This window comes from Mesoplodon densirostris, chromosome 9 (assembly GCF_025265405.1).
Source record: "Mesoplodon densirostris isolate mMesDen1 chromosome 9, mMesDen1 primary haplotype, whole genome shotgun sequence".
Classification (NCBI taxonomy): Eukaryota; Metazoa; Chordata; class Mammalia; order Artiodactyla; family Ziphiidae; genus Mesoplodon; species Mesoplodon densirostris.
Window position 1 is genome coordinate 97784846 of NC_082669.1, and position 144179 is coordinate 97929024.

General features: G+C 39.3%; 1 protein-coding gene across 1 annotated transcript; it reads right to left on the minus strand.

Annotated features, from left to right (window-relative positions):
- Positions 1–22148: 22148 nt before the first annotated feature.
- PTN (pleiotrophin) lies at positions 22149–108377 on the minus strand. The gene is made up of 6 exons (XM_060107742.1): positions 108174–108377; positions 34568–34683; positions 33480–33653; positions 31150–31311; positions 24278–24501; positions 22149–22316 (listed from the first exon to the last, which is right to left on the minus strand). Exons 2-6 carry the CDS (start codon positions 34680–34682, stop codon positions 22149–22151), a joined length of 843 nt encoding a protein of 280 aa, XP_059963725.1. The 5' UTR covers position 34683; positions 108174–108377.
- Between the last annotated feature and the right edge of the window lie 35802 nt (positions 108378–144179).

Here is a 144179-nt window from a genome sequence, read left to right on the forward strand (position 1 = left end):
CTGAGTTTAAGGCTCATGTTAGAAAAAACATCTTTATGACTCTTGGAAATAATGTGACTTCCTTTTAAGAACTACACATTTATTACCATCACTAAACAAAAGAGTATAAAAAGTGAGAGACCTGTATAATAAACAATTTTCCCATCCTAGTATTAATTTATAATGAGAAAAATAATGGCATCTCAGGCTGGAATAATCACTTTGACATGGAATTAACTTAATGCCTATTTTTTCAGCCTAAACTAACCTTATCACATAGAAATCTAATCTGGACAGAGATGTAACATTCCTTTTTGGTCGCACTTAAAAACTGTTGGTCGAATTAAAGAATAAATCAATGAGTTCAAGAATAATGAGTAAACAGGAAGCTAGGTAAGAATTGGGGGAGGAGACGGTGGTGACGCTGTGCAAGGAGAGCTAGCATTGCAAACGGGGGAAATAACGAGAACAAAAAGGAAAGAAGAGGTGTGTTTGGGGCTTGACCGGAAGGGCAGCCTAGTGTTTAGGAGGATGGGCAGTTCCCAGTCGGATAAAATAGTGAATGGGGCCACTAAGGATCACAATACAACACTCTTTTCTTGCCTGTGACCATGATTTCCATTGGAATAATGTTCTGTTTTTTTTCCCTTAATTTATTTATTTTTTGGTTGTGTTGGGTCTTCGTTGCTGCGCGCGGGCTTTCTCTAGTTGCGGCGAGTGGGGGCTACTCTTCGTTGCGATGCGTGGACTTCTCATTGTGGTGGCTTCTCTTGTTGTGGAGCACGGGCTCTAGGTGCTCGGGCTTCAGTAGTTGTGGCACACGGGCTCACCAGTGCATGAAGTAAATGTGGGGGTTCAGGACTTAAATAAGAAAACAAATCATGTTTATTTTCACTCGTCTCTAACCAAACTAAAATTTAACATTTTCTTCCATTGCAAATATGGGCAACAAACCACAAGAGTATAAGCAGGATTTCTGACTTTGTCATGAATAGGAATCACAGTCTCATATAACAGTTGTCACAGATAGCTACAAATATCATGTATATTACCACTGTCTTCAGTAGTTATTAGACTAAACTCTAGATCTTCTTATTTAATGGCTAGTGAAACACAAATATTTCTGCATCAAAAATTTTTGTCAGTATAGTGACAACTGCATTTCAATATAATTGGAATGGTTTATAATCCAATATAATTTATATTATGCATTTAAAAACACTATTTTGTGAAGGGATCCATAGGCTTCTCCAGACTGCCAAAGGAGCTCATGGAACAAAAAACATTAAAAACCCCTACATTAAAATTAGTATTTTGGTTTTAGCATTCCTCACCCCTTTCTCTATCAAATTAGTTCTCCAGCAGTCTCCAGGTAAACAATTCCATCTATTAGCTCTCTCTAGAATTCTTATGTAATTGATATCTTGGACAGTCCCTATTAGTGTAAGTGTGGGTAAGATAAAGAATTTTTACGTCACCCTTTCATATTGTTTTCTTTACTCTCTCTTTTGTCCATTTCTCTTCCATTTAAATGAATTCCCTATTTCAGCATATACCTGGAGATGAAGGGGATAACTCCAAGCAGGTAGGGAGATTCAGAAGGGCTTAAATATAAAAGCAGAGCTCCCCACACATGAATGGGAGCTGCTGAAAGGAAGGAAAGGAAAAGAAGGTGATGGGGCAGGAGACAGAGTTGCAGCTGGTAGGAAGAAAGTCCAACCCAGCAGACAGAATCCAGCACTCAGCATCCAGAAGACAGAGAGGTAGGCCACAGTTTGGCCAGAGGCTAGCATCAGAGAAGTACAGAAAAAAGTGAAATGTTTGCTGAAATGTAGCCCGGGGAACATGACAACAAGTACTCTAAGATCAATCAAAATATGAATATATACCCTGGCCTGGAAATTTGATTTGCATCAGATGAGTCTCTCAGGACGTGGAAGAGGTTCAGAAAAGGACTATACCTGGGACAGTAGTGGTGTGGTTAGGGCAGGGGATTGAGAGAGGAAAACAGAGCCTGGTCTTATAAGGGTAAGAATACTGGGTTGACTACAAGGAATTTAATTAAGGACATGGTAGAAAAGGGTAATAAAGTGGAAGTTTCTTACACCTGGACACAAGTTGAGCACAAGAAAACAAGATTGGCTTGACGACGGATTTCTTATTATTGAATCAGATCAACTTAAATAACTAAGGAGAGGAGGGTTCACAAAGCCCATATTGGGACTAAGTCTGCGGGTCAAGGTGACCTGATTTATGCTAATAGAAATGGAGGGCTTTGAAGGCAGAGAACCAGGAAGTTTATGACAACTGGTCAGCTCTCTAAATTGGCTTTACTTTCTGAGATATCTACTCTGTGTGGCATTAGGCTCCCAAAGCATGAAGCAGAATATGTCATTAAGTCAGATCTCCTTGGATCACAAAGAAAATACTAAGGCAACAGTGATAGAAGAGAAAAAGAAACAATCCAGAGAAAAAAATGACTGGGTCGCCAGAGGCAAAATGTATGACAGATCCAAATGGCATTCATTATTTCTCAGTTGGAAAATTCCAACAACTTCCTAAATTGTCTCCCCATCTTAAGTGCTTCACTACTCAAATTTATCTTATAAACCACTTCCAGGCGACACACTAAAATTCTTCAAGTGTAGACACCGTTTCTCACTTCAGTCTTCTACTAAAAAGTACCAACAACACTTTGTCACCTAACAAGACCCTTTTCTTTGCATTCAAATTTCCGTGCAATATGGTTCCAACCCATGTCAATGCTTATTTCCTAGTATTTTTTATTTTTAATATTAAACATCATTAAAATAAATGATTGAAATATTTATTATTTGAATGCTTCATTTTTAATATCTCCTTTTTATTTCTGACAAGTATGCCCTTCTTTGAAGACTTTCTCTACTTCATTTCCATGTGATTCTGGTAGACTACCAATCAGAAGACAGTGGACTTCTGACAAGAGGAGTACCACATGGCCCAAGTTAGGCCACCCAGAGTTTCCTTCCCCGGAGGTGTGTCCCAAGAATGCAAGGACAGAGAGGGACCAAAAATGATTGGAACTGAGGCCTAAGAGGAATTGTTGGGTATTTGTGTCTTTATCTTAATGTTCCTCTGATCCTCTCTCCTTCCCTAAATTCTTTCACTCAATTCTTTGAGCTACTCAATATCCTTTCAGGAAATTCCCTTGCACACATACATGCACAGACGCTTCAGTTTAAGAATAGTAGTTTCTATTGCTTGTAACCAAAGACCACTAAACGATGCAGAAATGAGCAGAAAAGCATAGGGGAGATTGTTAGGTGTGGAATAGGGCACAGCTCCCCCCACCCCTGCCCAGAGATGACTGGTGTATGTGGAATTAATTATCAAGCTAAAATGTCATAAAAAGCAATGGGGCTGACATTAAAATTCTAAGATGAGAAATTAAAAGTTCATGACATATAGTGGAGAGCTAGGAAATAAGGTCATTCACTGGGCTGCCTGGAACACTGTGGGTGAAACTTCTAGGAACTGTTGGCGTTTGCAATAGACCTGGATAAATGAAACTGAGGGAATTGTGAGCTCAAATGTTAAAATTTTCACTTTGAGGCATGGACTAAAATCCAGAGTCTTCTTGTCACCATGCCCCAAGCATCTCTTTTTACTAGTTGTCATGAGACTGAGATTGAAGAAAACCAAACTCAGAGATGGGTCATCCAGCTTGTTATGTTAGATCAGGACAATTCAGAACGTTACCACGTATCTTGCATAAATCTTGAGGGAGAAAATGGCATATGAGCTGTTCACCAGTTATATTAGTAAACCTTTGATCCTGAAGAAACCTGAGCCACCAAAGGGCTTGCCAACATTCCCGGTCTGCCCAACCCCCGCCCCGCCCCACCTAGTGATTGAGGAAGCGGTGTCTCCCGCCAGAGAAATAAAATGATTCCTCTGGCGCCAAAGCTCCTCGGTGCTGACCTCGTCTCCCCTTACCCTCCTGATCTCTTACTCCTTTATCCTTTGCTTACTTCATTCACTGCCTCCCTGCTCTGCCTCGGATGTGCAGGGAGCTCCCGTCTCAGGGCTTTGCACTCACTGCCCTTACTGCTATCTCTGCCTGTAGCTCCCTCCCTCCCGATGACAGTAGCCGCCTGACTTGCTCCCTCACCTCCTTCAAACTGTCACTGGCTTGAATGTTACCTTCTCCTGGAGGCTTCCTCTGACCACTGTATTCGAAATTGCAGCACTTGCCCAATATTCTGTTGCCCTTTGGTATTTTATTTTTCTCTCTTGCACTTACCCCACATCTACTATATATTTTACTTTTTGTGTGCTTTGTCCCCAGACACGGCCCCCAGTGAACCCTGCCTCTTGGGATTCACTCCCTCGAGTAGTCCCCCTCCGCTAGAATCTGGGGCGGCTCTGTGACTCATCTGACACAAGAGAATGTGGCAGAAACGGTGCTAAGCCAGTTCCAGGCTTAAGCCTTAACAGGGAGTGGCAGCTTCCAACTTTGTGCTTTGGAGAGCTCTGTGCTGCCCTGTGAAAAGGCTGGTTATTCTGCTGGGCAGACTCTGTAGAAAGAGACAATGCTGTGTGGAAAGAGTGAGTCCTTGGACTACACGGAGAAACTGAGAGGCTCAGCTAGGAGAATGGAATCCCACTTTGGATATGGTCAAATTTCTTGATAAGGATGCATTCACTAGAAAGTCTGAATTCAATTTTCCAGCACTGGTTAAGTTGCCTAACTTAATTAATACAAATCTAAACCAGACGCTGCCAATAGAAAACTACATTAGATGGCCAAATATTGTTTAGCTTAACACAGAGGGAGGGAATTCAGAGATTCCAGAAATTCTTGATCAAAGCAGTTATACACAACTTGCCCACTTTCCTCCTGACCACATCCCAGAATAGATCACTAATAACTCTCCCTTCCTCCTTGCCAAGAGATAGCAGGTTGGCATATCTCTAAATAAATTGGTAAAAAGTTTAATTATTAGCTATGACTACCTTAAAAGCATACAAGTATGGACTTAGGAGTCTAAAACTTATATAATTTATTGCAAACATCTCAATCTGTTGGTCATTTATAATAACTGAGGTATTCATGTAATTCTCCAAGAATCTCAGAAACTGAGATACTTGATGATTTCTTTCTCCTATATTTGATGGATTTGACAATCAAAAGACAGAGGGAAAAATGATTCTCTGTGATTAGTGCATTTTATGTAACATTTGTATCTCCACTAAGAGCAAGTTTAGTATATGGACTCAGTCACTATATCTGTATACACTGTAAGGCATCCCTCCATTCCCAGGAGTTTAGGGATATGATGTCAGGATTTTCCATGTTGTCATTCTCTAATGTAAATTGTATGGCTTCCATTCACATTTCCAAAGAACAAAAGAAAATATGTGGCAATAACCTAGATATATAAACTCCTTAGCCAACCCCATGAATAACTTAATATAGTAGTTGTAATGGATATATACATAAATATATCAAAAAATGTTCTGCTGGTTAAGGTTTTGTCCTTTAAAAAATTACATTACAGAAATTAGACATTGAAAGCTAATTGTTCTTTATTTCTCTTTTTACATTCAAAAAAGAAACACATGTCAGTTTGCATTCCTTTGTGTTGAAATATTCTTGAATTACATGATTTTACTTGTGACCCAAACAGGACTGAACATTTACTTTACTTTTGGTGCCTTATTTGGAAAATTGAAAGATTGGGAAGATGAGAAACAGTGTGGGAGGGAGTAGATTTCTAAGATCATGGTATGTTTTTCTCTGATTAAAATGTTCCATATCTTTTATTTCTAGGGGAATTAGAGTCCACATAAGTTTGAGGTAGGTATTACTTGTTGAATGCTCAAAATAACATTATGCACCTTACCCCTTGTGTAAATATATTCCAAGACTCTATATCTTCTTTGAAAAGTAATTTGAAAATGCATCTATTTGACAAACCTGGAGCAGTTACTGTCTGCTGCTTAAATTTCCAGTTACAAGGGAAAAAGTGTCCTCTGGCAGCCCAGATTGAATAGGGGAATACAGGAGAAAAACATGGTAAGATAGGGAAAAACATGGAGAGAATCTTTGTAACTCAGAAATAAACTTGTAGACAGTGAAGAGTCTGTTTTACTCCAAAGGAGAATCTAAAATTTGAATTTACATGAGAGGGATTGGGACATTATTCTCTGAGCTCTCACTTTCTGATTGATTCCACTTTTAAAAGCTTAAGGGTTTCAACTAATTAAATTAAAAGCAAGCCAGAAAAAAAAAAGAGAGAGAGAGAGATTGAATGCTTTGATATTCCATATCCAAGGATGCTGATCTGCCTTATTATTTTTGGGAGAAGATTAATGGGAAGAAAGCCCTTTGCTTCACTCCATTAGAAAATCCCATGACTAAAGGTTGATAAAATTTGAATTTTTATGTTTGGAAACTATTTTAAAATAATTCAATTTGTGAAAGACAGTATTTTATATTGCCTCATCCAGTGAATCCTAAGGCATATTTACCTTTGTTTTTCATTTAAAGAAGTTGTGAAACAACTTAAGACTTTCAGAAATATGGAACTAAGTATTACATATTATGGAAGGAAGTATGTATCTCTTATTCCTAAAGAAATATCTGTTTTCTCAGTGGGGAAAGGACTGTAACTTTTCTTTCCTCAAATAAGGCTTCTTATGGTCAAGGACCCACAAATGAAATTATTTAGTTTTTTTTTTTTTTTATACTCACACAGTTTAGTAGAATTTGATAACTATTCAGAGCATTCGTTAAATTCTATTTGGAGTTCTGGTCCTACAAAGTTAACAAGACGTTATGATGTCACTCTAGGAATATTGTGTGATAGGATTCATACAATCAGGATAAATCAGATAGTCTACCTGAGTCCAGGTGTGGAGGCTGCAGTCACTGAATTGAATAAGGACATGTCTGGTAACTGAAGGATTGTTCTTGATGATTGGAAGGAAACCTTGTCTTCAGTCTAAGGTTGTTTAAGGAAACACAGCTGATTTGTTTCCATTTCCTTTTCCTTCCTCCAGGCTTAAAGAACACTAGGGTAAATAAGTTCCTAAAACTCAGATCGACTGGGCAGAGAGAGTTGGTGGAGCACTCTGTGAAATACTGAAGATGATCTTTTTTTTCCTATTTGTGAGAGTCAGTGATTTTTGGAGTCTATCCTTTGTATTTATGTTTTCAAGACTTCAGTGAGATTTAGCAAGATGTTTAAAGCTGGGGCTGGGGTAGAATAATTCTTGAGAATTTAAGTTTAATTTCATACCCTATACAGTGGAGATTAGCATTCCAAGCCTTGCTTTCACAGAGAATCAGGGAGTTATTATGTGATATATTAGGGATCATCCTCCACACAGCAGAGAACCCCTGGCTTCCTGCCATGTCCTGAAAAAAGGGGGAATGCCACGGTTATTTACAGGACCATTTTTTCCTTTGGGAGGTTTTGTTCTAGTTCACCTTAGCTCATTACTGATTCATGGGCTGCTATTTTGGCTGAATGATGATGGAGGAGCAATATTAGGTGAGAGGCTAACCAAATATGCTGTAGGCTTTTCCACCATCCCTATCCTTATAGGGTCTTTGCTGTCAAAAAAATCCCAGTCAAGATAATGCCTTCCTTTCATCTCCTCCATCCATCCCCATGAATACTTTTCTCCTATTAAGGTTCACTTGTAAAAGAACTGCATTCACTATTAATGTGTCTGCATTTGCACTTTACAAGGTACTCTGCTTTTATTAAGCACCAGTCTATGAACTGTTTCATGTATGTGCCCAGAAGCCCATCCCTTTTTCTGCTCCCCACTGGCAGTTGGCTTTGACTTAGTGGGGAGATATGGACCCTTCCAACATGCCTAGCTCAAGTGGAGTCTTCGACCAGATGGCAAAAATACTACAGCTTTGAAGACACTTTGGCTGCATCATTAGACCAGTTTGTAATTATTTTATGGTTAGCCCAAGGTATTGAAACCACCATTTCTGAAAGTGGACTTAGAGTTATCTTGGCAGATAAGTGTTTGTTTATTGAGTCTTATTGCTTTAAAATTAGAGGCGACTTTTTCAAGAGAAATACTTCGAGGCTAATCCCAGCTGACTTCTGAGAGGTTATTCCTCTGAATAATAGAAACATAGACTTATAATATTTACTTAAAAACTGTGTTCAGGGCTCAGCAGATAAGGGAGTTAGTTGTACAGACAGTCTGTGGCACTTATATAGTAGATAATAGAGTAAGAATTATTGGCTTATAGAAACCAAGTACAGGCTATCATTTTGCCTGGTGTTACTGATTTGGACTATGCAAGCCCAAACTTATTCAATAGAAGAAGAGTGTTTTTCTGTTCTTCCAAACACTACACTACTTTGGAACTTTTGTTTCATTCAGTAGCACCAGTCCAACCTACTATATACTGATAGAAAGTTAGAATATATATATAGTTATAGAGCTACATCTACAGCTACATCTATATAAAATTTGTGCCCAAGAGTGATTTAATTAGCTTGTATGATCAATTCTCACTGCTAACAGGTCAGATGGGTGAGTGTAGCTGACAAAGGGAGAAGGGTTACAATATCAAATTATTGCACACAAAAGCATCTTTTTTTCAGCATCACCTTGATTTATTTTCCTAGTCTTTTTTTTTCCTCAGGTGGAAAAATAACTTCATCAAGAAAACAAATATTTCTGCCAAAGCAAAATAATTTCATGTTTTAATGCTTTTCTTTTTAAACAAGTCAACATTGAACTAGGACATGCTCTGACCCCACTCCCCTCATTTTGCTGACTAAAATTTATTTTAAATCCATTGGCAGAAAAAAAGATATTTTCCTCAAATAGGATGATCATATTTTATTGCTGCTTTGTTTAGTAGACATTTTTCTCAATTGGGAAAAAAAAGTCTAGGTGAAAAATTACCTAACAAGAGAAGTAGTTTACATGGTCATAACATTTAAATTGCTGCCAACAGAAAAAAAATGTAAAAAAAGATTTTAAATGTAAAATATCACATAACTTCAAAAAACTTACCTCAGTTTTCTATCACTTATCATGTACTATAAGTCAACTTTCTAAATAGGATTATAGTCCTTTATTATAAGCCCCTAGTTGTACTATGGTATACATTTAAAAGAATGCTACTACAAAATTTTTCTTTTCTTTTTTTTTCTGCCTATTGTGTACTTAAGCTATAGATAATTTTTGAATAAAAAGCCTACGGTAGATATAAATGCAATAGTTAACTGATCCTGTTTGCTGATGTCCTTTTCGTGGTCCACGGAAGGTGGCGTCTTTTAGTCCAGCATCTTCTCCTGTTTCTTGCCTTCCTTTTTCTTCTTCTTAGATTCTGCTGTGATTAAAAATAAAAGAAAGAGAAGAAGAAGCATTGCATTAGTAAACTATGAGGGAGGGAGCCACTTGTCTTATAAATGGCCAGGAATGAAATGATTAGATACATAGAAAAAGTACATGTGTGTGAGGGGGGGTCTGCTTTTGTGCTTTTGCTGGGAGAATGCCTATGAGAATAGGCAGGAGTAATACAACTTACCTTCCTGTGTGAACGCATATAAATGCCTGTTATCTTACTGGTTGCCCCCATTTGATAAACAACATACTGTCTGGGGTTCCTACTTAGAAAATACAAACACAGCCAGCATCTCTGAGAGAATAAGCCAGGTCACTGCTCAATGGAGAGCTACAAATGCTTTCTTAGCCCTTCATTTCCCACATTCCCTTTCCATGGAGAGTTGATAAGCATTCTTTACTGACAAACATTTTCAAAGTGCTTCCACTCCTGATTTGCCCTCTGTTTATACATTTAGCCAGCTATTCATATACGAAGGACCACCTTTGAACCTACCAGACGTGGAGCTTTGACTCTACAGAGACTCCTAGCCTTGGATGAAGCAAGTGGAATGTACCAACCTGGGCTAAACCAGGTGAGTAAAACTATGAGGATTTAAATCAAAAGACTTTATCCTTTTCCATTCAATCATCTGCCATCTCCCTTTTCCTAAGCATAGGAGAATGCAGTAGAGAATAGGACATGTCAGCTTTGGCTCCAAAGATAAGAATGGTCAGCATCACCAGGCTAGTGAGTAAAAGGGTATTGCTAAATGTTGCTAAAATACTTCCCCCATTTGGTCCACAATAGTGGCAGAAATGTATGGATTTGGGGCTGGAGCCAGACTGCTGGAGTTTAAATTCTGGCTCCATCACTAGTTACTATAAGACTGAGAAAGTTAATTTGTGTATCTGTGTCTCAGATTCCTCACTTGTGAACGGGCATATGAATAGTACCACTTCGTAGGGTTCATATCCAAATTCAATGAGTTGTATAAAATCCACTGAGGGCTTCCCTGGTGGCGCAGTGGTTGAGAGTCCGCCTGCCGATGCAGGGGACACAGGTTCGTGCCCCAGTCCGGGAAGATCCCACATGCTGTGGAGCGGCTGGGCCCGTGAGCCATGGCCGCTGAGCCTGCGTGTCCGGAGCCTGTGCTCCGCAACGGGAGAGGCCACAACAGTGAGAGGCCCGCGTAACGCAAATAAATAAATAAATAAATAAAACTATTAAAAAAAAAAAAAAATCCACTGAGAACAGAGCATGGCACAATGACATGTGCCAATAAAAGTAAGCAGTCATCATTAGTGTGATAATAGACTAAGAACAAGAGGTAATTTCTCTGTAAGATTAACACTCTTTGTCATCACCAAGACATGTGCACTGAGCAGGTTATTGAATGTGCTAAGCAACAGAGGAATATCAGGACACAAACAATGGCCAGTAGGGATTAGGGCTTTGTTCATCAGATCATAGGACATGTGTCCAAGAGGGTCAAAAGGCTTATGATGAGAGGGGACATGACACCAACCACAAATGGTGTACAAAACCCAGCTTATACTTAAATAGAGCTTGAGCTTTTTGCATTCTTACCAGCTCTTCAGATAAGTTCCAAAGTCCATTATATATTAGATGAAGTAGTATTTCTGTACAAAGTAATTGTCCTAAACTTCCTTTACTCAAGCTTCAAGGGTGCAACATACACAATTAGGTCAGGAGTTGCTAAAATTTTGCTAAATTGCTGCTCACAAGCATTCATTTTGTTCATGTGTATCCTCAAATTTTCCCCTCTCCATACGGAAGTAAGAATTTTTTATTCTTTCTATTTTTACTTGTCATTATAAAAGTCTCCCTTTTTTTAACCTATTAAAGGTGAGATGACCAGAACTTCCAAGTTTAAAGATACCTCTAAGCTCAAAGGAGGTTTTCTGTTCAATTTCTGGACAAATAATGTCTGAACATTTAATAATTCCCACTCTTTGGTTGACATTTGAAGTAACAGCTGTGTATTAAAATGGTATCCTCAGGGAATAATCTAAGATGACAACTGAAATATAACTTTGATTTCCCTTGTCTGATTTCCTCCAGATCCCTTACTGGGGAAGCCTTAGTAATTTATAATCCTCTAGCTCTCCAGTAGAGTGGATGTTTGGGGCAATAATTTGCATATTTTGGCTAGCATGTCCCTATTTCATATGTAAGTAAATGGATCCCATACCAATCAGGTGTTTGTAAAATTTTATTTCATAACACTTAAAGTTATTCTGAATATTGAACACTATTTGATCTGACTAATGTAGGTTGTTCATTTCAGGGAACACTTTGGGAATGGGAATCTCTCCTCAGTTCTCCTTGGTAAAGGCAAGAGCACATCCTCTCTCTGTTACCTGAGCCTGACATTTATTTTATATTCATCAATTAACAACTGGCTAAATACCAAGAAATCAACCAATTGCCATGTAATCTGCATAATATCAATCAATTTATTTTTTTGATGCAACTGACAAGTCATCATGGCATTCCTTTGACACTACACACCCTAAGTCCACTCTGGGTTCAATATAAATAGGAAAATGAGGAGCCTCAGTAAAAGGTAGTGGGAAGAAGGAAGAGTTTGTATTTGCATAAGGTCAATTTGATTTCTCACATTGTGACTTGTACGTACATTTTACTGACAAACAAAATGAACTTTGTCACTACTTGTCTCTGTGGTCTCAAAAACTTGCGAACATCCTCTCAAGCTTTATCCTGTCTACATGAGGGTTTTTAAATAGTATCATGGAATCTATGATCAAGAAAGAACTTAATCCAACTCCCCTGTGTAACTGGTGCAGAAAGAGAAGCCAAAAGAGTGTCAGTGATTCCTCAAGGTCTACAATGATCCAGCAGTAGAATCAGATGAGGTGCCGTTCCCTAACTCTTGGACCTCTTTGCACAGCACAGCACCACATCCATTAATCATCACACCTGTAGTAAATGCCCATTGGTCTTATTTTGTGCTTATATGTTGCCCATTGTTCAGATCACCTCCCTTTACTTGAATCTCTACACTTAACGCTTATTTCAGTTCCCCCAAGCACATCATTCCTTTTTCTCTCTCAGTCTTTGGCCTTCAGACCCACTCTTTATTCCATCAACTCCACACTTCCATGACCACCTCCATCTTGTTAATGCCTCCCATCCTTCAGGAACCACTTTTGACACCACTTCTAGTTTGTTAAGCTCTTGATCTGAGTTAGAAGCCTATTATCTTTATTTCCCCAGCAGAGCACTTATCTCTAGTACTGTAGTTGTCACCAAAGTATAAGCTGTGAGAGGGCAGAATCTCTACTACTGTTAACCCCGTAGCCCACAGCATGGTACCTAGTGCATTATAGCTGACTAGTAAATCTTCAGTGAACTAAATAAGTCTGCAGCACGGCAAGAACACATGCCTCATTGGCTTACCATTTTCCTTATGTACTCATTTTCCTTATGGAGGTTCCCTGAATTTTCCTTGGTTGTTTCCACCTCAGTCTTTACATATTATGTTCTTTTTACCTGAGTGTTTTTATTCCTACTATCCTAGCTTTGCTTGGCCAACATCAACTCATCCTTAAGACCTTCAGTTTCACTTCTTCAAGGATGCCCTTCCCAAACTCCCAAGCTAAGCATATTTCACCCATGGTTAGACACTTCCATTGTGCCTCTCACTGCTAGTAATATTGTATTGAATTATTTAACATGCATTTTCCCTTCCTACGAGGGTAGAGACTATGTTTGCCTTTTGCATCTGTGTCTTCAGTGCCTGGTACATGATAAGCCTGGTACATGAAATGCAAAAAAATATTTGTTGCATGCAGAGTGAAGAAATAAACACTTGAAGGGGAAGTAAAAAGAGTCAACTCATTAGTACATAGAAAAGTAGTATTTCTCGAGGAAAGTAAAAAAGTATAAATTCAATCAGAATCTTGTAATATTTCAGTGAAATATTTAAAGTTCTTTAAATATTCTTTGAAGAATTTTTTACAAAGAATCATTTACAAACATATATACATGAAATTTATCCAAGCTTCTCAACATTTTTCTTGTCTTCAAAGTCCTGAATTAACTCTGTGGGTAAAAGTAGTGTACGATTTTAGTAGTCTTTCAAGGTTATGGTGAAAGAAACCTTTCCTCTAAGCATGAGGGTCACGAATTGGCCTAGAGCAGGGGTCTAACTGGGTAAAACAAAGTGCTTTGTAATAAAGTCATACAGTGGCTACTCTCAAAGGTTTTAAGAGCCCATGTGATCATTGTCCTGACTTGAAAGAGTAGGGCACCTTAATTCACACTGAAAAGAGCCAAGTCCAGGGAAAGCAGTACACACTCACCATACCTCAAATAACACCCCAGGCTACTGTCACTCTTCCCCACCTGGACTGAAGTTGTGAAGCAGAAACGGGTGCAAACAGGAAATGAGCCATTGTCAAAACGTGAGAGCGAAGGGCTTGTTCTGTTCCCTTGAATGATCACTCCCGAGATATTGCTGCACCGGAAACTCACAGTGGTGCCCTTGGTGTGCTTTAACTTCCTGGGTTTCCAAACTTACATCCTTTCTTTGGCCAGTTTTTGAGTTGATGGAGGAAAGTGCTTATCTCTCTCTCATGGTATATATGTAAAACTTTGTATTATTTGAATAGAAGCAGGATTTTTTGTTTGAGATATATTTGAAAGTGTTCAGAAAGCACTAAGACTTTCCTAAAAAGGAACACTCTAAACAATTCGGGATCTTCATATTGCTGTGAATGACAGCACCTGGAGTGCCATCTTTGCCATATTCTATGTAGAAAACTCAAAATCTAGCCAGGAAAATTCTTTCAATGCATAGCAACTACTGATCGTAAAGAATAGAGGCAGTGAGAAGAATAAGAATAATATGAGCTATGCTAGAATAAATTCTGAGCTCATATATATACTTTAAAATCTGAATAGAAAACAAAATCTTGATGGACTCTGAAGAAATAAGTGGCACAGCGGCCATGTGTTTAGTCAGGCAATGAGGCTACAAATTCTGTTAGGAACGTCCTGAGAACCAAGTCTTCACCGAGAGGATTGGTTCAGACTGATGTCTTCCATTTACCAGCTCTGTGATCTTGGGCAAATCAATCGTTCTGCATCTGCTTCTGTAAACTGAGGATAATAAAACCTAGTATATCCTCCTCATAGGGCCATCGTGAATATCATATGAGATGATGACCTCTAAGATCCCATTTTACTACTACTAAACAAAAAAATTCATATAACAAATATTTACTCTATATCGACTACCTATCTGGTGCTGTTCTAGATGCTGGGATATAATAGCAAACAAGACAAAATTCTGCTCTCACAGAGCTTACATTACAAGTACTGTTCTCAAGGTTGCTTTATGTGAGGGTCTTTCAAAATTGTAAAGTACTCTGAAAGTGTATATTTATATTAAAGATCACGGCACCTATTTTTATGGCTTCACTCCGTATTTCTCTTGGTACACCACAGATGCATGTGATGTAAGAGAATTAATTAGTAGGGAGAAAAAGTATGTCTATAGTAGATTTGGCCTGAGGGGGGAGAGAGTTCCTCTTCTCTGAGTTATTTCATTCTTCTTAAAAAATATTAGTTAGCTTTTCAGTTTTAAAAGTAATACCAGGGCTTCCCTGGTGGCGCAGTGGTTGAGAGTCTGCCTGCCGATGCAGGGGACACGGGTTCGTGCCCCGGTCCGGGAAGATCCCACATGCCGCGGAGCGGCTGGGCCCGTGAGCCATGGCCGCTGAGCCTGTGCGTCCGGAGCCTGTGCTCCGCAACGGGAGGAGCCACAACAGTGAGAGGCCCGTGTACCGCAAAAAAAAAAAAAAAAAAAAAAAAAAAAGTAATACCAGCTTATATAGAAAATAAAGAAATATATGGTAAAGAAATTACCCATGGTTTCACAATATAAAGATAACACTTTTAGCAACAGGTTCTATTTATGTTTCCTTTCTATAAATATATGTAATATATACATTAAACTAGGAACGTATTGACAGTTGATAAAGTATATTATACTAAAAGTTCTATTGTATTCGTTTTCATGCCACTGCATATATTCTGAAACATGACCAAGTAGTATTCCTTTATGACATGCCCACCCTTATTTTTTGTAACCTTTCTTCTTTTGCTGCTCAGTTGGCGTGTTCCCACTTTCTGTTATTATGAATAATGGTGCAATGTGTGTTTTTACAGACAAATCATTGTATGTTAAAATTCTGCCTTAGTATAAATTATTAGAAGAGGATCTACTTGATCAAAGGACAGAGTGTTTTTAAAGCTCTAGGTATATACTGGCATAGTTCTTTCTTGAAAGGAAGTACCAATTTAAATTTTTATCAGCAACCTATATGAGTCTATCACAGCAAACTCGTTCTCAAAAGGCAAATAATCAAACAGGATGCATCATCTCTTTTCCATCTATTCACAGGCCCTTTTAGAAATGGGATTGCCATGTGGATGGTACAAGTAAACACCCACTTCCGTATCCAATATTAGGGAAATATGGAAGAAATAAGGTTGTGAGTGAGCATTGAAAGACATCAGTTTAAAGATTTTTTGAACACCTTGAGAGGAAATGTTATTCTATGAAGCAGAAGAGTTGAAAATTCTGGGATAAGCTAATCTCATTTTCTGAGCAAAATGTCTTGGTTTGATTTCTCTCTTTCACATGATGTATGGGGTAGATGGAAAACATAAAAAGAAAATTAAGAGATGACAAGATTTGAGAGGCGCTTGAATTTTAACTGAGTCAACCTCTCTTTGCCACTGATTCAAATAAAATGGCTTTGGGTCATTAAATTGATGGGAGGAACTATTGATTAGACTAGGAAGAAGAGATTTGTACCTTCTAAGAGTTAGAATTCCTATATGAGGAAGCTATGAACACTCAGAAATGGACACTGGAGATTCAGAGGTCAAGATTACCAGCAGACAGGGACAGCGGGAGGCGTGCCATAGAAAGCCCTAAAGCTAACCTGTGGAGACTCATTCAATAAATCATGAAAACTGAGTGAAGGAAAGGGATCAGATTACTGACAAACAGTAACATCGCAATGTAAGTAAGTCCAAAATCTGGATACCACCAACACCCTTTTAATGCTTCATGAACCTATTTAAAGGAACTCACCTGTATTTAAGAATTAGCTGCCTAGTCACCTGGAAATATCTAATTCCTTGCACCATGCCAGCTGTGTCTCAGAACTGATAACAAGGCTTGCTGAATTGTAAATGTACAGCTCAGTGATCCACCAGGGATCCAGGTACTAGTTGGCTTGGCTTCCCGGCATGGCACCATTCATTAAACTTCCCAATATTAAGTGGCACAATACAGGAAGAAATTTCTATATATTTAAAAATCAAAAGTATAATCTGTTAGATTTTTGTTCTTAAGATATTATTCACAGATATGGTTTGGTCCAACATCTGTGTAATGATTTGTTGTTTCCTCTTCGATTTCTTATTTTGTAATGTCACTCGCTTCATTTCCTCTTTTAGGGACTCAGTGCATTTACTTCTAGGATTATGTATGGAATACATACCTACCTCTATACATACATATCCACCTGCATACGGCTGCTACTCAGTGCTGCCCATGTGCTGACAGCTGTTCCTTCCCTCACTGTCCACCTTCCTTTTTGCTCATCAATTCTATTTCATAACAATACCTACAACTTCCTCCCAATTATCTGCCCTTCTACACATGTTTGCTTTCTGACATCAAGTAGATGTGCATAAAAGATAGTATACATCTGTGTCTAGACACAAACAAAATATGTCTGGACCCTCTGAGGAACCTCTGTTCTGCCCCCATTTACTTTGAGAGGTGACTCGGCACTTAACTGCACAGCCTCCAAATAGCAAGTTCAGCCATCAGAGCAGTGGTGAGTAATGTGGACCTAACAGAAGATTTAGTGGAGGTGAGGAAATTATTTCATCAGCCACCCAAAGCAAGCTTAGTAAAAGTCCCTAAGCATGTCAGTTATTTTCCAAAGCAACTCCCACTGGGTCAGTAGATGAAGCCCTTCTCCCTTCACCCAGAGACTCCTCTTTTCAGCCTCTTTTCCCGCTTGTCTCTCCGTTTCCTTTTCTTTGAAGGAAAATGTTGAGATAACTATTGGCTTCTCCAACCCATCTAGAAAGGAATCCTCTCTAGGATGCGCTTCCTTTATACAGTAGACATGAGTGTGATGCGGTCACTCCTACGTGCATGTGTGTACCAGGTAGAGAGTCACCAAGTCAAACCCCTCTTTTTAGCTCAGCACATTCACATTGTCCTTATGTATCAGCTACACCTATTCATGTGTTTGAAAATGTAAAAACAACTGAAAATTTTTGTGGATTTTTCCTCTGAATTCACAAGAGAGAAGATCAGTGAAGAAAGGAATCAGAGTTGTTTCATCTGTACATCCTTTAATCCAGGGCTTTCTCACTTGTAGATAGTTACAGAAGGAAAACAAAAAGCTCTGTGCATGTGTGTGTGTGTGTGTGCGCGAATGCCTGTGTGTGTGTGTTTTTGTCTTTTTCAGCTTTGGCCAAAAAAAAGGTTTTTAAGTGTTAAATAACATTGAAGAGAGGCAAATATAGCTAAAGCAAGTGAAACTCTTCAAAGAATGTGTGATTTTACATAGGTAGCTTTGAGAATGTAGGTTATGATTATGCCCGTATATTTGTGGGTACAATAGCATGCAAATCTGATACCTGTGTTAGAGACTCGGGGTATGTATGTGTTTGGTTTGGCAGTCACTATATGCTGTCATGCTTGGTGATACTGCTGGCCCTAACTCCGGCCCACGCCTCCCAGCTACTTTGCAGAACTCTAGAAGCTAGAATAGAGTGATATAATTAAATCCACGTGTCTCTCTCTCTCCCTCTCTCTCTCTCTCTCCTTCTCTCTCTCTCTCTCTCTCTCTCTCTCCCTCTCTCTCTCTCTCTCCCCCCCCACCCCACACACACAGCCTTACAAGGGGGAATGAACGTGTAGGTTTCTTCTGTTCAGCAAAGCATCTGCCCCTTCTTCAGTCCTAGGCCACTCTCAACACCTTATACTTCTTGACAGTGACTTCCCCACACACAGATTAACTGCCTTCTTCTACATCAAAAGCAGAAAAGAAGAACGCTTATTTCTAATATGATATTTAAATATTTAAAAGCTTGTTTCTGCAATAATGAAGGCATAGGTAGAAAATTTACCTTATTATAAAAATATTAAAATTTATATTGTAGCCCAAGTCAGAAATGAAATGTATCATTATAAACAATAAGTAATTCCCACTTAGCACATCATTATTTTTCTATTACCATATCTGATGTTTAATATTATAGGACTGGTGTTACTGTAAACTCAAATTATGATTTATGAAAAAGGGGAAAAGCTTGAACTCTAGAATATTTAAAAGCTCAGTAAGTACAGCTCAATAAATCATTTTTTATTCACTCTCAAATGAAATTTTTTTGGTGTATATATATATATATGTATATATAAAAATCAGTTGTTTTATATGTAATATATATATATTATATATATATAAATTATATATATATTATATATATATAAATTATATATATATAATATATATATATAATATATATATGAATCAGTCGTTGTGGGCTGAATTATGTCCCCCTCAGAAATTCATGTTAAATTCCTAACCCCGATACCTCAGAGTGTGAACATATTTGAGACAGGGTCTTTACAGAGGTAATTCAGTTAAAATGAGGTCATTGGAGTGGGCCCTAATCCGATATGACTGGGGCCCTTATAAGAAGAGGAAATTTGGACACAGATATGCACAGAGGGAAAACGATATGAAGGCACAGGGAGAGGACAGCCATCTATGAGCCAAGAAAAGAGGCCTGGAATAGACCCTTCCCTCATGGCATTCAGATGGAATCAACCCTCCTGAAACCTTGATCTCAGACTTCTAGCCCCCAGAATTGTGAAAAAATTAATTTCTGTTGTTCATGGTATTTTGTTACAGCAGTGCTACCAAGCTAATACAGCAGTGAACTAGACTTCACACTAGTTTTCATTTTTGTATATCCTTCAGATCACCCTCATTAGTTGTAGAGATGCAAAATATACGTGTTTATTCTTATGTTTTAAAAAAATCTGTTCCCCACATTTTAAATAACATCATTTGAATATATGACTTTGGTACTGCATACTCTAGGACTTTATGGTCATTAATGGTTTCACAGTGCTCTCTGCATTAATCCACTTACTTGTCTCCACCCTTGTCCTCCAGATTTCCAGCAGGTGAGCTACATTTCCCCATTACTTGATTCCTTCCACCCCCATCCACCCAACGCCCTGTCTACAGCAGCAGCAAAAGTTAGATCTGAGGAGATTCCTGTCGACTTCTCCACATTTTTTTAGACAGCAGCCTTCACAGCAGCTTAATTTATTACTCTTGTGCATCTGGGCGAAGACCTGAAAATAAAGTTGTCCTTTTTTCTGTAGAATGAGAATAATTCCTGGAATTATCTTTGCCTTGCGAAAGCGAGTGCTGTGAATGTGTGAACCTGCGGCAAGGAGCTCTGGGCCTTGCCCCCTGTGTGACCCAGAAGGAGGACACCAGAAAAATGTTTACCTGCTTCTTGCTCTTTGGATTTCTGATGAGCTCTCTATAAATACTGTTCTTTCCTCCTGAAAAAGTCTTTTTTTCTCTTCCCTGTCTGTGCGCTGAGCAACAGCCAGCCCGCTTTGATTTCCCTGTAGGCTCCTGAAGGCTTTGCATCAGGGCCGAGCTGGCTGGAGTCACGGAGAGTGTGCAAAGTATCTCTGCTAGCAGCACTTGTTACCAGGACACCGGTGCCTTGGATCCTGGGGAAGCACCAACATCTCTACGAATCTCACAGTGGAGAGAAGGTAGCCCTGAATCCAGCCCTGGGTTGAGCCTTGGAGGCCACTGAGTGTAACAGGGTGTATTGCACTGCTGTGTCTTACTCTGGAGGAACTCAACCCCTTTAGAGGACCCCAGCTTGAGAACTGCAGCACTAAAAGTTATCATTTGCTCCCATCCAATTATTACACAAAGACAAGCTTGAGTCAAAAATTATCTGACATGACTCAATCGTAAATGACCCCAAACATGCTTATACCAATGTTTTAGAATTATCGTTAAAACAGAAACCAAAACTATTCATTTATTTTACAATACCCAAAGAGATCCCATAGGAAGCGCTCAGTTTAGGAAGAACTGGTGTAATAGAAAAGAACTCTGGACACAGTCCTGACTTCAAGTTCAAGCCTGACCCCTCACTGGCTAGTGACCTTGTGCAAGTTGCAACCTTAGTGTCCTCCTTTGTAGAATGCGAACCAAACTCCTTGGGGCTTTGGTGGGGACCAAGTGAGACAATGCATGCTAAGGGCTTAGTATAGTGCCTGTCATGTTGTAAAGACTCAATAAATAGCAACTGCTTTTGTGATGCTCAAGAAATGCTGATGATAATAGCTAAAACCTAAAACACAAAGCAAAAGTTAGAAAGGAGAAATGCAGAAGCTTCAGGGGGAAATAAAAAGAAGGTCTCTCAACCCAGTATCTAATTAGTGCAAACATTGTTCTATTATGCAGCCTTCCTTGATACTAATTATTATATAGCTGTTTTGTGTGTGCACAGCTAATGAGCCTCTGAGCACGGAATTTACCAAGGGAGATGGAAGAAGACACACAGCATGAAGTAAACTCTACAAATATTTATAGTTCCTAGTCCTCACATCTGTCCCAGCATAGAAACAAAAATTCTTCAATAAGGATGGGAGTAAAACACCCAGGTGACTCTTCTTCCAGGTGAGTGTCTTGTGCTTTAACTGTGATTTCTGTATACATTTTTTGGCAGCCAGTGAATGAATGATGTGCTCTAGTGAGCCAGACCAGGACAGTTTAGTTGGATACATCATTCATTCATTAAGTCGGTACTATATGTTGAGCTCCTCTCAGGGACTAGGGACATGAGATGTAGTAACTTGCAAAGGGGAATGGGCTGTGGCTCCTGACCTCAAGAGGTTCAGGGTGGGGCAAGGCAGACGTGCACTCATGGCAGAGACAGGGATGAATGTCTTACCAGAGGAGCCAGCCCTCGGAGAAAAGGCAGCAACTCAAGGCTCGGGAAGGGAAGTCTGGCAAGTTCTCATATTGATCTCTTTTCTAATCCTTGAACAAAACAAGCTCTTTTTGGCCTCAGGACTTTGAACTTCCCCTTGTTTCATTTAGAACATTAGTATGGCTAGCTGCTCTATGTCTTCAAGTCCAAGTTCAAAAGTTGCCTCTCAAAAGAGCTTTCCCCAGTTACTCTATCTAACTTAGCCCACTTCCTTTTGGTCACTCTGACACTTGGCTCTTTAGATTTTAAGACCACTTACTCTAATATGTAGTTCTAATTTTAATTACTAGTTATTTATTTTGGTCACTATTATCTACCCACCACCACCACTAGAACATAGCAGTAAGAGGGAAGGAAACTTGTTTAATATCAGCAGCACCTAACATACAACCTTTACCACTGTAGGCTCTTAATAGATTTTATAAATAAATGAATAAATTGGAAACAATGCCCAAGGACAGCATGCTGCTCTCTTTCATAGCCTTTGTACTCTGAGCGGTACATTGGGATTTATCCTCCTGTTTTTCCTATTGCACTATAGGTCCATATAGGTCATTGATTTGTCCCTGGTGCTAACTCTAGCCTATAGAACCCACTCCATAAATACTTGCTCAATGAATGAGCTGGGTTTTACAGAATGAAATGTATGAAGTATAGAAGAAGGAGAACAAGTTCCAGGTTTCTACAATCATAGGTGCAGAGAAATGGACATATAAGAGTTCATGGCCCATTCGGCCATCTCTGGGAGTTTGATGTGGCTGAGGCAGAGTATACGGGCAATGCCAGGAACAAGGATCCGGCAAGAGCCAAACTGGATGATCACGTCCTGCTCACGAGCCAGGATCTGATTCTGTTGCTGGTGGAAGTGATGATAAAAGAGGGATTTTAGGAAGAATAAGTGGGTCTGAAATTCATTACCTTTCTTTCTTTTTTTTTTTTTTTGCGGTACGCGGGCCTCTCACTGTTGTGGTCTCTCCCGCTGCAGAGCACAGGCTCCAGATGCGCAGGCTCAGCGGCCATGGCTCACGGGCCCAGCCGCTCCGCGGCATGTGGGATCCTCCCAGACCGGGGCACGAACCCGTGTCCCCTGCATCGGCAGGCGGACTCTCAACCACTGCGCCACCAGTGAAGCCCCATTACCTTTCTTAGATAAGAAACTGAGATGCCCATGTTGAATAGATACAGGGGTAGGAGCTGTACATAATGCAGGAGATCTAGATTCAGGCTGCCTTGTATTTAAGTCCTGGCTCCTCTGCCTATTAGCTGTATCACCTTACACTAGGCGTCTCACTTCTCTAAGCCATAGTTTCCTTATACATAAAATTGGGGATGATCATAGTAACTATTTCACAGAGTTTTTGTGAATATTCAATGACACAATGTATGAGCAATGTACCCAGCTATAATCAAAACCTACTAGGCTCTCATGAAATATTAACTATAATTACTATCGTTGTAATCACCATAATTCTTTTGCCTGAAAAGGTGCTGAGGGAAACGCCCACCTCAGGAAATCCATTTGGAAGGAAGGAAACAGTCTGAAAAACACTGCACATTTATCAGGTATTTTTACATAAATTACTTCATCTTTACAATAGTGCTATGAGATATTCATTGAAGACTTTAGTTTACAGAAGACAAAACAGATATTCTAATAAGAAAGTTGCAGAATTAGATTTTCTCACTTCAAGAACAGTATCATGGATGGGAAATAAAATAGACATTCAAAGATTTCCACAAGCAGAATAAAAAAGAAATGAAAACCTTAAGGCCAAACTGAATAAGAGTGTTTCCCTCTGATCAAAAAGAACAAAATCCCCATAAGATGCCCCAGGCTGCCTCTTTCTGGTCAAATGCAAGGGCAGCAGCCATCAACCCCATCAGGGGTCTTAGAGGGGAGGGAGCCCATTCCAGGCTGGCCTACAGTGGGATTCTGTGCATTCACCTCTCTCAACACAGTTAAAAGTCTCTCAGCCTAGCAAAGCTCATCCACAGAGGGCTGCATGCTCATTCCCAAGGGATGTCAGAGCCCAGAAAATAGAAAGAAATGTTGGGGAGCATCTTTTATCTTTAAAAGAACTAACAAAAGAATCTACTTAGCGGGAGAGAATCGAGAATGCTGGTAATATCACTTTACTGACCCCCTTTCCCATTTAATGATCAGTTGCTAAACGCTGTGTCCTGCACACAGCTGAATCTCACACTTAAATGGTTGCTGTCCTTTTGATTTTTAAAGATGAATTGCCAAACCTGAGAGGGCTAGGAAATCATCCAAAAAGAGAGAGCAGCGACATGGCAAAACTTTTAGAAATAGCTGGGAAGAACTAAAAGGAATTAGGGTTATCGATAGCAGGGAAGTTTAACAAGGGCTTGGTACGAGCAGAGCATGAATTGGTGGACAGGACAGCAAGAGGGATTAACACTGTTGCCTGGACCACCTGTGACACAGACATCCATCCATGTGCTTCTCCCTCTGCCTACCCCAGAAACCATTTGTGAATAACCTTCTGTCAGGCAAACTTGGAAGCAGATATATGCCAAGCTGGCCTGTCAGTATCAAAAGGAGTTTCACAATACTTCACAATATTTATGTATCTTGTTTATAAAGCAACTAATAATTTCCAGGTCAATGATAACTCAAGATTCTAGAACGATCCAAGATGATCATTAGGCTATATCATTTATGGCACCTAAGAAAATCTCAGTTCATCTAGGTGCCTTCCACACAAGCCCCCACCTTGGCCTCATCTTTGACTCTGCATTCTGGTGATAGCTACCAGCAGCCCGCTCCCCTGGGCTGTACCTGCTCCCACAGACAGCACTGCCTGGAGGACCACAGCTTCCCCACAGAAGGGCCCTTCCTGAGTCCCATTCAGCTCGGCCGTCTTCTAATTCTACAGTGAGTCCATCCTCCAAGGGGACCACTGAGAAACACTTGTGGCTTGGAGAACAGTTATTTGCACCGCCCCCCCCCGAAGGGTTCTCTGCTCTGATCTTTGATATAGCGCGGTCAGCCCAGGCTGGCCACAGCTCAATTATTCCTGTGCATTATTTTCAAACTGAAAAGGCTGAAATGACTCAACAAAGAATGACTGGTGGTTCCAATAAGGAAAGACCTAACTCTCTCTACAGTTGGGTACTCAACTGGCCCAATATGATTACTCCGGGCAGCTTTCTCTCCAAGGAATGTCATCAGTGCCTCTTCTAGCCCGACAGGAGAGAGGGGTAGGTCTGATGATATACTCCAACACATACTCCCTGAAGGATCACTCACTAAAGAGCAATTCAAATCCCTTTCGGCTTCTCTTCTCATATTTACAGGCAGAGTTTGGAAAGTTATAGACATTTCCCAGACCCTCTTACAACATAATTTTATATGTGACCTACTTTCTACCATGCAGGCACTCTTAAATGAGTCTTAGAGGGAGAAGTGAACAAGTAGAAAATAAGGCCAAATTTGGGGATATTGGACATTTTGGCAAGAAAGGAGGTGGACGTGTCTGGTTTTAGGGGTACAGGGAAGGTGAAGTTTCCAGTGTCCAATTCTTAGTATTATATGTGCTGAGCAGTGGGTAATTTCAGCAAGAGGGTCTCTGCTATATCAGTCACGTATGGTGTGATTAGACATTTCTCTTGAATCTCTTGCCTTCTCTGCAATATTGTTGGATCCAAGTCAAATCCTCTGGCCCTTGTAGAGATTCTGTGAGCTATATAATACTCTCCAATCAACCCCTTTCTGCTTCACTAGCTAGAATAGATGTTGCTGCGGCTAAAAACTCTGACAGATACGGGATTTTCTTAATGAAAAATTTTAATTAATACTCTCAATCTCTTTTCCTAAGAAATTAAAATCTCAAGTGCCCACACAATTGCTCACCAATTTCTCCCTGCCAGATTCTGGCAGCAATTAAGCAAATTCCAGTTATAACCTTTCAGTCAATCATTGACCTTCCCCAGAGCAATCTGTCCCCATCCCCAGGAAAGCTACATTCCAATTTTGCATCTTTCAATTCTTATGCCTACATTAGAATATCAATAGTCTCCCTTCTTCTGTATACATAATATAGAAGTGAACGACTAAAACCTCTCTTCAGAATAAGTGGGATTCCAACACAAGAGAACCTTTAGATAAGGATTTCCAACCTGATATCTGGTATTACTGAAAGTGTGGACCAAGGCTAGAGAATAGAGTTTGTACAATATTGACACAGCCATAGGAAGGACCACTTCTTTACCTTCAAAAGCTAATGCTGTTAGAATGGAGTGTAATGAAGTTTAAGGCAATTTTTAACCAAAGCAAGTGGGATATTTAGTAATTTAGTAATTTCCCAAAGTTTAGATGGCAATTCTAGATATTAAGTGCCTCCTCTCCCCAAGCACGTCTTTTTTTTTTCCAGTACTTTATTTTATTTTATTTTAATTGGAGTATAATTGTTTTACAATGTTGTGTTAGTTTCTGCTGTACAATGAAATGAATCAGCTATATGTATACATATCTCCCCTCCCTCTTGGACCTCCCTCCCATTCCCCACCCCCGACCATCCCATCCATATAGGTCATCACAGAGCACCGAGCTGAGCTCCCTGTGCTATACTGCAGGTTCCCACTAGCTATCTATTTTACACATGGTAGTGTATTTATGTCAAAACTAATCTCCCAATCCATCCCACCCTCCCCCTCTCCCCCTGTGTCCATGCGTCTGTTCTCTCCTCTCCCCAAGCAAGTCTTTTAATCTTTTAGCCTTGTTAATAATCAAGTCACAACCATCATCCCACAAGGGGTATGTTTTCCTATCTCTCCTCAATTTCATGGTGGGTTGTCACAGCCTTACCAACATCTTTATGTTCCATTCTAAAATTTAAAGAGCATATTTTTCACACTGAAAATCATGCAGTTTGCGTATTGATCCACTACCATTTCCCAAAACAGTAACCAAGGCCAGTAACCAAGCAAAAGAGTTTTATAAAACAAACAAACAAAAAAAACAGACAAAAAAATCCCAGAACTGATGATGTGTTTCATGAGAAGGATAATGATGTGTGGGGAAAAAAAGGTACATTCTAGCTATAAGTTCAGTGACTGGGTTTAAAAAGGCAGAATAATGATGTCAAAAGAGAACAGGGGGGCCTCCCTGGTGGCGCAGTGGTTAAGAGTCCGCCTGCCGATGCAGGGGATACGGGTTCGTGCCCCGGTCTGGGAGGATCCCATATGCCGCGGAGCGGCTGGGCCCGTGAGCCATGGCCGCTGGGCCTGCGCATCCGGAGCCTGTGCTCCGCAACGGGAGAGGCCACAACAGTGAGAGGCCCGCATACCGCAAAAAGAAAAAAAAAAAAAAAAAAAAAAAAAAGAGAACAAAGCCTGGAGCTGATTCTGCTTCTCAACAATAGGGGGACTTGGATGAATCACTGATTTTTTTTGTCCTCATTTGTTACATGAGGGTCCCATCAATCACAGGCAAGGTCCCCAGAAGCTCTACCATGTAATGAGTCTAGGAATTGAGATTTATCTAATACTACCAGAGTTTCATGGGTTTGTAAAACCTAGTGGCAGCACGGTGCAATTGAGAAGGCAGTGGGTCTTCTGAGTCAGTCTGACTTTGAGTTTGAATCCTCGTTTCAACACTTACAAGCTGTGAAACCTCGGGCAAGTTGCTTAACCTCTCTGAGCCTGTGTTTTCTTATATATAGAGTAGGATAAATAAAATGCAGTACATAGTGTTGCTTTGAAGCTTCAATTAAGCTTCAAGTTAAATTAAATGATGAGGTAAAAAGGAACAAAATTGGGTCATTTGTAGAGACGTGGATGGACCTCGAGACTGGCCTTCAGAGTGAAGTAAGTCAGAAAGAGAAAAACAAATATCGTATATTAACGCATATATGTGGAATCTAGAAAAATGGTACAGATGAACTGGTCTGCAAGGAAGAAATAGAGACAGAAGTAAAGAACAAACGTATGGACACAAAGGGGGGAAGGGAGGTGGGATGAATTGGGAGATTGGGATTGACATATATGCACTAAGATGTATAAAATAGATACCTAATGAGAACCCGCTGCATAGCACAGACAACTCCACTTCGCTGTACAGTAGAAACTAACACATCATTGTAAAACAACTATATCCTAATAAAAAAATAATAAAATAAAATAAATTAAATGATGAGGAGTGCCTATGACAGTGCCCGAGTCAAAATTAGTGGGTCCCCTACCTCCCTCTGTCTTTTTCATGTCCTGAGCTAAAATAGGAGACAGCATTGATGACTTATTCTTTCCTGAATAAAGGAAGAAACTAAGTTATTATTGTATAACTTTGAGAAAAATTTGCTTAAATGACTTCTTTACTACAGCTTCCACCAGTCTTTGGTGGATCTAGTGTACAAAACCTTTTTCTCCTCTTTTAGCATTTATTTATTTTACAAATATTTATTCAGCACTTAACTACGTGCTGCTCCATGTTCTAAGCAAAAGGGATACAGTGGAGAACAAAATAGACCAGGTCCCCATCCTCCTGAAACTTATGTTCTGGGAGATGTCTTCTTTCATAACAGTTTTAGAAATAATGTTCTAGAAATTGTCTTCTTCCATTTGGTCATCATCCCACACATCAATATTGGGCTTTACAAACCTCACCTTCTCCTATTTCAAAGGAAAATAAACTCATGGAGCTTACCTTATACTCATATGAGATTAAGTGAGAAATCCACAGGGTATAAAAGAGAACATGAATTTAGAGTCAACCAAATGTGGACTCTGTCATTTATTAGAGATGTGACCCTGGGCAAATATTGAATAAATTAACCAGGGTTCTTCAGTTTCCTTCATACCACTATTTACCTGCAAGGATATATGGAATTTTTATGAGATAATATATGTTAAACACTTAAAGCAAGGCGTGAGATTAGAAACAGAACAATACTAATCATAATAGAGATTCCATCTTATTACTTATTTTTCCATTGATCAGAAATAAAGGAGCTATCTTAAGTGCAGAAGTTCACACAGGGAAAGCTGTAATACCCATTCATGATTATTTGAGAAAAATGGTATAAATATATGTGAAACCCACACATGCCACTTGTTACATTTTACTTAAACCAGGAAACATATGTCATGAAAAGTGTGAGTGAATCCCATTAAGAAAATCTTCTATCTGACATGTCTCCCTAGCTCAACTCGTAGGATAAGATGATTCTTTGTGCAGAGTTCCTGGTGCCAAAACAGGATTCATAGAACCCTCCGTTGTTGAGAGGGAAAAGATTACTTTTAACAAAGGTATGTTAGGCACAAAAAGAAGATTACATTTTAATGACCTACGAAATGCATAACCGGTAATGTTGTGAAATACAGACCTCAGGGTAATTCCATTTTCAATTAATTATCTACCTTAATTTTTGACATAAAAAATTACAGACTGTCTACACACTTGAAATATTTTTACCACTATTTTTCAAGTCTGAATCAGACTTTTAACCTTCATTACATATCACTAAATGGGAAATGTAAAAAGGTGAACTATTCACCAGTCCAATTAAAAAGGAGCCTCACTTAACGTATTTATCAAATATCCTGAGGAGTCTTTTTTAATCACGTTCCCATTTTGTCTGATATATTCCAAACTTTTCAACATTCTCCATATTCACCCAGCCCCACCATCATCCACCACCTACTTAATCACGATCCCATTTTTTTCCTCCCCATCCATTAAGCTGCAGTTTCGCTCACCACAGGAGAGAACAAGGATGGCATGTGTGCTTCTGTGTGTGTGTGTGTGTGTGTGTGTGTGTGTGTGCCTATGAATTTCACACTAGAGCAGTAAGTCTCAATTTTAGTTGATACTGAAATCTCCTAAACAACATTTTAATTTTCAAAACGACTGATTCTGACTTAGTTGGTCTGGGTTATACTTGGGTACTGGGACTTTTATAAGTTCCCATAGAAAATTGTGTGTGCAGCCCAGGTTGAGAACCACTGGACTGGAATATAGAGATGTCTTCAATCCCTTTTCTTTTCCCACTCTATATTTATGCTGAAGATTTTGGTTCTCTGACTAGGTTAAAAATCAATTACTTTGAAAACTGTATCTGTTAGTTCTTCCAGTTTGGGGACTATCTCACTGAATAGATGAGGCCACCGATTTCCATTAGATCTGGGTAGTTGTCTCCAGGTGAGTGACATTTGTACAGTTGGCACACGAACTCAGTGCACTGACCCTAGCCCCACGTCATGCCTTCCAAATATGCACTACAACCAGCAGAGGCTTCCATGCTCTGGAAAGAGCAGCCTGAATCCTAGACATTCACCTGCAGGTCTACCCTGCTTCTAACCATCCTGAAGTTGGAGGTAACCATTTCTATGGACCACCTCATCAGAGGCTAAAAGAGTGAGGCCTGTGAAAGGGGTCCTTCCTGACCATCAGCGGCAAGTCAGCCAATCCTTCCCAGTTTCTGGGGATATTCTTGTATTCATTTATTATGGATTTCATGTTAATTTTTCTGAGTTTCTCCTTATAATTAATCTAGCCAGTATGAACTTTCAGGTCCATTTTAGAATCAAAAATGAGCAAAGGCCAAGGAGATATTTTAATGCAGAGTTCACTGAGGCCCACTGTATTCATTTGCTAGGGCTGCCATACACTGAACCAAAGAGTACATGGCTTAAATAATAGAAATTGATTTTCTCACAGTTCTGGAGGCTAGAAGTCCAAAATCGAGATGTCAGCAGGGCTGATTTCTTCTGAGGCCTTGCTCACTGGCTTGTAGGTGGCTGTCTTCTCCCTGTGTTTTCACATGGTCTTCCTTGTATGTCTGCCTGTGTCCTAATCTCCTCTTATATGCCAGTCATATTGGAATAGGCCCACCCATATATGACTTCATTTAACTCTAACCTCCTCTTCAAAGGCTCTGTCTCCACATACAGTCATATTCTGAGGTGCTGTGGGTTAGGACTTCAACATTTGAATTTTGGGGGAAATAACTCAGCCCATACAACAATGAAATAAAAGAGTTTAACACCTCTTTGTCTTCCCTCCACTGGGATTCTATTTGTATGAAACCATGGCCGTGATATTTGGTTTGGTTTACTTTCTCCAGCATGAGAACAGAGTCTGACTTTCTGGGAATGGATAGAAAGATAGTTCTACGTAATTCTGAAATTCCATGATAAATGTAATTGGTAAGCTAATCTAACTAAACAAATATAAAGGCTCTAAAAAAAATAATAGAAGTACAGAACCTGTCAAGTTATGTGGTAAAAAAGGAAAAATATAAAATAATTTAACTGATTTCATGAAAACTATATATGTTGATAATCTAGGAGAGACTTGATTTTTAATTTTCAGCCTCTTGATCTTTCTAAGTTTGTCCATACTTGTCAGGATGTAGTCCTGATTTAGGGCTTGAAATATATAGTCACCATGCAGCTGTCTTAATTGGCCTGTTTTGCTAAGTTGTTTATTTGTGCGAGGAGACTGTTCCTATCCCCCCATCTGTGCAGAGGACTTCAATTTGAATTCATCAATTGCCTGCTGAAAAGTACTTGTATGATGCTCAATATATGAGCTTTTTTCAATCCCTTTCTAAAGGTAATTCACCCAAGTTTTCCTTCTGGAAAATTTGAGTGTGCACATCTGAAGATCCTGCCTGAGTCCGTCAATCCACTCAGATTAAAATTATGGTTCAAAGGCAGGAACCTACCTTGAGGTTTGGTCTTAGTCAGTTTGCCACAGGGCTTGGAGATGGTGACTGTCTTCTGACAGTCAGCGTTGTGGAGGGCTCGCTTCAGGCTTCCAGTTCTGGTCTTCAAGGCAGTATTCAGGTCACATTCTCCCCAGGCCTGGAACTGGTATTTGCACTCCGCTAGAGGCAGGGTAGGACCAAACAGAAATCTGTGAGTTCCTCTTGGAGTGCCATGAAAATAGACACTTCTGTTAACTTTTTGTAGTGAGGTAATTGTAGGTTCACATGCAAGAAATAATACAGAGAGATCCCATATACCCTGCACCCAGTTTCCCTCAGTGGTGATATCCTGCATAGCTATAGTCCAATAGCACCACCAGGAAATTGATGTGGACACAGTCCATAGACGTTATTTAGGTTTCCCCAGTTTCACCTGCACTCATTTGTGTATATGTACGTGTGCACATTTAATCCTCTGTGACTTTATCACATATGTAGGTAAGAGTGAGTACCCCCACCATTAGTATTCAAACAACTTCTAACACAAGGGTCCCTCGGGTTATCCTTTTACAGTCAGAACTTAGCTTCCTTCTTCCTTTCCTACCTCCTTAACCCTTGGCAATTACTAACCTGTTCTCCACCTCTGTAATTGTGTCATTTTACGAATGTTATATAAATGGAATCATACAGTATGTAATCTTTTGAGGCTGGCTTGTTTTGCTCAGTAAAATTTCCTGAAGGTCCATCCAAGTTGTATTAATCAATAGTCTGTTCCATTCATTGTTGAGGAATCCTCCATGGTATGGATATACCCCAGTTTGTTTAACCATTCACCAGTTGAAAGATATCTGGGTCATTCCCAACTTTTGGTAACCGCTAAAGCTGCTATATACATTCATGTATAGGTTTTTATAAGAACATAAATTTCCATTTCTCTAGGATAAATGCCTAAGAGTGAAACCACTGCATTGTATAGTAAACACAAGTTCAGTTTTGTGAAAAACTGCCATACTTTTTTCCAGTGTGGCTCTACTATTCTGTCTTCCCATCACCAATGTATGAGTGATCTAGTTTCTCTGCAACCTCGCTAGCAATTGATGTTATTTCTAATTTTAGCCATTCTGATAGGTGTGTAGTATATAGTGATGTCTCTTGGTTTTCATTTTTATTTTCCTAATGGAGAAAAGACGTTGAACATCTTTTCAGGTGTTTATTTGCCACCTATATATCCTCTTCAGTAAAATGTTTGTTTATGTCTTTTGCCCACTTTCTAATTGGATTTTTAGTTTTGAGAGCTCTTTATATATTCTAGGTATAAGACCTTTAAGACACACTTTTTAGGGCATTTTGCATGTAGTTCTTTAGGGTACCCATATACAATTTAAGATCAAATGTATCTGAATTTCACCATGCCTTTATAGAATTAACCTCCATTCATAAAAAGTTATAACCCCAAAGGTTATAGAGAATGAAAAAGATATAGTGCGTATATTCATTATCCTTCTCCATTGAGCAATAGGCCAAAGCACATTTCTGTAAACCAGTGAGAGTATTTGGGGCATTGTGTCCCACTATGGCTGAGAAAGACAAAGAATCTAGAATGTGAAAAAACAGGCAATTTGGGTGTTCAGTGGTGGCTTTAAAGTTGGAAGTGTGAAAGATTCCTTCTCAAATAAGGAGATGAGGTCAGCATGAAACTGGTAATAGTCAGTGAGAGAAAATCTGTGAAAAGTGGCTCATAGCAGCCCTGCTGGATCTGATAAGTAAATCTATGAAACAGTGTGGAGAGTGGGGAGGGAACAAAAGAGAGAGAGGGACTGGAAGTAACAGAAAGAGATCTGGAGGAGGAGGAGAATAAGTAAGAAAAGAGGAAGGGAAGATCAAAGGAATCTAGAAATAGAAGAAGGAAAGAGAGCACTGCTAGGAGAGCTCAAGGGTATATTTTCTGTCCATTTTGGTAAGATAGTGGCCTCAGTCAGGGACTATGCTGACACGCCCACCGAAAGGAAACATGCAGCAGTATCTGGAGATATTTTCAGTTGGTGCAGTTGGTGAGGTGGGGAGTGCCACAAGAAACTAGTGGGCAGAAGCCAGAGATGCAGTTATTATCCTACAATGCACAGGACAGCCCTCCCTCCAGGACAAAAAACTGTCTGGCCCCAAATTCTGGTAGAACTGAAAATGAGGGACCTGGGGTTAGGCAAGATGCTTGGTTATTTTTCATCTGATAAAATAAACTTGTTAAAATAATAAATAGAGTCAACCTCAAAAAGATGCTTGATGGGAGAATGACAGAATTATCTCAAGGTGGAAAATTAAATCAATAGGACAGAAGGGGTGGGATTTACCTCCAAATTGCTTTTTCCAGTTGCAGGGGATCTTACATCTCTGGGTCTTCATGGTTTGTTTACACTCAGCTCCGGTCCGGGTGCCCTCCCGGGTGCCCAGCCCACAGTCCCCACTGGTGGGCACACACACACTCCACTGCCATTCTCCACAGTCGGACTTCTTCACTTTCTTTTCTGAAAGGGAGGAAGGAAAAACAATCAACTTCCAGAAAACTCTTTAACTGCTAAATATAACCAAGTTAATTCCTGAGCTCCATAATTGCATGGTTGTGCTTTTAACCTCTATCTTCAGTGTCCAGTAAAGAGTAGGGACTCAATAGGTATTAGCTGAATGGTTGAATCAACCAATGACCAAGAGAATGGAGAAAGAAACCAAAGGAGCTAGAACTAATATTCATTTAGCTCTTACTATGTGCCAGGGACTGTGCTAAGTGATTTACTGACATCTCCTTTTAGAAGCAAACATTTCTGAAAAAGAGAAGATGATCAAAGTCAGTTAAACCTAAAAAATGAGAAAATATTCTTTGAGAAGTAACAGCTGTCAGATTAGCCATTTCAATGCATGCCAATGTTCCTTTCTCTGTCTTATAGATGGAATAGCATAAATTAAATGTGGTGGACCACAGATGTAATAGACTCTCAGCTCCACAGCCTCCTTATGACATTGGGAGTGACACAGAAAAGGTGCTTTATCCTCTCTATGCTTCAGTTTCCTCCTTTGTAAATATGAGATAAAACAAAACTTGCTCGCAGGACTCTTTTTGAGGAAGAGTGTCAACATAAGTAAAACACTTGATTGCTGGTCAGTTTCTGTATGTTGTAGCTGTTAATATGATTATTATTATTTCAGTCAGTAGTTAATGATCACCACCTATACTTCAGGACTTAGAGTGGGGGGTGGAATCAGAGGGGATCACTTAGGCTCCTCTAAATACTTGGAAGGAAGGAAGGTGGGAAGAAAGGAAGAAAGAAAAGGAGGGAGGGAGGGAGGGAAGGAGGGAGGGAAGGAGAAAAGACAAAAATCAGGTAGTTGGATTAGATGGACGTTAATCAATGAAGAGTTTGGTGTTCATAACTGTCTTGCTTACCTGGTTTCTCTTTCTTTCCTGCTTCAGCAGTATCCACAGCTGCTAAAATGAAAATAAATGCCAGGAAGGCAGCTGCAAATTTTCGACGCTGCTGCAGGTACTGTTGAGTCTGCATTCTAGGAGTAAACAGAGAAACAGAAGAAGGTGGTGTCAACCTAAGTAACTATAGTCATCCTTATAACTCCTGACAATTCCCCAAAACAGCCATGGTGTTGTAGCCCATGTGGATAATCTGAATGGACACAACGAATGGATTACCTGTGCAAGTATATGTTTGCTGTTATCGTCAGATGCATCAGTAATGACCAACATCTCAGATTTTTTTTTTACCGTTTCCATCATCATGATTATCTTATCATCATAATTCTATTATTCATTGGTCCACTGAAGAGTAAAGCCCAAAACAGAAGAAGAGCTAGCACACCTTCGATCTATAGCAAAAACACTTCTAAACTCACATGTGCTGAAAATCCACTAAATTCTAGGATGGAATGAAGAGTTTACACTTACTCATAATTTGAAATTCTCCACATTTGATATGAATAAAATCCCAGGATAACATTATGAAGAATCCCTTAGAACTTAAAGTCATTTGCGACAGCCTAGTGTCAGTATGACTGCCTTGCTAAGCAAATTTGGGAAGTCTCAGTTCAAGCCCCAGGACAGCCCACTTCTTGAAGCTACACCAAGTCATTGGCTGCAGCAAATCACCTGGCAGTCATTTATCTCTATCTGGTATGTTCATGGTGTTTTATACTTCATATAAAAATGACAATAATAACATATGGTCATTAACTCTGAGAATTTTTCTTCCAGAAGTATAGATTGTTTAGATAATTTTACATTCTCATGAGTGTAAACAATAAAATGTCACACATATAAGGGATTGAGATCACTCTATTCTGCAATTTGCTTTTCCTCATTCAAACACATCTACGAAATGATGTCCTTGTCCGTGAATTTCTCCCCTTTCTGTGACATTGGAAATGCTATCCCTTATTAGTGTTTTTTAAATTCATGACTCTAGATTCCATTGTATGGATGAAGCATATTCCATCTATCAGTTAAAGTTAGTATTTTGGTCATTTGGTCCTTTCAATGAATCTTACATCCTAAATAGCTACTCAGCATCTCCATTACTTTCTAAAATCTAAAATTAGGTGTTTTGTTCTTCCTCTTAATGCTAAATTTTTATAACTATACTTCACTGATGGTCAGACAGAAGAGTTCCTACTGTTGCTGAGACTTTTCCTATGACTCTCATTGGACATGAACTATATGAGAAGCCAGTCTGGATGTACTGGTTGGCAAGTCTTCTCAGAGTGCATCTACACTACTATACATATGTCACTTAGCCATGTGTCATTTACAATTATTAGGTGTAATGTGAACCAAGGTGAAGGTCTTCTGTTGTTCTCTCCAAAGGCTGTCCAAGAACATACTCTCAGGGACAAACCACTTTGGAGGCGGAAACTTTTCATTTGAACTTTCTTAAAGGGTAAGTTAACTTTTAAATTCAGAACTTTAAAATTTTAACGTATTTCTTTCCAAGTTGGAATACACCTTTATGTTTCACAATTACCTTTGAATACCTGAAATATTTAGATTGTGAATTAGATGAGAAATCAGAAATTTCCATCATGAAAGCACAGCTCTTGAGAGAACTTTCTGATCAAGCAATGGAGAGATGCTTGCACAGCCTTGTAAAGAAATGTCACTGAGGAAACATGGCCACTTGGCAGAAACAGAAAGAACTCTTCCATAAATAACACACACACAGAGTTATTAATAGAAAGGTGCTATTGCTGGCTATTTTAACCTCAGCATTTCTAGTTTGACATTGCTAAGTTCTTACTTTTATAATTATTTTCAAAAAGCTTTCTCTCAATCAAGTTAAATTCACTTAATTTCAAGAAAAAAAAAATCCCACATGGGCCAGAATTTCCTGACCAAAAATTTCTTGTGAGTCATAGAATGGTCTATTAAACAAGTGATCTTAACCCTGGTGGGAGCAGAGAGGAAGGAAGGAGAGAGGAATTGGGGTGAGGGTTGAAGAGTTGGTAGAACGGAAGTGCACTCTAGTCTGTTATTTCTCCTATTGATTCAGAAAAATTCGGAATCTTAATTAGTGGGCAAACGGTTAACTTCAGCTGTTAGATGTTCTAAAGAAAAATGCATGCAATTCCATGTGCACAGGGAAAATATGTAAAGTATGTGATCAGCAATAGGTGTGAGTTGGAGAATCTTCTCAACCTCTTTTCCCTTCCCTCCTGTTTTGCCTACCATTCTGCTTAAGCCTCTATTTTGATAGCTTAAGATTTTGCGGGGTAGAGCAAATGAAAAAAATGGTTATTTAAAAGAAGAGAGTAAGGGAGTTTAGAAAAGAGATGACTCAAATTATCCAAAAGCCCAAGTAGTATGCTGGTGCCTTGGTACCGTGGTAAAAACTTGGGTAATTAAACATGTGTAGATAACAGTTTCCCTTGCTTGTGGTATTTGCATAGTTGATTGTTTATTTGTCCTTAGCATCAAACAAAGGCAAAAGCATCTGTATATTGTTTAACCCTGCCTGCTATCCAACAGATGATAGATGAGCATGGAGGCAAGAACATTGACCTTAAGGAAGTGGTCAGGATCATGACTTACTTTTCACACAGAGGGAAATAAAACAGTGGCAGAATAAGCCTTGCTAAGTCAGCTCAGTTCTTTTGAATAATTTACTTATTTTCACCCCCTCCTACTGCCATCTTGTGTTGTACTTGCTCTGACAGATTTAATTTCATAGGGTTTAACGGTTAAGTTGAAGACTACCCTAGATGTCTGTTGTCTGGAAATTATTGTTAAGTTATCTCAATCACTAATAAGTATGAAGTTCAAAGTTTCCCCTGAGTTGGTTTCAGAAACCAACTCAGGGGAAAAGTGTTAATTTATTAAATCCTGGTCACTTCTATAGAGAAATCTCTGATGAAAAGGAAAAGAGAGGTTTACTTTCCTTTAGCATTTTAATAGGATCTAGAATAGGATAGGATCTAGAATTTTTTAAGATGATTAACATCTCGTGTAAACATAAAACAAGAATGCTGGAATCTGTCTCTTAGTGATCTGTTTGGAATGACTAATATAGGATTTGAAGGCAGAAGCTTTGGCTTAAACTTCAGCTCCACCATATAATTTTTGGAATGTGCTTGGCAAATCACAACCATCTGAATCGCTGTTTTGACATCTACAAAGTGGTTTTGATTATAACAACAACTTGAGAGGTTTATTGTGAAAATGCAAGATGTAGACACAGAGCTAACCCAGAATATCAAGAAATATATTATTAGTTGTTGAATAAAGTTAATTCACCCCTACACTCGTATTACTTACTAAAAGGAAGTACTTCTTTTTATTAAGACATAACAAGCATGACACTTTAAGCCATCTAATATCTAAAATCAAAAGATAAAAATTTTAAAAAACAAAAAAAAGAGACAGATATTATTTAATGCCAACTAAAGATTTGTTCAGCTTTCTAAGGATACAAATTTGTTCAGCCTTTTGACTTCTTAAAAAGTTAAAATAAACTCAAGGACCTTCATCCCCAGTATTTCTTTGGAGTTTGCTGAAGTAAAGAGACTCCATGTTGAGAATTAGGGAAACTGTTGATGTAATTTAACATGTATGAAATGAAAAAAAATCTAACTTTGCAACTGCATGTTATGCCTCTTGTGTGGTGAAACTATTCTACTGCCCTCTTTATTTCAAGTACCTAGGATAGGGCCCCAGCACTTAGTTGCCACTCAGTAAAATTTTTGCCAGCAAAAATTACCACCAAAACATGGTATCAAAGAGAGGAATTAATATTCATGCTAAAATGATGTCTCAGCCCTTTGTCTATACCATGGGATGTAAACTTCACTGAAGAAATTGGGCTGGAAACAAACAGAATCTAAAGCAGTTTCATACATACAGGAATAATCAGTGAATGATTTGCAATGCTTCTGCATCATATATTACACATCATCAGACTTTTCTAGATATTTTGTGATCTACCTGCCTAAATCTCTGTGAAAAAGTAATTTTTTTCCTTTTTATAGGTCACTTTTCTTTATTTTCACCAACTCTTCTTCAAGTCGTAATCCTCATATTGATTTATTTTCAAATGGTTTGGTCATTGCCTTAGATTCCTAAAGTCTCATATAAATAGCCATTATGTTTACAATGGAATCTTTTGCTATATCAGACCTTCACTTGGACCTTGTTAAGCTTATTTAAACACTAAGCCTTGAAAAGAATGTGTCCCAAGCACGTGTGTGCATGATGACCTCAGGTACACTCTACTCACACCCCAGAAATGAGTTCAACAGTGTTCCATCTTTGATTTTAACTAAGTTTGATTTTAACTAAGTGCATTATCAATTAGATGGATAAAGAAGGAATTAGCTTAATTTTGTATGACTCAATAAAAACAGGCAACTTTAAGGCTGAAATATTTTCATGGCATGGTGGCACCTGCTAGAAAAATGTGATATTTTAAGACATCTTCTTTAGACATCTATTCACCGATTTTTAGAGCACCTACTAAGGGCCAGGTGTATGCTGGGCATGGGAACATGATAAAAGAATATGATTCAGCCCTCCCCCTAAAAGAGTTCTGTCTAACTGGGAGAAAAGGGAGAGGAATGATTCACTATGGTAAATATCATGAAAAGTTTATACACATAGTGCTAGCTCAGTACATAGGCTCAAGTGATAATTTTGCTTAGCAAGATTGAGTGAGGTGGAGGGCTGGGTATATTTTATCTTTTTTTTTTTAAATAGTTGAAGTCTTCTAAATAAGGAAAAGAGGGAAGGAAGAGAAATTCAGGCAGAAAGGACCAAATAAGTGAATATGTGGAGATGATGTTTATAATACATTCAGTGACAGAATGTGATTAGAATAGAGTGTACAGTAGCAAGTAACAGTGGGTGGACCTCAAAAGGAGAAAGATAAAATGAGTTAATCCTGGGAGCTGTGAGGGAGGAAGGTAGAGTTATTAACTGGTCTGGAGAAGTGAAGCAACAGAAGGTCAGGGAGGGAGGAAAAGGCTGCATGTTGTATAAATGTGACTAAAACCCTAAATCACCACCAAAGGGGCAGCCACCATACTCAACAGTTCATCCAGATATCTTTAATATAGTACATTTTTAACCCTTTTGGCTTTGTTTTTATTTTTGTTTATCAGTTTTGTGGCTGTTCTATGTACTTTGATTCATTTTGGGGTGTTTATTACCAAAGTACTATAATTGGAGTCAAGAATGAGCTCCAAGACTCAAAAACTTCATACTCAAAAAAAAAAGTTCATACACACATTTAAAAATCCCTTCTGATTTTCATTAGAAAAATAAAGTTGGGCTAAAGCAGTGATTTTTAGAGCACCGGTGTTTCCAGGAAGAGGTCAAAGGCTGCTGCCAGGCGTTAAAGGATCCTGAAAATGTGTGTTGAAAGCCACCCTTCTGTGCCCATAGCTCCCACCCTTATCTCAGCTTCAGCTGGAGCAGCTCCTCTTTAACTACTTTCCTTAGTGGCTTCCTTGTAAGTTTTCATTTGTCAAGAAAGAAAAATGTATTTAAAAGTCACTGGTCTGGCCAATATCAAGATCTACCCAGTAGGGGGTATGATGGTACAAAACAGTATTTTTTCAAAAGGTAGAAATGGAAAAATGTCTCAAGTAGCTGATGTAAATATGAAATATATTTGAGTATGCAAAATGCCTTGCTTGTGGTAGCAAAAATAGGAATTTTACAAGTGTGTATTTTAACTACTCCATACCTTACAGTAAAGTTGGATATGATTATATCCTCTTATCAAAGATCAAACACACAGTATAACAAGTATGATTACAAATATGAGGAAAATATGTCAGAAAATCATAAGGCATTAAAAACAAAATTTTTAAATCTGTGGGAAGAGGACCTTTGGAGTCAGCCAGATTTCTTCCATATAAGCTTCGTCACTTATTATATCTATGATGTGGACAAAGCAGTCACTCCCTTTTACTCTCAGTATCCTCCTGTAAGAAAATTTAGAGTTTTATCGTGCAGCCTCGTTGTTTGTTTAAAGATCACAATGAGAGGAGACCTTCAAGATGGCGGAAGAGTAAGAGGCGGAGATCACCTTCCTCCCCACAAATACATCAGAAATACATCTACATGTGGAACAGCTCCTACAGAACACCTACTGAACGCTGGCAGAAGACCTCAGACCTCCCAAAAGGCAAGAAATTCCCCACGTACCTGGGTTGGGCAAAAGAAAAAACAGAGACAAAAGACTAGGGACGGGACCTGCACCTCTAGGAGGGAACGTGAAGGAGGAAAAGCTTCCACACACTAGGAAGCCCCTTCACTGGCAGAGACGGGTCGGGGGAAAGCTTCGGTGCCATGGAGAGGAGCGCGTTAACAGGGGTGCGGAGGGCAAAGCAGACAGATTTCCGCACAGAGGATCCGTGCCGACCGGCACTCACCCGCCCGAGAGGCTTGTCTGCTCACCCGCCGGGGCGGGCGGGGCTGGGAGCCGAGGCTCGGGCTTCGGTCGGAGCGCAGGGAGAGGACTGGGGCTGGCGGCTTGAACACAGCCTGAAGGGGTTAGTGCACCACGGCTAGCCGGGAGGGAGTCCGGGAAAAAGTCTGGAGCTGCCGAAGAGGCAAGAGACTTTTTCTTCCCTCTTTGTTTCCTGGTGCGGGAGGAGAAGGGATTCAGAGCGCCGCTTAAAGGAGCTCCAGAGACGGGCGTGGGCCGCGGCTAAAAGCGCGGACCCCAGAGACGGGCATGAGACGCTAAGGCCCCTGCTGCCGCCACCAAGAAGCCTCTGTGCGAGCACAGGTCACTGTCCACACCTCCCCTCCCAGGAGCCTGTGCAGCCCGCCACTGCCAGGGTCCCGTGATCCAGGGACAACTTCCCCGGGAGAACACACGGTGCGCCTCAGGCTGGTGCAACATCACGCTGGCCTCTGCCGCCGCAGGCTCGCCCCGCACTCCATACCCCTCCCTCCCACCGGCCTGAGCGAGCCAGAGTCCCCGAAGCAGCTGCTCCTTTAACCCTGTACTGTCTGAGCGGGAACAGACGCCCTCCGGCGACCTACACGCAGAGGCGGGGCCAAATCCAAAGCTGAACCCCGGGAGCTGTGCGAACAAAGAAGAGAAAGGGAAATCTCTCCCAGCAGCCTCAGAAGCAGCGGATTAAATCTCCACAATCAACTTGATGTACCCTGCATCTGTGGAATGCCTGAATAAACAACGAATCATCCCAAATTGAGGAGGTGGACTTTGGGAGCAACGATATATATATTTTTTTCCTTTTTCTCTTTTTGTGAGTGTGTATGTGAATGCTTCTGAGTGTGATTTTGTCTGTATAGCTTTGCTTTTACCATTTGGCCTAGGGTTCTTTCTGTCCCCCCCCCCTTTTTTTTTTTTTAGTATAGTTTTTAGCACTTGTTATCATTGGTGGATTTACTTTTTGATTTGCTTACTCTCTTCTTTCTTTCTTTTTTCTTTATTACTTTTTAATTTATTTTTAGTAATTTTTATTTTAATAACTTTATTTTACTTATTTTATTTTTTTCTTTCTTTTTTTCTCCCTTTTACTCTGAACTGTGTGTCTGACAGGGTCTTGGTGCTCCGGCTGGGTGTCAGGCCTGTGCCTCTGAGGTGGGAGAGGTGAGTTCAGCATATTGGTCCACCAGAGACCTCCCACCTCCACATAATATCAAACGGCAAAAACTCTTCCATAGATCTCCATCTCAGTGCTAAGACCCAGCTCCACTCAACGACCAGCAAGCTCCAGTGCTGGACACCCCATGCCAAACAACTAGCAAGACAGGAACACAACCCCACCCATTAGCAGAGAGGCTGCCTAAAATCATACTAAGTTCACAGACACCCCAAAACACACAACCGAACACGGTCCTGCCCACCAGAAAGACAAGATCCAACCTCATCCACCAGAACAAAGGCACTACTCCCCTCCACCAGGAAGCCTACACAACCCACTGAACCAACCTTAGATGCTGAGGGCAGACACCAAAAATAAATGGGAACTACGAACGTGCACACTGCAAAAAAGAGACCCCAAACACAGTAAGTTAAGCAAAATGAGAAGACAGAGAAATACACAGCAGATGAAGGAACAAGGTAAAAACCCACCAGAACAAACAAATGAAGAGGAAATAGGCAGTCTACCTGAAAAAGAATTCAGAGTAATGATAGTAAAGATGATCCAAAATGTTGGAAATAGAATGGAGGAAATACAAGAAATGTTTAACAAGGACCTAGAAGAACTAAACAGCAAACAAACTGATGAACAACACAATAAATGAAATTAAAAATTCTCTAGAAAGAATCAATAGCAGAATAACTGAGGCAGAAGAACAGCTAACTGACCTGGAAGATAAAATAGTGGAAATAACTACTGCAGAACAGAATAAAGAAAAAAGTATGAAAAGGATTGAAGACAGTCTCAGAGACCTCTGGAACAACATTAAAGGCACCAACATTCGAATTATAGGGATCCCAGAAGAAGAAGAGAAAAAAAAAAAGGGACTGAGAAAATAGTTGAAGAGATTATAGTTGAAAACTTCCCTAATATGGGAAAGGAAATAGTGAATCAAGTCCAGGAAGCACAAAGAGTCCCATACAGGATAAATCCAAGGAGAAACATGCCAAGACACATATTAATCAAATGATCAAAAAATAAATACAAAGAAAAAATATTAAAAGCAGCAAGGGAAAAACAACCAATAATATACAAGGGAATACCCATAAGGTTAACAGCTGATCTTTCAGCAGAAACTCTGCAAGCCAGAAGGGAGTGGCAGGACATATTTAAAGTGATGAAAGGGAAAAACCTACAACCAAGATTACTTTACCCAGCAAGGATCTCATTCAGATTCCAAAGAAGAATTAAAACCTTTACTCAAACCAGCTTTACAACAAATACTAAAAGAACTTCTCTGGCAGGAAACACAAGAGAAGGAAAAGACCTACAATAACAAACCCAAACAAATATGAAAATGGTAATATGAACATACATATCTATAATTACCTTAAGTGTAAATGGATTAAATGCTCCAACCAAAAGACATAGACTGGCTGAATGGATACAAAAATGATACTCATATATATGCTGTCTACAAGAGACCCACTTCAGACCTAGGGACACATACAGACTGAAAGTGAGTGGATGGAAAAAGATATTCCATGCAAATGGAATTCAAAAGAAAGCTGAAGTAATTCTCATATCAGACAAAATAGACTTTAAAATAAAGACTATTGTAAGAGACAAAGAAGGACACTATGTACTAATCAAGGGATTGATCCAAGAAGAAGATAGAACAATTGTAAATATTTATGCACCCGATATAGGAGCACATCAATACATAAGGCAAATGCTAACAGCCATAAAAGGGGAAATCGACAGTAACACAATCATAGTAGGGGACTTTAACACCCCATTTTCACCAAAGGACAGATCATCCAAAATGAACATAAATAAGGAAACACAAGATTTCAATGATACATTAAGCAAGATGGACTTAATTGATATTTATAGGGCATTCCATCCAAAAACAACAGAATACACTTTCTTCTCAAGTGCTCATGGAACATTCTCCAGGATAGTTCATATCTTGGGTCACAAACCAAGCCTTGGTAAATATAAGAAAATTGAAATGGTATCAAGTATCATTTACGACGCCAACGCTATGAGACTAGATATCAATTACAGGAAAAAATCTGTAAAAAACACAAACACATGGAGGCTAAACAATACACTACTTAATAACCAAGAGGTCACTGCAGATATCAAAGAGGAAATAAAAAAATACCTAGAAACAAATGACAAGGAAAACACGACGACCCAAAACCTATGGGATGCATCAAAGCAGTTCTAAGAGGGAAGTTTTTAGCAATACAATCCTACCTCAAGAAACAAGAAACATCTCAAATAAACAACCTAACCTTACACCTAAAGCAATTACAGAAGGAAGGACAAAAAGACCCCAAAGTTAGCAGAAGGAAAGAAATCATAAAGATCAGATCAGAATTAATTAGAAAAAAGTGAAGAAAACAATGGCAAAGATCAATAAAACTAAAAGCTGGTTCTTTGAGAATACAAACAAAATTGACAAACCATTAGCTAGATTCATCAAGAAAAAAAGGGAGAAGACTCAAATCAATAGAATTAGAAATGAAAAAGGAGAAGTAACAATTGACATTGCAGAAATACAAAGGATCATGAGAGATTACTACAAGCAACTATATGCCACTAAAATGGACAACCTGGAAAAACTGGACAAATTCTTAGAAAAGCAAAGCTTCCAAGACTAAACCAGGAAGAAATAGAAAATATAAACAGACCAACCACAAGCATTGAAATTGAAACTGTGATTAAAAATCTTCCAACAAACAAAAGCCCAGGGCCAGATGGATTCACAGGTGAATTCTATCAAACATTTAGAGAAGAGAAAACACCCATCCTTCTCAAACTCTTCCAAAATATAGCAGAGGGAGGAACACTCCGAAACTCATTCTACGAAGCCACCATCACCCTGATACCAAAACCAGACAAAGATGTTACAAAAAATGAAAACTACAGGCCAATATCACTGATGAACACAGATGCAAAAATCCTTAACAAAATACTAGCAAACAGAATCCAGCAGCACATTAAAAGGATCATACACCGTGATCAAGTGGGGTTTATCCCAGGAATGCAAGGATTCTACAATATATGCAAATCAATCAATGTGATACACCATATCAACAAATTGAAGAATCAAAACCATATGATCATCTCAATAGATGCAGAGAAAGCTTTTGACAAAATTCAACACCCATTTATGATAAAAACCCTCCAGAAAGTAGGCATAGAGGGAACTTACCTCAACATAATAAAGGCTATATATGACAAACCCACAGCCAACATTGTTCTCAATGTTGAAAAACTGAAACCATTTTTACTAACATCAGGAACAAGACAAGCTTGCACACTCCCACCACTATTATTCAACATAGTTTTGGAAGTTTTAGCCACAGCAATCAGAGAAGAAAAGGAAATAAAATGAATCCAAATCAGAAAAGAAGAAGTAACACTGTTACTGTTTGCAGATGCCATGATGCTATACGTAGAGAATCCTAAAGATGCTACCAGAAAACTACTGGAGCTAATTAATGAATTTTGTAAAGTAGCAGGATACAAAATTAATGCACAGAAATCTCTTGCATTCCTACACACTAATGATGAAAAATCTGAAAGAGAAATTAAGGAAACACTCCCATTTACCATTGCAACAAAAAGAATAAAATACCTACAAATAAACCTACCTAAGGAGACTAAAGAACTGTATGCAGAAAACTATGACACTGATGAAAGAAATTAAAGATGACACAAACAGATGGAGAGATATACCATGTTCTTGGATTGGAAGAATCAACATTGTGAAAATGACAATACTACCCAAAGCAATCTACAGCTTCAATGCAATCCCTATCAAACTACCAATGGCATTTTTCACAGAACTAGAACAAAAAATTTCACAATTTGTATGGAAACACAAAAGACCCCAAATAGCCAAAGCAATCTTTAGAAAGAAAAATGGAGCTGGAGGAATCAGACTCCCTGACTTCATAGTATACTACAAAGCTACAGTAATCAAGACAGTATGGTACTGGCACAAAAACAGAAATATAGATCAATGGAACAGGATAGAAAGCCCACAGATAAACCCACGCACATATGGTCACCTTATTTTTGATAAAGGCAAGAATTTTATTGTTTTAAGGATTTTTTACATAAAGTGGTGTAATGTTCATTTTGAATAGGAAGTTATATGTCAAAGATACATATGTCAATTCCTAGAGCAACCATTAAAAGAAATAGTTCAGAGTTACAACTTAAAAGAGTAGGGCTTCCCTGGTGGCACAGTGGTTGAGAGTCTGCCTGCCGATGCAGGGGACTCGGGTTCGTGCCCCGGTCCGGGAGGATCCCACGTGCCGCGGAGCGGCTGGGCCCGTGAGCCATGGCTGCTGAGCCTGCGCTCCGCAGTGGGAGAGGCCACAACAGTGAGAGGCCCACGTACAGCAAAATAAATAAATAAAGGTTTAAAAAAAAAAAAGAGTAGAAAAATTAAAATAGGAAACTTAAAATAAGGTTTGATTAACCTAAAATCATCAGAAAAGGAGGGACAAAGGAACAAGGAACAAATGGGATAAAAAGAGATAGCAAGAAAGTATGTGTAAACCTACACATATGAATGATTGCACTAAATACAAATAGATGAAATGTATTAATCAAAAAACACAGATTGTCAAACTAAAGAAACAAGAAATACTGAACTGCATGCTATCTACAAAAGACACACTTTAAATATATATATATGTATATATATATATATATATGTATATGTATATATATATATATATATATATATACATATATATATACATATATATATATTTAAGTTAAAAGTTAAAGGATGGGAAAAGTTATTCCACAAAACCAGTCATCATAAAAAAGCTAGTGTGTCTATAGTAGTAATAGTCAATGTAGACTTCAAGTCAGGAAGAATTAACAGAGACATTTCATAATTAGGAAAAGTATCTATTAATCTAGAAGGCATAATACCAAATGGATTTATATATAATAAAATTTCAAAAGACATGAATTACTCACTGACAGAACTGAAAAAAGAAACAGAATAATCCAGAATCATAATCTAAGGTTTTAACCACTCTAATTGGTATAAGTGAAAAAAATTCAGTATGAATGAACTTGACTTGATACCAAACCCTAACAAGGACATTTCAAGAAACTATAGACCAACACTCCTCATGAACATAAACATAAAAATCTTTAAAAAATATTAGTAAATCAAATCCAGTAAATGTTAAAAAAAGCTAATAAGTCATAACTGTGATGATGTTTATTCCAGGATGCAAGGCTGTTTTAACAGCTGAATGCCAATGTATTTCATTGCATTAGCAGAATTACCAGAATAATGGAGAAAAATCATGGGATTATTTCAACAGATGCCATAAAAAACCTGAATCAAATCCAACACTATTTCATGATAAAATAATGATGCACTAAAATTAGAAAATTGCTGTAATAGTTTTGTTCTTCTTCTTCTTCTTTTTAATGGGCATAAAAAAGTTACCTAAGTATGTTCAGAGTCTTTAAGGAAAGCTTCCAGAGGAGACTAATTTTGAGTTTAATCTCAAATAACAGATTAGTTTAGAGAAAGAAGAACATGCAGGCAAAGGCCTGCAGGTTTGAGTAACTGTGATATATTCCAGGAATCAATGATTAGTTAAAAATTGCTCAAGCATCAGTGAGAAAAGTTGAGAAATAGAAAAGAAACTAAGAGATGGAAGAGACTAATCTTGATGTTTCTTGCTTGTCATATATAAGGCTCACGTGAGAAATGCAATTATGTTTTACTTTAGGAAATACGGAGCTATGAAGAATTTTGAGAGAAGGAGGACCAAGACCAGCTGTGAATATGAGAGAGCACTCAGCAATCGGTAAGCAGAGTGAATGGAGGATGTGAGCCTAGACTCAGGGAGGCTTAGACAAGGGCAGTTGACATAATCCAGGTGAGACACTGAGAAAAGGGATAGAGAGAAGACCAAAAAAGGTATTTAAGGGATAAAATTTATTGGACTCATCACATTAATTGAATGTACTGTGGAAGGAGAATCTAAGACATCTCCCAGATTCTAATCTTCAATCCGGAGGTAGGTGCCAACATAAACAATATGGTTTTAAACAGATTCATAAGTAATACACACTCAGATCTGTCCTAAGGACAGTATTCTCAGCAACCGACATATATTAAATCTCAGAATTTGTATAATAGATATTTATATATAATATAGTTAATATAATATCTATTAATATATTAATTCTCAGACATCTGATTATTTAGGTTCTTTCACTAGCCTGACTTTTCAGATCAGTAAAAAAAAAAAAAGCTTAAAGATGTTAAATGACTAAGGTTAAGTAAGGAAGGGTAGCAAAGATCTGTTTGGACACACTGAGTTTGAGGTACCAATAGGATATCTGAATTGAAAGAGATAGTAGTTATCGATCTAAGAGACCACAGAGTAAGAAGACACAGAGTAAGAACTGAAGACGTACACAAGACGTGAGAATTCTAATTCTTACATAAGTGAATCGGGGGTAGCAACAGAGCAGTAAGAGGCAAGCAAAGGAAGTTGAATCATGGAAACCAAGCAAACAGGAAGTTTTGAGAAGTAAGAAATGATGAACAGGGTCAAATTCTAGAGATAGGTGCCTATGGGAACTAGCAACAAGGAATCACTGGTAACATTGAGGTATATTTTAGCAAAATTATGAAGTTAAATAAAAGCACATAGCTGCTTCTGAAACAATCATTAAGTTAACATTAGTTTAGAGACTGTTTCTTGGCCAGTGGGTATCTATGTGACTCGGCCGAGTTATTATGTTAGAAGAGCCTAATAAATATTCAATGTGACATAATGAAAGGCCCTGAGAACTGCCGCAGTGTAATGGAAAAGACTCTTTCCAAGAGTCAAGGGACCAAGGGTCTGCTCAGGGAACTGCTATGACTCAAAAGGACGGCAAAGACAATGACTTGTGTCAGAAATAGAATCCCATGGGACTCTTTCAGGTAATTTGGATTAAAGAAAGGAATCTTTTACTCATAAAAGAATAAGAGAAATAAGACACCATCTCACTGCTCTTGGTTGCGAGTCAAAGTGTGCTAGGCACTGGATACTTTGTGTTTTTATAAAGCTCTAAGCTGCTCTTCTGAACCCCTTGCTCCACAAAGCACTCCTCTAAGGACAGCAGCATCAGCATCACCTGGGAGCTTGTTAGAAATGCAGACTGTCAAGTCCCACCCCAGACCTTCTGAACTAGAATACTCATTCTAACAAGGTCAAGATCCCCAGGTGATATTGAAAATTTGAAAACACTTCTTCTAAACCATAATTTCTTTAGGAATAAAAAACTTAAATATTTGATTACTATTTGATTACTTATTTAATTTATTTATGGTCCAATTTCTTCCAATAATTTTAAGGTACCTTTTAAAATATATACATTCTAGGGCCTCCCTGGTGGCGCAGTGGTTGAGAGTCCGCCTGCCGATGCAGGGGATACGGGTTCGTGCCCCGATCTGGGAGGATCCCATATGCCGCGGAGCGGCTGGGCCTGTGAGCCATGGCCGCTGGGCCTGCGCATCCGGAGCCTGTGCTCCGCAACGGGAGAGGCCACAACAGTGAGAGGCCCGCATACCGCAAAAAGAAAAAAATAATAATAATAAAAAAAATAAAAAATAAATAAAATATATACATTCTAGAAAGATGAAATAATAAAAGTAAAGAAAAAGGCAAAGGGAAAATAAGAGTAGGGAAAGATAATAGCCATCATGGATTAAAGGCTTTGCTCTGTGCTAAAAGCTTCCTCTTTTATCCTCTCAACAACATTAGAAAAGAGTCAATATTATTTCAGTTTTACAGGTGAGTAAAACATAAGTTAAAGAATCTAGGTAACTTGCCCAAGATCACAAAGTGTTAGAAGCAGAGTTTGTAAGTCAACTATATTTCAATTAAAAAAAATAGAATTTGAACCTAGACTAGTTAAAACCAAATTAGGTCTGTGCTCTTAATCACAAAGTTGAATAGAGAGGTTAAAATACAAAATGCCCATGATGTACTCTTTTATACTTACTAATAATTTACCAACATTTGGTTCTATACTTTCTAGAAGCTGATGTGGAGAGAGAATACAAGAACCACATCCGTATTTAATTCTCTGCCCATCACAATGCTATTTGTGCAGTAGAGGAGAGAGCTATCACTACTTTTTTGAGGAGCTATACATCCTTGTAAAAATGTGAATTATGTAAAATCTCTAGATTACATTTTCCACTTTGCAGGAATTCTTGAATATACTTAGTGACAGTCTAAAAATGAATGACTTGAGGGCAAGTCATTCATTGACATTGAGGGCAAGACAAAGAGATCAAAATGGTTCCTTCATGCCAAATAAAATTTCTAAAAGCAAAATTACAAATAATTTTACCCCCCAAAATATATGCATATGGAAATAGATAGATGTAGATGTAGATACATAACTCCTGCAAAGATATTAGAAATCCTTGTCCTTAGTATAGGTACCAAAGTGGATGGAGCTGCCTGACTTCAGAGCTCCTAGTTTTCTCCTCTGTCTGTAGTTTAGGGCCTATGCTAGGTTAGGATGGAACAGGAAAGATGAAAGAGCCTGAAGGTTATCCTCTCTACACACCCACCACGAACCCATGAGTGATTTAAAATCCCTTCCTACACAGTTCCCACACTGCTAGGAAGTGTCCAGATGGGTACTAAGACACCTGAAGGTAAAGATGTGATGTATGTTTTCTTGGTTTAGCTTGCAAAGTCTGGGTTATTAATGCCTGGTTCCATACTAGGAACAAAGCACTAGAATAATGAAACAATTGCCCAGGAAGCCATTTGGATTGAAGTTAGCCTCTCCTTCAAGAACGGAAGAGCTGAAACTTGCCAGCTTTGATTTGCACGCCTTTCAGCTACTATTTCCAGCCAATTCAGTTCATACAGCTCCAGCTTTCATTTAGAGCTGAGCTCATTGACTAAAAAAATAAAGAAGAATGGAAAAAAAAAAACAAGAAAAGAAATCAAGGAAAGGCTTAATTGATTATGCAGAGTGTTGCTTTGGGAAAGAGGAAAATCTTGTTAGAAGCCTAGCAAACTCACTTCATTAGGGACCTAGTGACATCTTCCAAAACCAGAACATTACATCAGGTTAGTTTAAAACATCAAGTGACATTGTAGTTTGGTAGAGATACCTCACCCCCATTCATTCTTTGCATTCTTCATCATATTTTATCAACGGTGAAAAGTCTGCTACTAAAAAACATGCTGAAAGAGATGTAACACTGGAAACTAGAAACATTAAAATCAGGCGTTGTGATTCTGCTCACTCGCCTTGTCCTCTAAAAGCCCACTTTCTGTTTCTGCTTACATGGTTATTTTCACCTCGTTTCCACATCCTCTTCTCTCATACACAGAGTTCCTTCCACTCATTCTTCTTTCATCTAATGATTCACTGAATGCACTGTTGGTAAAGGAATGTGGACATGAGTATCACATCTCATGATGGTTCGTGAGAATCAATTGCTTCTTGTTCCTTCAGAGATCCTGTGAAGTCCTTCTGCATTGTTTCCATGTCAAAAAAGGAGGTTGTTGATTTTTTTTTCCTTTTTTTGGAAGCATCAAATGTCCCACTTACTGAACTCCATCCTTTCTAGAAATAATTAGCCTGAGGGCTAAAACTACCATTGAAATTTATAAAAGAGTGACAAAGAAATCAAAATGGTTCCTTCATGCCAAATAAAACTTATTTAGTTGTGTGAGAAGGTGGCTAATAATAGTGATCTTAGGGCCATAGAGTATCTGGGTTTCAGGAAATTTTGACACATTCTGAAAACATATCTCTTGAGTAAGACAGCGAAGTTCCAGTCAGGCAATAACTCTGTGAGGTGGGTACACTGTGATATAACTACCCATTCCACCAGAGAGTGCTTATATTGAAAGGGAAAAAAATCTAAAATCAGTAATTTAATCTTCCATCTCAAAAATCTAGGAAAAAATTCAAATCCAAATTAAATACAGGTAGGGACTTCCCTGGTGGCACAGTGGGTAAGAATCCACCTGCCAATGCAGGGGACATGGGTTTGATCCCTGGTCCAGGATGATCCCACATGCCGCAGAGCAACTAGGCCCGTGCATGGCACTGCTGAGCCTGTGCTCTAGAGCCCGCAAGCCACAACTACTGAAGCCTGCGTGCCACAACTGTTGAAGACCAAGCACACCTAGAGCCCACGCTCCGCAACAAGAGAAGCCACCGCAGTGAGAAGCCCATGCACCGCAATGAAGAGTAGGTACCACTCGCCGCAACTAGAGAAAGCCCACGCGCAGCAACGAAGACCCAATGCAGCCAAAAATAAATAAATAAATAAATAAATTTATAAATTAAATACAGGTAAGAAATAATCAGGATCAGAATAGAAACTGACAAATAGAAAAGAGAAAAATAATAGAGGAAGTCAACGAGATGTCCACAAGAAATTCACAGAAGTTTCTCTCTTTAACTCTGTTCTGTAAAAATCTGTGCAAATACTTGGAATGAAAACATGAACAGGATTGCAGTTAATGTGCAGGCCACTTGAAACTGGGGGAACTATCAAATTATACTGATGGTAAATTCAAGATTAATTCTATTCTTTTTTTTTTTTTTTTCTTTTTGCGGTATGTGGGCCTCTCACTGCTGTGGCCTCTCCCGCTGCGGAGCACAGGCTCCGGATGCGCAGGCCCAGCGGCCATGGCTCACGGGCCCAGCCGCTCCGCGGCATATGGGATCCTCCCAGACCGGGGCACGAACCCGTATCCCCTGCATCGGCAGGCGGACTCTCAACCACTTGCGCCACCAGGGAGGCCCTAATTCTATTCTTAATGGACTACAATGTTGACTTGAAATAAATGAATTAAAAATTAATAATGATAACTGGAAAGTCCTGCATTTGAATGTATTTAAATCAATAACTTAAGCAAACAGCAATAACTTGCTTCACAGTGCTTCACAGGATACAGTGAAGTGTTTATTGGACCACAAGCTTAATATATACAAATGGTAAATATGGGTGGAAAAATGAAGCTAATGAGCAATCAGTACATTCTATTTTTAAGAAGCTCAAACAGAAAATTCTTCTTTATATGAGCTGAAATCTCTCCACCATAAATTTCATTTAATTTTTCTCAGAGGTAAATGAGGTGAATTCCTGGCAACTCTTACATAGACAATAGGATACAAAATTAACTCTGATTATAATATGTCTAACATGACGATGACATCAGGGAACAACACTCATAGGTTAGAGATTATTACCTTGCAGCTGCAAATTTTAACTAGATTTAAAGTAGTTGCTAACCTAGATCATATTATTTCTTTTAAACCATAAAATAGTATCTTGTTCTACTAGCAAATAAATCCAGAAATTTTATATATCTATAAAACTGTGTTCTATACATCTTTCAATCTCCATACTTAGTAACTACCTAGGTACTCAGCAAATATTTACTGAATGAATAAATGAATAATGTTTAAAAGACTGACCAGCCCAACCCAATGAAACAGCATCACATGGTTGATGCCCTTAGGATACTGATCATTATCTTTTGAATTTCATATATAATTCTACAGGTTTGGCTATTTCGTTTTCAGGTCCGTAGTAAATTAGAAGGAAGAAAATAAATGCTATCACCAAGTACATCAGTATCCGCATAAAGATAAAAGAAAATATGGGAAAATTATTTTTAAAAACTCATATGCACATATGAGTCATTTAGGATAGAGTCAAATAGCCCCCAACAACTCAATTTTCCCTGATTGGAGCACCCAGATGTCACAGTATTGATACCTGCAAGACAGCTAATATCATCAATGTACACCGATGTTTCTTATATGTGATCAGCAACATAGAAAAGTATGCACAGTAGCTTTACAAGGCTACATCTGCAAAGCTAATGAGCTGAAAGAATTAGTACATAAAGGCATAAACTCTCAGCTCTCTAAAAAACACTCTAAACTCCACTATTCATAGTTAGTTGCTTCCTATGGGAGGCTGACAGCCTCAGTCTCATCACAGTTTTAGAAAACCCCCATAGCAACTTAAGTTTCTAGCTTCCAGCGATTCTTATTTTCACCTCAATTATCATAACACATCAGAGCTGTAGAATGAGGACATTAACTCCAATTTATGGACATGTAAACCAAATGAACACAAAAGAAAGTGAATCAGGAGAAACTGAGACCAGTCTACTCTTTAAAGGTAAAGATGTTGTTTTCCACTCAATCATTCACTTAGACTGAATAACTTGATGGTGTGAATGTGTACAACACACCAGGCACCAGGTCAAGTGATGCAAATGTAGAGGTAAGGCAACTCTCTTCAGAAAACAGACACATAAACAAATTTGGAGGAGTATTTTCAGAATGAGTTAAAAATTGAAAGGTCTGATATGTTTAAAATACTATATATATATGGTATTAAATTTTTTCCTTTAAAGTGCTTTTCATTTTTAATCACTAATTAGACTAAATAACTACTAACTACTTTTCAACCCCAAAATGGTGTGATTCTATCTTGTTCAATTCTGCAAAACCACTGTGGGATAAACAATGGCAGGCACTGTTAATCTGCAGTTAATAGACTATGAGATTGAAGATTTAATAGATTGCATAACTTACCTCAAACCACACAGCTAGTTAGTAGTGAAGCCAGATAAGAAGTTAACTTGATTTGAATCCTAATTAATTATTCAATATACTATATAATATGTCTCTTCCATGTTTTATGACAGGAAATCATCAGCTATCCCATCTCATAGCTTGAAATCTCATTCTAGTCATATGTTTACAAAGGAGCATACTGAATAAACAAGACTTGTTCCCCATATGGTATAATAGCTGCTGTTCTGCTAGTAAAGTCTTTCTCTCTCCTCTCTTGACATTCCACAGTCACAATTTGTGAATGAATTCACTGTTAATCTCTACTTGCAGTGCTTCTTTTAAATAAATGCTGTTTCCAGAGGACTTATAAAAAGGAATTTATGAATTACCAAATGTACAGCTTGTCAGCTATTTTTGGGTCGACATGGAGTTTCTTTCTGTTTAGGGTGTGATCTAAGTACAAACAAAATGTACCTTTTTTCAGAGAATTTTAGAAAGAGGAGTGACCTTAAATTGATCTTTCAGCTCCTAATCCATCAACTAGAATTTATGTAGTGTTGTTATGTACAAGACTCTGTGGACATAAATAAATAAGTAAGTAAGTAAGTAACATGTGACCCTTATCCATAAAGAAAGTAAACTAAAATCTGAAGGTTTTCATGAAAATGTAAACATAGCTCCTTTGCTCAATATGACAAAGTGTCCCACGGAATTAAAAGCCTTATGCTGTATATGCTTCTCAAAATGCTTACAATGTGGTCCATTCTGAAGCCAGGGAGACCTATTTACTAGATGATTTCTTTTCTTTAATACATTTTTCCAAATTATAAAAGGTGCATATGATAATTATTATCACCTGTGGACTCTCCCCACAGAAGACCAAACAGAAAAATCTATTAACTAAGCAAAGCTAATTTTAAACCTACTACAGTAAGGAAGATATAACCTTGACCACATCTCACTGTCTCAGAAGGAGTGGATTCGGGAGGATATTTATAGATTTGGGGGATCTGGTCTCAAGTAGTTGAAGTCGAATCTTTGAAGGCAATGGATTGACTAGGACTGAATAAAGTTCATAAGGTAAAGGTTTAGTGAAGCAAAGGTCATAAAGTGAATCTTGATAAGTGAACTGTTGTTTAATATGCAAACTCTTTAACCAGGTAAGAAATCTATTGCTGGGGCTTCCCTGGTGGCGCAGTGGTTGAGAGTCCGCCTGCAGATGCAGGGGACATGTGTTCACGCCCCGGTCCGGGAGGATCCCGTGTGCCGTGGAGTGGCTGGGCCCGTGAGCCATGGCCGCTGAGCCTGCGCGTCCGGAGCCTGTGCTCCGCAGCGGGAGAGGCCACAGCAGTGAGAGGACCGCGTACCGCAAAAAAAAAAAAAAAAAAAAAAAAAAGAAAGAAAAAAATAAATCTATTGCTCTAATGGGAGAAAAATTTGCCCAGAAAAGTAAACTATGTATTTGGATATACTGGCTTTCAGGAATTTTATGAAGCATCAAAGTTATGACTTGGTTTTATAGCCCTATCTTCCTGGTGAAATATTTCCCAGAAATACGGGAGTTAATCAGAAGCTCTGCCTGGCTTCGTTCTCAGTGTTGCTCCTCACTTCCCAGTTCACTTATATGTGAAGTATGATTTGTGATTATTTTTTATACTTCAGAGGTTATTTGACCACATTCTAGGGGCCTCCAATGAAAATCAGTATATTTAATTTGGTGTGGTGACCTAAAAATCAGGAATAAATATTTGCAGAGATGGAAAGAAACATTTATTTGAGGAAAACAAAATTTTCATTTGCAATTTGGAAAATTTAGATGTATCATCTCTCAAAAAAGCTAAAAATGCATATAAATTTATTTATTTTATTTATTTATTTTTGGCTGCATTTGGGTCTTCATTGCTGCACGTGGGCTCTCTCTAGTTTCAGCGAGCGGGGGCTACTCTTCATTGCGGTGCGCGGGCTTCTCATTGCGGTGGCTTCTCTTGTTGCAGAGCCCGGGCTCTAGGCGCACGGGCTTCAGTAGTGGTGGCACACGGACTCAGTAGTTGTGGCTCGCAGGCTCTAGAGCGCAGGTTCAGTAGTTGTGGCGCACGGGCTCAGTTGCTCTGCGGCACGTGGGATCTTCCCAGACCAGGGCTTGAACCTGTGTCCCCTGTGTTGGCAGGCGGATTCTTAACCACTGTGCCACCAAGGAAGCCCCAAAATGCATACAATGTATTCATTAATACTGATATTATTACAGGATATCATTTTCAGTAACAGCACAAAAACAGCAGAATCAGCCCTTCTGCTGGTGGATTTAATTTAAAAGAAAAGAAAATAATATAAATCTGCACTTTCTTTTGCTTTCCTCCCCACTGAAACAAGATGAGATGACTATTTATTTTGCACTTAAATGCAGGTGCTATACTAAAGCTTTGTATACACATATTCTTACTTAATAGTCACAATGATCTTGCAAAACAGGTAGTATCATCACCATTTTACAGGTAGAAAAAACAGAATCAAAGAGGTTAAGCATCTTGCCCAATTCATATAGGTCTTGGTAGAGAAACATGAACTTTGTATATCAGATTTCTAGGCCTGTTCTCGTAGGACTGGTAAGAGTAGGTTAACATGACTGTCATTGTGAAATTAGAACCTCAGTAATGAAATGGGATCTCCTAGCTTTCTATCAATAGAACTCAGATCTACTAATGACTTCCACACTGGAGGGTCTGTTTTTACAGAAAGAACAGTCCTCTGAATCATTGGAAAAGAAGAACCTCGGCTTTCGGGGGTATGGCAAGCAGAATTCTAAGATGTCCCCAAGATTCCCGGGCCCTGCTGTAACATACCTTCTCCTAATTACTCAAGCAAACACTAAGTGTTGCTGTAAAGGGATTTCACATATGCAGTTAGATCCCAAATCAATGACCTCAACATAGGGAGATTATCTGAGTGGGCCTGACCTAATCACCTGAGGACACTAAATTAGGATCATGCAGTCAGAGACAGGGGACATGCGAGGGGGATTTGGCACAAGGAACATTCTCCTGCTGGCTTTGAGATGGACAGGTCACCTGGCAAGGAGAGTGGATGGCATCTAGGAAGCCAGTGGCCTCCAGCTGAGAGCCAGCAAGGAAACAGGACCTTCAGTCCTACAACTACAAGGAACTGAAAATGACTAATAACCTGATTGAGCATGGAAGCAAATTCTTCCTCAAATCCTCCAGAAAGAAACACAGCCCAGCCAACCCTTGATTTCAGTCTCAAGACCCTGAGCAGAGAACCCAACCACCATGCCCAAACTTCTAACCTACAGAACTGTGAGCCAGTAAATAGGTGTTGTTTTAAGTTTACAGTACTTTGTTACATGGCAACAGAAAACAAAAACAAGGGGCTAAACACTTTCATAAAACAAGTGCTAACCTTTGATTAGGACTTCAATGGATACTTCAGTTGGCTTGAAAATGAGCTTATCTATTAATAGTCTAATCAATTTTCTACAAACTCATAAGTAAATTGCAGGACCTTCAAATTCCTCTGGTCCTCTAATCATGTGGACTTATAAATAATAATAATAATAGTAATAACAAGTAAATACTGCTTTAGGGTTCAATGTACTTCCACATTCATTATATCATTTGAGCCTAACCCAGTGGAGTATACAAATGGTAATTATTAGTATCCTTTCTTACAGTACAAGAACTGAATATGTAGAAAAGTTAAGTTACCAACTGAAGGTTAATCACAAAAATTTGGGGGTGCAAAGGGGTGGCCAAAAGGTGACAAAGTCTTCTGATTTCGCTCAAAACAACTTTTTTTCTCTGGGCTGACTTAAAATATTTTGGCAAAACAACAGAGTTATGTCCCCCTCTCCAACTCTCTTCCTATTTCAAGAAATAAAAGAATAATAATTTTATATTTGAAATAATTGCTTTGCTTCCCACATCAGATTTTCCTATTCTTCACACAATGTGAGCCTTTAAAACATTTATTTTTATGTTTTTAAAAACACTTTAAAAACATGCAAACTGATTTTGTAAAAACTTGAACTAAGCTGCAAAATACCATGCATGATAACGGAAAATTGTCAATACTCAATATGGATTCACTAACTACATCTATAAAATGGAATTCTATGTAGCCATTCAAATGTGATCTATCGCTATGCACATGAAAAGTTGTAATATATATTTATTTACCTTAGAAGTGGCTGATTCCATTTATACAATCCCATTTAATAAAAAAAATATATACATATACACACACACATATAATATACCAAATTTTTCACTGAGGTCTTGTGGTATGTAAGACATTTTAACTTGCTTTTAATGCTTTCTAAATTTTCTGCAGTCCTTATAAATACTGTATATTATAGTGTATTTTTGCCATCCAAAAAATACACTAAAGTCATTTTCATTTTACAAAATAATTTGATCCACACTCTCAGCCTAGTCATATCAAAGCAACGTAGTTACTATTAAATATCCAGAGTCTATATGAAGGTTGAGAATTAAATATGGAGCGAGGCTCTCATCTTTAAGAGCTTACGCCTCGTTCCCATTAGTGTAGCTGGGCACGCACCTCTACTTCACAGGCTCAGCATCTATAGCTTCATGACCAATGCCTACAAATCCCTGACTGTTCCTGACCACCAGTTTGGGCTTAAGTCACAAGTGCCAATTAACGCTTCCAATAGCATCCTAAACCTGGCCAGGTACTCTGAGCAAACAAACAGGCCTTGACTCTTCTTCAAGGCTCCAACTAAAGTAAGTTGAAGGGAATTTGCTTCCTTCACTTTCTCTTTCATGGGCTGTGAAAATGTCAGACTCTTTAAATGGAGCTTCCAATCAGAGTTGCTGAAACCTATAAATTTCCAGACAAAGGCAGTGGATAAAAATGACTGTGAGTTCTTTTGACAAACTTGAAAAGTAGGTGTAACTTGGCCAGGGTTTCAACCGCCCACTCTTATTGGGATTACATCCTTTGCCTTCCTCCTCTAGAGACCTAATGTCATTCACTCCCTGTGTCCCTTTGTGTCTAAGGAATAAAACTAGGATTCTAATAAAGCATGAGGACCCTTGGATCTTTGGCTGGCTCTGAACCAAAGAAAAGGCACATGAATTTTGTAGTTTTCCACTGCCACCACTGGAAAATATTCCATGTAGGGTCAAGTGGGTAACTTTTGGCAGGGTCATCTTCAAAAAGCGAAAAATAAATAACCAAAACGTGGAATAAAACAATATTTTGACAATTAAAAAGAAAAAAACTGAATCCTTAGTCCTAACACCCTAGCAAAATTGTTTTAATTTTTAATTACCTTTAATACTTTCCTCACCTTCATATTTATTTTTACATAGTCACTTATGATACTCACAATTTTGGTTGTTATTCTCAAAATTTAACAAGTCATAGGCTTTTTTTAAATAGTTCTTTGTTATGTCTTAACTTCTATTTTTAATGGCTGCATAATTCCTACCAAGTAGATGTGCCACAGTTTGTTTTTTCTCTTTTTGCCAATTCCCAAAAATGAAGATTCATACCTAAATGTTAGGCAAAAATATGCAAGTAGCAAAGCCCCATCCTGCAGCCCACTTGCCTCAGACTAGCTCTTCCACATGTCATCCTCTGGGGAACTTTCCTTTTCTGGAGCTATTCCTGGTTCTATAAACGGGTTAACGTAAACTGGGTCTCGTGAGGAGCTCAACAACAGAGTTTGTTTAGGCCGTTTTTGCTTCACACCCAAGTCAAAAGATAAGAGAGAAAAAGAAGAATCCATAAATAGATGGCGAGGAACCAGCTCCTACTTTCTGACTCATGGGACTAGAAATAAGTAATTGAAACTGGTTTGTGCTGATATGGGACAGGCATTTTTTCATCTCCCAAGCAGTATAACTACTTACTGGGGAAAAAGCAAAATGCCAGCAGACCTAAATACCTTTACAAGCCATGCTTCATACAATTGATAAAGTTTATGGGCCAGCATACTAGAAATGCTAGTAATTAAGGGTGGAATTAGTTGTGTGGGGTGCTGAGGGAAGATAGAAATACGTTATCTTGGGAAGTGGAGCTTTGCATGATTCTACAATGCACAGCACCATGAAGGCGGCAACTGACGTCCTGACCTTACTTTTTCTACTGAATGATTTATTATAGAAATAGAGATCATGTTAAGAAAGGGAAAACAGTGAATCTTAAATGTTATTTTTATTAGATGCGATAACAGTATTGTGGCTATAATTTTTAAAGAGCTTTAATCTTGGCATTTCAGATGAAATAATAAAATGTCTAGGATGTGCTTTAAAATACTTAAGGAAAAGAGAAGTTTTGGCATACCACCCAAGGAAAAAGAGTTCACAGAGCATTGCAAGTATATCTCAATTCTGTTCTTATGTATGTACTCAGTTTTGTCGCTTTTTGTTTCCTTTTATTTTATTTCCTAGAAAGAAATAATACTCATATTTAGTCCAGTTTTGGGTATGTAAAGTCTTCCACATTTTAGGATTTATCTGCAAACTGATTTTTTTTTTTTTTTTGTCGTTGTTGTTGTTACTTTTTTATAGCTTAGCCAAAGGGAGTTCTTCCTTCCAGCCGTAGTTTGAGTGCTGACTATGGCCGCTTAAGTCTTAAAGTGGGCTGCTGATGGCCAATAAGGTGTCCTGGTACAAAATTTAACAATGCTTCTCTCCCTGCAGCTGAACGCAAGCCCCCAGCAGGGCACAATTGGTGTGCATTTTACTACTCACTCTCCCCCTGGGACGGGCACCCCTGTGCAGGGCACAATTTTGCATTATGTTGAATTACGTGCAACAGTCTTGGTCCTGAACATTTATGTTCTTTTTGTAAAAAATTTTAATCTCTGACTTCTTTGCTTGACAGTCAAGTATCTAGTCAGAAGCCAAATGAGGATCACTTGCTCCCCACCAGGACATCTCTTGCACCACCAAGAGAGTTTGGCCGGTTGGTAAGTTTCTCTGCCATCTGCCCCAGTCTCCAGAAAACAGGCCAAGCTGCAGTTACTGAAAAGCCCATTTTCTATTGTGTCGTTAATTTCTCCTTGGTGTTTCTAGTTATGTGTCCTTGTGGTATTTGTACACCTTGGGGAGGGTGAGGAGGCAAATAAAAATGTATCCCATTTCCATTCGCCAAACTGCTTGGATTGCTCATGAAGGTAATAGTAATTGTTTTGGTCAAGTAGGGGTAGGATTAGATGTGAATGTCATATATCTTGGCTATTGTTTCCTCTATTATAAGGCAATTCATAATTCTAAATTGGAACTCATGCTTCCAGAGAGTTTGGCAAACAAAAAACAGAAATAAATTAACTTTCTGTAGGTCATACATCTGGTGATTGATGTTGGTGACTGAGTCAGTGGTATATCCCAGCAATCTATACCTATCCTGTCTGATACAATAGCCACTAGCCATGCACGGCTACTGAGCACACAAAATGTGAATGGTCTGAATTGAGATGTGCAATAAATGTATAATATACATCAGACTTTGAAGACTTAGTATGAACAAAATGGAATGTAAAAATATCTCAAATATAGTTTTCTCATTCATTCTATCAGTAATTCATTTATTCAAGAGTTGGGCAAGTGGACTAGTCATTAAAAATAGAGCAATGAATAAGACAAGCTCAGTCCTGGCCCTCATGGAGCTTAAAGTCTAGTAGATGTTATTTAAAACTGTCTTCCTTTATTGGTTGGCCTTTTGCATGAATACTCTGACTGTACTTCTGATATTCTCAAAACAGACATGACTGTAGTGCTGCTGCAATGTCAAGGACAGGGATATGTGCTAAGGGAACATCTCAACTGCCAACTGGCAAAGGTGCCATTTCTCAATGCTCTAGAGCCTCACTGTTCAATAAAATAGCCACTCATCCCAGATGAATGTTTGAAATGTGACTAGTCTGAATTACAATGGGCTGCTAAGTGTAAAATACACACTGAATTTCAAAAACAGTATGAAAAAATGAATAAAAACTATCTCATTCATATTTTATATTGAGTATATGGTAAAATGGTAATATTTTGTATATAGGTTTAATAAAATGTATTATTAAAATTAATTTCACCTTTTTCTCTTAACTTTTTAATGTGGTTACAAGAAAAATTAAGATTACATATTGGCTCTCATATTATTTGTATTGGCCAGCACTTCTCTGTACTGCTGTTTTCCATTCCACCAGTGCAAATATCCACACCAGATGCCCTGCAGAAACCTGTGGAACAGATGATGGAGGAACTTGAACCAAACTAGGGCACTAATAAGCTGCCTCAGCTTCTTTCTCTTTTCTTTTCTGTTTGAGGATAACTTGTACCTTGAGTGATTAGTGGACACAATTCAAATGTCTAAGCAGCGTGATGCAATGGAAGGGCAGTAGCTGTTAATCAGAAAACCTTATTTCTGCTGGTCTCAGAGTTCTTATTCACTTAATGAAAAATCAAGAGTAAATCATGAGATGTTGCAGAATCTCCATCTCTTTAGGTATAAACTTAAAAATAATCTGTTCTCAACAAATACTTAGAAAAGCACAACCTTCCAAGACTGAACCAGGAAGAAATAGAAAATATAAACAGACCAGTCACAAGCACTGAAATTGAGACTGTGATTAAAAATCTTTCAACAAACAAAAGCCCAGGACCTTCACAGGCGAATTCTATCAAACATTTAGAGAAGAGCTAACACCTATCCTTCTCAAACTCTTCCAAAATACAGCAGAGGGAGGAACATTCCCAAACTCATTCTACGAGGCCACAATCACCCTGATACCAAAACCAGACAAAGATGTCACAAAGAAGAAAACTACAGGCCAGTATCACTGATGAACATAGATACAAAAATCCTCAACAAAATACTAGCAAACAGAATCCAACAGCACATTAAAAGGATCATACACCATGATCAAGTGGGGTTTATTCCAGGAATGCAAGGATTCTTCAATATAGGCAAATCAATCAATATGATACACCATATTAACAAATTGAAGGATCAAAACCATATGATCATCTCAATAGATGCAGAAAAAGCTTTTGACAAAATTCAACACCCATTTATGATAAAAACCCTCCAGAAAGTAGGCATAGAGGGAACTTACCTCAGCATAATAAAGGCCATATATGACAAACCCACAGCCAACATCGTTCTCAATGATGAAAAGCTGAAACCATTTCCTTTAAGATCAGGAACAAGACAAGATTGCCCACTCTCCCCACTATTACTCAATATAGTTTTGCAAGTTTTAGCCACAGCAATCAGAGAAGAAAAAGAAATAAAAGGAAGCCAAATGGGAAAAGAAGAAGTAAAGCTGTCACTGTTTGCAGATGACATGATACTATACATAGAGAATCCTAAAGATGCTACCAGAAAACTACTAGGGCTAATCAATGAATTTGGTAAAGTAGCAAGATACAAAAGTAATGCACAGAAATCTCTTGCATTCCTATACACTAATGATGAAAAATCTGAAAGAGAAATTAAGGAAACACTCCCATTTACCATTGCAACAAAATATCTAGGAATAAACCTACCTAAGAAGACTAAAGACCTGTATGCAGAGAACTATAAGACACTGATGAAAGAAATTAAAGATGATACAAACAGATGGAGAGATATACCATGTTCTTGGATTGGAAGAATCAACATTGTGAAAATGACTATACTACCCAAAGCAATCTACAGATTCAGTGCAATCCCTATCAAACTATCAATGGCATTTTTCACAGAACGAGAGCAAAAAATTTCACAATTTGTATGGAAACAAAAAAGATCCTGAATAGCCAAAGCAATCTTGAGGAAGAAAAACGGAGCTGGAGGAATCAGGCTTCCAGACTTCAGACTATACTACAAAGTTACAGTAATCAAAACAGTATGGTACAGGCACAAAAACAGAAAGATAGATCAATAGAACAGGATAGAAAGCTCAGCGATAAACCCACACACATATGGTCACCTTATTTTGATAAAGGAGGCAAGAGTATACAATGGAGAAAGGACAGCCTCTTCAATAAGTGGTGCTGAGAAAACTGTACAGCTACATGTAAAAGAATGAAATTAGAACACTCCCTAACACCATAAACAAAAATAAACTCAAAATGGATTAATGACCTAAATGTAAGGTCAAACACTATCAAACTCTTAGAGGAAAACATAGGCAGAACCCTCTATGACATAAATCACAGCAAGATCCTTTTTGACCCACCTCCTAGAGAAATGGAAATAAAAACAAAATTAAACAAATGGGCCCTAATGAAACTTGAAAGCTTTTGCACAGCAAAGGAAACCAGAAACAAGATGAAAAGACAACTCTCGGAATGGGAGAAAATATTTGCAAATGAGCAACTGACAAAGGATTAATCTCCAAAATTTACAAGCAGCTCATGCAGCTCAATATCAAAGAAACAAACACCCCAATCCAAAAATGGACAGAAGACCTAAATAGACATTTCTCCAAGGAAGATATACAGATTGCCAACAAACACATGAAAGGATTCTCAACATCACTAATCATTAGAGAAATGCAAATCAAAATACAATGAGGTATCACCTCACACGGGTCAGAATGGCCATCATCAAAAAAATCTATAAACAATAAATGCTGAAGAGGGTGTAGAGAAAAGGGAACCCTTTTGCACTGTTGGTGGGAATGTAAATTGATACAGCCACTATGGAGGATAGTACGGGAGTTCCTTAAAAAACTAAAAATAGAACTACCATAGGACCCAGCAATCCCACTACTGGGCATATACCCTGAGAAAACCATAATTCAAAAAGAGTCATGTACCACAATGTTCATTGTAGCTCTATTTACAATAGCCAGGACCTGGAAGCAACCTAAGTGTCCATCAACAGATGAATGGATAAAGAAGATGTGGCACATATATACAATGGAATATTACTCAGCCATAAAAAGAAACATTATTTGTAGTGTTATTTGTAGTGAGGTGGATGGACCTAGAGTCTGTCATACAGAGTGAAGTAAGTCAGAAAGAGAAAAAGAAATTCTGTATGCTAACACATATATATGGAATCTAAAAATAATAATAATAATGGTTATGAAGAACGTAGGGGCAGGACAGGATAAAGACGCAGATGTAGAGAATGGACTTGAGGACATGGGGAGGGGGAAGGGTAAACTGGGATGAAGTGAGAGAGTGGCATGGATATATATACACTACCAAACGTAAAATAGATAGCTAGTGGGAAACAGCCACATCGCACAGGGAGATCAGCTTGGTGCTTTGTGACCACCTAGAGCAGTGGGATAGGGAGGGTGGGAGGGAGATGTAGGAGGGAGGAGATACGGGGATATATGTATATGTATAGCTGATACACTTTGTTATAAAACAGAAACTGACACACCACTATAAAGCAATTATACTCCAATAAAGATGTTAAAAAAAATCTGTTTTCTCTAGTTCAGATAGAATTGTACTAAGTGAGATAAATATATGCATACAAAGCCACCTGATAAACTGTAAGCCATTTTGTCATTATCATCATTTATAATAATGATCATAATAAAATTCTTCCATAAGCAATCAAGAAAACTTTTGAGATGTAGAAGATTAAAATACCCTAATTCTGGGGAAATTCCAAAAGCAGCAAAAATTCAAATAGAAATATTAAAACACAAATGTTTAAATAGTAAAATTGGCAAAGGAAGATGTGAGTTACAGGAGTAGGGACTCCTAGTGGAGGCACGTATTATAGAAGGGTAGGGGCAATTTGGTTTTGGAGCTCACATCTAAATGAATTGCCTGATGCCAAGAGATCACTTTGATATTACTTGTTTTTCCAATGAACATTGTCTTATACATGCTACTGATTCAAAACAGCAACAGCAAACTCACCCTATGTATATTGTAGCCAATCATTTGAGTATTTCTGCAGTAGCAAAAGGTGGGTGGTAGGTTTCTGATTTCACGCTGCTGAAGATTGTTGAAACAGAGGGCACTTTGTACAACTTCTGGCTTAGCAACACCAGGCACCACACCACTTAGCCCATAATTGCACACCAGTGAGACACAGAGACACGATTATTTTTCTAGGTATGTGAGCTGGTCCCAACATTCCTGGTCTCCATCAGACCCTGAAAATCAAGGCAGATCCGATGGCCTCAGAAGTCCTAGTTTGGTTGTGCTTGCTATAGTCTGGGAAGCTTGTCACAGTGTGGATATGGAGCTCTTTCATGCTTACTTGACTGCACAAACAATTCAAAAAGTAGCCCAAGTCAGAGCTAATTTTAACCAGTAAATGCATCTTCCAGTGTGCGTGACAAAGAGGCTGACATCATGGGGAAATGTATAGAACTGAAGGAAATGAGCTTTGCCCAAAGAAGCTTCCTTAAGACAGGGCTAGATAATAGTGTTGAATAATATTTTTTCAATAAGGCATTGTGGTAAAATAATACATGATCTTTTTTTTCCAGAGAATCTGTACCACCACTTTCCTCTGGAGCAGCTAGTCAGGTGAGCATGGTTAAGTTTGGCTTAAGTCTGATTTTGTGGTACGAAGGGGCGTGGGACTTCACCCACATGGAGGTGGAAAAGCCACAGAAGATGTTTAAGATACAGTGAGCAAACCCGTCTGAATGGAATGGAGGTTTCATGTAGTGGCACAGAGAGGGGCCTCACAGAAAGCAGATGGCACACTCATCGTGCATTCACTGAGAGTGTAATGACTGCATTATTTACAATGATGTGAGAGGAGTTAAGTGAAACCAAGGGGAGGTGTTGAAACCTCCTGAGGTGAGCAACAAGAAGGTGCCTCCCCCTTTCCATCTGAGGTGGAAAGTGGAAGGAATCATTGTCAGAACCTCAAGAAAGCTCAAACTGTAGGAGACCACAGCCGAAGAGGACCAACCTCTGCAAACTCAGGAAACAGCCGAGACCCCTTTTTTCCTCCTCTCTGATCTCCTGACTGTGCCTTCGCTGAGCAAACCCAACCAAAAGCCAGACGGCAAAGGAATCTGCTGATGTTTCCTAGAAAGTTCAGCCTGTTGGTATTCGGAGCAGAATAGAAAATACTGGAGAGGGGAATTGAAGGGACGAATAGAACATATCCCAAAGAGCTGATAAGTTAGATCAAAAGGATACTGGGTGACTAGAAGCTTTCCTCTGGTGGGCTGGGCTGGGGAAGTGTCTATGTTTCCTGTCCATCCCGCTTATCCTGTCACAAGTTTGCTCTGAATCTATTTCCCATTGTCCACATGACAGGTAGCTTACACTGCAGGCCGCAAAGAACTGTGACAAGCAGCTATTCTACAGACGTTCAACAAGAAATACCTAAATCAAGGATTAAGGAGCAAGAATGAACAAGAAATAGGCCCATGGGCAACCTGAAAAGTTCAAAAAAATAATTCTTAGGTATAAAAACATTATTGTTTCTAATCTTGAGTTTTTGAAAATTTTGAGTTTTGTCTTAATCCAAATTTTGATTAAATTTTTATTGAACTAATACCAAACTCTGTGTTCATTAGCTGAGTAAATATGCTTTAGATTTTCTTTTTCCTGACTCAGCCAGATATTGATCTGAACTATCCAAAAGCTTTCTGAGTCTGAGCAGACATGAGACAGAGAAAAGTGCCCTAGTCATTTAATATGGTAGATTCTTTAATGTGAATTTTTTTTTCAAATTTTCTGCTCCTTCTGTAGGCTTTAACATAAGAATGTTGCTAATTAAAGAGCTATCAACCTCTTATTATAATTCATGTTAATAAATACATGGCCACTGGGTGGCTGGCCACTGAGACACAGTGAGACCCAGTCAAGATTCTGTGCACATTCTTGGTGGCTCAGCATACCGTGTTGAGAACAGCTTGTTTTCATAGAATCCCTGCTTTATTCCTGGCCCTGTTGCCCATAATTATTGTAAATCAGGACTATTTCCTGCCTTCCTGCCCAAAATAGCAGGAAGCATCCAACTCTTTCAACCCACTTTGCTCATGGGCACCACCTCTCTGCAGGGGTTAGGGTTCACTGCCAGGAATTTCAAAAGAGCTGACTCTGTTTTGGTTTCTTATCCAGAACGTAGCTTGTGAGCAAAGAAATGAAGCAAGATCTGTAATACATCCCGGGATTTAGAGAAATGGCACAGCTTCAGGCCTGGTTAATAGCCGCGAGCCACTGGCAATATAGAGCTCTTGCTCTTTTCCAGATTCATTGTGGGATCAGTTCCAGGTGAGACTTTGTGAGCCTGTGACTAATGGGAAACAATTGGAGAACTCTGGAGTGTGTCTTATGAAGTCCTAAGAGCAAAGAGAATGTTCACTGCCCCTTGGCATTTAATACAAAATTGCACCGAGCCTTCCTATATGCCTCCTCTATGGGTCCATGCTACTTGATGGGGGCATTCACAGCCAGAATACTATTCATGCACAATATGTCTAGCCTCACGTCCAGCCTTTGATAGCCCCCGGGGGTCACTTTATTCAGGCATCCCAGTGCCTAGAATGGACTACTTCTACCTATAATAGTTAACACTAACTGTTATTTATTGTTATTGTTGTTGTTATTTTTCTTTTTTTTTTTTTTTTTTGGTTCTGGGCACAATACTAAATGCTTTGTATGCTTTTATCTCAATTACTCTTCACTATAAGCCCACTAGCCATCCCTGTTAACCCCACTGTACAAATGAGAATACTGAGTTTTAAAAAGATCAAGTCAAAGAGCTAGGGTGCTAACTAGGAGGTGCTGTACCAGGAGTGCAAAGTGCACCTTGGCCTGCACCTTGGAGAGGCCTCTGAGGGACACAGAATAGCACCATGCATGACAAATAGAAGCATCCCGACCAGACCACCAAATATGGTGGGCAGTCATCTCCAAAGAGGAGGCAGACATTAATATAACTCAAAATCATGCTCTGGTATGAAAAACACACTCCCATCAAATGTACAACCTTTGACCTTGGACAGGGAATCTGCCCTGACTCCTCGTCCCTGCTTCCGCCCTTGTGAGAGGGATAGATACCAAGAAACACAAGCCTTCTAATTCTAACTTCTCTGCTTGAGAATCAGCCTTAAAGAACTAAACTTCTGACTCTTCTGCCAGAGACCCTGTCCCGACCCTAAAATCATAGGGGACCCCAAGCAAAAGGTGCTCTTTACTTAAAAGGCCAGAGAAGCCCCAAATTCTACCACAGGAGCCAAAGCCTCACAAATCCCCTTCATCGGGGTTAATCCTTTCGTGGAGCACCCACGCCCTTTTACCCTAAACCTTGTAGTGGAGGCAGAGTGTGGACCAAAGGCCTTAAGTGAGATGACGTCCCCCTCTGAGGTAGCAATGTCACCTCTTCTCTCTTTAAAATTTGAATCTTCTTTCTTTCTTGATAGATGATAGATAGATAGATAGATAGATAGATAGGACATTAGTATTGCATTAAAATTCACTATTTAAACACTTTTATATCTTTTATGCCATTTGACTTAGAACTTTGTGACCATCAGGGTGGCCATAGGACCTAAGGCAGAGGTGGTTGATCCCAGCAGGATAATCTGAGAAACATAAAAATGCATCAGCTATGTTAAATGTGCTCAACAATTTTTTCCTTATGTCTTCATGCATTTATTTTCATTAATATTTATTAAGCATTTTGTAGGTATTGGCTATGGTGCTAGAGAACAGAGACTGAGAGCAAAACACAGCATGGTACCTGCCCTCAAGGAGACCACAACCTGATAGAAGAAACTGACAAATAAGCCAGCAATGATAGAGAAGATATCAGAGCATTATGGAAACAGACAAGCAAGGATCTCACTCTTCTTGGGAGCTGGGGTAAGTTAGGGAAGGTGTTACAGAGACAGTAAAGCCTGGTGGACCCTGGAAGGGATGAGCAGGCATCAGCATTAGATGCTCTGATGGCAGAGACAAGGAGACACTAGGGCCTGGCAGGCCTGCTCACCACAGTGGGTCTCCTGACTAATAAAGAAGGACTATGGGGCTTTGGAGAAGGGTGCTGCAGTAAAAGCATGAAGGCAGACCTTCTCTGTGTCTCAGATTATCTTCACAGGGCTTTCATTTTTTCCTGAATTCATCAGTTCAACCCCAAGGGATCATAACTCCAATTCCTGGGCACTACTTTGCCCAGCTAAAGGTTCCATTTCCAAAATCCTACTCTGAATATAGTACAAAGTTTGTCTAACCTATTCCTGCCATGTTGTTAGGGATTAGCCCTTTTATAATTTAATCCTTCCACCTGTACCTTAAACTGAATTCTCACTCGTTCCCCATTTTTAATGTTGTGGAAATAGGCTCTTCAAGGATGTTTGGGATATTTGCAAAGGAGACAGGCTGAGGTTCTAGAGAGAAAAAATGTAAAAGCTCTTGTACTGTATATGCTAAAAACGTGGCTTCTGCAATCAACACCCTTATATAACTAGAGTTTCCTAAACAATACCCTAAAGATTTGCAAAATGCGTCAGAGAGAGAAATGAACCATGGCAATTTGGGAAATAGAGTTGACATGTGAAAGTAAAGCACTCCTGCCGTTAAAGACTGACATGGTAAAGAAAGCAGGAAGGGGAGAGCCCTAAGTTACAGTGAGGAACCCATGGGTGGTATAAAAAACACTGAAGACGGGGGGGGGATGCGGCAGGCTGCTTACCGGACCTGCACTATAAATGTCCACTAATCCACCAGGAGAGAGAGCAGTGAGGGTTGTCAGAGTACTGGAGGTGAACCAGCTCACATACGATTGGACTGGATGCTTAAAAAGAGGGAGGAAGAGTGAGCCTCTTGGTCAATTCACATAAGTAATAAAGAGAAGGGTCCTGAGTTTCTCTGAAGGAGGCCAAGAATGGCCGAGGCTTATGTATATAAAGTCAACAGAAATGTATAACACGCCTACTCAGTGCAGAACACCATGTGTAACAGAAGTTTACATTTTGGATTCTCATGGAAAAGTACCAATGAGCTCCCTGACAGGTGCAGAATAAGCAGAATTCTGGGAACTCAGATTAAAGCAAGCAAACATGAAAACTATTTTTTCGGGCTTCCCTGGTGGCGCAGTGGTTGAGAATCCGCCTGCCGATGCAGGGGACACGGGTTCGTGCCCCGGTCCGGGAAGATCCCACATGCCACGGAGCGGCTGGGCCCGGCTGGGCCCATGAGCCATGGCCGCTGAGCCTGCGTGTCCGGAGCCTGTGCTCCACAACGGGAGAGGCCACAACAGTGAGAGGCCCGCGTACCGCAAAAAAAAAAACTATTTTTTCTTTGAACGCTACATGTTTTTTACTTTATATTGTAATTTTAAAATATATCTTAACATTTGAAGATCAAGACCTAACAAAGTAGAGGTAACCCAGAATGCTTTACTCTTGGTCGTCAAAAATCCAGGATAAGAATCACAACGTTAATATATGTCCCTTAAAAGTTCTAGTAATTTCTTGTTTTTGTTATTTCTTGGGTTTTCAAATAACACATCTTAAAGGCATTCTTTTTAGAAGTAAATGTTATAAAAATTATTTTTTGTAAAATAAAAATTATTTTTGTGTAAAATAAAAATTATACAGAGATTTAAGAGAAGTCAATACAGGGACTTCCCTGGTGGTCCGGCGGTTAAGACTCCGCGCTTCCACTGCAGGGGGCTCGGGTTCCATCCCTGGTCAGGGAACTAATATCCCACATGCTGTGCAGTGCAGCCAAAAAATTTAAAAACTAAAAAAAAATTTTTTTAAGAGAAGTCAATATAATAAAGAAAGTAAAGCCTAAAAGGTCCCTACATTTATTCAGTAATTTATGATTTACTTAGAATATTGTGCAGATTTTCTTATTTGATCCCAACCATTTTGTGAAGCAAGTGGGGCAATCTGTATTATCCCCATACTCCAGAGGTGAAACCTAGTTCTCAGAGAAGCTAAATGCCATGAAGAAGTTTGACACAGCTAGTAAGAAACAAAGCAGAGGCCACATACCATGTCTGCCGGCCCTTAGTTACCAAATGACCCAAATGTTGTTGGTATTGTAACACAATATTTAACTAATGGTAAAAAGAAGAATTTGGTTGCTTTTTTTAAAAAAATAGATTTATTTATTTATTTATTTATTTTTGGCTGTCTTGGGTCTTCGTTTCTGTGCGAGGGCTTTCTCCAGTTGCGGCGAGCGGGGGCCACTCTTCATCGCGGTGCGCGGGCCTCTCGCTGTCGCAGCCTCTCCTGTTGCGGAGCACAGGCTCCAGACGCGCAGGCTCAGTAGTTGTGGCTCACGGGCTTAGTTGCTCCGCAGCACGTGGGAATCTTCCCGGACCAGGGCACGAAACCATGTCCCCTGCACTGGCAGGTAGATTCTCAACCACTGTGCCACCAGGGAAGCCCCGAATTTGGTTGCTTTTAAAATGAAAATAGACAGTTCTGGCCATCAGGTGAAATTCAGTGAAAAAAAAATTCAGAATAGACTAGATAAAGAATAGACTTCAGACTAGATTCAGACTAGATTCAGAATAGACTAGATAAAGCAAAATTCAGAATAGACTAGGAAATCAAAAATGTAAAAGGAAGTTGAATTTACCAGCAACAATGCCAAATATCACAAGGAGTTTTATGGACCATCAGCACACTCTCCCTCCAATCACTTCTGGGTGTGAGCTCCAGGTTAACTTTTTTGATAAGGAATTTCACAAGGTATTCAATATTGTGGTTGCTGTCCTTGACATGAAATTTTTTAGGCAGAATGTAATAGTGGACTCCACCTTACACTTACTTGGTGCTTTTATAATTTTAAGCGATTTCCACTTGAATTATCTCATTTTATTTTCTTGATAGGTGGTTGGAGTATATAGCATGTACTATTTAATGGTAGGGCACAGATGCATAAATATCTCAAAATAACTCAAAAAGTATATCAATTCTGCTCTGCTCTCCCCACTCTCAATGTAAACTGTACGCAATTTAGTTCCTTCATGAAACAATAGCTATTACTTATATGGCTTCAGAGAGAAAGCACTTGATGTTCATGTTTATTCATTGTATAGTATTTATTGTAATCATATCAATAAGGCACTGTTTCTATGGGCCAGCTGCATGAGACATGGAAATAGCTTTGTTTCATAACACTCTCTTTGTATTTTTTTGTTGTTTTTATAATGGAATTTTGTTGTATATGGCTCTGAATTCTACTAAGTGCTTCAGATTGAAGAGTTTATTTGCACAACTTATTCCTTCTTTACTTTCCCTGCACTATGATAGTAGTTTATGAAACAAGTCGCACACCAGAATCATCAGTTATGAAGCCCAGGAAGAATTTTAAAGTTTCCCAAGTGATTCTGATGAGTTGCCAGACTTTAAAATGACTGTGCTATGGACATCCTTTTATTTTACCGTAGACTCAGGTTGAACGGTTATATTTTGAGGATTCCATCTGATTATTATTGTATTATTAGAATGAAAGCCTTTCCCCAGACCAAAGTAAAGCCTAATCGCATGAAAACTTCTCTTAGGCTGACTCCCAATTTGTATTTGGATCTTTTGATATAAACCAAGTAATAGCCTAGCATGTAAAAAGTACTTAAGATGACAAAAAATTCTTAAATTCCCCTTGTTTAACATCCATTTTTTCCATACACAATTACTGAATACTGCTGAGGTTAGTACTATGTGCATAAAGATGAAATGAATAGAATAGAGACCCAGCCCTTAAAAATTCAGTGGGAAAATTACAATTTCATCCTGTTGTTAATCCATTCCTCACCACAATTATATTTGGGGATGTTAAAACGCACATATGAGTGAAAAACCAAGCAAATATCACTCACTGATCTACATCTATAGAATTTCTTGCAGTTTACCCAGGAGGCAGTCACTAAGAAACTAAAACAGATAAACTTAAGGGCATATGTAATGCCAAATAGGGCCAGCAAAGGGCCTGTTGAATGCAAAGTCTTGCAAAGTCTCTAGGAAGTAAGAATAAATTTAACATGTAGCATTACCCCTCTCCCACCAAAAAAGCTTTGATGTTGCACAATAGTTTGCCACCTAGTTAAATAGTTTTAAATAAAGCTGTCTACAAGGTAGGAAGGCTGTAATCTATATACAGGCTGCACAATATATTCCAGGTCCACCCCTTGAGAACATACAGAGAATGATACAAAGCATAATGGCCCTTGCATGGAGTCATGAAACACGATCTCAAAAAACACTGCAAATCATGTTAACTGACCCCAGGGTTTGCATTCCTCCCCTTCTCTCTGATCTTTCCCCCCTTTTTTCTCCTCTCTCCCTTTGCTTTGAGCCTTCTGACAGTCAAGTACTTGCACAGTTACTTTGGGCGACAATATGTTATCCGCAGTGGAAATCAGAAGCTTTAATTCAAAAGGTGACCACTCTTGACCTCTGACCCTGGTGCCTCCTACCCTGCTGCTCCCCTCCATTTTCTGTCTCCATGGAACTGAGTAGTCAAGTGGAAAAATGGGAGCAGGCAGAGCCTATAGCTATTCATAGACCACCCCACTCCCCTTCGCTGCCCCCCCAAAAAGAGAGAGAAAGATGAATGAAAGTCATTCATCAATAAGCAGGAGATGAAGAAGAAAGCCCTACTGGCTGAGAAGCAAGCTAAGAAGCAGAGAGGGCAAAAGAGGAGGACTGCCAGGAAAGAAAAGGGGAGGAGTAAGGAGCTGGTATGGAGGGCAAGTTGTGAGTTCACGAAAATAAAAACCCAGGGGCTGAAAAGCAGCACTGCACATTTCCCGAATCGAGTTAGCTGAAAGGGGCCAACTGTTTCAAAAATGAATGCCTAGGGCCTTCCCTGGTGGTGCAGTTGTTAAGAATCCACCTGCCAATGCAGGGGACACGGGTTCGAGCCCTGGTCCAGGAAGATCCCGCATGCCACAAACAACTAAGCCCGTGCGCCACAACTACTGAGTCTGCCCTCTAGAGCCCGCGAGCCACAACTGCTGAGCCCATGTGCCACAACTACTGAAGCCTGTGCGCCTAGAGCCCATGCTCTGCAACAAGAGAAGCCACCACAGTGAGAAGCCCACACACCACAACGAAGAGTAGCCCCCGCTTGCCACAGCTAGAGAAAGCCCACGCACAGCAACAAAGACCCAACGCAGCCAAAAATAAATAAATAAATTTATTTTTTTAAAAAAAAGAACGCCCTTTACTTGTGTCACACCTTCGTAAAATAAGAATGCAGCTAAAGGAGAACCAAAGGGAGAAGGCCTGAGCCTCTGGGATTGTTCTTTAAACATCTTGATGGCACCGTTGGGAGCCAGGAGATACAGCAGCTGGGACACCTGCTCACAGAGTTGAGAACTGAGACCCTAAAATCTACACTCATCCAGAGGAAATGTTTTTATGTGTCAGAAAGCAAGTGACAGCAGATATATTATTTGTTACACATAGAGTCAATCTTTATTTCAACTATCTTGGCTGAGCAATCTGACGTCCCCAAGATCAAACTGCAACCTAAGAAAGTGGCCCAACTCTGACTGGCCAATGGCCTCACAGTCAACCAACGTGGTAACAGCACAGAGGCTAGAGAACAGAGTATTTCCCCTCAGTCTAAGAATGTTAGGTGTGAAGAAAAAACAGCATTAAATTCAGATCAAAACTAGATAGAGTTCAGTGATTCTGCAGCATTCACCATATTTCCTCCACCCTCACAAGATGTAAACATTTAATAACTTATTAATCATCTATCTGAACACCTGTTTGTTTTTTTCCATGAGAGCTGTCTCTCAGATTAGCACTCCAAAGTAAAAAGTTTTCATTTTATGTGAATCCAAGGCGACGCCACATGCATCCAGATAAAAAAAAGTGAGGGCAAGAAAATGTTTCTGCCACCTGTGATCCATTTCTCTCCCACCAATGGGACATCACCTGCACCCATGTAGCTTGATAAGAACTGTATTTGCGGGAAGCAAAGTCCCCTACTTGCTGACATATTCCAGCTACTTTCAAATAGAAATCTAAAACCATTTTCCCAGAAAATTTGGCATTAGTCCTAAATAACTGTTGCATGTTCCCTAGTTTTTCCATCTGTCAATGATACTTTTCTGACCATCTACATTTTCTAGCACTTAGGTTTTGAGCATAAGAATACAATTGAAGGAGGTGATGTATTGTGATTGGGGAAAAAAAAAGATGAGGCCGATAGTAACACTGGCAAATTCACACGAGCTCGAGCGGAAATCTCATGAACTTCAAACATACATACTTACCACTGTCAAGGGCAAGGCCCTTGAACATCTCACACAAAATAAGACTAGAGATGAGTGTGGAAGAATCTCTCATAGAAGAAACAATCAGAGGCTCTATTGTCAGTGTTCTAAACAAGACAGAGACTAACCTGCAGCTAATACTCTTGTGAAGACCCCCTCCCTGCATGGCTCCCTTACCTCCTCCTTTACAATTCTACAGCTTCTCATGAAAAGCCCTGAAATGGGGACTAGAATGCAGAGGCAGAGTGGATTCAGCTCCTTTTGGGCCTCTGCCAGATTCTCATTAGGTCCTGAACATGTGAGCCAATGCTGATTTCCATGGCTGATCTACCCTAAATCTGCCCTTCCTGAAACACTAGGCTTTGTCCTTCCAGTCACCGTCTCTAAATGGGGATTTGGGTGAGAGCAATACCAAGGGGACCATCATTATACACTCATTATTATGAAATTGACGGCTTCTAAGTCTTTCTGGCTGAAAGCTCTGATGGGGTGAGATCAATGGATTGTAGAATCATTGCTTTCCCTGGTAATTCGGGTTACAAATGAGTACTAGAATGGGAGGGAGGGTAAGGAGGAGGATAAAGGAAGAGTGTTTTTCCTCAAATTCACCTCACTTCATGCTGGAGTGAGAGGCCATCTATACTCACGAAAGGCTAATTATATAAATCAGATGCCCTGGCTGAGTTTCCAACCCCCTGGGAGCAGGGAGAGCTAGGAATAAATGAGGTCTTCTGCAAAATGAAAGAAACCCTTTGAAAAAATGCCAAAACCAATGGTTATACAGCTTAACTCACAATTTTTTTATAGAAACAGAAAAATCTGGACCAAGGATAACAAAAATAGCTGAGTTTTCATCTTCCAGCAGATTTGGAAATGTACTCTGAATTTATTTACCTCCTTGCTAGTATGTACTTTACTTTGCATCGCTAAATGTGACAACTCCTGAGATGTTCAGATATCTAAATTCATCCTCAAAATAATAGCTGACTTTTGTTTTAGGAAGATCACATTTGTGTTAGGATGCCATGATAAAAAGCCATTGTTCAAGTAGCAGAGCTAAATAAGGTGGGAAAAATCATAGCAGTAAGAAAAAGGGATCTAGACGTTTAGTTCTGGCTTTACCACTTGCGAACATGCAATCTTGGACAATCACTTCAATTTTCAAGGCTTCAGACTCCTCATATGAAAATAACTGGATTGATGTACACTAGCACCATTTGGTCTATGATGTCGCACATGCTACAAGTAGTCAATACTCAGAGGAACAGCTAAAATTCACCAGCTATCAATGGTGGGCATGTCAGTTACTTTGAACATAAGAGTTAAAGTTTGGGCTTTGGTGGATGTTAACATTTCCCTATGGTTAGTCTTAGCTTCCATGAAAGTTCATTCCTTTTCCTGTCCCAACTCACTGATACTTGCATCCTGCTGGATCCAATGAAGTACAGCATCTGAGAGCTATTTAATTCCTGACAATGTAAATTCCTTTTTAGGGCAGGACAGGAAAGGTACCAGGATTCCCAAACCTGGTTCCTGGAAATTACTCAATATATGTCTGTTAGAATAAATCATTACATAAATGTGTGAATGGAAAGGCCACTTAAATATTTTAAAGAATGCTTCTAACTGGATGGAGAGCTGACTTGCTCATACTGATTTTTCTTTTCAAACAATCCATTTTTTATAATTTTTATTTCTGACCAGACCAATGCATTAAAATTCACTCTTGCCTGATTAAGAACTCAGACTAAACATACAGGCGTAAATTTTCAAAATCATAGTTATCCAGAGATGAAACAGATTATTGAGGCCATCTGGTCTTTCTCCTTTTAGTTTTCAGAGGTAAGAGGCTAAGAGAGATGAGATGAAATGTCTTGCTCAAAATCATGTAATCATAGTAGGACTGTGGTGGAGCTGAAACCAGGACCCATATTTTAGGATACCTAAGCCAATGGTCTTTCTATCATGTCATATCCTGATTCTACTAAAAGTTTATCTTATTTGAATACAAACAAATACAATATAAAATGTATACATACTTAATATATGTGTATATGTAAGATTTGCTCTGTTCTTCATAAGTGAGAAACAGCTTCACCTGTTCATGGAACCTCTAAACTATCTAGGATTATGTTTCCTATCCTCTTTTCCCAAAGGGAAGAGTTACAAAATCCCTACTGAGGACATGCTTAGATCTTAGCAATCCTACTCCCTCTGACTTGCTTTTCTTACAGGCTGTAAAATCTTTCGTCCAGGGGGAGGAAAAACCATCCCTTACTGAACCAATTCATTGTTTGTCATTATAACCTTTATCCCCTGAGTCCTGCATGGCTTTGGAGGCCCCAAAATTGATTACTATTCAAAAGTCATAAATTTTGTTCTCTTTTCCTATCATCTGCTATATGTGTTCTCTCTTGAGGGTTGCATTATGGTTTTGTCTAGCAACTCAAATGAAGAAGGGATATAGGGAAACTGGATTTACCAGTAGGAAAAAAAAATCAGCACAGAACTATTTCTTCTATTTCACATCATTACTTCATAGAAATACATGCATTCTTAGGTACAGTCCTACATCCTACCAGTGGTGATCAGATTCTCAAATCAGTTGACCAAAACCTGTTGAAACCACTAGAAGGATTAACCATCTGCTTTCTTTCCTTTTCATGGTAGGTTATGCCAAACTGCTGATGAGTTTGGGGTTCAGAGCTTGGTAAGGCAAATTTTTGTTGAAGATATCACAAAAGGGACTTCACTGGGGTGATCTGGTCATGATCACAGTTTATATCCTAAGATAAGAGAAGATTAAAATCTTTGCAGAAAACAGAATGACCAAGGATAAGATGCTCCTGACCCAAACTCCATCTCGCCATCTCTCTCTAGGACATTCCTCAGGTTCCATGGAACTGAGACACTATTCTAGGAACTATAGAGATTAGGGAAGAACAAGAAGGTTTGAATCAACTGGCTGACTCGAGATTTACTGGATTACCCTGAATTGTCTGAGATGGATATTTTGCTCCCTAACAGGCTCAAGTGGAAATTGTTACCTCTAAACCTGAGAGGATGACTTTTTCTGTTAATTCAAATGGCCCAATGAAGTTGGGACTGAAAGATAAAGAGGATGGGATCTAACATAGACATTGAAATGGATCTGAAAGCAAAGAGGGTAAGTTGGGTACAATTCTTCTGTGAACTGGGTGGTCGGGATGCCCGAGGAAATGGGTTTATATCATCCATTAACCATGTCATACAAAGATACATAGACCTGATTTTAAGATACAGGTGGCAATTCTGAAGCTCTAAGAAATCTATTAAAACTATCAGACATTGGCAACATGGGAGAAGTGTGATGTTTTCTGGTTTGAAGGACAGGATATTAATTATTGTCTATTTTGGTGCCAGTAGTTTTCAAAGCCAATTTTAAAATTATACAGTTTTAATCATTCTACAGTGAAAAATGAATATAAATTAGGGTGTGCAGCAATGAGGCAGACAAATAAATCCATCCATTTCTCTTTGAGGCGTCTCTGCAGTGTACATTTCTTAGGACAGTTTTACTTGCTTTTCTACCAATGAAAGAGAGAAGGGTAAATGGGACAGGAAACCAGGCAGTGCGATGCCTACTAAAATGAGAGATGGAAGATGCTTGAAGATAAACTTGTCTGGCTTGACATCTTGTCTGGGTGGTTTGTTCTGCCCATTTGCTTTCTTTGCCTGATGCTAAGCTGAAATCTCTACAGTTTCTGAGACATACTCTTTATCTCAGCTTTCAAATTCAGTTTAAATACCTACCTTTTGAAAGATTGTTGCTATTTATTTTTTTAACTACTTCCCCATCCCTCCCTCATATTTAATGAAAAATAGAAGCTGTTAACACAGGGGAGATTTTTAAAATCTGGTCCAAGGGCAGACAAAAACGTAAGGTAAAAAGAGAGCTAGAAAATTATATTTGTTTTTTAATAAAAATTTTAAAATATTGAATTTTAAGTAGAGTCATACTCTAACTTACTGTAAAACAAATGTGTAAAACATAAATTATGGAGTAAAGGAATTAGTTGATATTAAAACTAATTCACTTACTTTTTACCTACCTCACAAGATTGTTCTGAGAATCAAATGAAAAATCAAAGATTGAGCATAATAAAAATGCTGAGATAATTTTATACTGTGGTACATGTTATTTATACTATGATATTGTTACAAAATGCTTCTAGGTATTTTACCACAGGTATTTTAGTAACACTCTCTCTTTTTCTCCCTTTTGGTTACCCATCCCTCACGCATCCTGCTGAAGCCAATAATCCTCCTGGTCACCCTCACTCCCCACTTAGGTCTCCAAACAGACTTCTTCAAGAGTCATCTGACTTGTCTATCTCCCAGTCCACATCACGTGTTGTCTTGTTCCACACCCACCCCAACCCTCTTCCAAGAAGCAGAAAATGAAAAGCAAAAAGCAGAAAGAGTAACAAAACCAAACAATTTTTCTGAAGAAAATTATATTTCCCAGCCCATCTTAGAGCTGTTTTGCAAGTGGTTTAGGGAATTGCCAGTCCAATGCACTCATAAGAGACTTTGGGAATTAAGTCATGAGGGGACAAAGGTAAAGGGTGTGGTATCTGGTTTGTGGGTGAGGATTATGACAGGACAACTTGATTCTGGAGACAGTAGCTCTGTTATTTGCCAAGTGGTTTAGCCAGAAATCCTGATTCCCTTCCTTCCTGTTTGTGACAGAAATGGTGTGATTCCTGAGTAGCAGCTTCCTGAATCTTAGTTTTTTTTTTTTTTTTTTTTTTTTTGCGGTATGCGGGCCTCTCACTGCTGTGGCCTCCCCCGTTGCGGAGCACAGGCTCCGGACGCGCAGGCTCAGCGGCCATGGCTCACGGGCCCAGCCGCTCCGCGGCATATGGGATCCTCCCAGACCGGGGCACGAACCCGTATCCCCTGCATCGGCAGGCGGACTCTCAACCACTTGCGCCACCAGGGAGGCCCTGAATCTTAGTTTTTTGATTATGACAAAGGCAGCAACTCCTATAGTGACCCAGCTATGCAGTGTGTTTTTAAGAGTCATTCCCAGGAGTTCAACCTAGAATCTATTTCTTCAGCTCTCTCAATAATTGTGGGAACTATCTCTACTCCTTAATCAATCTCTCACTGCTTAAACTACCCAGATGGGATTTTGTTGTTTGCAACTAAAAAAAAATTTTTTTTAAACTGACCTAAACTCACTCTTTCCCTTGTCAAATTCTGCTCTCAGCCAACCCTTCCATAACTGTCAAAGGATGAAATAAACTCTCACTAAGATTTTTTATTTCAATTCATATGCAAGAACTATTCTGAAAATTTACAAGCAAGTATAAATCTTGCCTCTATCTCCAAAAAGATTGAAATCTAGTGTACCAGATATCCTCTTTGTTTGGATTGAGAAGCTTCATTTAATCCACTTAGGAACCCAACAAGAACCCATATCCTCTTGGAACATAACCTCTTCTTAGCATTGGATGCTCATCATGCATGGTCTTACTGGACTGGCATAGATGTAGGTTTATTATTCAGCCTCTTTCATTTAGCTGCTGAGAAATCACATTAGGAAGGCAGAAGAAAGTATCTATTTTGGAGTCATTTAAGCAGAGCATTAAGCTATACAACAGAGCCAAAAATTTCAGAAGGCTATATGATACCCTAAAGGTAGAATCCCAAGACAGGCCCACTCTCTAGAATAGGGTCTACTTTGAGTACTCTATTAATTAAAGCAGTTTCAGCATTATCATGACTTTTTATTCTCTTCTATATTTATTGACCTACTTTGTTCCATGTCTTAGGGCATATAGCAGAGATGAGAGTCACCATTGAGGAATCTATTGTGAACAGAAGACACACATGTATAGAGATATTAGTAGCACAATGCAAAGATGCCATTGTAGAAGTAAGTAAAAAGTGCTATAAGAATACAGACTCAGTCTCAGGAGATTTGATAGGCTTAGAAGTCAAGGAAAATTATATATACATGAATGTGCAGTATACATTATACCAATTTTTATGTTCTCTTTGGTCCAAACCCATCCTTCTATATGCTGCTTTGGGATACTTCATGATTCCTTAGTGTTTTGTTTGCAGTTACCTAGTTAATAACTTTGTATATAGTTAACCAATATTTATATTCATTCTCTCTTAAAATAATGTGTGGTTTTTCTCATGGCTGGTCCTGATTGATACAGAAATTGACAGGTATGAAACAGGGAATCAGAGCCTCATAGATGGTATTTAGGAATTGGTTTGGTTGTGTCCTTAGGTTTGAACACAGTGATGGGCTCCATGCCAACGGAAAATAGGATGCTAATAATTATGCAATGCAACGGCATCACAGTTAATCAAATGAACACCTGTGGTTGATTGTGATAAAGTGCCTACTGAAGAAAGTGCCTTGAGAGCCCAGATGGCTGATGTTCTTGACCACTGTGGCAGCCATGATAACTGTGAGGACCGTGGTGTGGGCTGGATTCTTCTGAGTACTCTGCAGTGATTAGAGAAAGAAGTGGCAAGCTCAAGTCTAAATTCTTATCAATCACAAATCACAAAAGAGAAGTTATGTGGCATCCCTAAAAGAATCTCTTATCTCTTGTAACCTCTGGGCTGACATCTCTGAAAATCAAACACAACATTTAATGGTGTGTGTTACAGAATTACAAACTATGTTGAAGTCACAGCTTCACCAGGTATCTAATGTTCAAGTCAGGACATTGGGAAGTAGAGTTCCTGATATTTGAAAAGGAGAGATCTAGCTGGACTCAGACAAAACCCAGACACTTAAACCCCTGAGTTACTCTGAATTTCCCTCTAATACTCATTACTGACAGCCTAACCTGGAGCCAACTAGCAAAACAGAAATGTGTCTGCAGGGTCGCGACTCCAGCACCACAGGGTAGACTGTAGAAGGGTAGGTTTGGAGCTGAGAGACAAGAGTCTGGAACAAATGTGCAGCTCAACTGTATAGTGTGAGAGGTAGCATGACGTACCAGAAAGACCTAGTTATGCCGTTCTGTGATCTTAAGTAAGTCTCTGCCTTTGTTTCTGCATTTGCATATTGAAAAGAAAACACTGGACTAGATTGGTAGTTTAGTTCCACTTTTGTTTTCAGTAGCAAAAACCTCTTATCAAGTAAAACCATGTATAAAACTCTACTATATAAAACATATAAAAATAAGCTGCTCTGATTATATTTTGTACCCAACTGGGGGACCTCCCCTTGCCCACTGCATCCACCCTGAGGTACCTCTTCAGGGCCCTAAGGCTCTACTGAATACAGTCAGTAAACCTCTCAACAGGATAATCTCTCAAGATCCTTCTTATTCTAAAGGTACCTGATTCTGAGATTCTTCATGTCTAACGTACCTTGTTCTTAAACTGCAGTCTCTGACCAGCAGCATCATATCACTGGAGACTTGGCAGAAATGAAAATTGTCAAGGCGCTGAACTCAGACTGCCTGGGTTCACATCTCAGTCTCCCCACTCACCACTGTGCACCCTGGGAGCAAGGAGCTTACCCTCTGCTTTCATTTCCACCCCTGGAATTTCCATCCGGAGAGCCCTTCGTAGGAAGGAGGGAACTCAAATAACATAAGAAAATCCCTTGGGAGGACAAACAAGTCACGTTCCTGAGAAATTCAGAGTGAGGCACTTCCATAACTACATATGTCAGGTGACCGCATGGAAGAAACCTTTATAACGACAGGCCAAGGTCACCTCACGTTAATAAGAGAGGTCTCACGTCTTTCAAACAGGAGGGAGCTGATTTCCAAAATGACCAATGGCAGATACCAAAGGATCAAGAGGGCCCAAAAGAGAGTGGAAAGCACTTTGCTGTAGACACTGGCCGGCAATTCATCAAGAGCAATAAGCAGGGGCACTAAAGCCCTATGGGGGGCATGGGGTCTCAGAGGGGGTTCCCAAAGCATCACCTTTCCTACAAATGAGCCAGCTGCCAGATTTGGTAAATGTCGTAAATCTCTAAGAACACGGCTGCACTCATGAGGTAACCCAGGTGTGTGGCCACAGAGGATGTTGGAATATGCAAGGCCAGCACTGCCTGTGTGCTAAATGGGTCACAGCCGCCCCTCTGGGCACAAGTTTCCCAGGCCCCTTAGTGGAACTGCTCACAATTAACTGCTTTGTCTGTCCCCAAGCCCGCCTCTCTGTTGGACATGGGGTTCCTCTCAGGTTGGTGGTCTCTCTCTCTCTCTGTCTCCCTCTCTCTCTTTATTTCCACACATGCATGGCAATCTTAATCAGAAATCACATCAGTCCCCTAGAGCTTTTCTGAGACTATGTTAGTGAATCCATCACTTAGGATGTCAGGCTTGATGAAAAGAAGCCCTGGGTGAGTGGGGAGGGAGCAGGGGGCTGGGAATGTGGACGCAGGCTCCGGGTGCTCTCCTCGCACTGGCCTTCGGATCTGAAGTGCTTTCACCATCCTGGCCTCTGGTATCCTCAGCTCAGGGATCAGAATGTGATTTTTAGATTTTTTCCCATGTGGTTATGGAGAATATCATATAGGTTGGAATATCAAGAATTTTATAAACGTCGAAGTACCTCCAGCATCATACTTTCTTCTTTAATCTTCCTAACAGAGCAGTGGGTGTGAAAATGTGGGTAAAGATACGAGAGGAGTCCCAGAGGTCCCCAGTGTGGCAATCGCGGTGGCCCAAAACTCCTGACCACATACGCAGGAGTCTCAACTTTGGGAAATCCTGTAGGCCTTGAAACTTCACTGACTTTCTTTCCATCCACCAGAAACTTCAAACTGTTCCTGTCCCACACCAACAAATGCAGTAACAGATAACCATGTGTGTCTTTTCTTTCTGTCTCTGGATTTTATAGGGCCTTACTGAAAGAATACCTTAATTAAATACAGTACAATAATTATATGTAGAACAGTGTTGGCTTGCAGGGTACTGTGCTATATTTAAAAAGATAGGCAGAGTCCCTTCCTGTCTTTGCAGAGAAGAGATGCATCAACACACACTGAGTGGTATAGGACCTGCGAATAAGGGCTGACATGAGTAAGTACCCTAGTAGCTCAAGGAGTGGATGTTGAGCTTGGCCAGAGGTTTAAAGAAGATTTCCTGGATAAAATGGACTTGAGCCTTTCTTCACAAGAAGCAGTCTAGTGCAGAGAGCCCACTGGAGATGAAGGTATGAAATAGACCAAGAATTTCAGCACCTCACATTTCCCTTGCTGGCCCTGCTAGTAATTCCAGCAATTCCAGAGGCTTTGAAGCATAGAAATGAGTTCTTTTTTTTTTTTTTTTAACATCTTTATTGGAGTATAATTGCTTTACAATGGTGTGTTAGTTTCTGTTGTATAACAAAGTGAATCTGCTATACATATACATACATCCCCATATCTCCTCCCTCTTGCATCTCCCTCCCACCCTCCCTATCCCACCCGTCTACGTGGTCACAAAGCACCGAGCTGGTCTCCCTGTGCTATGTGGCTGCTTCCCACTAGCTACCTATTTGACATTTGGTTCCTTTATACAGCGTTTTACCACGTGGCTCCACATTAAATATTAACTTTTATATATTTTACATCTATTTTTATGTTTTTGTTATAAAAATATATTTTATACTTATATTTTACGTTACATATATTTTATGTTACATGTATTTTAATATAACATATTTTGTGTTACATATATTTTATATTTTGGGCTCATGATAACATAATTTTTAGACAACAAATGGTAAGCTCTAAGTTTCATTTAACCTTGTGTTCCATTTCAGAGACCTGACTCACAGATGTGTGTGCTATGACTGAATGAACACGTGAGTGAGCAGCATCCACAGACATCTCTGAGTGGAATGCTTCCTCTCCTTTATCTTTCAGCACGTTCATTTCATTCACTGTGAGTTTATAAACGGCATGAATTTTGGAGTCAGACAACCAGAGTTCAAATCCAGCCTTTGCTCATCACCTGGCTGATGACTTTCAGAAATCTACTTAACCTTCCTAAGACCTCGGTTTCCTTATCTGCAAAATGGGATAATAACCCTTCAAGTGAAATAAGGTATTTGAAAGCAGTAAGCATAGCCCTCAATACATAGAATTAACTTCCCCTCCATCAGCACCCAAGTTTCTTTGTTCTCTGGCATTTTAGGGACTAGTGTCATTGTCTTTCCCTTTTACCTAACTAAAGGGAGAAGCTTCTAATCCCCCTATCTATCTACCCACCTATCTATTTCTCTATATATCCGTCCCCCCCACTAATATCTAAGCTATGTGAGTTCTGGAGTAACACACACACTAGCTTTCAGATCTCGCCTACTAGCCCAAAGACCTTGTGCTTTACTTAGCAACAATTGTACTTAACAACTCTCAGCCTCAGTGTTCTCATCTGTAAAATGGGATTCATTAGTTTCCATTCTTTATAGAATTATTGTAAGGATTAATTGAAGTCATTTACATAAAGGATTTATCAGAGATCCCAGCTCAAAAAATGTTAGCTATTGCAAAGGTTAGCTTTTTCTCCCTTCCATTTCCTCTCAGGAAGCTTAAGTCTCTAGAGGGCATGAGCTGAATACCCATAACCTGAGAGTTCTTTCTTGAGTACTTCCTTAAAACTTGACATTGAAGCAAAGCACTCCCAGGGACTGAAAAAAAAAAACATCTCTGTCATTTCACTGAGACAGCCACTCTCCTCACAGAGCTCATAGTTCCTTTTTTGGCTGTTCAGCTTCCTCTGTAATCACCGAAAGCTCAGGATTTCTCCCCTATAGGGTTCTGTTTTCCATTTTATCAGAATCTGACTGAGATCTCAGACTGTTTCTGGGCATCCACAAATGGTATTCAAACCTGCCCAGAAGAGGAGAAGGACAAACTGCCAAGATCTCAGGACTCAGAGGCTGGGCGCAAGGCCTGAGTTATCTTGCTGATGTGGGCAGTGCCTGCTGCGTGGTCTCCAGCCTCTCACAGCTTTGCTAGGACTCACTGACTCTATATTTTTCTACATTGAGGTTAGGGTTTAAGTGACATCAAAGGGTCAGAGGGAATGTTAAGATGGCCTAGGTCACTGTTTCAATCCATACTCAATACTACTGCCCTCTTTGATACCCCCCGGATACATAGTCCACTAATTAAGAATCCACATGGAGGAGTTCCCATGACATTCTAAAAGGCAGAAAACAAATCCCTCCCTTTTTCCAGCTCTGAAATTCCCTTGCACACATGTATACATATGCTCGACATGTGCTTGGAAAATACAAACACATGCATTCATATCTAAATGACAACCACTGAGCATCCTCAATTTTATTTTATTATTATTAATTATTATTATTTTATGCCATGAGTGAATAAGATAGTCTTATTATTTCTTTTCCTATTCACCTTTCATCATAATTCACCCACACACACACAGCCCTTTCCCATGCTCACACTCACTCCTCACTCACCTGATAGAAAAAATAAAAGCCATACGTGGGGTCTAAAATCTCTTTTTAAAGCAGAAAATTTTAGTGTCCTATTTAAAATGCAAACTGTATTTTCTAACTATTCTGTTCTGCTGTTTTCCTCTTAGAGTTTAATATCTGGCCTTTGCATTAATAAATATATATTTATTATAAGATTATGAACACTTTTACTCCATATACAACTTAAAGCTATGGCTGGGAGAGATTTTTAAAAAAAGGAAAACACTTCTGGAATGTGTTTAGATAGGAGAAAGAGCTAAAACAGGAATCAGGAGTACTGTAGAAAAAAAAAATATGACGCTGGACACTGAATAGAGAAAAGTAAGTAAACTTTTATAACATCGTGGGGTTTTCCCCAAGTTTGCATCATCCATTTTCTCTTGATTTTCTGACATTAGCTTGTCAATTGAATTTCATTCCTAACAGCAGTAGCCTTACACAAACCAGCACTCTGGCCTCTCTGGGGCCCTGCAGCTCATTGTCAACCTACCCCACAGGAGACCTTGTTATTCCTCTTTAGAAGTCTGAGTGTGATGGTTATTCATCTCGCAGAGCAAGCTGGGATTGGGGGAACCCTCTGTGTTAGAACTTCTGGCTTGATTTTCTGCAGACTCAAAGTCAGCTCTGAGGTGAACTGTATGCGCTGTGGCTCTGTAATGAGCATTCAACAATGTGCTTTGTGTCCACAGGTGTCCCATTCAGAGCATCCAAGCTAATGGACAGTTAAGGAAATGACCCAACAGCTGGCAGGCCTCCCCTGCTGTTGCCAATATTGTTTTCATGCTCCAGGCGGTGCTGAATTATAAGACACGTGCAGCAAAACTAGCACAGAAGCCCCACGTCCACCAAACTCTAAGGTTAATACCACATATCAAACTGGCTTTGGGCAGCCTTCTACCTGCCCACAGCTTGACTAAGAATCAAAGAAATGTTTGCTTGGCAAGAAGATAATCCTTTAAACCAAATTTGGCTTGAAGTTGTTTGGCTTTAAAATAGTTTTTAAACTATTCTCTCTCTCTCTCTCTCTCTCTCTCTATATATATATATATATATCTATATATATATATATATGCATATATATACACATATACATGTATATATACACATATATATTTTATTCCTATTCATATATTATGAATATATGAATAAGAATGAAATGAATATATACTCACAGTTTCATATTTCACCACCTAAAAAGATAACCCCATGTCTTTGTTTATGCCCATGTGCGAACTACAAAATCCCTATAGCAGTAATGGCAGTATTTCTCTTGTCATTAACAGTGCTTATCACTGATGCCAAGTTCTTACATGATGGATGATAAAAAATGTTTTACATGTGGATTTGTAATTTCTCTATAGCAATAGTACTTTTGCTAGGTATTTACTAAAGCTTGAGCAACTTTTTTAATGAACATTAGCATATGGTTCCCTCTCCTTGTCTAAACCCTATTTAATATTCATTTCTCAGTTGAGATACAGCCACAGCCTTTGGAATTCAAACATATGATCCCAGATTTAAATACATGTAATCAGTAAACATAAAATATTGTTTAATGCTTAAGTCTTGAGTTAAGGTTCTATTCATAAATTTATTCTTAGAGTTTTTATTTGTTTTTTTTAAAACAGACCATACGTGTAAGTAAAGCAGTATGTTTAACATTAATAACTGTTTAATTTTCATAAATATATTGTACTTCAAGTTACAGAATAAGAACTTTAGACTTAGTTATTGAAATTGTATGAGATAACATTTTAACAGTTGTTTTTATCCCTGCCCAGGAACAGAAAAGAATTTGGTGGAAACTCAGTAGGCCTTTCCTGATACTCTCCTCCCTAAGCCATCCCTCCTTCCCTTGACAAGCACAATCATTCTCCATCTAACTACCCGGTTTTATTTTCCTCATAACTTACCATTAACCGAAATTGTGTCTACTTATTTGGGTCTTCATTCATCAAGAATAAAAGCATGTACCCTCTACATTTTCACCCTTGTGTTGCCGTATAGTATAGTATGTGGGCATCCTATAAATATTTGATGAGTGAATAAATGGGTAGATGTTTTCATATATACTCTATTTTAAAAATACAAAATATATAATCTCATATCATTATTTCTCAGAAGTGATATATAGACAGATATATACAGGCAGTCACTGCTTTACACAGAAGTGTGAGACAATAAAAATGGTCACGTAAAGTGGAACCATGGAAAGCAACCTTAATAATCATTGGGAATAGTTATGATTGTTTCTTGAGCTTCAAAAATCTTTTGCCAAATCATTAAAAAATCTTACTATCAGAGGTAAATGTATAGGGAAATAAAGAAATATAGCAAAGCTCATATTTATTTAGTATACGGTAACTTACAACATTAGAAATGTTAAGATTTAAAGTGTTTCGGTTTTTTGGTAAAATACTGATCAAGACTACTTTGAACAGCTTGCTTTCTTTTTCTCACTGTGTAAATTACAATACAGAGTGAGCATCTTTTCTATGCCTTGGCCAATTGTCATATGCCTTTCTAGGTCTGGATTGGCCTCCGACGTTTTATTCTTCATGCTTTCAACATCTTAAAATATACTTGAGAATTCCATTAAAGTGAGTTTCTTGCCAGCATCAGTCCCTCTGGGACATGTTCATCCTCTTTGTTTTCTCTGCCTTCCTCATTTATACAGACAAGCGTGGCTCCACTAAGTGTCTTAGGATGCGTAATGCAGAGCCTCTCCACTGGCAGCACTGTCAACGTTCCCACCCACAGGTATTTCTTTGCTAACTCCATTTATGTTTCATCTGAATTTCACTTCCAGTGTTAAATCACCTCTCATTTCTTGCCTGCATATTCCTTTCTGTTGGCCAATTTCTTCTTTAAATTGTCTGTTTTTGAAAAATGTCATTGGGTTTATACTGGGAGACAACGAGGCAACAATACTCCATGCTTCACTGTCTGTGCATAAAGTGAATAACAGATGCACAGGGACCAATGATGGGCAAAGGATGAAGGAAGTGATGTGACTGGTCACTGATCAGAAAGCAAATCTGTTAATTATGGAGTGATTTGTGGACGGAGGAGCTAGCCGTTTAATTTGTACTTTATGCAATTATTTATAGTTAATATACTCAAATTTGCACCATGCTGCTGGGGAAGAGGTGCTAATTAACTAAACCGTAGTAACAAAAATTCATGCACATTGGAACCATGCAAAGCAAAAACTGCCTGTAATTGAAAGTACCATTGCTCTCCCGAACTTTCATATGACTTCTATCTCTATGTATGAGAGAAGCTACTTTAGAACCGTGCAAAATCGGGTTTTTACCCTCAGAAGTCATGTATTAAAAACAGAGGGATCATACTTTCCTTATTGCCTTTCCCTGAGGAATAGAGAGCTGTAGATTTTCGGTTATTGCGTAGGTCAAAGAAAACAAGATGTTGTAATTGTACTACTACATATTTGCATGTATTAGCCAGGATCAGAAATGCATAAATCAGTGGTTTTCAGACTTCATCATGTGTTAGAATCACCTAGATGGATTATTAAAACACAGATTGCTGACCCCACCCTCAGAGTTTCTGATTTAATAGGTTTGGAGTGGTACCTGGGAATCTGCCTTTCTAATGAGTTCCTAGGTGAAAGTGATGCTGCAGATCAGGAACCACATTTTAAGAACCACTGACTTAAGCACATTCAGAATCATGAAGAGAAAGAAAAGAATCGGGAGACTGAAATCTGGCAAGAGCACAGAAGCTAAATCAAAGTGCTTTGGGTATCTTAGACATCCTTTATTTTAGGCTTCTAGTTTTACAATTAAGGAAGTGGAAGCCTGCAAAATTCAAATTATTTAATTCAAATACAAAATTAACCAGACTTAGAGTCTGGTCTAAAACCTAGAATCTATAACCAATACTTTCTAGCACCATAAGAGACCCTATTCTCAATAGCTATAAGGTGAAACTATCACACACACACACACACACACACACACACACACACAAAGAGTTTCTCAAACTTTGCTGCATATGAAATGGCCTGGTTAAAAATAAATATTCTGATTAATTAAGGTTCTGATTTCAAATGGAGGATGCAACCCCATGAGATCCAAATGCATGTGAACTGTTCTTTAAGAAACTGCTTTAGAATTGTGTAAGCCAATGTTTTAAAGCACAGAATCTATACACAGGAGAGAACAGAATGCCAACTTTTTTTGGAATTAATTTTACAAAATACTTTTACAGACTATGAAAACTCCCCAAACTATCCTATGAGGTAGATGAGGCACCTTCTTGGAGAAACCTTGGTCAAGCCTCCTCCATTCTAGAAGCTTCCTTTTCCTCATCTGTATAGAGGTAAAATTATTAAAACTGATCTCATACAATTTTTCTGAGGATTAAATGAGATAAAATATATGAAGGCAATTTGTGAAGGGAAAAATATTACATGGGTGTTAGTTGTTAGCTTCATTATAGAGAAGCCTAAACAGGATATGATTTTTTTTAATATCAAGAGGAGAATCTGCAGAAAAAAGATTCTGAATTGTATTACAATAGGCTCATCCTGGCAGAAGCTTACTTATTGGTCAAAGGAACCAGAAGAGGTAAAACCTCTGTAAAATCACAAGACATCACCCTTCACAGGCCCCAAATTACCTGGAACAGGACTTGGAGACTAAATCCTAATCTGGAACAATAAAAAATATAATATATCCTAGGCTCAATGGTTTTCTTAGAAAACATCTTGTCTAATCTCTGTCCCCAAGACACTTCCTGCCTCTTCTGACTCTCCAATGAACTGGGGATTGGAAACCAGACAATTTTGACTTCCCAAGCTTTCTTTTCTTTTAGCAAAGCTGAAAGAATAATTTTTAAGGAAGGAAAATGAAAATGATCCATTTACCTCAACTCTGCCCTCACTATGAAGGAAGATCCTGGAACTGGAGAAAGAAAATATCAGAGAGGGAGAAAGAGTCTGCCTTCCCGCAGAGTGTTGAACATAAGACACTTTCTCCCTTTGAGGGCCCATCACTTGTTTTTCTCCACATATTTTAATCAATATTCGTTGAGCCATAACAATCTGGCTTCCACGGTCACTCTGGTGTTGAGTTTCATGAGTAACTACTTTTTCCACTGGCTGCAGAAGTAATGAGTCTGTACATGCTGGCAGAATATCATTCCTTTGAGCAAAGCAAAATCAGCAGTTTCAAGGGAAGTGCGGGCATCTCAGTGTGGTGATCAGCCCACATCTAAAATGTAAACAAAGTACAGAAAGCAACTCACAGGCCAACTGATCTCTTTTGGAAGGTGTGGCTTCAAACCATTCCATGTGCATGTGAAATGCCTAGACCTCATTACAGAGTTTTCCTGAAAGCTGATGCATCCAAGGAAACCTTAAATTAAGGAGCAAAGTAATAACATATATTCCCCAGAAAACTGTTAACACAGCCTTGCCTCATTCTAGCAAAAGTATGTCGCAAGATCTCTTGAGGAGGAAGGTATGGTACTGAGCTCGGGGATTTGAGTTAGATGGGAGCCTGGTCACCACCGTCCACCACATGCCTGAGGCTCCTTCTCATGAAAAGGTCTCCTAGACGTTGAGGGTGCCCATGAAGGTCAGAGACCTGAGAAGCCTGAGTCCGGCTCACACTGCGTTCTGAAGATAATCCAGTCTCTCCACAATTCCTTCTAGCCCAGAACACTCCCCTCTTCCCCCCATATCAGCTCTTTTCTCTAGATTTCTTCCATCAGTGGCACTGGAATTCTTTCAAATTGATCAACATCTCATTTTTCACTACCCTTTCATGCCCCTACCTTCCATCCTAACATCTAGACTTCCATCCTAATGTCAGATAGCTTTTATTTTCCTTTGTAGTGTCTCCAGAAAGAATTCCTCCTAAGTACCTACTTATGTCAAGGCATCAGAAATCCATCCATCCATTCATTTATTCATTCTTTCAGACATTTGGTATCATGCAAAGCATTGGGCTAGTTAAGTAGGGGAGAGACAGTCATTTAAAATAACTGCTATATGATAAGAATGAAGTCAGGATTCACACTCTTGTCTCTACCAAGAACTCCCACTCTCCCTTATCTTTTTCAGTCTTTAAACACAAGTCAGGAGACACTTCTTCCTGGAAGCCTGCCCTGAATCCACCCCCAGCTGAATTAGGTGTCTCTCTTATGGGCTTTCAAAAGTGCCTATCTAGATCATTGCACTGATATTGCATCCATTTGCTGTTGATGTGCCTGGCCCCCAACTAGACTGTGCGCTTTAAAGACAGAGACTGTGTTGTATTCATCTCTGCATTCCTAGTACTTAACATAGAGCCCAGTAGACTGTGCTCATTGCATATTTTTGAATGAATGAATGAATGAATGAATGGATAAAAACTATGAAAGAAAAATCATAGAAAGTTGTGAAACAGAATAAGGAATAAGTATTCATTTTTAACTAGAGGAATGAAGACAATTTTCATGGAGGAGATGGTATTTAAGCAAAGCACTGAAGCGTGAACAGGATTTCCAGAATTTGGAAAGATCAAGGGCTTGGGGGGAGGGGTGGTACACAGAGGATTACTTTTTAAAACCTAACGGATTCTCTCCACCTCTAATATGTTACTTCTCTGAAAATAATCTTTCTTATACTCTAGCAAAGTTTTGTTTTTTCCTTCCTTGCTTGTGGAGAACCTTCAGTGATGCCTTACTATCTATCAGGATAGAATCCGAGCAGATCAGCTTGCCCTTCAAGGGTCTTGCTATTGTTACCCAAAACTTTTTTCTAATCCTAACTTTCACTCCTTGGCCACCCACTGTCTGCACAAATCAGGCCCTTCTGCTCTCTGTCCCCCAGTATCTTGCTTTTTATCATCTCTTTGGCATTCCTCTTTCTCCATCCCTCACCTACAATGCCTCCCCCGTGCCTTCTTGCCATAGACAATACCACTCTGTCTTTGAAAACCCTACCCTCTTCATGCAGCCTCCCTTTCCACTCCAGATTGGAATACCTTCTTCTTCTAGACAATTTGATAACCACTCGTTTACCATTTAATCATTGTATGGTTTTCTAACTATAAGCCTGCTTTGTCCCCCTTATGAGGACCGAAATAAGGTACCTACAAGCTAGGATAATGGATGGTGGCTTTTTGTAACATGCACAGTGTTCCAGACAAATATTCTATTGATGAAAAATTCTTGATAACTTAACGCACTCCCCTAAGGATGTATGAGGAGTCTTTCCTTTAGGCAGACATCTTATTATTCAGCTACCAGCAGATGGGGGTGCATACCCTAGATATCATATTTAATTTAATGAGAAGAAATAAATTATCTATTATCAGTGTGTCTATGTTATGAAATCACTAACTTTGCCTATGTTATGATATAAAAACTTGCTACTTTCCTCCTTCATTGATAGAGGTATAGTTATTTTTACCTCTTCCATGCAGCCAAAGTAATGGCATTTTTTAAACTGTGTGACTAGCCCTTTAAGATAGGTGCATCTTTTTCACTGTTTTTACCCTTGCCCTTGTCAAGGGCTTCTTCATGCTTTTCAGCCTTCCAGTCTTTGCCCCTCGTCAAACCACATCAATACCAGTCTCAAACCTTAATCGTAAACAGGCTCAATACTTCACGTAAAGGAGCGACTTCATCACACACAACAGGCTGCAGGGCATGGAGAATCCATCACCTAACCTTTCCCAGCCTCTATCCATCTGTGCCCCACTGTTGGATATCCAAGCTTGACAGTGAATGCTTTCCAATGGGAAACTGTAGCAGGATTTTTTTCCCATCCTTTGGTCCCTATTGTATGTTCAGCTGCACTGAAGCTAGCTGCTAATCAAAGCCAGAGACTCTCATACACAAACAAACAAGGCATTGTGGCCTCCCCTGGGGCTGGAACACAGCAATCCAACAAACAATTTGGTCAGGTGATAGCAGCCTGGAGGAACAGACAGAGCATTGCCCAGACATCCTCCTGTCTTCACTCCCCACCTCCCCTTCCTCAGCACGAGCCAGTCGAACCACCAGGTCAGGCAAACCGATGCTTGAGAAAGCAATGGAGAATAAAACAATATGCACTAATATGCAGTCAAAAAGATCTGGTCTGACAACAGGATTCTTTATCCAAGAGAGTGTATTCTCTAGATCATAGTGAGGCAGAAATAAAATACATAGCATGAGAGCATATTCCTGGACACAGGAAAGAGGAAGAAGGAAGGGATTGGACCAAAATATCTTCAGATGCTCACTGGGCCCTTGTCATAGGCCAGTGGGGTGGCCGTGGAAGAGTGTGATTTAGGAGCTTTGTGGTTAGATATATTTGATCTACAATCTCAGTTCTACCTCTTACTACCTCGTGACCTTGGACAAGTTACTTAACCATTCAGAGACTCGGTTGCCATTGTTAGTAATGTTGGGGAATTGTGCTCAGAAAGGAAAAAGGAGGGAAATGCTAAGAAAAGAAAGCAAGGTCTTCAGCTTCCAGAAGTAGCTAGTGATAGAGGATGACGGCTCCTCCCTGGCCCTGGCAGTTCCTAGGAACACAGCCTCAGAGGCACTGGTAGCTTCTGAACTTTGACATACTGCCATGTGTCCCCAGAGCACATCAGGGAAACTAGGGATGCCCACGGCCAGCATGAAGTCTGGATCAAGATGTCTTCATACAACAGCAGGAGCTGGGACTCTGGGTGCCTGCACATTGATAATGGAAACATCCCTGAGTTTGAAAGACGGAGCAGAAAAGCTAGAGATGCCAAAGAAAACGATTGCTCACATCACAGTTTTTGGTTAGGGCAGCCAGTTAATGTTAAATCTTACCAGGGTTGGTGGAGATTGCAGGAGAGAGGGGAAATTGAGTAGGAACTAGGTGAAAAGTTATCTTAATTCTATGCAATGATAAACATGAACTGAGTACCTACTATGTGCCATTTGTTATTTGGGTAGTGGTAATGTGAAAGAACTAGAAACAACTGTCTAGCAGTACAGTATAGAACAGAGAGGTTCAGTGAGAAGATGCAGGACCACTGAAACTCAAAATTAATATAGTGACTTCCTTTAAATACAAAGGGGAGACAACCCAAAATGATTTAATAATTGAAGCATCTTCATATGGAGACCTACAAATGGAAATAAAATCAGTTAGATGCTATCTTGAGGAATCTATTATAAGATCTGCAGATTTACTTCAGGAAACACCAGTCAATATTTCCATGTCTTATCCTTTCTAGGATGTACCTTAAATGTCCCTCAATTGCACATGGCACTCCTCATTGGGTTTGTCCACATCCTCATTTCAGTAAAAGTCAAATTTATCAGATAAGCCACAGTCCCATAGTTTCTCCATTTCCACCTTCTGGGAGAGAATTTTTTTACTTGCTCCTTAAAACTTTACTAACTGTCCTACACTCAACTGTCACATTTCTCACCTCTTCCAATTCAGAGGTTCCTGGCCTCCCCACAGGAACTCCAATCTCACTGCAGCATTAGGAGTCACAGTAGATACAAATATTTGAAGATTCTCAAGGGACAATGTGTGATTTTGCTTAAATTCCACCAAGAATAGAGATAAGCAATCCCATGTTGCATTAGATGAGTAGTGAAATCTATTCCCTTTTGAGGAAAACAGCCCCTAATACTTAGGCTGATATTCCTCACCAAAGAAACATTAAAATCACCTTAAGAAGAGTGGTCACACCTTCCTCTGTTCTGTACTTATTTTCAATAGTTGCTCAAGTTCCAATAGATGATGATAAATCTGGCTATACCTTGGTATGGACTTGGAAGTTAGACAAGGAAAGGGGTCAATTTCAGATGGGAAGGAGGCAAGGAAATAATATTTGTTCTTCAAAATAAAATTAAACAATTTTTAATAGAAATGCCCAAGTCTAAACTTTTTTCTGATTTCAACAAGATATTTAATGTTACACATTAGAGGCGGCAAATGGAAGTCAGGGTAGAAAACTAACCCAGGAAGCTAACTAGTGTGTGTGTAGCTAAGCCCTGGGCCTGGAGGGATCCTATTGTGCCCATGAAAGGGAGCCTCTGGGTCTTTTCCTTGGTCTCCTTTCATGATCCCCCCGCAAGAGTGGGGGAGATATGAATGGAAACAATGGGGTGGAGAGTGTAAACTTTATGGATGAGTTGACTCCAGTGACCAGGTTGTCTAAGTCATGGCCCTGCATCCAAGATTGCTCAAGTCCTATTTGAGGCAGCAACTCTTCACTAGAACAACTGATTCTGTTTTGCCTTCAAATACTTCCTCTGCGAGGAACGAGGAGGGGACAGGCTGGTTCCTGTCCTGGAATGACTTCTTGGCATTTTTATACTAAGAGGCATGTAGAGCTTAAGAGATTTAGAAAGCAAACAAGACAAATCCACTGGAGAGAAATCTCCTAACGAACCCCACCAGAGCCGGATGGGCCAAAAGGGCCCAAAGAGAGTTGCCGAGCCGTTCATCCAGAGTGGAGGAAACCTCAGCGCTCTCTAGTAGAGTTTTCTCTGAGGTCTGAAGCTCCTCTCCCCAAGCTCATGCTTGGCTTCTGTCTATCAGATTTTTGGATGTTTTCCCTAAGGTCTCAGTTCAAGTCCACTTCTCTTTCTTTTGTCTTCTTGGTTCTGCTGCCTTTGAAGTTAACTGCTCTCATTTTAACCTCTTGCAAGAGAACATCACTGGATGAGATGTTGGAAACCCACAGTTAGCTTGCTTTTAGGAAATGTGGATCTAGTTAGAGCGAAGTTGGTAGAAATCCACCTCTACCCACTTATTCCTGCTAAATTGCTTTTGATCTGTTTCTCCAAACCACATTCATTTATGACAGCCTTGAAGTGCATCTTCAAATTCCCAGATATCATATATCAGAGGGCAAACTCTGTGATCCCTAACCATCAGACTCAAACCACTGTTTTAAAAGGCTAGAAATCATTTCAGGCTCCAGTTGGTGGGAATCCCAATACTGGCATGGACAGTAAAAGCCTTCCACCCCTCCTCTACAAACAAGAGTGCGGTTGACAAACCCAAATTTGATCTGACTCACTTTAAACTAGAGCCAATCTGTACACTATTCATTCCAAATAATAATAGAGCAAATAAATAATTCCCCAAAGGGTGCCAAGCCCTGGAGTGACATGCATCAAAGAGGTTTGCTGCCCCTGCAGGTTTCATTAGGCCCTCTCTTCTTAGCCCAGAGCAGCTCAGAAGTTCCCCAGGTTCCTGGGACCTGCTAAGGGGGTGAGATTGGACCTGGGTGGGATCAGGCAGCTGTGGCTTCCCTGGGGAGACTTTTACCCCTGGATATGCATCTGGAAGGGTCCTCAAGGTTAAGAATGGAAGATAATGTTTACTCAGCTTGACCTTTAATTTGTACACACTAAGGTCCACAAGATTATCTGTTCCATCTAAACAGCGCATCCTTTGCTGGGAGATTTTTTTTTTGCTTCATGGGATTATGTTTGTTTGTTTGCATTTTTCTATTTCCAACTTTTTAATGAGAGTCCATCAGATTAATTTACTAAGCTTTTTTTAATGATTCAAATTTACCCATGTCAAGCTAAATAAATTGAATTTCCATCTTAATTGGCCCACTTAGCAGAAACAAATGCACATGTTAATGTGTGAAAGCTATAAACATATAGCATACATCGATTACTATGTTGATCTAAAAAGCAGGACACACAATTATTTGTACAACTATTTTCAAAGGTTAAATCAGAAAAACTATAAAAGTGTATCAGAGTGTTAACAGTGGTGTCCATTTTGAGCAGGATTATAAGTCAATTTTTTCCTTCTTCATAACTTAAAAAATTTTAATATCTTGTAGCATGGACATTTTTCTAGAATGAGAAAAAATAATGTGTTTCTCCAGGTATATATTTGTGTTTTCCTAATAACAAACATAATAATGAAAAAACCCTATTGTTTTTCACATCATTAAAATTAATCAAACTTTTCAGAAGTTTGAAATGAATTGAGCTGTATGTAAGATTCTGCGTTTTGCCAGAGGCATTGAATTTAACAGTTAACTATATATTGTAATCAAGAAAAGAGGATGAGAAGAAAGGCTTTATATTATTGTTTCAAAACTTAAGTACCTCCACCAGTTAAAATAACGTAATAAACTCCCTGCTTTCTTTCCTATAGCAGCTTCAGGCTTCCTCATTTGATCACCTTGGACCATATCTAAAGAAATATACTGTACCCAGAAGGCAATGTTATTCTATAGAAAATATTTTTTGAAGAACTAAATTGGCCCTTGCATAAGATTCTCCAAAGCTGCAGGATATTTTTTTAAGCCAAAGATCCAACTTCTGACTTAACATGGACACCCCATCTGGCCAACTGGAAGATGCCCAGTGGAAGCCTTCGGATGTTCTAATGCTCAGAAACGAAGGTCACTATGTGTTACAACTTTAGCGATGATTCTCTGCTATGGGGAGCAATAATCCCATGGGCAGGTTTAGAACAGGCCATATTATTAGCAAATAAGGAAGGCCATTATGAAAAAATTATTTTAAAGTTTTACATGGTCTCCATTTGTTTTATCCTGAGTGGAGACTTTCTCTGTCACCTAAGATTGTTACTGAGATATGTTCCTTATTGATTGAATTTGAACTCCGAGGCAAGAGTCCTTGGCTCCTTCCTTAGGCAGCCCAGCATCTCCCAGGAAGCCACACAGATGGATGGTCCCTGCTTTACTTCCCTTATGGTGTGGAAGGGCACATCCAAGGGAAAAAACAGATGTTCAAACCTTAACTAAGAGAATACTCTAGCATTCAGAAAGCGTATTACATTACATCCTTCTCATCGTAAGAATGAAGTTTCCTAAACACTATTACGAAGGCAGTATTTGGCTCACTTACACCCTCGCAGGGGAAGGCTCCACAAGAAGCACAGGTAAGAGGCCTGAGATCACACCTGACAGGGGGCCTTGTATTCTTAAGGGGCTCAGTCAAGTCAATAGCAATTTGGATGGTGACTGCAAATTTCTTTTATAAATAATCCAACATTGTAAATATGACTTGCACATGAAGATACAGGAGTGATCAGCTTTTGCACATAGTAGGAAGTGTTATTGTCAATGACCTTCGTTGTGTGTTTCAAGCTATGCATCTCATGATTAGAGAGTTCTGATTTCTTGCCTGCTCTCCCAATTTATGGAAATAAACACTAGTGACTGGTCACTCAAAGTGAGGTCCCCAGGCCAGCAGCTGCTATCGCCAGGGAGCCTGTTAGAAAGGCAGACCCTCAGAGTCCACCAGAGACCTACTGAATCAGAATCGCATTTTAGCAAGATCTCTAGGTGACTGACACGCACATTGAAGTGTGAGAAGCACGGCTATAGTGTAAACAAAGTGCTGCTAATGAATTGTAAAAACCTAAATTTAGTGAGAATAACCGATTGAAATTTTTGGTATGCATCCTTTACAACTCTTAGGAAGCCCTATAACATAATATTTAGTAAAACAATTCATAACCATTTTAGTTTAACCTTTTTTAGAATTGTCTACTCACTTTTTTTTTTCACTCTGACTCCGATTTCCTTTTCTTCACACCTGTCACACATCTTTCCTCCTACTCACTTCATCTGGTCAAACTTACCTTTCAGCATCTTAGGCAATCTCTAGGGGTCCTGAGAAAATGATAATGACAAGCAGCAGAGCTGGGGAAAGAGACAGGCGGGACTGGCTCCGCTGATTTTATTAACAGTAGCTTATGTTTAGTGTAGCAGTTTACAGTTTATAAACAGTGCATTGTTACGATCTACCTTTACCACCAGCCCATGAGGCAGGCAAAGCATCTATCATCACCATCGTCATCAACACCATCATCATGAACATCATCACCAGCTTACAGATGAAAACCCTGAGGTTCCAGGAGATACAGGGACATACTCAGCGTCCGGCAGAACTGCGATGAGAAAAATGCAGGCTCCTGAATCCAAACCTGAACGCTTCTTCCCTCTGAGCTGACGGCTCCATAATGGCATCAGGGCCAGAGCACATGGCTATGGATGTCACCAACATCAGCAATGAGATGGCTGCACCTTGGCTTGGGAGTGCCCGGTAGGCAAAATGCTCTCCTAGACACTATAGGAAAGGCCAAGGTCAACAGTCTTATTTGGGGACCTTACATGTCAAATTCCCTGGGGCCTGGAGCACGATCACATGTTCCATGTGTTTCTTTTCAGAAGGGGTTTTGGATCTGCATTTAGAGAGAACAGTCTGAGAGTATAGAGGGCAGAAGCATTTCAAGAAGAAGAAGGTCTCAGCTAGGTTTCTGTTTGTTTTCTCATGCCAGCTGGACATGAGAAATAGAGCAGTGGGGGAGGGAAAGCAAGGGTGGACTTTCATGGGGGGGGCAGGGCTGCATCCCCATAATCAGCATTTCCATTATCCTCATCAGACACTCCGTAGCAGTCAGACTCTGGGTTCTGTCCTTCACACTCGTTTTCTAGATTAATATTCATGTCAATCCTAGGAGGTATTAGTGCTGTCATATTAGGGATAAGGAAATTGAAGCAAGAAAGACCACGGTATTTGCTAATGGTCACACAGCTAGTAAGAAGCGTAGCTGTGGTTTACCTTGACTTCTTTAAACTTAGAGCTCAAATATTGGAGCCTTACAGCTAATGTTTCTAATACATCACCTGCATCCAGGTGCCCTGTCACATGTCCATCTTCCTTGACTCCACCTCTTAAATCAGAATCTCTGGGGATGGGCTCCAGGCATCTGGATGCTAAGACATGACTCCAGTGATTCTGATAAACACCGAAGAAAGGAAACCACTATGCTGGGTGATTTGGCCGCTTACTGTACATACACTGGAGTTTAGGTTTGACATGAGAGGCAACTGAGAAAGAAAATTAATTAGTCAGAGGAAGATACGGCATTATACCATAGAGGGGAAAAAATATCCAAACTAGGAATTTTAAGATCTTTTAAGATCGTCAAGATTCTTGTATTAAATAATGGGGTCATCTTAACCTCTTTAAATTTGTATCCTTATCAATTAAAAAAAATCCTCTTCAGCCTACCTAAGTAGAATTGTTATGAAAATATGATGAGAAAATAAATGTTATTAGTTCTGAAAAGCAAAGGCCTATAACCACAGTGAAGTTATGATGAAAATAATGTCCCAAGTGCTCAGTCTTAAGGCTTTGAGTAACACAGTTTGTTAAAGAAGAGGTAAGGTTTCCTTCTCCTTTACGCAGGTGAGTCAGAGACCATGCAAGGTCGAGAGCCTTAAAATGAACAAGGTGAAATATGATTAGGAAGACACTCCAGAGAACTGGCAGACCTATATGATGTTTGCAATTAAGGAGGTAGAGGAAAAGACAGGAGAGCCTTCTTCTAGAGGTTCAAGGTTGAGAATGGGGTGCTTGGGTTTAAACAGGAAATTGGTACCAGGTGATTTATAGAGGGATTGAGTATAGAAGGCAGTCAAGGTCCTTGGAACATGAGGAAGAGCAGAGAAAATGGTATTCAGAGTCATTTACTTATTTTTTCACTCATTCATCAGATATTCATTGAGCATTTCAATGGTCTCACTCTAGATATGCTAGGGTTCTGAGAGGAATGAGAGAGTCCCTGCCTTCTAGGGGTGCATGGTCTGGGTGGGGTGGAGCTGGTGGTAAAAGTGAGTAATTCCAAGAGGTAAACGATGTGCTTTTCCAGTGTTGGCGCTGCTGGGAAAGGAGGAACTGAAGTCGCCGGAAGGGTGGGTGGAGGGGAGAAATAGAGCACCACTAGAGGGAGGATTTGCCTGGGAAAACCCTCCCTTGGCGCCGTTAATCTCAGACTCATTCAGTTTCACCTAAATTCCACAGCTGAAGGTAGAAGACTGGCTATCGTTCCCTCCATGTCTGTGATTTCATTGAAGGACAGTCATCTCATATCTCAGTATAAAAAGTGGAAGAAGTGGGAATAAAAGGTGAGAGATACAGAATGCTATTTGTGCCTTACAATGATGTTTTGGTTTTTTTTTTTTTTTTTGCGGTACGCGGGCCTCTCACTGTTGTGGCCTCTCCCGTTGTGGAGCACAGGCTCCGGACGCGCAGGCTCAGCGGCCATGGCTCACGGGCCCAGCCGCTCTGCGGCATGTGGGATCTTCCCGGACCGGGGCACGAACCCGTGTTCCCTGCATCGGCAGGTGGACTCGCAACCACTGTACCACCAGGGAAGCCCATGTTTTGGTTTTTAATAAGCACAATTCTTAGAATTAAGAGCCCAAGTGTCAGTTACTATGACTTACTTCATTCAAGATTAATATGTAACAATAGATTTTTTTCACTAACTATGAAGTTTCAGAATCTAAGAACTCTGCTTTTAGGAAACTCATTATGATGATGTTTTTATTTGAAATATCACTTTATCTAAACCTACTATGAAGAAATGGCTCCGAAGTAAAACCCAGTAGAAAAAATTAAATTATTTCTCAAAATATCTTAAGCATGAACTATTCACTGTATTCCCTGTTACTTTGAAGAAATAGGGATTTGTGGTGAATGTGATCTACATAATCAAATCTGCAATATTACCATAATCATAATGCCCTCTGATATGTTACATTATAGTTATCCTTCTAAACCACAGAAATCTTAACTTGTCATTTACCAAATACTAAAATAGGGAGGAACAAAAGGCTTGTTATATTTGACAATCTAGAAAGATCGTATGACATCTATGCCATGTGGAAAACTATTCCACATACAAGACTGGCAAGAAGTGCATGGAAAAATGGCCCAGTGGATAGAAAATTGAATGGGCCATAAACGTCAAGAATGGAGAACTTTCCAAAGTGAGGCTGTGGCCCAAATTCCACTCAAGCCAATTGACTCTGGAAGGAAAAAAGCTGGCTCAGCTTGTAAAGAGAAGCTCCATATCTGAATATTATTTTACCCCAGGGCAATGACATGGTTTTGTGTCAAAAGGAAACAAAAGTTCTCTGATTATTCATTAGAACTGCAGCCAAAAGAGACAACATTCATCACCCTTAGAGAAGCTCCACTCAGCATCCAAACAAGGGCTGTTGGGAGGCCTGACTCACCTGATGCTTAAAGATGAGCATCTCTTTAAACGGGACTGACCTGCACGCAGGTGTAAACCAGCTTGCTCCCTGATCACCCTGGGAGGTCTCAGTTTGGGCATTACCTTTAGGAGGGATGTCAAGGACAGCCATCCTATTCACTATGTCACCATATTAAAAAGTGTAAGTGTTGGGAGAACTGGAATTTAGAATCTGAATTCTAACTACTGGCCCTCAACCCACCATTAACTCATACACCATTTCAAACAAGCCACCCAAACTCAGTCTCCTGAGAAAATTTTGAATAGTAATAAAATACCACATGGCAAATAAGAATATGATCAGAATTCACATGAGAATGTCATTTAAATAAGAAAGCAAGAGTATCTTCAAAAGGAAAAAAATAGTTAAGCCCCAAATACTTAATTTCTAAGATTGATTTTATTGATAAAAGTGATTAAATTATTTGGGGACCTTATTTCTCTCAAGTTATTTCCAATAATCAGGTTCTGTGAAAATTCAAACCAGGCCACTAGCTTTTCTAGAGTAAAAACATCAAAAATGTTCATTAAAAAATGTGGGTTCTGCCACATGTTGCTATATGTGAAGACTAAATAGGTACATGGAATTTTTCAATAAATCAGTAAATTTATTATACCCAATACCATGAAAAGAGGTCTAGGAAACCACAAAGTAATGTATTATAAACATAATATATTGTACTATGAGTATTTTAAATATATGTTATCATCCTCATTCTATATAATACTGCATCGAAAAGTCAGATAATAAAAAGTCACATATTAACTGTAGTTTCTTTTCTCTCACACTCTAGCTTTGTAAATATAGTACATTTGTACCGACAAGCAAGCATCTGGAACACAGCACCTAATGCGTTAAGGATGGCTTCAGGTGGGTGTTCCTTATAGAGGCCTTTCCCTAAATGATAAAAAAAAAAAAAAAATGTCCTAAAAGAGGGCTAGGAACAGGAGGAGAGGAAAGATGAACTTCTACAGATTTAAAATACGATTAGAGAATAAAAAGCACCAAAGTTTCTTACAGCACAAAATAATGGTATTAGAGGTTTTTTTCACAACATAATTTTTCAAAAGCCCATCCTCTAATTTAAATGAGAAAGTACAAATATTGCCACTCTAAAATAACTCATTTCCCAAAGGGAGGAAAAAAGAAAATCTCCAATTTTCTTTGAATTTAACTGAACTATAAAATTTTTTTAAATGATTTCGTCTTTAGAATGCATAATTTACTTAAAAAGGAACATAATGAAGATGGAAAATAGAAGCTTTATTTTCTACGCTGGGAGACACCTCTTTTGTTTCACTCCCATTACCTTTCAATATTTCAAATATCAGTTCATCCCCAGATGATCAAGGGGCTAAAAAGGGCTTTGCTGTTTCGTCAACTCCACATTTGCCTGAGATCATGAAATGGCTTCGTTATATCATTAGTTCGAAATCTCCTCTTGATAGTTCCTGGACCTCCTCCCAGGCCCTTCCCTCCAACACACACCCGTAGGTCACCTTTCTCAAGTTGTTAAAGCAAAATGCCTAAATAACCCTCCAGATGAAAGCAAAAGATGCCAAAAGACTGGAACTTTGATTTCTCTCGAATTGTTCATTCTCTCCAACCATCACCTCCCCCCACCACATGCCACTCCTACTTTTTCAGTGTATCCCCCAGACTTACAGAGCAGCTGTTACCAGAGGTAGGGGTGAGTTAACAGGAGTGTAGATAAACTCAGTGTGTGTTCTGGTGTTCCTGCGTGTTCTGTTAAAGAAAAAGGGGTGTGTGTGTGTGTGTGTCTGTGTGTGTGTTGAAGAGGGAGCAAGTATTCTGTGTGTTAAGTAGAGAAGGGAAGGAGTTGAATACATTCCTCCCTTTTAAAATATTTTAACTTATTAGAGACATCAACTCAGAAACTAAGAATCTAGAAGATTGGTAATTAATATACCCGAGCTTTATGTGGGTGAAATAAAAAGTTCAAGTGTCTCTGTACAGGGCAGTTCTTAAAATTATTCAAATGAGAAATGGGATTCAAGGTGTGTCTTTTAAACTTTGGACGTAACCATTTCTAGAACCATTCCTGGGCTGGCAGGCGGGACAAGGAGGGCCCGGATGCTTTGCGAGGGACCCGCAAGGTCAGCTGGCGCTGGGAGGCACAAGCCCCCACTTGGTACCTAGAAATGCCAGCTAAGACGCATCAGCTGGCAAGCCCTGGGGCAATCCAGGAGGCAGGGGAAGGATGGGAAAATGAGCCCCGCTTGCTCAGGCTGCCTGACTTTCTCTCTCTTCTCTACCCAGCCACAGTCACACCTACTAACTCAGGTTTTACAAAGAGCAAAGCCCCTGCATGTTCTCCATTCCGCTGGAAGCAGGAACACAGTCCAAATGCGCACATAACATCACAAAAGCTTCTTTCCTTCCACCCATCTATAGGCACCCTGACCATCCTGACCAGACGTCCCCAAAATATGCCTCTGGAGCAAATCAGTTTTGAAAGCAGCCGCACCAGCAAAGACACCAGCAGCCCCTCTCCCACTCCTACCACGGTCATCCGCGGGCACCCAGAAAAGTGGCGGAGGACGAAGGGGAAGTCGATCGGAGAGCCCTCGGAGGAACCGCGCATTCCCTTCCACTTACTCGGAGTTGCAAACGTGCCGCGTGCGCTCAGGCTGCCTTTGTTGGTCGGGGCGAGGTTTTCTGCCCGGAGTCCAGGTACCCGAGTCACTGCTGCTCGCGGCCGCGCCTCTCTCTGCCGCCGGCACGCACGGTGGCTCACTGGTCTCTTTCTTCCCCTCTCCCCACTTTGGCTTTTCCTCTGCTCTGCGGCTCCCTTGGCGGGATTTTCGGACGGGAAGGCGGGGAACCAGACGGATCCTGCCTCGGAGTGGAGCACGCCCTGCCGGGGAGGGGACGGAAGGGAAATGGAGAATGGGAGGGAGGAGAGGAGCTGGCAGGGAGAATGCGAGGGCTGGGCGAGGGTGGGGGGGCGCGCCTTTCCCTCGAGAGCTGATTGGGAAACTTATTAAAAGCAGGGTTCACCAGGGGCAGTATCTCCCCACCCGCGCCGGCACGCGGATTTGAACCCAGAGGCCAGAGGATGAAGCCCTGTTTCGTTTTTAGCAGAGACAGATGCAATATCTCTTTCCCAAACTTTGTGCATGACCTCTCCTTTAGGTGGGTGCGTACCTCAGTTTATCAAGTAGCGCATCTTAAATGGACGGTTGATGGCATCTTAAACTACAGTTTGGGCCCCAGGGCGATTCTTTTTAAATGATACTCAGGGTGGAAAAGCAGTCTTCAAGACCAGGCTCTCATTTGCCCCCACGCCTATCGCCCTCCCCCAGCGCAGCTTGTCACTTCAGCTGTCAGTCCCATCCCACCTGCGCGTCACCACATGTGCAAAGGACTTTTTTGCGCTTGTCACAGAGTGACAGATGTCTGAAAGTTCCCAATGAAATGCCACGTTCCTTTAGGGGGCTCTTTCCTTTTCTGGCTTCCTTGGTACATTTAGTGACCTATTTAGTGACATACCTTTGACACCCAAGAATTTAGGGGATTAACGAACGTAGCTCGAACTCCGAGTTTTGTAAAACTCAGAGGCTGGGTTTCCGTGTCTTTCTGGAATTACATTTTTCTTCGAATGAGGAAAGAAGCTAAGGTAATATACCTAGGATTGTTTAAGTAACACACAGATGAGTATCTGTGATATAGATGAAAGTATTGCGCAAACATGATTAAGTATAAAACAAATTTACCCAAACATTCTCAAAAAGGAAATTTTGAGGTTCTCCTCCGCTCACCCGTTTTTTCCTGCTCTTCGTCTTGCTCCTTTTACTTCCTTTCAGCTTATCATTTGATGGCGCCCACCCCAAATGTGGTTGCAAAATATACTTCCATTTCCTATAGTTCTGAGGTAACATCCTTTTAATTCAGTTTGATAAATATCTATTAAGTGCCTTATATAACTCTTTTTTTATTAATTTTTATTGGAGTATATATAGTTGCTTTACAATGTTGCATTAGTTTCTGCTGCACAGCAAAGTGAATTAGATATATATATATAGATACATAGATAGATAGATAGATAGATAGATATAACCCCCCTCTTTTTTAGATTTCCTTCCCATTTACGTCACCACAGAGCATTGAGCAGAGTTCTCTGTGCTATACAGTAGGTTCTCATTAGTTATCTACTTTATACATAGTAGTGTATACATGTCAATCCCCATCTCCCAATTCATTCCACCCCCCTCCCTGCTTGGTTTCCATAAGTTTGTTCTCTACATCTGTGTCTCTATTTCTGCTTTGCAAATAAGTTCATCTGTACCATTTTTCTAGATTCCACATATAAGCGATAGTATACCATATTTGTTTTCCTCTTCCTGACTTACTTCACTCTGTATGACAGTTTCTAGGTCTATCCACGTCTCTGCAAATGGCACTATTTCGTTCCTTTTTATTGCTGAGTAATATTCCATTGTATATATATAACACATCTTCTTTATCCACTCCTCTGTTGATGGACATTTAGGTTGCTTCCATGTCCTGGCTATTGTAAATAGTGCTGCAATGAACACTGAGGTGCATGTATCTTTTTGGATTATGGTTTTCTTTGGGCATTTGCCCAGGAGTGGGATTGCACGGTCATAAAGTAGTTCTATTTTTAGTTTTTTGAGGAACCTCCATACTGTTCTCCATAGTGGCTGCACCAATTTACATTCCCACCAACAGTGTAGGAGCGTTCCTTTTTCTCCACACCTTCTCCAGCATTTTTTGTTTGTAGATTTTTTGATGATGGCCTAAGTGCCTTATATAACTCTTAAAATTTACATGTACTTTGAACTCAACCTAAACCCCAAAATAAGAAACATTGTTTTGTGGGAAGTAGTTCTTAGGGACTTAGGGACTCTGAGGGCTATGTAGACAAGTGTACCATGGAGGAGCTGGGTGGGGACGAAGAGCTGTCTCTACAAGCAGTGCTTTGAATCAGTCAATCAATCCATCCATTTTTTCAAAAGCAGAGGCATCAGAAATTCACTTACACACCTCTAGTCTGTCCCCATAACCAAACTCTCCATACACCTGCCACACACCATCCTCAAATGAAATAAATGACTAAGGAACTATCTTCCTTCTACACACAGACTTCCTGTTGCCTGTTTCCCTTTTGTGATCCCATTTACCCAATGAAATACAGCAATGTTTGTTTTAATCTGATTTTACCTGTATAAATTGTGGAGGAATGGACATTATCACTTTTTATTATTATTTTTCCCAGACCCTTTACTGAAAGAGACTTTCCATATTCACTCTCACTCCATAGGGGTGAAATTTCCAGGCTATTAAACAAGGAGTTATCCATTTTCTCTACCTTCTTAAACATTATCTTAACATCTATAAATGTAACATGTTGCTACCAGTTATGGTGTTTATCTATAGGGTTGATCAAGTAAGCATGAGATCCCCACGATTTCCACTCCATTACATGTTATATCAAAAATATAACCCTTTATTCAAATAGGAACATATGAAAATTATTTACATGAGTGGTTCTCAACCAGGAGCAATTTTGCCTTCACGTGAACATTTGGCAATGACTGGAGACATTTTTGGTTGTCACAGCTTAGGGGAGGGGTTGTTACTGGTATGTAGTGAGTAGAGGCCAGGGATGCTGCTAAACATCCTACAATGCACAGGACAGCTCCCACAGCAAATAATTATTTGGCCTGAAATGTTAATAGAGCTGACATTGAGAAACCCTGACAAACATTATTAACCATTGCATTTTTTTAATTAAAATTTTTTTTATTTATTTTTACTTTTTATTGTGGTAAAATATACAATGATTTTTAAGTGTACAGCTCTCTGGCATTATGTACACTCACATCGTTCCACGATCATCACCACCATGCTTCCTAGGCTCTTAATTAGAGATGATAATGGCTGGAAGGAGCCATAATTACCATTTTTAACCACTGTATTTTAAAAATATAATGGAAGATTAAAGAGAGTTTCTTTTTAAGAAATAGAAGTCTATGAGATTGATATTAGCCCAGCACGTACACCAAAGTTTAAGAGAAGATGTTTTCTAATGCAGTCTAAAATGTGCAACTTCAAATCCAAACTTCGTCCTGTGTCACAGTCATGGGTCTGTTGATCTAAGATTTCAAGTCATTTCATTTATTTAGCTGACATTCCCTGAGCACTGAAGTTTTTGAGTGAATAGAGCCATGGACAGAAACAGATGAAAAGCCCTACTCTCATACAGCTTACATTTTTGTTTATATAAATAAACAGGCAAATGAAATTAATTAAGGAATTAAACTTTTTTAAGGATGTGATAAGTGCCATGGAAAAAAAGACCGTGAAGGAAGATGAAATCATCAATTTGGGGGAGGAAAAACTTTCTGGTGCGAAACGTGAGTGAAGACTTAAAAGAGGTGAGGGAGCTGACTAAGCAAATATTGGGGAGAAGGACCTCCAGACAAAGGTCAGCAAATTCGAAGGTCTGACTTTGCTGGTTGTGATAGAGGACCCGTGGGGAGGTCACTGGGGCAGGAACATAGTGCATGGAGGTGAGGAAAGTAACAGGCCAGATCATGCAAGGCCTGTGTCCACCGCAAGGACACAGGAATTCCACTTTTATTCTGAATGAGGTGGGAAGCCGTGAAGAGTGGCAGAACGGGACTCTGGTCCAACAGGGTCTCTCTGCTGTGTTGAATGGACCACTTGAGGGCAAAGGTGGAAGCAGAGATCCCAGTTAGGAGGCTACAGCAGTAATCCACTTTCCAGACTTCTTCCGTGTGTCCCTGTTTCTCGTGAAGAATAACTAACCCCAAACTTACCCTTTCATACTTCCTCTGCCCCCAAAAGCGCCTGTCAGCAGTCACCTTGGTTTGCTCATGCCAGTTCCCAGCCTCTCCAGGGGTAATTAATGAGCCCCCTGCATGGGTGTTACCAGGCTAAAATATAACTAAATGCAAGATGATCTGAAGTCATAGAAATCATAACATGTCCTAAGGGTGTTTTGAAAATGAGGCTGCTGATTCTGCAGTGACAACTTCAAGGAGAGGTGTGATCAGCATGAAGTTAAAAAATGTGAAAGAACCTGCTGAAAAATTGGCCAGCAAGTCCCCTGGATTGCCTGCTTGGCAGGATGTTTAGATTCTTGATTACCACCCTGAGTTCTTCAATATGGCTAGAAGGCAAAAGGACAATTCATCATGCCCTCAGTTTGACAGAAGTCCCATTAATACATTTCTCATCCTCTCTCTGGAATAGTTGAAAGGTAATTTTTTTAAAAACCTTTTATTTTTTGTTCCCTGCAACTATATTACAAAACTTACTTCAATTTCAGGTAATTTTTTAAATGATTTTGCTGTTTTTTGATAAGAAAACAGAAAACTCAACTAAGAAGGGCTTAAGTAATTCAGGAATTTATCTCACAAACAACACAGGTTAGTAGACAGTGTTTAAAAGTCTTCAAGGACCCAGGTCTTTCCATCTTTTGTTTGTTTGTTTGTTTTGTTTGTTTGTTTGTTTTGCAGTACACGGGCCTCTCACTGTTGTGGCCTCGCCCGTTGCGGAGCACAGGCTCCGGACGCGCAGGCTCAGCAGCCATGGCTCACGGGCCCAGCTGCTCCGCGGCATGTGGGATCTTCCCAGACCGGGGCACGAACCTGTGTCCCCTGCATCGGCAGGCGTACTCTCAACCACTGCGCCACCAGGTTAGCCCTCTTTCCATCTTTTGACTCTGCATCTCCAATTTGTGAACCACTTCTCTTCAATATGGGGTCAGGGAGCTTCAGGCATATGTGGCTTAAAATAAAGAAAGCCCAAACCCCAGTGGAGAATAGACCCCTAGCCACACAGCCATAGACTCTGCCAGCAAAAGGAAAAGGTGGAAAGGATTTGGGAAGCAACCCACAATGCCTGCTAGAGTTTCTCCCTGAAATTTTTTAAATGTGCACTTTATCACTCAGTCTCTTATGAATCTAAGTAGCTTGACTCAAGCCCCTCAATCTTGTCTTTCTTGTCAAGAACTGCTAAAAATCAAGGTTCTAAACTGGCAAAGCTGAGGAGCAGGACTTGGGCAGTGGCCTCCCCCAGACTCATCCAGAAAATCCAGCCTGAAACACACAAAGGAGCTTGATCACACGTTATAAGAAAATAAAATCTACAGACCAATATCCATCATGAGCATGGATGCAGAAGTCCTTAACGAATATCATCAAATCAATACTAGTAATGTAGAAAAAAATATAATACTGTACATAAATTGGATGATTATCCCTGGAATGCAAGTTTGGTTTTACATGTGAAAATCAAACAATAGAATTCGGGCTTCTCTGGTGGCGCAGTGGTTGAGAGTCCGCCTGCCGATACAGGGGATGCGGGTTCATGCCCCGGACCGGGAAGATCCCACGTGCCGCAGAGCGGCTAGGCCCGTGAGCCATGGCCGCTGAGCCTGCGCGTCAGGAGGCTGTGCCCCGCAATGGGAGAGGCCACAGCAGTGAGAGGCCCGCGTACCACAAAAAACAAAAACAATAGAATTCACCATTTTAACAGATTAACTAGAGAAACAAAAGGAACACATTAAATATACAGGAAAAGCATTTGAAAAAATTCAACACCCATTCATGATAACAATTCTCAGCAACTTAAGAATATAAATGAATATCGTTGTTCTGATAAGACATATCTGCAGAAAGCCTCCAGCTAATGTGATACTTAATAGTGAAAGTGAATGCTTTCCATCTAAGATTAGGAACAAGGCAGGAATGACCACTCTTACCACTTTTATTCGATACTGTATTGGAGACTTCAATCAGTAAAATAAAGCCAGAAAATGAAAGAAAAATAATGAAAAGGAAGAAGTACAATTGCCTTTATTCTCATATGACATGAGTATGTACATAGAAAATTGTCAGGAATGCACAGAAAAGCTTCTAGAACTAAAAAGTGTCTTTAGCTGGATACAAATTATAAAAATCAATTTTATGTCTATATTCTCGCAATGAACAATTGGAAAATGAAATATTAAAAAGTACATATCAAAAGCATGAACTACTTTGTGGGATAAATTTAACAAAACATGTCAAAGGCTTATACACTGCAAAACAACAAACATTTCTGATAAAAGTTATAGAACACCTAAAAAAATGGGAGAGATTCGTTATGTTCATTGATTTGAAAATTTTAAATTGTTAGGATGAAATTCTCTCCATACTTATTTATAGATTAAATGCCATCCAAACCCAATCCCAAGAGGCTTTTTTATAGAAATTGACAAAGTGATACCAAAATTCCTATGGCAGTGCAAAGGATCTCAAATAGGCAAAACATTTAAAAAATATTTTTAATTAAAAAACCTTTTTTCCTTGAAGTATAGTTGATTTATGATATTATATTATTTTCAGGTGTACAACATACTGATTCAGTATTTTTAAAGATTATACTCCTTTTAGAGTTATTATAAAATAATAGCTAGGGCTTCCCTGGTGGCGCAGTGGTTGAGAGTCCACCTGCCGATGCAGGGGACACGGGTTCTTGCCCTGGTCCAGGAAGATCCCACGTGCCGCGGAGCGGCTGGGCCCGTGAGCCATGGTCGCTGAGCCTGCGCGTCCAGAGCCTGTGCTCCGCAACGGGAGAGGCCACGACAGTGAGAGGCCCGTGTACCGCAAAAAAAAAAAAAAAAAAAAAAAAAAAGCTAAATTTCCCCATGCTGTACAATATGTCCTTGTTGCTTATTTATTTTATACATAGTAATTTGTATCTCTTAATCCCATACTCCTATCTCATCCCTCCCTAGCTCACTCTCTCCACTGGTAACCACTAGTTTGCTCTCTATATCTGTGAGTCTGTTTCTGTTTTGTTATATACATTCTTTTGTTTTATTTTTTAGATTCCATATATGTGATAATATGAAGTATTTGTCTTTCTCTGTCCTAGTTCAATAAGCATAGGTCCACATACATTGTTCCAAAGAGCAGAACTTCATTCTTTTTTATGACTGAGTAGTATTCCTGTGTGTGTGTGTGTGTGTGTGTGTGTGTGTGTGTGTGTGCGCGTGCGCGTATGCCATATCTTCTTTATCCATTCATCTGCTAATGGGCTCTTAAGTTCCTTCCATATCTTGTAAATAATGCTGCTGTGAAAATTGTGGTGCATGTATCTTTTCAAATTAGTGTTTTCATTTTCTTTGGATATATACCCAGCAGTGGAATTGCTGGATCATACAGTAGTTCTATTTTTAGTTTTTTGAGGAACCTCCATACTGTTCTCCACAGTGGCTGCACCAATTTACAATCCCACCAACAGTGTACTGGGGGTCCCTTTTCTCCATATCCTCACCAACATTTGTTATTTGTAGCCTTTTTGATGACAGCCGTTTTGACAAGTGTGAGGTGATATCTCATTGCGGTCTTGATTTGCATTTATCTGATAATTAGCGATGTTGAGCATTTCTTCATGTGCCTCTGGGCCATCTGTATATCTTCTTTGGAAAAATGTCTATCAAATAGGCAAAACATTTTTAGAAATAAAGAACAAATTTGGAAGACACACTGCTTGGTATCAAGTCTTACTGTAGAGTAAAAATAATCAAAATTATTGTTTAGTACTGGCATAAATATAGACTTATGGGTCAATGAAGAACAAAATCATCAATTCACAAATAAACTCAAATGTATTTTAGTGGAGAAAAGATGATCTTTCCAACAAATGGTCCTGAAAGAACTGGATATCCACATGGAAAGAAATAAACTTTGACACCACAGAGAAAAATTAACTCCAAATAGACCTAAATGTAAAAGCAAATACTATAGAATGTCTAGATAAATAGTAGGAGAAAATCTTCATTACTCTGGAGTAGGCAAAGGTTTCATAGATTGGACATAAATAGCAGGACCTATTATTAAAACACTGAGAAATTGCACTTCATCAAAATTAAAATTTTGCTCTTTGAAAGCCATCATAAAAATAATGATGCAATCCTGACAATGAAAATAAATACAATTTTCCCTCAACATTTGCCGGAGAGATTTGTTCTGTGACCCCCATGATACTAAAACCTACCCATGCTCAAGTCCCTTATATAAAGAAGCATAGTGCAGTTGGCCCTCTGTATGCATGGGTTCCACATCCTCGGATACAGGAGGGCCAGCTGTCTTCTCAAAATATGTGTCTGACAAAGATCATGATCCAGGATATTAAAGATTCCATATAACTCAATAATCAGGTGTCAGCCATCCTAATAAAAAATTGCCAAAAGATCTCAACAGACACATCACAAAATGAAATATGTAAATGCCAATAAGCATAGAAAGAAATGCTTAACATCGTTTGCCCTGTCAAGGAAATGCAAACTCAAACCCCAATGAGATACTACTACCTACCTACTCAAAGAGCTAAAATTAAAAATATTGACAATCCTAAGCATTGGTGGTAATATAAAAAGATGCAACCAGTTTGGAAAACAGTTTGGCAGCTGTTAATAAATTTAATAAATTAAAAATACATCTATCATATGATCTAGACTTTTCACTCTTAGGTATTTACTCAAGTTAAATAAAAATATGTATCCCACACAAAATTTTGTATATAAATGTTCATAGCATTTTTATTCTTAATAGCCCCAAATTGAAAATCCATCAGTTGTTGAATGTGTTAATAAAATGTAGTAGATCCATTCAATGAGATATTACTCAGCATTAAGAGAATAAACTACTGCTACATGGCGACAACATGGATTAACTTCAAAAACATTACACCGAAAAAAAAAAAAAAACAAAAACATTACACCGAGCAAAACAAGCCAGACACTTGTGAGCATATACTGTATGATTATATTATATAAAATTCTAGAAAACCTAGCCTAATCGACATTGACAAAAAACAGATCAGTGTTGCCTGCAACTGCAGTTCAGGTTGGGAGAGGTTGATAGAACCACCAAATAATCTATTGATGTGGTGATTGCATGGAAATATACATTTATTAAAAATCTTCAAACTGTACACTTAGCATGAGTGCATTTGATTGTATATAAGTAAAATTCTTAAATGGACCTCAAGAAAATTTTTTACAAAATCAAATAGTGAGGTAGCTAGCTGTAGTGGTTAACGACATTGACTCTAGTCAGACTTCCTGGTTTCAAAGGCTGGGACTTTCACTTACTGGCTGTGTGATCTTTGGTAAGTTATTTAACCTCCCGTGCCTTGGTTTACCATTTGAAAAATAAGGATAATAACAGTGCCTGCCTCTCAAGTTTGCAAAGAAAACTAAGCTTTTAAAATGTCTAGAACACTGCTTGGTTATTAATAAACACGATATCATCATTCGCTAAACTAATAAAGAACCTTTAAAATTACTACCTAAAAATCTGGGGCAGACACTGCATTATATTGGGACTAGATCCATGTGTAAAGGAGATAATATGAAGTAACAAGTCCTTTAAATATGTGCTTTCCCTTAAATAAAAGCTGTATCCTAAGACTCTCAAACGTAAACCACTTTATTTTAAGAAATCAGTTTTTCTTTGCTCATTTCCCAAATTAGATTGCTAACCCCTATTATTAACAGATATTTTGTTGATAGTCAACAAAGAAGGATGTCTGCAGTATGTAGGTGCCTGACTAGTCAACCCTCAGATTCTGCTTCAACACCAGCTCATCTAGGCAGCACTTATGCTGGGGATACACAAAGACAAAGCAACATGTGAAGACACGTGCCCTGTCCTCAAAGAGATTACACATATGGCATTACTGACAAATGTGTATGAGTTTATAATGAAGGGTTGTTTCCTCAGTTCAGAGGAAAAAGCATCCACAGCAAAAGTCAGGAAAAATTAAAGAACACTTAAAAGAAATGGAAAATTTTTTACTGGTTTTGAAGAATGGGTTTTATGAGTCAAGTCAGAAATGGCAATTATTCTAGCCAGGGAAGCCCATGAAGTCCAGAAAAAATGCTGGGTATGGTTTGTGGACAATTTTGGCTGAAGCAGAGGCCAGACCTGGGAGCAAACTTGAATTGGAGTGAAGGTCACTTTGGGGCAGATCTTGAGTCTGCCTTTATTGTCAACCCTGCAGAGACGTGGCGGTGTCTGAAACTGACACGGTGCAAGCAGTATTTAGGAAGATTAATCTGACAGATGTATAAAGCATGGAGACAGACTAAAAGAAAATCCTTTAAGAACTTGTCACCTTGTCAGTCTTTGATTCAATAATTCAAACTTTTACAATGCAAGTAAAATGTATTTGAATGACATCGTCTAAAGTTTGGCCGTTAATAATGTGCTTCATTTCTCATCGTCTCCAATATCCATTTCTACTGTAGCCAGGTAGCTCTCCCCAGCAGCCTCTGTACATAGCATGCTTCTTTACGCCTCATAGTTTCTTGCTATTTTTCTGGACTGATAAGGTCTTCCCTGCTCTACTGCATTTACCCAAACCCTATTCTTCAGTCAAGTTCCTCCTGCACCATGAAGACTTTCCAGGTTTACACAGTGGCAATGAACTGCTCCATCACCTCCAACACCTCTCTCAGAGCTCATTGTTTAAAAAAAACAAAAACAGAAACAGTGAGTTGTCATTTGGAAGGAATGCAGACTCAAGAATACTGGGTTAAAAATGAGCAGAATCAGATTCCCTTGATCTGTTGCTAGTTAGTTTTCTGACGTTGGATAAACCACCAATGGCTCTTGACCTTCATGTTCTTCTCTTTACAGTATAGTAGAACAAGTAATCTAAGATCCTGCTATTCTGAGTATGGGATTGGATATTTTATTATATTATTATATAATTGGATATTTATTATTATAATTTTAGGAATTTGGAAGTCCATAGTTAATGTGTCTTTTTTCTGAACAAAATCCATCTTTCTTTTCATTTTCCTTCTTATACATTGCCATCTTCAAGTGCTACAGCAAATCCACTTTCTTTAAATACTGTAAGTTTTACAAAGTCTTTCACATATATTTTCTCATTTGATGCATATCAGGAACCCATAAGGATAGATATCATATTACTCTGTCAGAGCTGAGGAAGCAGAAGTTTAATCCTCTGATGAAGATGGTGACAACTTTTCACAGAGGCATTTCGATCTTGTCTAGGGTTCTTTCCCCACTCCCTGCCCTGCTTCTGTCTGCCTGTCTGTCTGTCTGTCTCTCACTGACTCCCTCTACCACTTCCAGAAAATGTACATATTTTATACTTGAGATGAACAAATTTCTCACTAATGGCAGTTCTGCAATATACTGAAAAGGAGCAAGGTTATGCCCATGCGCTCAGCTGAGACCCTCCTTCAGACATTAGTATTTCCTTTCTTGTATCAGAAGATTTTTTTAGGGGAATCAGGCAAAGGGATGTGAGCCTGAGTCATCCTGTTCAGATATGTTGGGGCTCTGTGGTTTATTTTAAGATCAGTTGTTATTTAGTAATTCATGGCCCTAGTTTTATTTTGGAAATGACTTTCACTTCCATTGGGCATGAATATTTAAGCCAAGATTATTATTATTTGAGACCAAAGTTTAGCCTATGGAAGTCAGCAAAATATTTTCCAAGACTCAAGGAGAAAGTGGCTCTGGGACATATTAGTACAGATGGTCTGCAAAGCATCTACCACACACCTACACACAAATACACAATCACACACACATGTAAGGAAGGAATCAAAGGAAGCCTGTCAACAAATGATATATTACATATGACCTTTTGGCAAAGGGTACACACACACACATCTAGAAATGAAAGGAAATGTGCCCACAAATTATGTTTACCAAAATTGCTCCTTGAGATGAAATTTCAGAATAGTCATTTGTTCATTAGAGAGAAAGAGAAGGAGAGGGGAAGGGAGAGGGAGAAGCAAAAGAAGCCTGGAGATACTGAATACCTTGTTTGTCCAAGGCTAACTTGCAGTAACTTATGCGTATAAAGCAATTTTTCTTTCAAGGATACACCAAACTATCCATTTTCTGCTAAATGTGCATAAAGAAATAGATGCAGATGTTGGATAACTGAGTTGGAAATGGAAATGTTCTTCTTATTCCTGGGGTACAAGAGCTCAGAGTTTGCAGCATTTCTGCTTCTGCTGTCTCCCCCTACCCCCGCACGGGTTTGGGTTGTGCATGAAAAGGGAGATTCTGTGACTAATATCAATGAGACAAAGAAATGAAAGCTCTCTAATCCCTGGGCCAGGCGCCAGCCGTCCCACTGTACGGGGCCACTGGCCAGAAATCCCACTGTATGCTGGGCCCCAAGCCAACCACGATTGGATACAATGAGTTTCACAGCCACTTTTTCAGAGCTGACAGCAAATGTCGGGGCACCAACAGCCTTTGATAAGAGCTCCAACTTTCTCTCTAACATTTCTACCCAATAATACTAAAGCTTTTTTTTTTTATTTATAAAGCGGTACTCTCTTGAAGATTGCTTAGTGCTTTTAGAGACACAAACTCATTCATCTCAATGCTTATAGTGAGAAGGGGTGGGGCTGGTGGCCAAGACTGGGAAATCAATATTCTCTTCCTGTTGAGAGAGAGAGAGGGAGAGAGAAAGAGAGAGAGAGAGAAAGAGAGAAATAGGCATATTACTTTGTGCAACAGTTCCTTCTGTTATTGAAATTTCTAGACAATATCTCACATGAATATTCTTCCTTAAATTGAATGTGTGTATCATGAGCTAACTAATACTTGCTCTGTGATTCCTAATGAGTTGTTTACTTAAAATGTCTTCTCTCTTCTTAAGACTGGGGGCTTTTGAAAGGCCAAACACATACACAAACCAGTTAATACGGGCACCTCTCATTGAACTTTCTGGCTGTTTCAGATTTAAATATTGATTTCTTTCTTTTGCTCTCTCCGTCTCTTCACAATGGCAGCAGCTGTCAGGAAGTTGGGAACTTCATGCCAAGAAAGCACCCAAGAGAATATGAACACCATTAAAATCTTTTTTACCTTTTACTTTATTGTTCTCAAAAGCTCTTGAGTAGCTAGCTGAGTATTGGGTGACCAAGAAGGGCTGCTCCCCCACCGAGGAAACGTTGGATCTGATTTCCATTAGAGATTCTGAATTATTTAGTGGGAATTGAGTGCCCCAATCAGCTGCTTTCTGAGTGGTTGCCTTTAGGCATCCATTCACATTCACTGTGCCTTGAGGTCTTCTTCTCTTGAAAGCAGAGTATGCACAATTTGAAACGTGTTCATTTTTATCTAGAATGGTTGGGGGAAAACTTACTTTCCAAGAAGTAGGTTGAATATAGTATGCAAAGTGAGGCCTAGTACATTGAAAGTTAACAGAAATGTGAGGATCTCATTTAATCACAACCTGCTGTCATTTCAGACTCTTATCATAATGGATTCCGGCATATAATTTTCAGATTCCGGCATGTAATTTTCAGATTTTTCATTCTTTCAAACTGTAAACGGATGGTAATTGCTGTAAGAAGTTAAATTCCTAGCACTCGTTACCCTGCTGACTTACTGGTATATATTTAGTGGATTGACATTTTTGATTGACACTAGTGGAAATTTCAGTGGAAATCTAGACAAGAAAATAAAAGGTTGGGTTGAAGGAAGAAGCCAGTATATAAATACCTATATATCCCTTTCTATCTCTGTGTACATGTGAAAGACTCATCAAAACTGGAACAATAATACCAATGACTTATTATAGGTTTGCCATTTTTTCATTACACAGCATGCTTAGAAAGATATTATAGGGGATGAATTTGAAGAGATGAACAGGGGTCAGATTTATGGATAACCTTGCCAACATTCTTAAGGAAGCTAGACTTTATTTTATTGTTATAGGCCTTCCTTGATTCGTTTTAAGCCATAGAGTGCCATATATCAGACTTCCCCTTTAAAGATCTTACTGCATTGGGTAGGTAGAATAGAAAGAGTGGAGATGAAGCAAGGACACCAGCTGAGATGATCTAGGTGGGTAACCACGTGCTTGAATAAATAAACCAGCAATGGTGATGGAGGAACAAGAGATTCGAGAGAAAATCATTGTCAAGAAGCAGTGGCTGATTGGCTATAAATGGTGAAAGGAAAAAATTATCAAAAATAACCCCTAGGATTCCACGTTTGTGGATGATGATGCCAACTTTTGAGACAGGGGACAGGATTGGACAACTAGAGATGAGTCCACCTTTAGAAATGTTGAGTTCTGAGGTTTATGCAAGATTCAAGTAGAGAGTGTATTATTTGAGCAAAATTTAGAAGTATATACCACTGTACAAACCGACAATTTAAAATTCCCCTTTTATGCATTTTTAAAGAATGATTCAAAACTATGGGCCCCTTGCTTTAATTAGTCCATTTATAATACTTCCTTAAATCAGTTTGTGCAAGAAGCTCTCAACCCTACAATAAAAATCTTTTCAAGGGCCTCCCTGGTGGCGCAAGTGGTTGAGAGTCCGCCTGCCGATGCAGGGGATACGGGTTCGTGCCCCGGTCTGGGAGGATCCCATATGCCGCGGAGCGGCTGGGCCCGTGAGCCATGGCCGCTGAGCCTGCGCGTCCGGAGCCTGCGCGTCCGGAGCCTGTGCTCCGCAACGGGGGAGGCCACAACAGTGAGAGGCCCGCATACCGCAAAAAAAAAAAAAAAAAAAAAAAAAAAAAATCTTTTCAAGCTAGAGTTTGCCCTTTTAAAAGGGGTGTTTGATTTATCTTTCTGATGCTTCTATGTCCAAAGTAAAAAAGGAGAAACTTAGCTAATGACGAATTCTTTCATTTCTCCCAGACTTGGAGGTAATCATATTTTGGTAGTTCCCCATATCAAAGTGGCTGGAGGAAAGGGAAATCATGCCTTTTAAAGAAAAATCTGGTTATCTGCTACTTAAATGACAAAATTGGTAGCTTAACTAAGTCTTCTTTCCCATCTCATTCCATCCCTCCATGTCCCTTCCCTTATCCATTAAAACTATCATACTAATAACTCTTTAGTAAACTTGCAAGGAGATTTTTGCTATTACCCAAGCTTACAATTTCAGTGTCTTAGGTTCTGCTTGCTTTTTGTTTTGTTGCGTACATGTTTGTGAATATTCTTTCTTGTTTTTTCATTATTTTGTTCTGTTTTGGCTTTCTGTATGTATGCATGAGAGCATCAGTGCCACCTTAAGGTCAGCACTATTTCCCTATCCCAGCTGGGTGAAATTTCCCTGACATTGATTTTACATGTGTTGGGCTGGGTACTTGTCTCCGGTTATTTTGACATTCCCATGCTCTTCCCTTCCCCCACGTTCCCTTGCACTACACTGATTTTGGCCTCATCCTAGTTAGGTGAATGAGGGAGAGAGTTGGTGAGAGGAGTACAGTGTTTGCTTTGTGCATGAAAGCTAAAGGATTGTAATAACTACTGAGAAAAAAACTTTGGCACCAATGAGAATTTTGTCAAAAAGGAAAACTGAGTATATTTGAGAAGTAATCATAGAATAAATATTTCCCAAAAAGCTGGGAAAGTGTAAGGTGATATCAAAAAGATGACTATAAAAATTGAACATTTATTTATTTATTTTTTTTTTTTTCTTTTTGCGGTATGTGGGCCTCTCACTGTTGTGGCCTCTCCCGTTGCGGAGCACAGGCTCCGGATGCGCAGGCCCAGCGGCCATGGCTCACGGGCCCAGCCGCTCCGCGGCATATGGGATCCTCCCAGACCGGGGCACGAACCCGTATCCCCTGCATCGGCAGGCGGACTCTCAACCACTTGCGCCACCAGGGAGGCCCTGAACATTTATTTTGCAAATTAATTCAGGAGTATATAATAAAAACAGGCTATAATCATCTTCATCTTCCAGGCACTGGGGTAAGCAACTTACAAATATCACATGTAATTCTCACAAAAACTCTGTGAGGTAAATGACTCATCCTATTTTTTGGATGAGATCACACAGTTAGAGGGGGTCAAGTTGAGGTCTGAGCCAGTCCTGACCAAGAATATACTCTGGTCTTTTTCAGTCTTCATCTTCCCAATTTTTTCATTACATTTTTGCCACATCCTATAACATTTTGATCTCTGGGAAATGAATTATTATGATTTCTCACGTTTTGAAACTGTAAATTGCTAGAGAAAAATCATGATGGAATTCAGATAAGGAGATTACTATCTAAAGTGTGGCCTCCATCTTTAGGGATAATTAGGAATGCTTGCAGCTTCAAATAATAGAAAACCTGACTGACAGTATCTTGCATAACAAGACTTCTAGAAATAGGTGGTTGCTGGCATTGATTCAGTGTCTCAAAGATTTGGGTTCAGTCTGGTGTCTCTGCCATACTGCTGTCCTGCACTTATGTCTACAAGATGGCTATGTCTCAGGGATGGTTCTGGACAGAGGGTTTCTCCTTGAGTATCTCTTTCTCATGGGGAAAGGATAAATCCTTCCAAAGGCCCCCAGAAGACCCCTTACACATTATTAGCCGTGACAGTGTCATAAGTGATTGACATGGAAGGAAGATCAGTAAGTTGAAGATGATAGGATTTTTTTTTCAGCCTCTATATGGTAGGAAGGCAAAGGAAATGGAGGTTGCAGAAGGCTATGGGGTAGCCAACAAACACTTCTGCTACAACTATTACATGAGATGCATAGATTGTTCCCCCTATGATATGACAAACAAATTGTAATTACATGATCTCTCCCCCAAAGACCAAACATAGTTACTTGCACCTCCCTGGGTTTTGGGTTTTGTTTTTTGTTTGTAATGCTGAATTTCAGCATCTGTACTGAGTTTTAGGAACATTCTTTAATTTCCTTTAACTAGCTCACTATTAATAAAGAGCTGTTGCAATGGAAAATAGTTATTTTACTCTGAATTTCCATCAGATCACATACTTCTGCCTGTGCCAACATTCTATTCTCTCCCTTATACCTTTTATTTTCTACTTCAGTCTCTTCCTTTAGAGTTTTTGGTTGCTCTCACCTTATAAACTCAGGATTCCTTAGCAAGATCTATTGATAACTAATTTGTGTACATTGAAACTGACTATGTATTTTAGACATTAACATTTTGTGTCTCTGGATCAAGGAGGAAAGGGTCAAATTAACAGCTGAGAAATACACTGCTTCAAACATTTTTTCTATCATATTAGTTAGAATAAGAAAACACTAACAGCATAAGATATATTTTCAGTAAGTCACACTAATGCCTTATTCAGCCAAATATTTCATCTCTAACAGTGGCACAAAAGATGTGTAGTGTGGCCAAATGTTATTAAAGGAGGGATGTGTGTTCAGGAAGATGAATTTTTCCTGATTAGCCAATTATATATTTCTTGTTGATGAGTTTTCTAAACCCCAATTGTTCCCCTTCATATTTCTTTTCCACTTCAAGGTGGGGAGCTTTGAGGGAACCACATGCAATGTCATCCTTTGGGCTGTGTCACTCTAAAACCCAGTAATAGGAAGACTACTTGTCCTTCCATATGAGCCACATGTCCAATATCAGATTTTTCAGTAATAAAGGCAATATTTGGGGCTCTCATTTGCTTTATCCCTTTTCTTTTTTTTTTTTTTTTTTTCAGTACGCGGGCCTCTCACTGTTGTGGCCTCTCCCGTTGTGGAGCACAGGCTCCGGATGCGCAGGCTCAGCGGCCATGGCTCACGGGCCCAGCCGCTCCGCGGCATGTGGGATCTTCCCGGACCGGGGCACGAACCCGTGTCCCCTGCATCGGCAGGCGGACTCTCAACCACTGCGCCACCAGGGAAGCCCAGTCCCTTTTCATTTTTATTTATTTTTCTGAATAGGCTCAGAACTTGAGCTGCCATGTAGTGTGTCATTTACTGGGTTCTTCTTGAACCCCATCAATAAACAACTTACAAACATAATTCCTTCTCTTTCACTCAATAGCTATCTGACTTTATATAAGCCCTTTATCTCACCCTTTTTCTTCTTAAACACTTGATTATCACCATATCCTATGTGCTCTGATATGGATATATATGATATAGATGATACTATATCAGAGGACATAGTAAGGATCTGGAGGCTTTAGATTAACATTAGCAGAAAAAGTGTGATAATGAAAAAATTAATGCACATTAACATATCATTTACTATGTTCTGGATGTTGTTAACAGTGGTCCACTTCCTTGAAAGTGTTGAAGATCACTGTAGTCAACGTGGTACAGATACTGAAAGAATCACAAGACTTGGATTCTATTCCCAGCTTAACTTTTCTGGACTCCATTTTTTTTTAAATTTTCAAAATGAAGAGTTTGAAAATATGCTTTGTGAGGACTCTCCAACTCCCTAATTCTATGATTCTATAGTGTAGTTTGGGCCACTCCAATACCACAAATTCAATTATTGATTGGGCCAAAAAAATTATGTAACAGTCCCTCCTCCTGTCCCCTCTCACGTAAGGGAATGGATCGCAAATGATCAAGCCAATTGGGTTGTCTCTTTTTAGAAAGCGAGGTTCTGATTCAATTATCTATTGCTATGTTGTAATAGGGAAGAACCTTTGTATTCAATTACAAGTTAATCACCAAAGGAATGTTGCCTCTAAGCTTAAATTATACATAATTGCCCATCTCTGGGAACCCTGCCTCCCAGGTAATGAGCATTAAGCTAAAATATCTTTGTGTAGCTCACAGGGCCCACCTGTGAATGCCTGCAGGGCAGAGGAAATTAACACATCTCCTCCGGGGGCTGACGGGAACCAGGAAATGTTTGGCTTTACTCCCTCCCCTTTCAGTAAAAAGGAGCGTGAACCTAACTCAGGCAAGATGTTTCTTTGGGAGACAAGTCCGCCATCTTCTTGGTTTGCTGGCTTTCCGCATAAAGTCGCTATTTCTTGCCCCAACAAGTCGTCTCTCAATTTATTGGCCTGTCATGCTGCAAGCAGTAGGACCTTGGACTTGGTAAACAAATTTTGGTGCAACCAGCCAGGAGCCTTGCTGGTAAGGCCCTAGCAGCTGCCGGGACCACTTGCCTGAGCCTGAGGATCTCCCCTTCCAATTCCCCAAAGCGGCACAGGCTGCCCAGCATTGGCAGTTGGAGCAAAAGCCCGTGACAGTAAGGTAAGTCACTCCGGTGTGTACACCCGGGAATGTTATTTCTCTCCGTTTGGGGCTTTTTCTCTGGAATAAGCCGATTTGTTTTCTATTTGAGTGGGGTACCCTGTTGGACGGAGGAAAGAGTTGCATTTCCTCTCTGTTTGGAGCTTTTTCTCCGGAATAAGCTGATTCGTTCTGTAGTTGAGTGTGGTATCCTGTTGGAGAGAGGAAAGAGTTGTGGGACTTTTACTCAATATGTGAACTGGTTCATTTGTTTCTTTGAATGCTAGCATTTGTGTGTGCAGGTTGTATTTTGTTTTTCTTGAGTTTGTCTTTAAAAATGGGTAATATTTCGGGCTTTCCTGGTGGCGCAGTGGTTGAGAGTCCGCCTGCCGATGCAGGGGACACGGGTTTGTGCCCCGGTCCGGGAAGATCCCACATGCCGCGGAGCGGCTGGGCCAGTGAGCCATGGCCGCTGAGCCTGCGCGTCCGGAGCCTGTGCTCCGCAGCGGGAGAGGCCACAGCAGTGAGAGGCCCGCGTGCCGCAAAAAAAAAAAAAAAAAAAAAAAGGTAATGTTTCAACTATTCCTAAAGAAAATCCTCTGAGGCGCATTTTGAATAAGTGATCTGATTACAACTATGAACCCATGGGTGAGAGGAAGATATTTATTGAAACAATGTGTAGCCATAGTACCTGTTAGGATCTCCACAAGGGGTTTAGGCAGGGTTATCTTGGGACCCTGTATACTAAGTACTGCTACCCTTACAGTGTTAATTATGTTGTTTATGGTCTCCTGTGTCGTTGGTATACGTAAAACCCCAAGACCAAACTTGAGCGTTTATTTAGGATTTTCTGTTTGTTCTTTGGGTTTTTCATTTTATTTTGTTTGGTACTGTTTCTTCATTTACAGCCAAATCCGTTTTGTGATATTTGAAACTTTTACTGATGTCAAATGGAGGAAAGAATTGGGAAAAAAAAACAAACCTGTCTGTTCTTGCCCAAGAGTGGGACATTCCCAGGAAGAGGAGACAGGTTCCACTCGGTTCCTAAAATCAGAAAAAGCTACAGATGGAAATAGAAGTGTCTTTTCCATAAATATTAGTAAAAAAGGGTTAGCCATCTAGACAGGTGACCTTGATTTGTCCCATCTGCCAGAAACCCAGTTTGAATCCAACGTTTTTTTGTAACTGATGGGTTTTACATTGTTGTACCTGATTCATGGCTGAAATTTTGGAATGGGAACCGTGAGGTCTGTATGTTTGTTTGTGTGTTTTTACACGTGTTATAGATGTGTGGCATTGCCATAATTAATTTGTAAAAGAGCTCTATGTAATTGACTTAAAGGAAAGTAAGCACTTACATAAATACTCAAATATAAAAAATTGGCCAGAATGTATTTTGGATTCACATGATCTAGGAAATATTCAGTATTGAATTAATATTTAGTACTAAAGTTAGATTAAGCTTGTTGGTTTGATTAATACAGACATGTCTTTACAGTCATTTACATTAAGTATAGTGCTTTTATTGTACCTAGGTTTACTAGAAATCAAGTAAGATCTTATTATTCCTGTTAGAAATGTTGTCAGCAGGAAAAATAACATTATGACAAGATTTTAAGTAAATGAGGTAAGAGTTTTAGATGAACTCTATAGGAATGATTATGTTTTGGGAATGTCTATTTAAGATAGTCTCTGGATTTTCATAACTTGCAACTAAACTAAGTTAAATGGAGAGAATTCATTGAATACCTGGGTCCTTTCACACAGGATGAAATATTAGAACATTAATTGCTGGGCAGGTCTAAATTTACATACCTTTAGGAGAGGAAGACTAAAGCATAAGTTTGTCAATCAGGAAATGCTGGAACAACCATCTACAAAGACTTGCCTCTTGGTTTTCATTAGAGGTTAAGGTTTTAAGGTTAAGAATTATAAGGGAAACATTTCAGCATACAAAAATAGAGGATGTGTGTTTTCAGCAAAGAAGGTATGAGGAATGAAAATGCATTTTGTTAAAGGGGGAAAGGTGACTTGGTCCTAAGCTGGTTGTTTCTGAATGGAAAAAAAAAAGTGAGGGACAGATTGATATGGAAACAGAAAGTTGTGGAAGGTTATTGGAGGAGGAACACTGAGTTTTGTGCATGGTCAGGATTGGGTAAGATTGAACCTAATTAAGAAAATGAATTTTTAAGGTAAAGTGGTACAAAACCTGAATTTGGTTCTCTAAAAGGACAAAATTTTCTTGAAATATTGAGCTGCTTTTGGTAATAGATTGTGAGTTTCTTTAAGTGATCTGTATTTGCCATTGAGATCTTTTATTATCACTGGTTAAAACTTTTCCATATTTTTGTCAAATTTCCCGAAGTTCGAATTCTAAATGAAGTTCTTTTGACTTCTAGCTAACTTTGAGTTTTTCCAAAGGGTCCCTGGAAAACCTCTAATTATTTGTTTTCTCTCCATCTCAGAGAGGGGACTATTAAACTAATTAGGCTTATTTGGTATGGTAAATTACATAGGAAGCATTGTCAAATAAGTGGTGATAAAACTTCTTAGATTATATCATATGGGTAAACGTTATTAATATACACACTCTAGAATTATATGGAGCTCCTAAAATTCTGGTACATCCTGGAAAATGGTATCAGTTATAATTTTAGTAATTATCTTAAATTTTTGTATGTCACAGCAGTAACCAAGTTTCTCTTCAATTGCATTGTAGTCCCAGTTGGTTGATGCCAAAGCAAAAAGGCATCCTTTGGGCTTCCCTGGTAGCGCAGTGGTTGGGAGTCCACCTGCCGATGCAGGGGACACGGGTTCGTGCCCCGGTCTGGGAAGATCCCACATGCCGCGGAGCGGTCCGTGAGCCATGGCCGCTGAGCCTGCGCGTGCAGAGCCTGTGCTCCGCAATGGGAGAGGCCGCAACAGTGAGAGGCCCGCGTATCGCAAAAAAAAAAAAAAAAAAAAAAGCCTCCTTTTAATGGTTAGAGATGATCAATTGCTATTTATGGTTTTACAGTGGCTTTTTAAAAATTGAAGTGTAATTGATTTATAATATTGTAGTAGTTTCAGGTGTACAGCAAAGTGATTCAGTTTTATATATATATTCTTTTTCAGATTCTTTTCCCTTATAGGTTGTTGAGGTTATTTATAGGTTACAAAATATTGAGTAGAGTTCCCTGTGCTATACAGTAGGTCCTTGTTGGTTATCTATTTTATATATAGTAGTGTGTATGGGTTAATCCCAAACTCCTATTTTATCCCTCTCCCCACACCTTTCCCCTTTGGTAACCGTAAGTATTTTTTCTCAGTCTATGAGTCTATTTCTGTTTTGTATATAAGTTCACTGCATCATTTTTTTTTAGATTCCACATATAAGCAATATCATATGATATTTGTCTTTCTCTGTCTCACCTCACCTAGTATGATAATCTCTAGGTCCATCCATGTTGCTGCAGATGGCATTACTTCATCCTTTTTTATGGCTGAGCCATTATCTACATATATACCACATTATCTATATGTAGTCCATTATCTATATATAGATAGTTCATTATCTACATATATACCACATCTTCTTTATCCATTCATCTGTCAGTGGCCTTTTAGTCGCTTCCATATCTTGACTATTGTAAATAGCGCTGCAGTGAATATTGGGGTGATGGATCTTTTCCAATTATAGTTTTCTCTGGATATCTGCCCGGGAGTGGGGTTGCAGGATCACATGGTAACTTCCATAAAATCTTACGGAAAAACCCAAATGAACTTTTTGGCCAACCCAATAGTTTTTTTAAGGAAACTCCATACTATTCTCCATACGGGTTGTACCAGTTTACATTCCCACCAACAGTGTAGGAGGGTTCCCTCATCTCCACACCTTCTCCAGCATTTGTTGATATTATTTGTAGACTTTGATGATGGCCATTCTGACCGGTGTAAGGTGATACCTTATTGAAGTTTTGATTTGCATTTCTCTAATAATTAGCGATGTTGAGCATCTTTTCATGTGCCTTTTGGCCATCTATGTCTTCTTTAGAGAAATGTCTATTTTAATCTTCTGCCCATTTCTTTACTGGGTTGTTTGCTTTTTTGATATTGAGCTGTATGAGCTGTTTGTATATTTTGGAAATTAATCTCTTGTTGGTCACATCATTTGCAAATATTTTCTCCCATTCTGTAGGTTGTCTTTTCATTTTGCTGATGGCTCCCTTTTCTGTGCAGAAGCTTTTAAGTTTAATTAGGTCCCATTTATTTATTTCTGTTTTTATTTCCATGACCCTAGGAGATGGATCCAAAAAGATATTCCTGCAATTTATGTCAAAGAATGTTCTGCTTGCTTTCCTCTAGGAGTTTCATAGTATCTGGTCTTACATTAAGGTCTTTAATCCATTTTGAGTTTATTTTTCTGTATGAAGATAGAAAATATTCAAATTTCATTCTTTTAAATGTAGCTGTCCAGTTTTCCCAGCACTACTTATTGAAGAGACTGTCTTTTCTCCATTGTATATTCTTGTCTCCTCCGTCATAGATTAATTGACCAAAGGTGCATGGGTTTACTTATCCTGTTCCATTGATCTATATGTCTGTTTTTGTGCCAGTACCATACTGTGTTTTTAAATATTTTAATTTTATTGGAGTATAGTTGATTTACAGTGTTGTATTATTTTCAAGTATACAGCAAAGTGATTCAGTTATACATATACATATATTCATTCTTTTATAGATTCTTTTCTCATACAGATTATCACGGAACATTGAGTAGATTTCTCTGTGCTACACAGTAGGTCCTTGTTGGTTATCTATCTTATATATAGTAGTGTGTGTATGTTCATCCCAAGCTCCTGATTTATCCCTCCCCCACCTCCAGTTTTCCCATTTGGTAACCATAAGTTTGTTTTTTGATATTTGTTAAGTCTGTTTCTGTTTTGTAAATAAGTTCATTTGTATCTTTTTAAAATTAGATTCCAGGGCTTCCCTGGTGGTGCAGTGGTTGGGAGTCTGCCTGCTGATGCAGGGGATGCGGGTTCGTGCCCCGGTCTGGGAAGATCCCTCATGCTGCGGAGCAGCTGGGCCTGTGGGCTGCTGAGCCTGTGCATCCGGAGCCTGTGCTCCGCAGCGGGAGAGGCCACAACAGTGAGAGGCCCATGTACCGCAAAAAAAAAAAAAAAAAAAAAAAAAATTAGATTCCACATGTGGGTGAAATCATATGATACTTGTTTTTCTTTATCTGACTTACTTCACTTAGTATGATAATCTCTAGGTCCATCCATGTTGCTGCAAATGGCATTATTTCATTCTTTTTTTATGGCTGAGTAATATTGCATTGTATATATGTACTACATCTTCTTTATTCATTCCTCTGTCGATGGACATTGAGGTTGCTTCCATGTTTTGGGTATTGTGAACAGTGCTGCAATGAATATTGGGGTGCATGTATCCTCTCAGATTATGGTTATCTCCGGATATATGCCCAGGAGTGGGATTGCAGGATCATATGGTGGTTCGATTTTATGTTTTTAAAGGAGCCTCCATACTGTTCTCCATAGTGTTTGTGCCAATTTACATTCTAACCAACAGTGTAGGAAAATTCCCTTTACTCCACACCCTTTCCAGCATTTATTGTTTGTAGACTATTTGATGATGGCCATTCTCACTGGTGTGAAGTGATACCTCATTGCAGTTTTGATTTTAATTTCTCTGATAATTAGTGATGTTGAGGATCTCTTCATGTGCTTTTTGGCCATCTGTATGTCTTCTTTGGAGAAATGTCTATTTAGAACTGCCCATTTTTTGATGGGGTTGTTTGTATTTTTGATATAGAGCTGTGTGAGCTGTTTATATAGTTTGGAGATTAATCCCTTGTTGGTCTCTTCATTTGCAAGAGTTTTCTCCCATTCTAAGGGTTGTCTTTTCATTTTGTGGATGGTTTCCTTTGCTGTACAGAAGTTTTTAAGTTTAATTAGGTCTCAGTTGTTTACTTTTGTTTTTATTTTTGTTATTCTAGGAGGTGGATCAAAAAAGATATTACTGTGATTTATGTCAAAGAGTGTTCTGCCTGTGTTTTCCTCTAAGAGTTTTACAGTGTCCGACCTTATGTTTAGGTGTTTGATCCATTTCGAGTTTATTTTTGTGTATTATGTTAGAGAATGTTCTAATTCTAATTTCATTCTTTTACATGTAGCTGTCCAGTTTTCCCAGCACCACTTATTGAAGAGACTCTCTTTTCTCCATTGTATATTCTTGGCTCCCTCATTGTAGATTAATTGCCCATAGGTGCTTCAGTTTATTTCTGGGCTTTCTATCCTGTTTCATTGATCTATATGTCTGTTTTGTGTCCGTACCATACTGTTTTTGATTACTGTAGCTTTGTAGTATAGTCTGAAGTCAGGGAGCCTGATTCCTCCAGCTCCATTGTTCTTTCTCAAGATTATTTTGGCTATTTGGGGTCTTTTGTGTTTCCATACAAATTGTAAAAATTTTTGCTCTAGTTCTGTGGAAAATGCCATTGGTAATTTGATAGGGATTGCATTGAATCTGTAGATTGCCTTGGGTAGTATAGTCATTTTGACAATATCAATTCTTCCAGTCCAAGAATATGGTATATCCTTCCATCTGTTTGTGTCAAATCCAATTTCTTTCATCAGTTTCTTATAGTTTTCAGAGTAGACGTCTTTTGTCTCCATAGGTAGGTTTATTCCTAGGTATTTTATTCTTTTTGATGCAGTGGTAAATGGGATTGTTTCCTTAATTTCTCTTTCTGATCTTTCATTGTTAGTGTATAAGAATGCAAGAGATTTCTATGTATTAATTTTGTATCCTGCAACTTTGCCAAATTCATTGATGAGCTCTAGTAGTTTTCTGGTAATGTCTTTAGTATATTGTATGTATAGTATCATGTCATCTGCAAACAGTGACAGTTTTACTTCTTTTCCAATTTGTATTCCTTTTATTTCTTTTTCTTCTCTGATTGCCATGGCATAAAAGTGGTGACAATGGACATCCTTGCCTTGTTCCTGATCTTAGAGAGAGTGCTTTAAGCTTTTCACTGTTGAGAATGATGTTAGCTGTGGGTTTTTCATATATGGCCTTTATTATGTTGAGGTTAGTTTCCTCTTTTCCCACTTTCTGGAGAGCTTTTATCCTAAATGGGTGTTGAATTTTGTCAGATGTTTTTCTGCGTCTATTGAGATGATCATATGGTTTTTATTTTTCTGTTTGTTAATATGATGTATCACACTGATTTCTGGATATTGAAAAATCCTTTCATGCCTGGGTTAAACACCACTTGATCATGGTGTATGAACCTTTTAATGTATTGTTGGATTCGGATTGCTGGTATTGAGTATTTTTGCATTTATATTCCTCAGTGATACTGGCCTGTAATTTTCTTTTTTGTGGTATCTTTGTCTGGTTTTGATATCAGGGTGATTGTGGCCTCATAGAATGAGTTGGGAGTGTTTCTTCCTCTAAAAGTTTTTGGAAGATTTTCAGAAGTATAGGTGCTAACACTTCTCTAAGTGTTTGGTAGAGTTTGCTCGTGAAGCCATCTGGTCCTGGACTTCTGTTTGTTGGGCGTTTTAAAATCACAGTTTCAATTTCAGTACTTGTGATTGGTCTGTTCATATTTTCTATTTCTTCCTGGTTCAGTCTTTGAAGATTGTACCTTTCTAAGAATTTGTCCCTTTCTTCTAGGTTGTTCATTTTAGTGGCATATAGTTGCTTGGAGTAGTCTCTTGTGATCTTTTATATTTCTGTGGTGTTAATTGTAACTTCTTTTTCATCTCTTATTTTATTGATTTGAGTCTTCTCCCTTTTTATCTTGATGAGTCTGGATAAAATTTTATCAATTTTGTTTATCTTCGCAAAGAACCAGCTTTTAGTTTCATTGATCTTTTCTATTGTTAGTCTCTATTTCATTTATTTCTCCTCTGATCTTTATGATTTTTTTCCTTCTAGCTTTGGGTTTTGTTTGTTCTTCTTTCTCTAGTTACTTTAGATGTAAGTTTATGTTGTTTATTTGAGATTTTTCTTGTTTCACGAGGTAAGCTTGTGTCACTATAAACTGTCTCAGAACTGTTTTTGCTGCCTCCTGTAGGTTTTGGATAGGCATATTTTAATTTATTTGTCTCTAGGTATTTTTTGATTTCCTCTTTAATTTCCTCAGTGATCCATTGATTGTTTAGTAGCATATTGTTTGTCCTCCATGTGTTTGTGTTTTTTGCAGTTTTTTTTTTCTTGTAGTTGATTTCTAATCTCATAGATTTGTGGTCAGAAAAGATGCTTGATATCATATCAATCTTCTTAAATTTACCAAGACTTGTTTTGTAGCCCAGCATGTGATCTATCCTGGAGAATGTTCCATGTGCACTTGAAAAGAATGTGTATTCTGCTGCTTTAGCATGGAATGCTCTACAAATATCAGTTAGGCCCATCTGTCTAATGTGTCATTTAAGGCCTGTGTTTCCTTATTGATTTTCTGTCTGGATGATCTGTCCATTGATATAAGTGGGGTGTTCCCCACTATTATTTTGTTACTGTTGATTTCTTCTTTTGTGTCCGTTAATATTTGCCTTATATATTGAGGTGGTCCCGTGTTGGGTGCACATTAATTTACAATGGTTATATCTTCTTCTTGGATTGATCCCTGATCATTACTTAGTGTCCTGCTTTGTTTTTTGTAACAGACTTTATTTTAAAATCTATTTTGTCTGACAGAAGTATTGCTACTCCAGCTTTCTTTTGATTTCCGTTCGCATGGAATACCTTTTTCTGTCCCCTCACTTTCAGTCTGTATGTGTCTCTAGGTCTGAAGTGGGTCTCTTGTAGACAGAATATATACGGGTGTTGTTTTTGTATCCATTCAGCCAGTTTATATCTTTTGGTTGGAGTATTTAATCCGTTTACATTTAAGGTAATTATTGATATGTTTGTTCTTATTTCCACTTTGTTAATTGTTTTGGATTTGTTTTTGTAGGTATTTTTTCTTCCTTTCCTCTTCAGTTCTCTTCTCTTGTGATTTGATGACTATCTTTAGTGTTGTGTTTGGATTCCAATTTCTTTTGTGTGTGTATACCTATTATAGATTTTTGGTTTGCATTTACCATGAGGTTTTCATATAGCACTCTATATATACATGATTGTTTTAAATTGCTGATCCCTTAATTTCAAATGCATTCCAAATATCCTGCATTTGTACTCTCCTCCTCTCACAATTACTGGTTTTGATATCATATTTGTGTGTGGATGATTTCCTACCTTTACTGTATGTTTGCTTTTACCACTGAGCTTTCCCATTTCATAATTTTCTTGTTTCTAGTTGTGGCCTTTTCTGCCTAGAAAAGTTCCTTTAGCATTTGTTGTAAAGCTGGTTTGGTGGTACTGAATTCTTTTATCTTTTGCTTGTCTGTAAAGCTTTTGACTGCTCTGTGAAATCTGAATGAGAGTCTTGGTGGGTGGAGTTATCAGTTGATAACTTTATGGGGATTCACTTGTATGTTGTTGCTTTTGTTGCTTTTGAATATTTTCTCTGTCTTTAATTTTTGTCATTTTGATAACTATGTTTCTCAGCATGTTCCTCCTTGAGTTCATCCTGTATGGCACTCTGAGCTTCCTGGACTTTAGTGACTGTTTCCTCTCCCATATTAGAGAAGTTTTTAGCTATTATCTCTTCAAATATTTTCTCAGGCCCTTTCTCTCTCTCTTCTTTTAGGACCCCTATAATGCAAATGTTGGTGTGCTTGATGTTGTCCTACTGGTCTCTTAAACTGTCCTCATTTCTTTTTATTTTTTCTTTATTCTGTTCAACGGCAGTGGTTTCCACCATTCTGTCTTCCAGCTCACTTATCTGTTTCTCTGCCTCATTTATTCTGCTATCAATTCCTTCTAGTGTATTTTTCATTTTAGTTATTGTATTCTTCACCTCTGGTTCTTTATATTTTCTAACTCTGTGTTATAAACTTCTTTTAACTTCTCACTCTGTGATCCATTCCTTTCCCAAGTTCCTGGTTCATCTTTCTGATCATTACTCTGAACTCTTTCTTGGGCAGGTTGCCTCTCTCCACTTCAGTGAGTTGTTCTTCTGGGGTTTTATTTTGTTCCTTCCTCTGGAACATATTCCTCTGCTGTCTCATTTTCTCTAAATTTCTGTGTTTGCAGACTCATTTCCACAGGCTGCTGGATTGTCATTTTCTTGATTCTGGTGTCTGCCCCCTGGTGGTTGAGGATAGTCTAGAGGCTTATGCAGGCTTCTTGGTGGGAGTGGCTGGTGCCTGCCCACTGGTGGGTGGACCTGTGTCTTGGCCCTCTGGTGGGCAGTGGTTTGTCATGGGGTTTGTCTAGAGGAGTCTGTGGGCTCAGGAAATCTTTAGGCAGCCTGTCTGATGATGGGTGGGGCTGTGTTCCAGCCCTGTTGTTTGCTTGGCCTGAGGAATTCCAGCACTGGAACCTACAGGCTGTTGAATGGGACCAGGTCTTGGTGCCAAAATGTCAGCCTCCAGGAGAGCTCACACCAATGAATACTTGCTGTTTCATCTGCCACCAGTGTCCTTGTCCTCATAGTGAGCCCCAGCTTCCCCCAGTCTCCCCAGGAGACCCTCCAAGACCAGCAGGTAGGTCTGGCCAGGCTCCTATGGAGTTGCTGCTTTTGCCCTGGGTCCCAGTGTGCATGAGACCTTGTGTGTGCCTGCCAAAAGTGAAGTCTCTATTTCCTGCAGTCCTGTGGCCTTCAAAGTCAAGTGCTCTGGGGGCTCCTCCTCGTGATGCCAGACTCCCAGGCTGGGGAGCGTAATGTGGGGCTTAGAACTCTCTCTCCTATTGGAGAACTTTTGCAATATAACTATTCTCCAGTCTGTGGGTCAGCCACCTGGGTGGGTGGGGGGTGGGAGCATGGAATTTGGTTATATCATGAGTTTGCCCCTCCTAACATCTTGTGGTGGTTTATTCTTCATGTCTTTGGATGTAGAATATCTTTTCTGGTAGGTTTCAGTCTTTTCTAATCAATGGTTTTTCAGCAGTTAGTTGTGATTTTGGTGTGCTTGTGAGAGGAGGTGAGCTCAAAGTCCTTCTACTCTGCTGTGTTGTCCAGGAACTCCAGCCACTTTAAAAAATCTACAGTGGCTTTTGGAGGACTCCATAGCTATTTTGTGAAGAAGTGGGGAAGAATGATGACATCCTTTATGTACAAGCATTTGTGCTATTACCTCAGGGAAAATAAGAAAAGAAAGGGAATGGGAGCGAGGATATGTTTCTTCAAACTTGAACTCCTCCAGCTGAGCTAGTTGTCCCAGCCATTCTGGCTGTCATGCCAGTATATCCACCCCTTCTACCACCTTCCATTCCTTTCCAGCCCCAATTCCTGACATGGGGCCTCAGGACTGTCCCTGCTTATAGGAATCAATTAGAAAATCTTCTGTTAGTTTCTGGGGCACAGGGACTTGGTCTGGTATCACCATCTAAGACCAGACAGGGCACCCAATTTGGGCCTGGAGCCACTCCCAGGGCAAGGCAATTTCCATCACTGTTATCTCATATAGGGGACTAAATGCAAATAACAAGCCAGCTGGGTATCTCAGACTTTAATTGGAAAGAATACAACCCTGCTTTATAGGGAGGATCCTCTACACCTGAAGCCTGCTTGGCAGTACCCACAGCTGAACCAAATTGGGACCCCAATGAGGGAAGAATACCCTTCCTAAAGCACCCCTTATTAGTGCATCTTGGCAGAGCTTTGAAAAGAGGAACCAAAGCAAAAGACTTTGAACACAATTCGAGAAACACAGAAAAAAAAAATTCAAATGAAGACTTTCTTAATTTTTTGAAAAGATTTATCAGGCCCACAGATGTCATACTAATGCCGATCCCAAGGCCCTTGAAAATAATATTAGAATGGTAAATTTGACATTTTTGGGGGCAAAGTGCCTCAGATGTCAAGAGAAAGTTGCAAAATTTAGATGGTGCATTTGGAATGAACCCTTCCCAATTGTAGATGTTGCTTTTGAAGTGTTAAACAGGGAACAATAACAGAAGAAAGACGATGCAAAAGGAAATGCCACTTTTTTGGCAACAAACAGGGAACAGTAACAGAAGAAAGAAGACGCAAAAGGAAATGCTACTTTTTTGGCAACAATATTGGGTTTCCCAGAAGGCAAGTAACGCGAAGAGAGGTAAGCCACTATTGGGGAAGGAACAATGTGCTTACTGTAAGGAAGAAGAACATTGGAAAAGAGATTGCCCTCGGTTAAAACATAAGGAAAACAATAAAAGACGAGAGCCTGTCATATGGTAGAAAGAGAGGAACACTCAGATGAATGTAGAGGTCCAGGAACTCCCTTGGACTAGAGACATCTAATTTCCCACAGTAGCCCTGGGTAAAATTGACAGTGGGGAACGAGCTGATTAACTTTCTGGTAGACCTCACCCTGAACTTTTTCACCAGAACAGCTTGACATCAGAGTCCACCAGAACATGATGTCAGCCGACAGATAGCACTCTTGAAAACCCCAGGAAAGGAGACGGAGCTCTTTCCCCCTCCCTCCACATCTACAGAAATGTAAGACCATAAGTGTGTACTAGGGACATTCCAGGGAAGCTCAAAAACACACGGCCAATATGAATCCCATTAAAAAGGTATTCTAGAATGCAAACCTCTTAGTCAACCTAAATAATAATTTTAAAATATGTAAAGTAAAATGAGATTTTTTTAGTAACCAGTTAGATTAGCAAAGTTTAAAAATTATTTTTAATTCCAACAATGTTATGGAAAAAATAGTTTAGATTTAAAATTTTTTAATAGACTTTATTTTTTAGAACAGTTTTCAGTTCACAAAATAAAAGGGTTGGGGGGTGTTGCTGGGACACCTAACCTAAAACAATATCTTCTGAGGCAAGAGGATTACTTCTCCCACAGATTGACTTGTCAAAATACCAGCCAGTGTATTCAGAAAAGGACAAAGAGAGGGCCAAACTGTGAAGATTTACTTGGATCACACCTTGGACACTGTGCTGTAGCACATTCATAATAGTACCCATTACAGGAGAAATGCCACGTTATGGTGGATTCAAAAATATAGATAATGGGGCCTAACCTACAAAAGACCATCCAGCCACTCACTCAGAATTGCATGATTTAAATGACCCAAAGACTGCTCTCAGACATCCCCAGATGGGGAATCAACACAGAGGAACCTGCCCCACTGAGGACTGGAAAATAGACTTCACTGAAATGCCTCAAGCTGCAAGAAATTTCAAATAACCTGCTAGTGTTTGTGGATACTTTTGAGGATGGGTGGAAGCATATCCCACCTGGAGAGAAAGTCTCTGAAGTGATTAGAGCCCTTCTTAGGGAAATTATCCCTTGATCTGAATTAAGGCATTGAAACTACACTCATCCTATAGACCACAACAGGAAAAAAACAAGAAAATGAATCATATGTTAAAAAGGAACATCACTAAAATATGTCAAGAGACTAATTTAACTTGGTATAAGTCCTTGCCAGTTGCCCTGCTACAGATCATTGGCTCCCAGAAGCAGGCTTAAATTAAGCTCCTTTAAAATATTGCATTGTAGGCCATTCCAGGTGTCAGCTCAGGCAGGAAAATCTATAAATGCTCTAAAAGACCTAGCAGTTTCCAGTTAGGCTAAAACTTTGTGAACTATACTAACCTCTGTGCATGAGTTTGCCTCCAACAGGTCTATCCAGTTGAAGTAGATGGTAATTTCATTGCAGCTGGAGAAGTGTCAACCAGTTTGTTTAATTTTGTCCAAATAAATAGCACAGGAATGTAGTATGTTTATTGGGAACTAGAACGAAAACCCCAAGTTCAATTACAAATTAGACAACAAAGTGCTAAGGGGTTTCATCAGGTTCAAATAGTTGTAGATAAAAAATGACTGACTAAAGAGTCTAAGGAACATTCGTTGCCTCTGCAGGAAGTAGCCAGAACAGTCTTCATCTCTTTCCCACAAGATTGTAGAATGGACATTGACAGTGGGGAGTTGTAATAGGGAAAAAACTTTGTATTCTACTGCAAATTAATCACCAAAGGGACGTTGCCTGTAAGCTTAAATTATACATAATGGCCCATCTCTGGGAACCCTGTCTCCAAGGTAATGAGCATTAAGCTCAAATACCTTTGTTTAGCTCACTGGAAACATCCTGACCAGGCCCACCTGTGAATGACTGCAGGGAGGAAGAAATTAACATATCCCCCCTGGAGGCTGACCTGAACTAGGAAATGTTTGACTTTACTCCCTCCCCTTTTAGTATAAAAGAACCCTGAATTCTAGCTCAGGCAAGATGGTTCTTTGGGACACGAATCCACCATCTTCTGAGTCTGTTGACTTTCCAAAAGAGTCGCTATTCCCTGTGCCAAGAACTCATCTCTTGATTTATTGGCCTGTCTTGTGGCAAGCAGTATGATCTTGGACTTGGTAACAGTGTTACAAACCACCCAAAACTCAGACATTTACATACTCATGATTTTGCAGTTTGGACTGGGCTTGTCAGGCCAGTTCTACTCTGAGTCATGCTGGGACTAGAACATCCAAGAAGTCTCCTTCAATCATGTAACTGATGGATGCCTCAGCTGCAGTGGCTGTACATCTCTCCCTTTCTGCACACTTCCCCACGTGGCTAACTTGGGATTTGTCATAATGGTGCCGGGTTTCCAGAAGGAGCATACCAAAGGGACAAACCCAATGTGCAAGTGCCTATCAAACCACAACTTAGTTCACACCAGCAAATGTCCCATTAGCAAAAGGGTCAAATCCAAAGCTAATGCTGGAGGGGACTATACAGGACGTTAATAGCAGGAGACAGGGTTCATTGGGACCATAAAAAACAATCAACCCAAGACACCAATATGGGATTTCTGGTTCAAAAAATTGATACCAATGAGTATACTAGTTCCAGCTTCTGACCCAGGCTCCTACAATTGATGAACAAAATCTATGTTTTGTTCTTTGAAAATAAAAATCACAACAGAACTAATCTCTGAGAAGTTCATTTTTCTTGAGTGGACCTACTAAATCAAATGACTAGTTTGTTATTCTACTACAAACTATGTGGATGACATTTAGCATTTGTTGCTCAGCTAACTTTTACTCCCTAGTTCTTTTTAGACGAGATAAATAGAATGGAAAATATGATCTGGTTTGAGTTAGAGCTAGAAAATTCCATTCCTTCAGTATCAGCCTTTCTCTTGACAACCTAAATGGCTATTTCAAATTTGGTGATTAAGAATGTACTTTTACCAGAGGCTATTGCTAATGGAGTTCAGACTCCGGCTCCTGATTGCACCTGTGGAAGAATGAGTGTGTCGTTGGCAGAGCAGCTGTAACCTCTTCCTGCAATAATCCGGCAGCTCACTGACCCAGCACCAACTGCCGCCATTGATTTTTCTATACAGATAATTGAAAACAGCTCGTATGCCTGTATTTCATACCCATCATCAGTGACATTGAAAAGGCCTTAATTCCTGTGAATATATCATGGTCCCTGTTGCAAACTTTAGGTTTGAGCTGAAGAAGCATTTTCCTTTCTGTGGAAGTACCAAAGAAAAAAAAACCCAAAAAACAAACAAACAAAAAAACACCTAAATTCAGAGGAGCCAGGCCAAACATAATTTCAGAACTGAGATGAAAAGTTATGGATAGTGAAAATTTAAAGAGGCTTCAAGCAATGGGACTAAACACAGAAACTGAAACTGAACCTTTGCAGTATGTGGAGTACATACAGAATATCACTACAACTTAAATATTGTCAGAGGTTTTAATGTTATGAAAGAGTCTTCAAAAGTTTGGTTCTATAGCATCCGAGTTAAGAACTTTGGTGGTTTTCAGAATGAAGATAGTTTAAAAACAGGTAAATTTAAAATGAGAAGACTAATCCAAAGACTTTTAAACAAATTGTTAATACACATTGAGCGTGTATGCATGCATTTCCAAAAGGACAGCACAGTGGTTTCCTCTTAAGTTGTCAATACCCACTGACTGACATACTATGAAACCAGACCTTAGGTCAAACTGATGGAATTTTTTTCCATTTTCATTTCAATTTTTTTTAACTTTAAATTGAAGTATAGTTGATTTACAATATTGTGTTAGTTTCAGGTGTACAGCACAGTGATTTCAGTGTGTGTGTGTGTGTGTGTGTGTGTGTGTGTGTGTGTGTGTGTATATATATATATATATATATATATATATATATATATATATACCTTTTTCAGATTCTTTCCCTTATAAGTTATTACAAAATAGTAAGTATATTTCCCTGTGCTATACAGTCGGTCCTTGTTGGTTATCTGTTTTATATATAGTAGTGTGAATGTTAATCCCAACCTCCTAATTTATCCCCTTTACTTTCAGCTTTGGTAACCATGAGTTTGTTTCCTATGTCTGTGGGTCTCTATCTGTTTTGTAAATAAGTTCATTTGTATCTTTTTTTTTAGATTCCACATATAACTGATATCATATGATATTTGTCTGTCTGGCTTACTTCACTTTGTATGATAATCTCTAAATTCATCCAAGTTGCTGCAAATGGCATAATTTCTTTTTTTTGTGGCTGAGTAATATTCTATTGTGTATATACCACATCTTCTTTATCCATTCATCTATTGATAGACATTTAGATTGCTTCCATGTCTTGGCT

What these genes read in the sequence shown, in the direction of transcription:
- PTN (XM_060107742.1), bottom strand. Translation starts at nt 34,682, where the DNA reads ATGCAGACTCAACAGTACCTGCAGCAGCGTCGAAAATTTGCAGCTGCC. An exon ending in GACTAAGACCAAACCTCAAG is followed by an intron (nt 24,502 to 31,149) that starts GTAGGTTCCTGC and finishes AATAATGCACAG; the next exon opens with GAATAATTGAGCTGTGGCCA. An exon ending in GTGGTCCTCCAGGCAGTGCT is followed by an intron (nt 22,317 to 24,277) that starts GTCTGTGGGAGC and finishes CACTTCCACCAG; the next exon opens with CAACAGAATCAGATCCTGGC.